General features: G+C 38.5%; 3 protein-coding genes and 1 pseudogene across 5 annotated transcripts; 3 read left to right on the top strand and 1 right to left on the bottom strand.

Annotated features, from left to right (window-relative positions):
• Positions 1 to 51826: 51826 nt before the first annotated feature.
• Positions 51827 to 111467, bottom strand: WDHD1 (WD repeat and HMG-box DNA binding protein 1). The gene is made up of 26 exons (XM_060096184.1): positions 111372 to 111467; positions 111047 to 111139; positions 102488 to 102599; positions 97912 to 98063; positions 97130 to 97241; positions 96903 to 96953; positions 95818 to 95913; positions 92504 to 92596; positions 91575 to 91681; positions 90783 to 90924; positions 86156 to 86366; positions 83111 to 83298; positions 81110 to 81294; positions 77836 to 78077; positions 75346 to 75483; positions 73576 to 73732; positions 65197 to 65311; positions 64200 to 64331; positions 61666 to 61889; positions 61463 to 61581; positions 61216 to 61272; positions 58721 to 58764; positions 58120 to 58290; positions 57363 to 57493; positions 55509 to 55647; positions 51827 to 52601 (listed from the first exon to the last, which is right to left on the bottom strand). Exons 2-26 carry the CDS (start codon positions 111121 to 111123, stop codon positions 52401 to 52403), a joined length of 3396 nt encoding a protein of 1131 aa, XP_059952167.1. The 5' UTR covers positions 111124 to 111139; positions 111372 to 111467; the 3' UTR covers positions 51827 to 52400.
• On the top strand, positions 102770 to 104122 carry LOC132489164 (Krueppel-like factor 17; annotated as a pseudogene).
• A 30-nt stretch (positions 111468 to 111497) lies between the features above and the next one.
• SOCS4 (suppressor of cytokine signaling 4) lies at positions 111498 to 128417 on the top strand. Of its 2 annotated transcripts, none has more exons than XM_060096185.1 (2): positions 111498 to 111834; positions 124312 to 128417. In XM_060096185.1, exon 2 carries the CDS (start codon positions 124404 to 124406, stop codon positions 125724 to 125726), a length of 1323 nt encoding a protein of 440 aa, XP_059952168.1. In that variant the 5' UTR covers positions 111498 to 111834; positions 124312 to 124403; the 3' UTR covers positions 125727 to 128417. The 2 variants fall into 2 exon arrangements, with proteins under 2 accessions (XP_059952168.1, XP_059952169.1); XM_060096186.1 differs by lacking the exon at positions 111498 to 111834 and adding an exon at positions 114932 to 115004.
• Positions 128418 to 132411: 3994 nt separating this feature from the next.
• Positions 132412 to 143921, top strand: MAPK1IP1L (mitogen-activated protein kinase 1 interacting protein 1 like). Of its 2 annotated transcripts, XM_060096183.1 has the most exons (5): positions 132412 to 132585; positions 134734 to 134776; positions 141119 to 141140; positions 141823 to 142530; positions 143531 to 143921. In XM_060096183.1, exons 3-5 carry the CDS (start codon positions 141123 to 141125, stop codon positions 143540 to 143542), a joined length of 738 nt encoding a protein of 245 aa, XP_059952166.1. In that variant the 5' UTR covers positions 132412 to 132585; positions 134734 to 134776; positions 141119 to 141122; the 3' UTR covers positions 143543 to 143921. The 2 variants fall into 2 exon arrangements, with proteins under 2 accessions (XP_059952166.1, XP_059952165.1); XM_060096182.1 differs by lacking the exon at positions 134734 to 134776 and having other exon boundaries at positions 132413 to 132585.
• The last annotated feature ends 258 nt before the right edge of the window (positions 143922 to 144179 follow it).

Here is a 144179-nt window from a genome sequence, read left to right as displayed (position 1 = left end):
ACCTGGTTATTGTAAATAGTGCTGCAGTGAACATTGGGGTGCATGTGTCTTTTTGAATTATGGTTTTCTCTGGGTATATGCCCAGTAGTGGGATTGCTGGATCACATGGTAATTCTATTTTTAGTTTTTTAAGGAACCTGCATACTGTTCTCCATAGTGGCTGTATCAATTTACATTCCCAACAACAGTGCAAGAGGGTTCCCTTTTCTCCACACCCTCTCCAGCATTTGTTGTTTGTAGATTTTCTGATGATGCCCATTCTAACCTGTGTGAGGTGATACATCATTGTAGTTTTGATTTGCATTTCTCTAATAATTAGTGATGTTGAGCAGCTTTTCATGTGCTTCCTGGCCATTTGTATGTCTTCTTTGGAGAAATGTCTAGGTCTTCTGCCCATTTTTGGATGGGGTTATTTGTTTTTTTAATATTGAGCTGCATAAGCTGTTTATATATTTTGGAGATTAATCCTTTGTCCGTTGATTCATTTGCAAATATTTTCTCCCATTCTGAGGGTTGTCTTTTCGTCTTGTTTATGTTTTCCTTTGCTGTGCAAAAGCTTTTAAGTTTCACTAGGTCCCATTTGTTTATTTTTGTTTTTATTTCCATTACTCTAGGAGGTGGATCAAAAAAGATCTTGCTGTGATTTATGTCAAAGACTGTTCTTCCTGTGTTTTCCTCTAAGAGTTTTATAGTGTCGGGTCTTACATTTAGGTCTTTAATCCATTTTGAGTTTATTTTTGTGTATGGTGTTAGGGAGTGTTCTAATATCATTCTTTTACATGTAGCTGTACAGTTTTCCCAGCACCACTAATTGAAGAGCCTGTCTTTTCTCCATTGTATATCCTTGCCTCTTTTGTCATAGATTAGTTGACCATAGGTGCGTGGGTTTATCTCTGGGCTTTCTATCTTCTTCCATTGATCTATGTTTCTGTTTTTGTGCCAGTACCATATTGTCTTGATTACTGTACCTTTGTAGTATAGTCTGAAATCAGGGAGTCTGATTCCTCCAGCTCCATTTTTTTCCCTCAAGACTGCTTTGGCTATTCGGAGTCTTTTGTGTCTCCATACAAATTTTAAGAGTTTTTGTTCTAGTTCTGTAAAAAATGCCATTGGTAATTTGATAGGGATTGCATTGAATCTGTAGATTGCTTTGGGTAGTAGAGTCATTTGCACAATATTGATTCTCCTAATCCAAGAACATGGTATATCTCTCCATCTGTTGCTATCATCTCTAATTTCTTTCATCAGTGTCTTATACTTTTCTGCATACAGGTCTTTTGTCTCCCTGGGTAGGTTTATTCCTAGGTATTTTATTCTTTTTGTTGCAGTGGTAAATGGGAGTGTTTCCTTAATTTCTCTTTCAGATTTCTCATTGTTAGTGTATAAGAATGCAAGAGATTTCTGTGCATTAATTTTGTATCCTGCAACTTTACCAAATTCATTGATTAGCTCTAGTAGTTTTCTGGTGGCATCTTTAGGATTCTCTATTTACAGTATCATGTCATCTGCAAACAGTGACAGTTTTACTTATTTTCCAATTTGTATTCCTTTTATTTCTTTTTCTTTGATTGCCATGGCTAGGACTTCCAAAACTATGTTGAACAATATTGGTGAGAGTGGACATCCTTGTCTTGATCCTGATCTTAGAGGAAATGCTTTCAGTTTTTCACTATTGGGAATGATGTTTGCTGTGGGTTTGTCATATATGGCCTTTATTATGTTGAGGTCGTTTCCCTCTATGCCCACTTACTGGAGAGTTTTTAATCATAAATGGGTGTTGAATTTTGTCAAAAGCTTTTTTGGCATCTATTGAGATGATCATATGATTTTTATTCTTCAATTTGTTAATATGATTTATCACATTGATTGATTTACATATATTGAAGAATCCTTGCATCCCTGGGATAAATCCCACTTGATCATGGTGTGTGATCCTTCTAATGTGTTGTTGAATGCTGTTTGCTGGTATTTTGTTGAGGATTTTTGCATCTATATTCATCAGGGATATTGGTCTGTACTTTTCTTTTTTTGTAGTATCTTTGTCTGGTTTTGGTATCAGGGTGATGGTGGCCTAATAGAATGAGTTTGGGAGTGTTCCTTCCTGTGCAATTTTTTGGAAGAGTTTGAGAAGGGTAGGTGTTAGCTCTTCTCTAAATGTTTGATAGAATTCACCTGTGAAGCCATCTGGTCCTGGACTTTTGTTTGTTGGAAGATTTTGAATCACAGTTTCAATTTCATTACTTGTGATTGGTCTGTTCATATTTTCTATTTCTTCCTGGTTCAGTCTTGGAAGCCTACACCTTTCTAAGAATTTGTACATTTCTTCCAGGTTGTCCATTTTATTGGCATAGAGTTGCCTGTAGTAGTCTCTTAGTATGCTTTGTATTTCTGCGGTGTCTATTGTAACTTCTCCTTTTTCATTTCTAATTTTATTGATTTGAGTCCTCTCCCTGTTTTTTTTGTGTGTGTGTGTGTGGTACGCGGGCCTCTCACTGTTGTGGCCTCTCCCATCACGGAGCACAGGCTCCGGACGCGCAGGCTCAGCAGCCGTAGCTCACAGGCCCAGCTGCTCCGCGGCACGTGGGATCTTCCCGGACCGGGACACGAATCCATGTCCCCTGCATCGGCAGGCGGACTCTCAACCACTGCGCCACCAGGGAAGCCCTCCGTCTTTTTCTTGATGAGTCAGGCTAATGGTTTATCAATTTTGTTTATCTTCTCAAACAACCAGCTTTTAGTTTTATTGATCTTTGCTATTGTTTTATTTGTTTCTATTTCATTTATTTCTGCTCTGATCTTTATGATTTCTTTCCTTCTGCTAACTTTCGGTTTTGTTTTTTCTTCTTTCTCTAGTTCCTTTAGGTGTAAGGTTAAATTGTTTATTTGAGATTTTTCTTGTTTCTTGAGGTAGGGGTGTATAGCTATAAACTTCCCTCTTAGAACTGCTTTTGCTGCATCCCATAGGTTTTCGATCATCGTGTTTTCATTGTCATTTGTCTCTAGGTATTTTTTGATTTCCTCTTTGATTTCTTCAGTGATCTCTTGTTTATTTAGTAACATATTGTTTAGCCTCCATGTGTTTGTGTTTTTTACGTTTTTTCCCCTGTAATTCATTTCTAATCTCATAGTGTTGTGGTCAGAAAAGATATTTGATATGATTTCAGTTTTTTTTAATTTACCGTGGCTTGATTTGTGACCCAAGATGTGATCTATCCTGGAGAATGTTCCGTGCGCACTTGAGAAGAAAGTGTAATCTGCTGTTTCTGGATGGAATATCCTATAAATATCAATTAAATCTATCTGGTCTATTGTGTCATTTAAAACTTGTGTTTCCTTATTTATTTTCATTTGGATGATCTGTCCATTGGTGTAAGTGAGGTGTTAAAGTTCCCCACTACTACTGTGTTACTGTCAATTTCCTCTTTTATAGCTCTTAGCTGTTGCCTTATGTGTTGAGGTGCTCCTATGTTGGGTGCATATATATTTATAATTGTTATATCTTCTTCTTTGATTGATCCCTTGATCATTATGTAGTGTCCTTCCTTGTCTCTTGTAACATTCTTTCTTTTAAAGTCTATTTTATCTGAAATGAGTATTGCTACTCCAGCTTTCTTCTGATTTCCATTTGCATGGAATATCTTTTTCCATCCCCTCACTTTCAGTCTGTATGTGTCTGAAGTGGGTCTCTTGTAGACAGCATATAGATGGGTCTTGTTTTTGTATCCATTCACCGAGCCTGTGTCTTTTGGTTGGAGCATTTAATCCATTCACGTTTAAGGTAATTATCGATATGTATGTTCCTATGTCCATTTTCTTAATTGTTTTGGGTTTGTTTTTGTAGGTCCTTTTCTTCTCTTGTGTTTCCCACTTTGAGAAGTTCCTTTAGCATTTGTTGTAGAGCTGCTTTGGTGATGCTGAATTCTCTTAGCTTTTGCTTGTCTGTAAAGCTTTTGATTTCTCCATCAAATCTGAATGAGATCCTTGCTGGGTAGAGTAATCTTGGTTGTAGGTTCTTACCTTTCATCACTTTAAGTATATCATGCCACTCCCTTCTGGCTTGTAGAGTTTCTGCTGAGAAATCAGCTGTTAACCTTATGGGAGTTCCCTTGTATGTTATTTGTCATTTTCCCCTTGCTACTTTCAATAATTTTTCTTTGTCTTTAATTTTTGCCAGTTTGATTACTGTGTGTCTCGGTGTGTTTCTCCTTGGGTTTATCCTGTATGGCATGTGCTTCCTGGACTTGGGTGGCTACTTCCTTTCCCATGTTAGGGAAGTTTTCAACTGTAATCTCTTCAAATATTTTGTCAGGTCCTTTCTCTCTGTCTTCTCCTTCTGGGACCCCTATAATGAGAATGTTGTTGTGTTTAATGTTGTCCCAGAGGTCTCTTAGGTTGTCTTCATTTCTTTTCATTCTTTTTTCTTTATTCTGTTCCGCAGCAGTGAATTCCACCATTCTGTCTTCCAGGCCCCTTATCCGTTCTTCTGCCTCAGGTATTCTGCTATTGATTCCTAATAGTGTAGTTTTCATTTCAGTTATTGTATTGGTCATCTCCGTTTGTTTGTCCTTTAATTCTTCTAGGGCTTTGTTAAACATTTCTTGCATCTTCTCGATCTTTGCCTCCATTCTTTTTCCGAGGTCCTGGATCATCTTCACAATCATTATTCTGAATTCTTTTTCTGGAAGGTTGCCTATCTCCACTTCATTTAGTTGTTTTTCTGGGGTTTTATCTTGTTCCTTCATCTGGTACATAGCCCTCTGCCTTTTCATCTTATCTATCTTTCTATGAATGTCGTTTTTGTTCCACAAGCTGCAGGATTGTAGTTCTTCTTGCTTCTGCTGTCTGCCCTCTGGTGGATGAGGCTATCTAAGAGGCTTGTGCAAGTTTCCTGATGGGAGGGACTGGTGGTGGGTAGAGCTGACTGTTGCTCTGGTGGGCAGAGCTCAGTAAAACTTTCTGCTTGACTGCTGATGGGTGGGGCTGGGTTCCCTCCCTGTTGGTTGTTTGGCCTGAGGCAACCCAACACTGGAGCCTACCTGGGCTCTTTTTTTTTTTTTTTTCTTTTTGCGGTATGTGGGCCTCTCACTGTTGTGGCCTTTCCCGTTGCGGAGCACAGGCTCTGGATGCGCAGGCCCAGCGGCCATGGCTCACAGGCCCAGCCGCTCCGCGGCATATGGGATCCTCCCAGACCGGGGCACGAACCCGTATCCCCTGCATCGGCAGGCGGACTCTTAACCACTGCGCCACCAGGGAGGCCCTACCTGGGCTCTTTGATGGAGCTAATGGCGGACTCTGGGAGGGCTCACGCCAAGGAGTACTTCCCAGAACTTCTGCTGCCAGTGTCCTAGTCCCCACTGTGTGCCACAGCCACAGCCCACCTCTGCAGGAGACCCTCCAACGCTAGCAGGTATGTCTGGTTCAGTCTCCCCTGGGGTCACTGCTCCTTCCCCTGGGTCCCGATGCACACACCACTTTTTGTGTACCCTCCAAGAGTGAAGTCTCTGTTTCCCCCAGTCCTGTCAAAGTCCTGCAGTCAAATCCCACTAGCCTTCAAAGTCTGATTCTCTAGGAATCCCTCCTCCCATTGCCAGACCCCCAGGTTGGGAACCTGACGTGTGGCTCAGAACCTTCACTCCAGTGAGTGGACTTCTGTGGTATAAGTGTTCTCCAGTCTGTGAGTCACCCACTCAGCAGTTATGGGATTTGATTTTACTGTGTTTGCGCCCCTCCTACCATCTCAAAGTGGCTTTTCCTTTGTCTTTGGATGTGGGGTATCCTTTTTGGTGAGTTCCAGTGTCTTCCTGTCAATGACTGTCCAGCAGCTAGTTGTGATTCTGGTGTTCTCACAAGAGGGAGTGAGAGCACGTCCTTCTACTCCACCATCTTGGTCCCTAATCTCAACTGATTTTCAACAAGGGTGCCAAGACAATTCAATGGGGGTAAAGAAGAGCCTTTTCAACAAATGGTACTGGGACAATTGTATATCCTTTTGCATGTAGCAAAAGAAATAAGTTGGGACTTCCCTGGTGGCACAGTGGTTAAGAATCCGCCTGCCAGTGCAGGGGACATGGGTTCGAGCCCTGGTTCAGGAAGATCCCACATGCTGCAGAGCAACTAAGCCTGTGCACTACAACTACTGAGCCTGTGCTCTAGAGTCCACGAGCCACAACTACTGAAGCCCACATGCCACAACTACTAAAGCCTGTGGGCCTAGATTTTGCACAACACAATGAAGAGTAGCCCCCACTCACCACAACTAGAGAAAGCCCACATGCAGCAACAAAGACCCAATGCAGCCTAAAATAAGTTAATTAATTAATTAATTAAATAAAGGAAAAGAACTATGTTGGATCTCTGTCTCATGCTACATACAAAAATCAGCTCAAAATAGATCAAAGATTAAATCTAAGAACAAAAATTATAAACCTTTTAGAAGAAAACATAGGCGTTAATCTTCATAACCTTGGATTAGGAAATTAGATTTACTAGAAATGACACCAAAAGTGGAAGCAACAAAAGAAAAAAAAAAGATAAATTAGACTTCACCAAATTAAAAATTGTTGTGCTTCAAATGACACTATCAAGAGAGGAAAAAACAACCCACAGTTGGGAGAAAATATTTGCAAATCATATATCTGATATGGGACTAGTATCTAGAATATATAAGAACTCTTACTACTTAATAATAAAAGCACCAGTAATCTAATTTTAAAATGGGCAAAGGATTTGGATAGACGTCTCTCCAGAGAAGATATACACGTGGCCAATAAGCATGAGAAAAGATGCTCAAGATCATTAGCCATCAAGGAGATGTAAATTAGAGTATGACTGAATACTACCTCATACCCACTAGGATGGCTATATTCAAAAAGATAGGTAATGACAAGTGTTTCTGAGAACTAAAGAAATTAGTATCCTTATACACTTCTGGTAGAAATATAAAATAGTCCAGCTACTTTAAAAACAGTCTGGCAGTTCCTTAAATGGTTAAACATAGAGTTCCCATATAACCCAGCAATTCTACAGCAGGTATAAAACCAAGAGTAATAAAAACATATATCTATACAAAAACTTACACATGAATGCTTATAGCACCAGTATTCATAATATCCAAAAAGTGGAAACAACCCAAATGTTCATCAACTGATGAATAGATAAACAAAGTGTGATATATACATGCACTGGCATATTATTCAGCCATGAAAATGAAGTACTGAATACTAACATAACCTATAACATAGTGTGTGAATTATACCTCAATAAAAAAATTAGTTCTCTTAAAAATACAGTTGGCAAAAAATATATATATTTGATTGGCAAAAAGAAATTCGTTTGGGTTTTTCCATGTTTCAGAAAAACCTGAATGAACTTTTTGGCCAACTCAATAGCTTTCTAGAACATACTGTTCTAGAAAACATTGAGACAGAGACTTAACTCCAAGCTAGATAAAATTCAAGGATAAAGACAGCTTCAAGAATAGAGTTTTTTAAGCATCCAGGCAAAAACCAAGCCAACCCAAAACAACAAATTGCCTAAAAGAAAGGGGTTGGGAGTAGGGACATAGGCTACTCTCCAAATTTTCCACAGCAATGTCCATTGCCAAAAAACAAACAAACAAAAATTTGGAGGAGACAGCTTTATAGCTTTAAGGAAAATAAGCTATACTCAATGAAGAACGTATTCAAGTTAGAAGGGTGCACCATCTCAAAGATGTATGAACTCAGAAAGCACAACTCCTATAAGTTCCTTATTGAGAAAACCACTTGACATGAGATCTTGCTAATTGAGATAATCAAAATAAAGAACTCAAGAGTGAAGAAATTATGTAAAGTGTAAAACCAATTTAAAATATTTAAAGTATTTAAATATGAAAACAGTGCTAAGTATAAAGCCAATACTAAATAACTTTGATAATCATCATTACAAACAGAAGAACATGAACAGTGTGAACCTGGACAACATAAGAATGAGAATACAACCAACCAAAACTAAGAACTGGAGAAAAGGAGATAGGCACAGTCTTCACCCTTCATAAAAAGAAGTCAATAATATTCTTTAAACTGAAACACAGTAGTAAAAATATCAAAAATTAAAAAAAAATCTTCATGGAGTTTATAATTTCTTTTATTTTTAACTTCAGAGAGATTGTTAAAGAAATATTACTGGGGGAGTGAAGAAATTTTGTGTCAACTTGACTGGGCTAAGGGATGCCCAAATATCTGGTAAAACATTTCTAGGCATGTCTGGGAGGGTGTTTTCAGAAGAGATTAGCCTTTGAATTAGTGAACTGAGTAAAGAAGATTGCCCTCCCCAATGCAAGTGGGCATCATTCAACTCCTTGAGAGCTCAAATAGAACAAAAAGGCAGGGGAAAAGCAAATTCACTCTCTCGGCTTGAGCTGAGAGATCCATCTTCTCCTGCCCTGGACCTCAGTCATCAGTGAGTGCTTCTGGTTCCCCGGCTTTCCAACTGAGATCATGGCTTACACTATCAGTGCCCCCTCACTCGACCCCTGTTCCCAGGCCTTTGGACTCAGGCTGAATTACAGCACTGGCTTTACTGGCCTTCCAGCTTGTAGATGGCAGATCGTGGGACTTCTCATCCACCATGACCATGTGAGCCAATTCCTATAATAAATCTCCTCATATATGTATTTATATCCTATTGGCTTTGTTTCTCTGGAGAATCCTTACTAATACAGATTTTTCAAAATAGATTCCTTCAGATTTGCTTCAGATCTCTTTTCTTCTATTAAATTCAAATAAAATGAATTTAAGTGTTTCTATTAAAAATAGCATTTCTGGTGGGATGCCATTTGGCAAAGGGTTTCAACCAGTTTGTAGTGAAGAATTAGAAATTCACATTGGGATGCCACTGCATGGTATTCATAGTTACTGATCCAATAAACTGTATTTGGTTCTCATCCTGCTGGGTAGGTTCGGTTATAAATCATTTTAAAGTCCCAAGTATGTCGGAATTCCCTGGTGGTCCAGTGGTTAGGACTTGGCGCTTGGCCCGGTTCAATCCCTGGTTGGGGAACTAAGATCCCCCAAGCCGCAGCACAACTGAAAAAAAAAAAGTCCCAAGTATAGAATAAGCCATGTGGAACCCCAACTGAAGATTGGATCCTGATGCCCACAGTGAGCAATCAGGTAAATGTCACTGATTTAAAACACTGAAGGCTGTTTTAGCAACGATTCTTCTCTGGGTGTACCACGTGTTAACTGCAGCACAGGAAATATGGTCAGAGAGGACAAAATCCAAGCTTCTGTTTCCCGATGAGCTATAAAAAAAGGTCAGGCAACACAAGCTGTCACACCCTGACGTGCCTTAGGGAGAATTCATAGGGAGAGCTGAATGTGAAGCATTCTTTAGTCTGCTTGATGATGGGGGCTGGGAGTGGAGCTTCAGTCCTGGGATCCCTTCCTCCACTTACTGCCCTGGTTCAGGACCACCTGCCCACCCACAGGTGTGTTACAATACAACAAGCCTCTTTCCAACCATATTCCATCTAACCTTGTCCATATCAGTAGGCACAGATAGAAGACTCCCTGGAGACAGTTTCCCCTATTCTATACTGGATCACAAACCAGATGTGAACATTGAGATTGAGAATCCAAGCCAAGAAGGAGATATTTTAAATTTCATATAATTGTCCAAATGTTTTCACTTTGAGCCAAGTCACTCAGGATTTCAGTCAGTTCCAGAATCAGGTATTTGTCCTTTTTGGTCTATCACCTGCAATGTGCAAAATATTTGTGGTTTTAAAGATTAACAAAAATTAAGCTTGTAATCTACTCTGGCAGAGTGAAATTTCAGAGAGGGGCTCTACTGACATGGAGAAAGATTGCTCTCATGATGCTATCAGGATTAGGTGTCATTCAACAAATACTCAGTGACCATCTGCTACATGCCAGGGTCTGTATAAGGCATAAAGGAGTACAACAGTGAACAAAAGAAACAAAAACTCCCTGCCTTCAAGGAGCTTCCATTCATTCAGTCAACAAGTTCTTTGATGTTGTTACCTCTAAGGCATATGTACTTTTTTTTTCATTGCTTTTGCAAGAATTCTAGAGACTTTATTGCCACTTAAAAAGTAAAACTGGGGGGCTTCCCTGGTGGTGCAGTGGTTGAGAGTCCGCCTGCCGATGCAGGGGACATGGCTTCGTGCCCCTGTCTGGGAAGATCCCACATGCCGCGGAGTGGCTGGGCCCGTGAGCCATGGCCGCTGAGCCTGCGCGTCCAGAGCCTGTGCTCCGCAACGGGAGAGGCCACAGCAGTGAGAGGCCCACGTACCGCAAAAAAAAAAAAAAAAAAAAGTAAAACTGGGGGCTTCCCTGGTGGCACAGTGGTTAAGAATCCTCCTGCCAATGCAGGGGACATGGGTTCAATCCCTGGTCCTGGAAGATCCCACATGCCACGGAGCAACTAAGCCCATGGGCCACAACTACTGAGCCTACGTTTTGGAGCCCATGAGCCACAACTACCGAGCCAGCGTGCCTAGAGCCCACGCTCCACAACAAGAGAAGCCACTGCAATGAGAAGCCTGCACACTGCAATGAAGAGTAGCCCCCACTCGCCACAACTAGAGAAAGTCCGGGCACAGCAACGAAGGCCCAATGCAGCCAAAAATAAATAAATAAGTAAATAAATTTATTAAGAAAAAAAAAAGTAAAACCGGATAAGCTCACAAATTAGAAAAAATAAGGGCCATGTCATGTAGTGGTTAAGAAACAATTTGAGGTGTCACACTCCCTGGGTTCATGCCCTTGCCTCCATCCGTTATCAGCTTGTTGACCATGGGCACATTTCCTAACTTCTTTAAGCCTCAGTTTCCTCATCTGTAAAATGAGTATACTAATAATAGAATATTCTTCATAGGCTTGTTGTGGGAGTTTGAGATAATCTATGTAGAGAATTTAGCAACAGTACCAGAGACAGAACAATTGGGTGAAAAATGTTAGCCATTGTTAATGGCAAGAGTGTTTAAAATACAAAAAGAATATTCTGATTATAGAAATATCCCTTGGAAAATGAGTATTTAACTGCTAATTTACTTAAGGGAACCTAAGTACAGACCAGAAAAAACTTAGTGTTATCTCTTATTAACTGAAAACTAATCAGAAGTTGAAATAAAATATTTCTGAAATTATAATGTAAATCCATAAGAATATGATTTGTTTCAAGCTTTTCAGTAATAGATTGTGTTAAGTGAGGTAAAACTGTATTGTAAATACTGTGAGTTTGGTTTTTTTCTTTTTTTTTTTAAGCACAGTTTGTGCAACCCCTGATCATGGAAGACAGAATTATACTTTAGACAATGCATTTTGCTGAATATTGTTTCCTAGTAAACACCTATTTGTTGAGTTCCCAACCAGGCATTATGAAATGGCACACAGTTCAGTAAAAGGTTGTCAGACTCATGTATGATGAGAACACTGGGCTGGCGCTCTGTCATCTGAGACAAAGATGATCTGAACACTGACCAACATTTATCTGCAAAGAGTGCCATCTCCAACACAGCCATGTCTGATGGCAAGGCTGTACATCCAGCCACATATTTCCACTGCTCATGCCTTCTCCCTGATCCCCTCTATCAATTAGTGTGGGAGTTATTTCTGGAGGATGCCTAGTTTGTCCGGAGTAAAGGATTTGTTTGCTAGTCAGCAGATGCTTTCAAGTGGTAATTTAACTGTCAACGAAAAATAAATAAATGGTGTTGCAAATTCTGGATGATCTTAGCAATTCTTGGAAGCTCTGAGTTATTGAATGTATCTCCGTCTCAGTTGCCTGGAGAACTGCATTTTAATGTCACATGTCAAGCAGTTCTTTCCTGAATGTAATTGTAGTTTTTCTGATGCCATGCTTAAAGCTGTTCAAATGTTTGGCTTCTGGCAAATATTTCCGAACATCATTCATGACAGTGATGGATCTGAAGCAATTTTCATACATTTTTAAATCCCACTAACTTGTTAAATAACCAGAGAAAGAATCCTATATAAATTGAAAACATCTTTATTACCAGAAGAGATGTCTGGGAAGATATAGGCGAATCTGTATTGATCTGATGTTTTCAAGACCATGGTTGGTCCTTTGCAGGATCAAATCTTAGAAGCCAGTCATGCATCTTCATATAGTGAGATGAAGCCCAGTACTTGGTGGACCATTGGTTTCTGGAAGTCACTGCTAGATGCCTACCCAATATTATTTCTCCCCTTCTATTTTTACTGAAATATCTCCAACTTAGTTCAGAGAGGCAGTGTGCCTGGACTTGGCTAAAAACACAAATTTTCCAAGTTTCCTGGAGCTGCAATGATCACATATACTGTCCAAGTTTCCTGGAGCTGCAATGATCACATATTCTGTCCAATGAGGTATCCGTTGCTAGGTGGCACTTCTGGGAAAGGCCTTTGAAAGGGGAAGATAGGTGCTCAGCCTATAGGTGCCTCCTGCCCTTCACATTCTTTCTCTTGCTAAGAATGCAGAGGTCACGAAGTGGATTAGCCATCTTGTACCACAAGCACATGCTCAGGATAACTGAGCAGAAAGATATGAAGATCCTGAGTCCCCAGTGACACAGCAGAACCTCTGTTCCAGCCCTGGATCACCTCACCCCAGCTTGCCATTATTTGAGAAAAGTGAAACAATTTACTGAGCCACTGGTGTTTGAGTCCCTGTCATTAGAAGCCAAACGCAGTTCCTAAGCTGTAGTGGAATGCTGCAAGTAAAATGGGAAACTAAGTGTTTGACAGAGGGCTTTAAAGATCCACCTACTGGAACCTGGATGGCTAGTGGTCCCTGTTTCAGCAAGGCAAAGCATTTGGTCAAACTGTTCTCTGCTATACCTTTCTTGCAGTACTTCAGTCATCACTCTAATGGCAGAAGAGGAAGAGAGATGGGACCTTGTTCATTGATAGTATTGCCAAGGCATTCTAGACCAGCTCTGCCACACCCAGACCTCTCACTGGGTAAGAAGAATGATCCTTTATATTTTCTTTGCATTTCACGTTATAGAGTGCATTCTACTTAAGGCATATAAATGAAAGGAATAATTCCAAATACCCTGCATGGTACCCGGCATATGGAAACTATTTAATAGAAATTTGTTGGGGGGCGGTGGTGGTGGGATGAATTGGGAGGTTGGGATTGACATGTATACACTGATATGTATAAAACAGATAACTAGTAAGAACATGCTATATAAAAATTAAACTTAATTTAATTTAAAAAAAGATTTAAAAAATTTGTTGAATAACTAAATGGGAAACACTTATCATTCTATCCGTCTCACTTCAGAATGTACATAAATGAGAACCTTGCTTTTGTTGGTTTTACTGTTACTTATCTGCCAATTTATTATGCCTTGCTCCAGGAAAGTAAACAGTTTACAGATTGATTAAAAATTTAGGTTGGACTTTGTGATATCTAGCCCTCGACGAAACCATAAGACAATGATGATAGCTAACAGCTTTTGAATGCCCTCTATATGCCACTGTTCTAAGAAATTTGTTAACTGATTTAATTCTTACTACCATCCTATAACATATGATTATTATGATAATAATTCCATAGGTGGGAAACTATTATTATAGTAGTTTTCTAGGTAGAGAAGGCACAGATAAGCTAGGTCACTTGTCCAAGATCACACAATCAGAATTAGTGAGTGGCAGAGCCAGGATTAATCCAGGTGTTCTAGCTCTTAACTACCACACTTCAACTTTGCTTTAGTATATTTTTCTTCATTCTTCGTCCTCCTCCTCACTCCAGCCTTTGGGTTTCTGTGATAGTTGCTATCACCCTGTGAGTTTGGGTGTTTAAAGTCTTTGCTTTGCCAGGCTGTGTATTTCTTCTTCTTCTCACCTGTGAGGAGGTGATTCCTGGGTTCAGACCTCATAGTCCGCTGGAGGCAGGTTCTCTGTAGGGATGATTAATGTTTACACTTGATGCTTTTTGAAAAGCAAAATCTTTTTGCTTTTGTGTTTATTATAACAGTGAGGCATAATCATTTGCTGGTACTATGTTGACTAGTGTGGTAGAGAATTCTAGATATTCCTGTATCCCTGCTCCCCTTCTTCTAAAGTAACAGATGCTATTATTAACCTGGGCACATGGCCACTCTGAATAACGACACTTCCAGCCACTCTCACACTTAGATGAGGCCACAGAGTCCTGGTCAGTGGGATGTGAATGGAGGGGATGTATACAACTCCCAGGTTGCATCTCATTTCTCATGCCCTGGAATGGGAACATAATGGACCATGTAGAAAGAGCAGTCCCCTAATGGTGGAACAACCAGATGGATGTAACCTGGAGATTTAGTGACATTACAGAGCAAAGTCACCTATTAATCCAGTCATATACTCAAGAGAGAAATAAACTCCTCTGTTGTTTAAGCCACTGGTATTTTGGGGTTTTGGGGGGTTTTTGGTTTTGTTTCCTTTTTTGTTTTTTTTTTTTGGTTTTGGCCATACTACATGGCATGTGGGATCCTAGTTCCCAGACCAGGGATTGAACCCCGGCCATGGCAGTGAAAGCACCGAGTCTTAACCACTGGACCGTGAGGGAATTCCGAAGTCACTGGTATTTTGGACCACTATTATTGGCAGCAGAGCCTATTAATTAATTCCAATTAATACAACTGAGGTATACAATCAGAGCCAGACCTAAAAAAATGCAAATGTCAATCAAATCATGTTAGTATCCTGCATGACTTACCTGACTCAGCAATCTTTTTTTTTTTTTTTTTTTTTTTATTTATTTTTGCGGTACGCGGGCCTCTCACCGTTGTGGCCTCTCCCGTTGCAGAGCACAGGCTCCGGACGCGCAGGCCCAGCGGCCATGGCTCACGGGCCAGCCGCTCCGCGGCCTGTGGGATTTTCCCGGACCGGGGCACGAACCCGTGTCCCCTGCATCGGCAGGCAGACTCTCAACCACTGTGCCACCAGGGAAGCCCCTGACTCAGCAATCTTTGACATCCATCACTGTTGTATAACTCTGGGTTGAATAGGGAAAATCCCACATTTGAATAAAAACAACCCTGAATCTTTCCTGTAATCAGACCCCTTCCTGATGACTTATAGTCTCAAAGCCTCCAGATTCCTTTCTGTAGCTGTCAAGGACTCCGTTTACCACAATTAGAGAAATGATCTTGCCACTCTCTTTGACTTTGTTTTTTTCTTGCTTGATTCAGGGTTCAAATCTCTAGAGTTGACAACCAGGTTCTAGTGTTAGGTGACAACCAGGTTCTAGTGTTAGGTGACAACCATCCCAGTTTGCCTGGGATCTGCCCAGGAGATCAGCTCAGTGCTTTGTGACCACCTAGAGGGGTGGGATAAGGGAGGGTGGGAGGGAGACGCAAGAGGGAGGGGATATGGGATATATGTATACATATAGCTGATTCACTTTGTTATACAGCAGAAACTAACACAACATTGTAAAGCAACTATCTTCCAATAAAGATGTTTAAAAAACAAAAAGGCACTGAAAGCCTGGAATCACAGAAAACCCGATTCCTGATCAAACCGGGATAGTTGGTCACATTGTTACACTTAAAATATGTTATCCTATTTCTTTTCTCAGAGCTTCTCAGTTTTTATCTACCGCTACCTTTCTACTTTCATTCTCATGTGTCATTTGTTGTCCAGTATGTGTCAAGTATAATGTTAGGTGTTGGAGAAGTACAAAGAGTAGTCGGATCAGGAAGTTTTCATCTACTAAAGGAGACAGATGTATAAATCTAATTATAATACAGTATAGTACATTCAGTTGAAGAGGTAAGTGTGAAATATTTTGGGAATGCAGAAGAAGAAGTAATTTAAGGTACTGGGTGATTTAGGAAAGGGCTTCATAGAGAAGGGGACATTTGATCTGCATCTTAAAAATGATTAGATATTCATCAAGCAGGGAAGTTGCTGAGTAGTTGCCTCTGAATCCTTCCTTTTTAATGGAACTTTCATCTGAACAGAAGATCAGTATAAAACAAATCCAGGGAAAGGATGCTCATTATTCATGATTTCTTATCTTTTATGAAATTTTTATCTGAATCTTTCTCCCACACAGAAACAAGTTCTAGTAGTTCTGGCTAAAGAAATGCAAACAGAAGTTGTTGGATGGGTGGGAAGACTGATTAAAAGGGACAGACAAAGTGTCCTTGTCCCCACGGTGAGCTACAGCCAGCACCTGCCTCTGCAGGAGACCCTCCAACACTAGCAGCCGTGTGGCTGACAGGGTCTTGGTGCTCTGGCTGGGTGTCAGACCTGTGCCTCTGAGGTGGGAGAGACGAGTTAAGGACATTGGTCAAGCAGAGACCTCCCAACTCCACGTAATATCAAATGGCAAAAGCTCTCCCAGAGATCTCCATCTCAACGCTAAGACCCAGCTCCACTCAACGACCAGCAAGCTAGAGTACTGGACACCATATGCCAAACAACTAGCAAGACAGGAACACAACCCCACCCATTAGCAGACAGGCTGCCTAAAATCATAATAAGGTCACAGACACCCCAAAACAAACCACCAGACGTGGTCCTACCCACCATAAAGACAAGATCCAGCCTCATCCACCAGAACACAGGCACCAGTCCCCTCCACCAGGAAGCCTACACAACCCACTGAACCAAACTTAGCCACTGGGGGCAGACACCAAAAACAACGGGAACTACAAACCTGCAGCCTGTGAAAAGGAGACCCCAAATACAGTAGGTTAAGCAAAATGAGAAGACAGAGAAACACACAGCAGATGAAGGAGCAAGGCAAAAACCCAGCAGACCAAACAAATGAAGAGGAAATAGGCAGTCTACCTGAAAAAGAATTCAGAGTAATGATAGTAAAGATGATCCAAAATCTTGGGAATAGAATGGAGAAAATACAAGAAACGTTTAACAAGGACCTAGAAGAACTAAAGAGCAAGCAAACAATGATGAGCAACACAATAAATGAAATTAAAAATTCTCTAGAAGGAATCAATGCAGAATAACTGAGGCAGGAGAATGGATAAGTGACCTGGAAGATAAGATATTGGAAATAACTACCACAGAGCAGAATAAAGAAAAAAGAATGAAAAGAATTAAGGACAGTCTTAGAGACCTCTGGGACAACATTAAACACACCAACATTCTAATTATAGAGGTCCCAGAAGAAGAAGAGAAAAAGAAAGGGACTGAGAAAATATTTGAAGAGATTATAGTTGAAAACTTCCCTAATATGGGAAAGGAAATAGTCAATCAAGTCCAGGAAGCACAGAGAGTCCCATACAGGATAAATCCAAGGAGAAACATGCCAAGACACATATTAATCAAACTATAAAAAATTAAATACAAAGAAAAAATATTAAAAGCGGCAAGGGCAAAACAACAAATAATATACAAGGGAATCCCCATAATGTTAACACCTGATCTTTCAGCAGAAACTCTGCAATCCAGAAGGGAGTGGCAGGACATATTTAAAGTGATGAAAGGGAAAAACCTACAACCAAGATTACTCTACCCAGCAAGGATCTCATTCAGATTCAACGGAGAAATTAAAACCTTTACAGACAAGCAAAAGCTAAGAGAATTCAGTGCCACCAAACCAGCTTTACAACAAATGCTAAAAGAACTTCTCTAGGCAGGAAACACAAGAGAAGGAAAAGACCTAATAACAAACCCAAAACAATTAAGAAAATGGTAACAGGAACATACATATCGATAACTATCTTAAATGTAAATGGATTAAATGCTCCAACCAAAAGACATAGACTGGCTGAATGGATACAAAAACAAGACCCATCTATATGCTGTCTACAAGAGACCCACTTTAGACCTAGGGACACATACAGACTGAAAGTGAGGGGATGGAAAAAGATATTCCATGCAAATGGAAATCAAAAGAAAGATGGAGTAGCAATTCTCATATCAGAAAAAATAGACTTTAAAATAAAGACTATTACAAGAGACAAAGAAGAACACTATGTAATGATGAAGGGATCAATCCAAGAAGATATAACAATTGTAAATATTTATGCACCCAACATAGGAGAACCTCAATATGTAACGCAAATGCTAACAGCCATAAAAGGGGAAATCGACAGTAAGACAATCATAGTAGGGGACTTTAACACCCCACTTTCACCAATGGACAGATCATCCAAAATGAAAATAAATAAGGAAACAAAAGCTTTAAATGATACATTAAACAAGATGGACTTAACTGATATTTATAGGACATTCCATCCAAAAACAACAGAATACACTTTCTTCTCAAGTGCTCATGGAACATTCTCCAGGATAGATCATATCTTGGGTCACAAATCAAGCCTTGGTAAATTTAACAAAATTGAAATCTTATCAAGTATCTTTTCTGACCACAATGCTATAAGACTAGATATCAATTAGAGGAAAAAAACTGTAAAAAATTTACAAACACACGGAGGCTAAACAATACACTACTGAATAACCATGAGATCACCGAAGAAATCAAAGAGGAAATCAAAAAATACCTAGAAACAAATGACAATGAAAACACGAGGACCCAAAACCTATGGGATGTAGCCAAAGCAGTTCTAAGAGGGAAGTTTATAGCAATACAATCCTACCTCAAGAAACAAGAAACATCTCAAATAAACAACTTAACCTTACACCTAAAGCAATTAGAGAAAGAAGAACAAAAAACCCCCAAAGTTAGCAGAAGGAAAGAAATCATAAAGATCAGATCAGAAATAAATGAAAAAGAAATGAAGGGAACAATAGCAAAGATCAATAAAACTAAAAGCTGGTTCTTTGAGAAGATAAGCAAAATTGATAAACCATTAGCCAGACTCCTCAAGAAAAAAAGGGAGAAGACTCAAATCAATAGAATTAGAAATGAAAAAGGAGAAATAACAACTGACACTGCAGAAATATAAAGGATCATGAGAGATTACTACAAGCAACTATATGCCAATAAAATGGACAACCTGGAAGAATTGGACAAATTCTTAGAAAAGCACAATGTTTTGAGACTGAACCAGGAAGAAATAGAAAATATAAACAGATCAATCACAAGCACTGAAGTTGAGACTGTGATTAAAAATCTTCCAACAAACAAAAGCCCAGGACCAGATGGCTTCACAGGTGAATTCTCTCAAACATTTAGAGAAGAGCTAACACCTATCCTTCTCAAACTCTTTAAAATATAGCAGAGGGAGGAACACTACCAAACTCATTCTATGAGGCCACCATCACCCTGATACCAAAACCAGACAAAGATGTCACAAAGAAAGAAAACTACAGGCCAGTATCACTGATGAACAGAGATGCAAAAATCCTGAACAAAATAGTAGCAAACAGAATCCAACAGCACATATAAAGGGTCATACATCATGATCAAGTGGGGTTTATCCCAGGAATGTAAGGATTCTTCAATATACGCAAATCAATCAATGTGATAAACCATTTTAACAAACTGAAGGAGAAAAACCATATGATCATCTCAATAGATGCAGAAAAGCTTTTGACAAAATTTAACACCCATGTATGATAAAAACTCTCCAGAAAGTAGGCATAGAGGGAACTTACCTCAACATAATAAAGGCCATATATGACAAACCCACAGCCAACATCGTTCTCAAGGGTGAAAAACTGAAACCATTTCCACTAAGATCAGGAAAAAGACAAGGATGTCCACTCTCACCACTATTATTCAACTTAGTTTTGGAAGTTTTAGCCACAACAATCAGAGAATAAAAAGAAATAAAAGGAATCCAAATCAGAAAAGAAGAAGTAAAGCTGTCACTGTTTGCAGATGACATGATACTATACATAGAGAATCCTATAGATGCTACCAGAAAACTACTAGAGCTAATCAATGAATTTGATAAAAGTAGCAGGATACAAAATTAATGCACAGAAATCTCTTGCATTCCTATACACTAATGATGAAAAATCTGAAAGAGAAATTAAGGAAACACGCCCATTTACCATTGCAACAAAAAGAATAAAATACCTAGGAATAAACCTGCCTAAGGGGACAAAAGACCTGTATGCAGAAAAGTATAAGACACTGATGAAAGAAATTAAAGATGATACAAACAGATGGAGAGATATACCATGTTCTTGGATTGGAAGAATCAACATTGTGAAAAAGACTATACTACCTACAGCAATATACAGATTCAATGCAATCCCTATCAACTACCACTGGGCATTTTTCACAGAACTAGAACAAAAAATTTCACAATTTGTATGGAAATACAAAAGACCCCGAATAGCAAAGCAATCTTGAGAAAGAAAAACAGAGCTGGAGGAATCAGGCTCCCTTACTTCAGACTATACTACAAAGCTACAGCAATCAAGATAGTAGGGTACTGGCACAAAAACAGAAGTATAGATCAATGGAACAGGATAGAAAGCCCAGGGATAAACCCACGCAAATATGGTCACCTTATTTTTGTTAAAGGTGGCAAGAATATACAATGGAGCAAAGACAGTCTCTTCAATAAGTGGTGCTGGGTAAACTGGACAGCTACATGTAAAGGAATGAAGTTAGAACACTTCCTAACACCATACACAATAATAAACTCAAAATGGATTATAGACCTAAATGTAAGGCCAGACACTATAAAACTCTTAGAGGAAAACATAGGCAGAACACTCTATGATATAAATCACAGCAAGATCCTTTTTGACCCACCTCCTAGAGAAATGGAAATAAAAACAAAGATAAACAAATGGGACCTAATGAAACTTAAAAGCTTTTGCACAGCAAAGGAAAACATAAACAAGATGAAAAGACAACCCTCAGAATGGGAGAAAATATTTGCAAATGAAGCAACTGACAAAGGATTAAATTAATTAATTTACAAGCAGCTCATGCAGCTCAATATCTAAAAAAACGAAGAAGTCAATCCAAAAATGAGCAGAAGACCTAAATAGATATTTCTCCAAAGAAGATATACAGATTGCCAACAAACACGTGAAACGATGCTCAACATCGCCAACCATTACAGAAATGCAAATCAAAACTACGAGGTAGGGCTTCTCTGGTGGCGCAGTGGTTGAGAGTCCGCCTGCCGATGCAGGGGACGTGGGTTCGTGCCCCGGTTCGGGAAGATCCCACATGCCACGGAGCAGCTGGGCCCGTGAGCCATGGCCGCTGAGCCTGTGCGTCCGGAGCCTGTGCTACGCAACGGGAGAGGCCACAACAGCGAGAGGCCCGCGTACCGCAAAAAAAAAACAAAACTACGAGGTATCAACTCACACCGGTCAGAATGGCCATCATCAAAAAATCTACAAACAATAAATGCTGGAGAGGGTGTGGAGAAAAGGGAACCCTCTTGCACTGTTGGTGGGAATGTAAACTGATACAGACACTATGGAGAACAGTATGGAGGTTCCTTAAAAAACTACAAATAGAACTACCATATGACCCAGCAATCCCACTACTGGGCATATACCCTGAGAAAACCATAATTCAAAAAGAGTCGTGTACCACAATGTTCATTGCAGCACTATTTACAATAGCCAGAACATGGAAGCAACCTAAGTGTCCATCAACAGATGAATGGATAAAGAAGATGTGACACACCATCATTGGACGAATGGGTAAAGAAGATGTGGCACATATATACAATGGAATATTACTCAGCCATAAAAAGAAATGAAATTGAGCTATTTGTAATGAGGTGGATAGACCTACAGTCTGTCATACAGAGTGAAGTAAGTCAGAAAAAGAAAGACAAATACCGTATGCCAACACATATATATGGAATTTAAGGGAAAAAATGTCATGAAGAACCTAGGGGTAAAACAGGAATAAAGACACAGACCTACTTGAGAATGGACTTGAGGATATGGGGAGGGGGAAGGGTAAGCTGTGACAAAGCGAGAGAGAGGCATGTTCATATATACACTACCAAACATAAAATAGATAGCTAGTGGGAAGCAGCCGCATAGCACAGGGAGATCAGCTCGGTGCTTTGTGACCGCCTGGAGGGGTGGGATAGGGAGGGTGGGAGGGAGGGAGACGCAAGAGGGAAGGGACATGGGAACAGATGTGTATGTATAACTGATTCACTTTGTTATAAAGCAGAAACTAATAAAATAAAATATTGGCCGTGATCATCTCCAAAAAAAGAAAAAAGATGTGACACATATATACAATGGAATATTACTCAGCCATAAAAAGAAATGAAATTGAGTTATTTGTAGTGAAGTGGATAGACCTACAGTCTGTCATAGAGAGTGAAGTAAGTCAGAAAGAGAAAAACAAATACCGTATGGTAACACATATATATGGAATCTAAAAAAAAAAAAAGAAAGAAAGAAAGAAAAAATGGTTCTGAAGAACCTAGGGGCAGGACAGGAATAAAGTTGCAGACAGAGAATGGACTTGACAAGCTGCAGAGGGGGAAAGGTAAGCTGGGACAAAGTGAGAGAGTGTCATGGACATATATACACTACCAAATGTGAAATAGATAGCTAGTGGGAAGCAGCCACATAGCACAGGGAGATCAGCTTGGTGCTTTGTGACCACCTAGAGGGGTGGGATAGGGAGGGTGGGAGGGAGACGCAAGAGGGAGGAGATATGGGGATACATGTATATGTATAGCTGATTCACTTTGTTATAAAGCAGAAACTAACGCACCACTGTAAAGCAATTACACTCCAATAAAGATGTTTAAAAAATTGGGCTTCCCTGGCGGCGCAGTGGTTGAGAATCCGCCTGCCAGTTCAGGGGACACGGGTTCGAGCCCTGATCCGGGAAGATCCCACATGCCACGGAGCGGCTAAGCCCTTGTGCCACAACTACTCAGCCTGTGCTCTAGAGCCTGTGAGCCACAACTACTGAGCTCACATGCCACAACTATTGAAGCCCATGTGCCTAGAGCACGTGCTCCACAACGAGAGAAGCCACCACAATGAGAAGCCTGCACACCAGAACGAAGAGCAGCCCCTGCTCGCCGCAACTAGAGAAAGCCAGCGTGCAGCAACAGACCCAACAGAGCCAAAAAAATTAATTAATTTTAAAAAAAGATGTTAAAAAATTAAAATAAAAAAATAGTCAAATTCAAGGAGACTGATTAGTAAGTGAATAGAAATATATCTTTTAAAATAAAATATTGGCTGTCTATAAAAAAAAAAGGGACAGACAGCTGGGCAAGCCCTTTTGCCATTTCCTCTTTGTTTTGCTGGAACTCGGAGGTGATGACTAGCACTCCCAGACATCTTGGACCATAAGGCATCTTTCAAAATGAGTGCACTAATGGTGGCAGATCAGAAAGATAAAAGGAGTCTGGTCCCTGATAATTGTGGAGCAACCACAGGAGTCCTGAACTGCCTACCTCAGACCTTTTACAAGAGAGGAAACTAATCTTTTGTGTATTTATAACCATTGCTATTTAGGGGTTTGGGTTGTGTGAAGTTAAACCTAAACACAACGGTTATAAGTAACAAGTCAAATTTTTAGTGATAACTTTAGTGTATTAACAGTCATATACCCACAACTACTATTGAGTAAGAATTTTCTGACATAGTACAAAATATGCAGACATCATTGTAGATAATAGCAGACAACCTTTGGCCATAATCCTCTTCAATCCCACTTGGGCTCACATCTCCCTCCAGATGCTGGATCCCTCTCCTACCACTTCCCCTCTTCTCAAGTTTAGCTCTGTTTGCCTACCACCTGAACCATCTCGTTCCTGTCCATTTATTCTGTGAATTAGTCAATCTACCACTCCAGACCTCAGCCTAGCTCAGCGCTGATGAACATGGACTTTCTACTCCCAAAAGATATTTTGCTTATTGTAGGTCATTTTCCTCCCTAAAAAGAATTCCGATTGTAAATCATCTATACTCCAACCAAAAAAATAAATAAACAAGAATATTGTATTAAACTAATATTTTTCCTCTACTACCTATATATTTTTAAAACTTTTTGTTTAAATATTTCTTTATTTATGCTGCACTGGTCTTAGTTCCGGCACACAGGATCTTCATTGCAGCATGCGGGCTTCTTAGTTGTGGCATACATGTGGGATCTAGTTCCCCAACCAGGGATCGAACCCAGGCCCCCTGCATTGGGAGCACAGATTCTTACCCACTGGACCACCAGGGAAGTCCCTCCTCTACTACATATATTATCTCGAAAATTCCAAAGCTTACTCAACCAATTTTTACCTATTTGTTGAAGTCCTGTGTCATTTACTATCCATGGAAAAGCTTGGTCCATGAAGGAAACTCCTAACCAAAAATGTATAGATTGAGTTTATCGTGTTAAAAGATAAACTGAGGGCTTCCCTGGTGGCGCAGTGGTTGAGAGTCCGCCTGCTGATGCAGGGGACACGGGTTCATGTCCCGGTTTGGGAAGATCCCACATGCCGTGGAGCGGCTGGGCCCGTGAGCCATGGCTGCTGGGCCTGCGCGTCCGGAGCCTGTGCTCCGCAACGGGAGAGGCCACAACAGTGAGAGGCCCGCATATCGCAAAAAAAAGAGATAAACTGAGGCATATTAAAATTTTAAGTTTATTTAAGCAAAAATGAATTACAGTTGGGCAGTGCTAAACCAAAAGTGGTTTGGGTGCACCACAGAAAAGAGCCAGCGAAAAGACTTTTATAGAGAAGTCACAGAAGCAAAGCAAGGAATTTATTTGATTGGTTATAGCTTAAGCAGCTGCCTTATTTGGGAAAGATTAGCTGGCTGTTTGTGATTGGCTGTCCTTAGGTTTTGATTTCTTAACCTTGAGGCATTTACAGGTTTAGGATTTGGTTTTCTTACTTAGGCTACTAAGGTATTAAAGCCTCCTCAGTCTAATGACCTCCTTGTTTAATTAATTTAACAATCCAAAGCCCTAACAATTTCTCCACACTCCCTCTGCATAGCACAAATTTCCTTTCTAAATCTCAGAAATGTGATAAGAAATATGACATACCCATCACGTCCCAGAAAAAATTCTGAGTTAATGTTCAGTCCTATTCATGTATCAGTCTTACATTTTCTTGATGAAACCTAGAGACAAAAATGTTAAAATTTTAGTCTGGTCAGGAGGTATTTTTAAGCAGGTAAGCCTCAGTCCCCAATTTCCAATTTCCAATTTCCAAGCAGTTTCCAATGTACAAGAAGTACCCCTGACCTTCAGCCTCTGAATAGATCTGTCTTTGGCTTCCATGTACTGCGAGGTATAGGGGAGATGAGAGACACTTCAATGGAATTGGACAAAGGGATATCCTAGCAAGATCAGTGAATCCTAGGTCTTGGGAAATAGCATCAGGTGGGTCTGTGTATTTGCAAAGTTGTGGAGAATCTAAAAGGAAAATTGTGGAAACTGGGACTTCCCTGGTGGTGCAGTGGTTAAGAATCTGCCTGCCAATGCAGGGGACACGGGTTCGATCCCTGGTCTGGGAAGATCCCACATGCTGCGGATCAACAAAGCCCGTGTGCCATAACTACTGAGCCTGCACTCTAGAGCCGGAGAGCCACAACTACTGAGCCCACGTGCCACAACTACTGAAGCCTGCACGCCTAGAGCCTGTGCTCGGCAACAAGAGAAGCCACCGCAATGAGAAGCCCACGCATTGCAATGAAGAGTAGCCCCCGCTCGCAGCAACTATAGAAAGCCCATGAGCAGCAACGAAGACCCAACAAAGCCAAAAGTAAATAATTAAATAAATAAAATAAAAGGAAAATTGTGGAAACTTTCCTCTCCAAGGTCACCTCATTTTCCTTCTCTTAACTCCCTGGTTTTGCTTGACCTGTTTCTTTCTTCTTTTGGCTTCTTTCATACCTGCCAAAGTCTGCTCTTCTCACTTTAATCATATACATAATATTAATTACTATTTCAAAAAGTGAAAGATTTCCAAACTGGTGAGAAGATTATATGTGTGTGTGTGTGTGTGTGTGTGTGTGTGTGTGTGTGTGTGTACATATACATATTTTTTCTTATTGAAATCTACATAGAATAATATAGAAGCAGGCATTTGTAAAACTTGTGAATGCATTTGGGAGGTATAGTTTAAAAGACATAGTTGAAAGATCAGTGAGACTTTCCAGAATGTTAACATGATAGGAGCATGTTTTTAAACTGTATATTCCAAGCTTCACTCATTCAAATACTATCTGGCTGTCAGGCTTATCCCTGTTTCTGACCATGTGTTTAAACTGCATATTCCAAGCTTCAATCATTCAAATACTCTGGCTGTCAGGATTGTCCCTGTTTCTCAGGATGTTTTAAAAGCTCCGGGATCCACCCCATACAACCAAACACTTGGAGGGAAGTACAAAAACGTTCCCAGCCTTGTATGTTATAATTGTTGCAGGAAGGGGGACCCCTTCCAGGGCCCGAGAGGGGGCTCTTGTCTAACACTCGGAAGTGAATTGTCCGAGGAGACACACGTGCTGACAAAGCAAGAGACTTTACTGGGAAGGGGCGCCTGGGAGTAGAGGGGGAGGGCAAGGGAGCCCAGGAGGACTGCTCTGCCACGTGGCTCACAGACTCGGGTTTTATGGTGATGGGGTTAGTTTCTGGGTTGTCTCTGGCCAATCATTCTGACTCAGGGTCTTTCCTGGTGGCGCGCGCGTTGGTCAGCCAAGATGGATTCCAGCGAGAAGGGTCCTGGGAGGTTGGTAGGACATATGGGCTGGTGTCTCCTCTCTCCTTTTGACCTTTCCCGAATTCTTCTGGTTGGTGGTAGCTTGTCAGTTCTGCGTTCCTGACCAGGACCTCCTGTTGTAAGATAACTCATGCAAATGGTTACTATAGTGCCTGGCCAGGGCGGGCGGTTTCAGTCAGTGTTTCCCCTAACATAATCACCAAACTTAAACAGATTCAAACCATGAAAGAGAACAGGCCCTTTGGTAGCCAGGCCGGAGAATGGTATCCATCTGAACAAGGATGAGACAGAAATAACCAAATGACCAGAAAGCAGAGAAACTCAACCCTTACCCCAGGTCCCTTCACCACACTTGCTCGAGGTAAGGGAGAAGGCCACAGCCAAGCACCAGTCTAATCCAGTCTTTTCAGGAATACTACTCAAGTCATAAAAAAGAATGAAATTTTGCCATTTGCAACAACATGGATGGACTTGGAGGATATTATGCTTACTGAAATAAGTCAGACAGAGAAAGACAAATACTGTATGCTATCACTTTTATGTGGAATCTAAAAAATCAAACAAACAAATGAATATAACAAAATAGAAACACACTCCAATATATAGAGAACACACTAGTGGTTACCAGTGCGAGAGGGAATGGGGTAGGGGCAAAATAGGGGTAGGGGACTAAGAGGTACAAACTACTATGTATAAAACAAGTAAGCTACAAGGATATATTGTACAGCACAGGGACTCTATAGACAATATTTTATAATATTGGGCTGGCCAAAAAGCTCGTTCAGCTTTTCCCATAAGATGGCCCTAGTAGTGCTTAGTTGTCTGTAACTTCATTTGAAACAATTTTATTAGATTGTATTGTGACAGCTGTCATATCAGTGTGCATTAAAAAAAATTATCAAAGTTGGTGAATCTTTGTGTAGCCATTTTACTATTGAAGATGGAAGAAAAAAAGCAACATTTTCTGCATTTTGTGCTTTTTATTTCAAGAAAGGTAAAAACACAACTGAAACGCTAAAAAAGATTTGTACAGCCTATGGAGAAGGTGCTGTGACTGATTCAACATGTCAAAAGTGGTTAGCAAAATTTCATGCTAGACATTTCTTGCTGGATGATGCTCCACGGTCGGGTAGACCAGTTGAAGCTGGTAGCAATCAAATCGAGACATTAATTGAGAACAATCAATGTTATACCATGTGGGAGATAGCGACATACTCAAAATATCCAAATCAAGCATTGAATATCATTTTTCCAGCTTGGTTATGTTAATCGCTTTGATGGTTGGGTCCCACATAAGTTAAGTGAAAAAAACCTTCTTGACCATATTTCCTCATGCGATTCTCTACTTAAAACGTTCCGTTTTTAAAACAAATTGTGACGGGCAATGAAAAGTGGATACCGCACAATAATGTGGAAGAGAAGAGATCACGCGGCAAGTGAAATGAACCACGACCAGCCACACCAAAAGAAGGTGATGTTGTGTATATGGTGGGATTGGAAGGGAGTTCTCTATTATGAGCTCCTTCCACAAAACCAAATGATTAGTTCCAATGAGTACTGCTCCCAGTTAGACCAACTGAAAGCAGCACTCAACAAAAAGTGTCCGGAATTAGTCAACAGAAAACGCATAATCTTCCATCAGGATAATGCAAGGCCGCATGTTTCTTTGATGACCAGGCAAAAACTGTTACAGCCTGGCTGGGTACTTCTGATTCATCTGCCCTATTCACCAGACATTGCACCTTTGGATATCCATTTATTTCGGTCTTTACAAAATTCTCTTAATGGAAAAAATGTAAATTACCTGGAAGACTGGAAAAGGTACCTGGGACAGTTCTTTGCTCAGAAAGATAAAAAATTTGGGCTTCCCTGGTGGCACAGTGGTTGAGAGTCCGCCTGCCGATGCAGGGGACACGGGTTCGTGCCCCAGTCTGGGAAGATCCCACATACCGTGGAGCGGCTGGGCCCGTGAGCCATGGCCGCTGAGCCGGCGCATCCGGAGCCTGTGCTCCGCAACGGGAGAGGCCACAACAGTGAGAGGCCCGCGTACCGCAAAAAAAAAAAAAAAAAAAAAAAAAAAGTTTTGGGAAGATGGAATTATGAAGTTGCCAGAAAAACTGCAGAAGGTAATGGAACAAACAGTGAATACGTTGTTCAATAAAGCTCTTGGTGAAAATGAAAAATGTGTCTTTTATTTTTACTTAAAAACCAAAGGAATTTTTGGCCAACCCAATATTTTACAGTAACTTTAAGTGGAATATAATCTATAAAATTTTTGAATCACTATGTTGTACAACTGAAACTAATACAATATTGTATATCAACTATACATCAATAAGGGACTTCCCTGGTGGCGCAGTGGTTAAGAATCCACCTGCCAATGCAGGGGACATGGGTTTGAGCCCTGGTCCGGGAAGATCCTGCATGCCACGGAGCAACTAAGCCCGTGTGCCACAACTACTGAGCCCGCGTGCTGCAACTACTGAAGCCCACATGCCTAGAGCCCATGCTCTGCAACAAGAGAAGCCACCACAATGAGAAGCCCATGCACTGCAATGAAGAGTAGCCCCTGCTCGCCGCAACTAGAGAAAGCCTGCACACAGCAACAAAGACCCAACTCAGCCAAAAATAAATAAATTTATTTTAAAAATTATACACAAATTCTTTTTGCACAGAGGCTTGACAAGGGCAATCAACAAGAGACTTTCAAAAAAGAATGTTGAATAAAGTTCAGTAGAGGGAAGAGAAATGGAAATGTAAATTTAAGGAAAAAAATGAAGAAAAAGAAGAGCTTATTCAATAATTTGTTTAACTGGATGGTGGTAACAAACTACTATGTATTTACATTCCATTGGCTACTCTCAGAATGCTGTTCTGGTTTTGTTTTAAAGTTCGTGTTTCAAATACACCACATCCCCAAAGAAGACATACAGATGGCCAATAGGCACATGAAAAGATGCTCATCATCCCTAATTATTAGAGAAATGCAAATCAAAACAACAATGAGGTTCCATCGCATACCAGTCAGAATGGCCATCATTAAAAAGTCTACAAACAATAAACTCTAGAGAGGGTGTGGAGAAAAGGGAACCCTCCCACACTGTTGGTGGGAATGTAAGTTGGTGCAGCCACTGTGGAAAACAGTAGGGAGGTTCCTCAGAAAACTAAAAATAGAATTACCATATGATCCAGCAATCCCACTCCTGAGCATATATCCAGACAAAACTATAATTCAAAAAGATACATGCACTGCTGTGTTCATAGCAGCACTATTCACAATAGCCAAGACTTGGAAAAAAAGAAAAAGACTTGGAAACAACCTAAATGTCCATCGACAGGTGAATGGATAAAGAAGATGTGGTACATATATACAATGGAATACTACTCAGCCATAAAAAAGAATGAAATAATGCCATTTGCAGCAACACGGATGAAACTAGAGATTATCACACTAAGCGAAGTAAGTCAGAAAGAGAAAGACAAATGCCACATGATATCACTTATATGTGGAATCTAAAATATGACACAAGTGAACATATCTATGAAAAAGAAACAGACTCACAGACATAGAGAACAGACTTGTGGTTGCCAAGGGGGAGGGGGGAGGGCTAGGGAAAGATTGGGAGTTTGGGATTAGCAGATGCAAACTAGTATATATAGGATGGATAAACAACAAGGTCCTACTGTATAGCACAGGGAACTATATTCAATATCCTGTGATAAACTGTAATGGAAAAGAATATGAAAAAGAATATATATATAACTGAAACACTTTGCTGTACAGCAGAAATTAACACAACATTGTAAATCAACTATACTTCAATAAAGTAAAAATAAAAAATAAAATACACTGCAAATATATCCTTTACAACTACAATCTTATAAAACTTTTAGTAATCAGTCTAACAGTGTATGTGTGAGGCAGGGAAAAGGTAGATGGACACATAGATTTCTAAAATTCTTTTGGAGGTACTTGAGCAAAAATGTTTGGTGACAACCACTGTGGGATTTGGAAACTTAAGTGGCAGCATGTAATCTCACTTCCCCTCAACCTGTGCTGTGCAGTGCAGTAGCTACTAGCCAATATCACTCTTGAGCCCCTGAAATATTGTTAGTCTGAATAAGAAACAAATGCTATAAGTGTAAAATACATACTGGGTTTCAAAATTTAGTATTAAAAAATGTAAATTCTATCAATAATTTTTATATTGATTACATGTTGAAATGATAATATTTTGGATATACTGGGTTGAATGAAATATAGTATTAAAATTAATGTCACCTATTTCTTTTTTAATGTGGCTAACTAGAAAAATTTAAATTGTATAGGTGACTTGCATTTGTGGCTCACATGGTATTTCTATTGAACGGCTCTGTGCCTAGACAAATGTTTCCCACATCCCAGGCATCCCCAGAGCCCTGTAAGATTTTTGCAATATCTGCTATTACTGGTGGTATTATTATTATGTACTTAATATTGACTCACATTTTTACTTAAAGTTATTTTTAAAGGAAGCTATATATATATCATGGGCTTAATATATGAGCTCAAGTTGTTAATACACATTAGGTAAATATATAACCCTTAAAATAAAAATTGCTTGTGTCTCAGGACTTCCCTTGTGGTCCAGTGGTTGACTCCGCCCTTCCATTGCAGGGGGCATGGGTCCCATCCCTGGTCGGAGAGCTAAGATCCCACAAGCCGTGTGGTGCGTCCAAAAAAGAAAAAAGAAATGTTCTGTCTCAGTGTACCTCTGAAATCATGTTATGATGTGGTAGTAACAGACCCACATGTGTTGGGAAACTCTTCCCTGGACAAAGGAAGAGGAGTTTGGGGGGAATCTCCCCGGGTGGTAGAAGCTCTAGGCCCACTCCTGAGCAGTGCTATTTCTGGCCACCCAAAGACTGGCCACCATGAGCCGCGGCCCTGGAGGCAGCAGTGAGGCAGAGTGGGATCCGAGCTTCCGAGGAGGCGTGGAGCTGACTCTCTTATGGGGATTCAGACAGCTTAGATGGCAAGCATCTCAGCAGCAATCAGGTGGACTAAGTAATAAAGACCTTTCTTTATTTTCCATACCCCCTCAAACACCCACCTCCACACCCCATTCTGGTGTAGTCCTCCAAGAAAAGAGTGCCCCACCTTGACATAGGGGTTGAAGTCAGGTTAAATTTGATTTAGAAAACAACATGATTTCTTTTTTTTAAAATAAATTTATTCATTTTATTTATTTATTTTTGGCAGTGTTGGGTCTTTGTTGATGCACGTGGGCTTTCTCTAGTTGCGGTGAGTGGGGCCTACTCTTCGTTGCTGTGTGAAGGCTTCTCATTGCAGTGGCTTCTCTTGTTGCAGAGCATGGACTCTAGGCACACGGGCTTCAGTACTTGTGGCACGCAGGCTCGGAAGTTGTGGCACATGGGCTTAGTTGCTCCACAGCATGTGGGATCTTCCCAGACCAGGGCTCGGACCCGTGTCCCCTGCATTGGCAGGCGGATTCTTAACCACTGTGCCACCAGGGAAGCCCCAAACAATGTGATTTCTGCCTCCATGATTGTGAAGTAAAATTCAGATCCCTTACACACCTCTGCAACATGGGTACTGTTATCCTTATATGTAGATGAAACTCAGATGATGTAAGGAACCCCCCCCCCCCGCAAGGTCATGCAGCTAGCAAGTGACACCTAGCTGACTTCAACCTTGGAGGCTTTGCTATTTCCATCTGCTCCCATTTTGCAATAGGCATCATGGACAAAGAGAGATGTGATCCTACCCTCTACACACTTGAAATCTAATTGGGACCCAAAATATTTTCCCCTCGTATTATCAGGAAAACATCGGAAAAAATTTTCACTGGCAAACATACATCCAACTCATTTCCATAAACAAAATTTAAAGCCATATTCAACATCCTTTTGGGCCCACAAAGTAGTTTCTTTTATTTTTTAAATTTATTTATTTATTTATTTAATTTTTTATTTTTGGCTGTGTTGGGTCTTCCTTGCTGCATGTGGGCTTTCTCTAGCTGTGGTGAGCGGGAACTACTCTTCGTTGTGGTGTGCAGGCTTCTCATTGTCTTGACTTCTCTTGTTGTGGAGCACGGGCTCTAGGTGCGCGGGCTTCAGTAGTTGTGTCACGTGGGCTCAGTAGCTGTGGCTCGCAGGCTCTAGATCTCAGGCTCAGTAGTTGTGGCACACGGGCTTAGTTGCTCCGCAGCATGTGGGATCTTCCTGGGCCAGGGCTGAAACCTGTGTCCCTTGCATTGGCAGGCAGATTCTTAACCACTGTGCCACCAGGGAAGCCCTAGTTTCTTTTATTTTAATATTTTCCTCTGACCACAAGGAAATGACCATTTGGCAGATATGGTAAAAATAGTCCAGGCTGATGTCTGACAGACCTGGATACCACATCCTAATTCTGCCCTTTACTGTGTGACCTTGGGGAAACAATCTCTCTGGGCTGCAATCTCCTCATCTGCAAAAAGGGAAAAGTTGTTCTGAGAATTAGAAATAATGTATGCGAAGGACCTTGCAAAAGTACCATAAGTAATAATTATGATGATGATTATAGTAAATGATCATTCCTTATGCCTCTTTGTCCTCAAAATTTTCCTTCAGCTTTAATACAAAATGAGACCAAGGCTTTCGTCTTTCAAAGAAAAAAAAAAGCCTAAAGGGTGTTTGTGTGGCTGCACCTGTCTATTCACTTACTTAGTGTCATCATTTCCTGGGAATCAATATGATTATTTGCCCCTGGACATAGTTTCCCGGCAACACACATCTTGAGCCAATTCAGGTGAATTTTCTCTGTCATTATGGTCACCTGGCTCCTGCATCAAGTGGCTCCTTGCAACCTTCCATAAATATTAGAATTATGTTGGCTAGAGGGAAACTGAGCAAAGGTTATGTTTATACACCATCTTTCTCTTGGGGTTTTACAACACTGAGCAAAGAGCCATCAGCTGAGGCCACCACAGTCTCTTTGAAAGCAGCGGGGTGGGTAATTTTGTGCCATGCAAACAGAGCAGAACAGATTTATTCCTAGGGTTTTCTGACCAGAAGGAAAAGGAGTACCCTCAGTGAATCCTCAACAACTATTGCTGATGATCAGGAGAGACACAGGAAATAATCTGATTTTCCTGAACAAGGGTCTGCCCTGACATTTTCTCTTTCTTTCCACTGGGAGCAGGCTGGCAAATACGTTTAAAGCAAAATAACAGTCAAGTTATTGCTAAACCATTTAGCAAACAGTATATGAATTTTCCATGTTTTAAGTGTAAATATTCTTCACTTTAAATTCTGTTTATCCTTCCAAGTCTGATTTTTTAAAAAATTTTTATGTTGTTTGAATCCCTGCAGGCAAGACTTTTACTTTAATATTCATTAAATAGGTTTTTGTGATTGCTAAGCAAACATATCATGTTTTTAATAATGATGTATAGGTTTTTTAATTTGAAAAATAATGATGACAATTATTTTTGATAGGATTAAAATATTCCCTTATCTCACCACCATGTTATCAATTTGCTATATTTCTTTTTAATAGTTTTCCTATGTACAAATGGTGGTTTTATTTTGTATTTTTATATTCCATTGGCAACCTACTTTTTTCTTTTGCCACTATATTAATTTTTCCATGTTACAACAAAACTTTCATAGCTACTTTAAAAAAAAACTGGCTTACTACCCAGTTAATTTGATAAAATCTATTAACGATAGAGTACTTCATCACTGACTATCACTCAAGGACAATCACTTTAAGAGACAAACGTATGGGGCTTCCCTGGTGGTGCAGTGATTAAGAATCCACCTGCCAGCTCAGGGGACACAAGTTCGAGCCCTGGTCCAGGAAGATCCCACGTGCCACAGAGCAACTAAGCCCGTGCACCACAACTACTGAGCCTGCGTGTCACAACTACTGAAGCCCACACGCCTAGAGGCTGTGCTCCGCAACAAGAGAAGCCACCGCAATGAGAATCACATGCACTGCAATGAAGAGTAGCCCCAGCTCGCCGCAACTAGAGAAAGCCCGCGTGCAGCAACGAAGACCCAAAGCAGCCAAAAATAAATAAATTAATAAATTTTTTAAAAAGAGAGAACAAATGTATGGACACCAAGGGGGGAAAAGGGGGTGTGATGAATTGGGAGATTGGGACTGACAGCCATATGTACACTACTATGTGTAAAACAGATAACTAATGAGAACCTGCTGTATAGCACAGGGAACGCTACTCAATGTTCTGTGGTGACCTAAATGTGAAGGAAATACAAAAAAGAGGGGATATATGTATATGTATAGCTGATTCACTTCACTGTACAGCAGAGAGGTCTTCAATTTGTATTGATAAGTAAATTACTGTTTGCTTGTAAGGTATTTTTCCTATTCTGTACTTACATGAAAATCTAAAGTATAAGAAATGTGACCTTGTGTAAGTTATTTAGCTTCTAAACTCAGCCTCTTTATCTGTAAAATGGGAATAAGAGAACCCAGCTCAAGAAGATGTGAGATCAGTGCCTCTCATATGCTAAGCAATCAATAAATGCTATTGATAAATGTATGTTTTAAACAGGATTCATTTCCCATCAAAATAAACGGGAAAGAAACAGTTGGACTTTTCCTAACAGATGTCCAATTAGGTTTCAATCTTGCCCAATGTGTAGGGGCAGGTAAAGGAATGTAATTGGACAGTCAGTGGAGAATGTTATCTCCTGACCCAGCAGTGTCAGGCTTGCCTTCCTCAGCCCCTGCCAGCTCTGTCTCTGGCAGAGTCACAGACCACAGCACAGCGGCATCTCGGGGCTCTGCACTGGTCAGCTCAGTGCCTCCCACCAAGCCTGCCCATCCTGTCCCTCTCAGCTATCAAGCAGATCTTAATGCTTTCCTGCAAAGCACAGGACCTGTTATTTCTCTTTAGCCTTCAAATATCTAGATGTTATCCCAAACACAATTTTGTAATTTGGAGCCCACATTTGGAATTTATTGAAAGCTACTTTTCAAAGATTCTTAAATGCCTTTTATGGGGAAGAGGAAGAAAAACTACCTGGTTTTCAGAGGTTTTTTTTTTTTTTTTTTTTTTTTTTTTTTTTTGCGGTACACGGGCCCCTCACTGTTGCGGCCTCTCCCGTTGCGGAGCACAGGCTCCGGACGTGCAGGCTCAGCGGCCATGGCTCACGGGCCCAGCCGCTCCACGGCTCCACGGCATGTGGGATCTTCCCAGACTGGGGCACGAACCCGTGTCCCCTGCATCGGCAGGCAGACTCTCAACCACTGCGCCACCAGGGAAGCCCTTCAGAGTTTTTAAAAACATTTTATTCTGAAATCATTTTATATTGAAATTCACAATAGCACAAAAAATTCCCCTGTACCCTTCTACAAGATCCCCTGTGAACGTTTTACCATGCTTGCTCCTTCCTTCCTTCTTAAAGTCACTCAGTACTGTGTATGAGTTCAACACATTGCTTTTACAGCCACTTCCTTCATGTGAACTGAGACGTTCTCTATGATATTTGTCCTATAATTTACCACTCAGTGTATGCTTTAAAAATATCTATCTATATCTACACACACACACATTTATAATTAAAGTGATACACACATATAGTCCAAAAACCAAATAGAAAAGATGACCTTATGATGTGGGAAGCCACAGTTCCACCCTCAGCTCTGGTCATCAGAAGCATATATATATATATATATATATATATAGTTTTTAAATTTTTTTGGCTGTGTTGGGTCTTCGTTGCTGCACGCGGACTTTTTCTAGTTGCAGTGAGTGGGGGCTACTCTTGGTTGTGGTGTGTGGGCTTCTCATCGCTGTGGCTTCTCTTGTTGCAGAGCACGGGCTCTAGGTGCACGAGGTTCAGTAGTTGTGGCACGCGGGCTTTGGTAGTTGTGGCTTGTGGCCTCTAGAGCGCAGGCTCAGTAGTTGTGGCGCACGGGCTTAGCTGCTCCGCAGCATGTGGGATCTTCCCAGACCAGGGCTCGAACCACTGCGCCACCAGGGAAGCCCAGAGGCGTATTTTAAGCAACACTTTTTGCTTTGGGTTTTTCCCAAACCCACACATCTCAAAACAATATGCTTCTACTGCTATTTCTTACTAATCAACTTTGGACATTTAGTTTTAACTTCCCACCATGAAAGACAAGAATTTAGCCCATTTAATCCCTCTCTCCCTTAGTGATATCATTGTTCTTAGTTCTTACTCTAGTCACCTCTGTATCTTCAATCAACATACTTAAGTCTCAACTTTGGCTCCAGTCACCAAGGAAAGTGAAATGACCTGCTTAGTAAGCAGAGGATATTAGCACTCTAATTCCTTACCCTCTTCCCTTCACTTAAAGGCTGTACCTTTACTTTTACATTGTCAATATATAACATTTTCATTCTGTTCTAGAAGCACCATTCAAACGTCCATAATTTGTCTATGAGTTCACCTTACAAGGTGGAAAGCTAATTATTTACATTTCCACGACGATGTGACCAAGTAGCATGCTAGTCCTTCTCCACGGGGTGGGATCATGACCACTGGTCACTTAGTGGAGAAGTTCCCTGTGTCAAACTGAAGTGGGATTCTACCTTTTACCTCCACCAACTCCCTGAATCGTATCTTTGTGATTTTCCAACTCCTGGCTACTACCTTATCAGTCATTGTCCTGGCATCTGTGTTTTGTCTCTGGCTTATTCCTTCCTTCTCAGTCTTTGTGACCATCAGGAACACCACTCCCTTACCCTCCGCCTCCCCCTCAGCCTCCCACCTCTGCCTTCGGAATACCAGAACTCACTGCTCTGGTTTCCCCTAGGAAATTTGCTTTCTTTAGAATAGCCTTCTATTTTAATTAGTTGCCAAAAATGAAACAAATTCAGGAGACTTCACACAAATTCTAGATTTCTGTCTTCTACCGAAAATTGTAAGATTGGGTAACTCTGGGCTCAAATTCTACAGCAAAGGCCTAGGGTGCAACTGTACTAGCTTTCTTCCCTTTACCTGTCTGGACCCTATGGTATGGGTTCTCAACCCTTGAAATACAGATTTAATCTCCTTGGCTCCAGCCCTACGTCTCACTCCTGCCCTGATCAGAAGCCTCTCTCATGTTCCACAGGGCAGGCTGTGCCCTCCTGGGCCATAGCCTCTCCTTATATATTCTCCCTTGTTACTTACTCAACAGGCAGTCCTCGGACCAGAACAGCCTCAGTGGCATCACCTGGGAGCTCTTTAGAGATGCAGAACCTCATGCCGCAGCCTAGACTTATTGAACCATATCTGCATTTTAATGAGATCTCTTGGTGATTAGTAGGCCAGTTAAGAGCTGGCCTAGGTTATAATTTCCCTGTCTTGCTTCATTGGGCATCCCTCTCTTTTTGTCCTCCTAAATTTACTGAATTCTCTCATGCATGGATGTCCCTCATCCCTTTCACTTCATCATCAATTTTGTGGATTTATTTACTTTCTATATTCATTTCTTTTCCATTGTTTTGTGGGATCTCTGGAGGCAAAGGGAAAAAATTTTTGCATGGTCAGTAATTCAGCAAGCAGTTTGACAGTTTTCAGACACAGGTTTTAAAACATTAGAGTAATAGAAAGTGTTGCTATGCCCTGTTTTTGTTTTGTTTTGTTGGCTCAGTTGTGTTTTATAGCTGTTCTCTCAGTAAGAACACAGATGTGAGAGGGGATGATAGATGTTTATGATCTTGATGGAACAGCTCCTCATGTGAGAGTCTCCTGATGCCCTTTGGTTGACTAACTGAGCAAGGGCTTATGTGCCTGTGGGCAGAAAATCAAAGTCTGACAGCAAGTGTTTGCAGCAAAGTAAGGGTTCACTGCAGGGTGCCAAGCAAGGGAGTGGGAGACAAACCTCAGATCCGTTGCCACTTGGTCTTTGAGTTAGGGGGTTTTTTAATGGGAAGAACAAAGAAACTGGGATTAAGCATCGTCTTGTGACATTTTTTTTTCATTTTTTAAAAATTGAAGTATAGTTAATTTACAATGTTGTGTCAGTTTCAAGTGTACAGCAAAGTGATTCAGTTATACATATATATATTCTTTTTCAGATTCTTTTCTGTTATAGGTTATTACAAGATAGTGAGTATAGTACCCTGTGCTATACAGTAGGTCCTTGTTGTTTACCTATTTTATATTACAGTAGTGTGTATATGCTAATCCCAAACTCCTAATTTAGCCCACCCTCCTTCTACCCCCTTTGGTAACCAGAGGTTATTTTTCTATGTCTGTTGAGTCTATTTCTGTTTTGTAAATAAGTTCATTTGTATCATTTTTTAAGATTCCACATATAAGTGATATCATATGATATTTGTCTTTCTCTGTCTTGTGACTTTTTTTTTTTTTTGGCTGCACCACGTGGCATGTGGGATCCCAGTTCCCCAACCAGGGATCGAACTGGCACCCCCTGCATTGGAAGCATAGAGTCTTAACCACTGGACCCCCAGGGAAGTCCCTGTGACATTTCTTAATTGTAGTTTCAAGAGTCTGGATGCCTACAGTTTATGAGTCTCTGGTCTGACTGTCCAATGGCCCGGGTGATCTGTTAGCTCATCCTGCCCTAGAGAAAACAACCTGTATGTTAATGATAAGTAATTGACAATAGCAACTTGAGCACATTAACGATGTTATTGACAACAGCAATTTTAGTCCTCTGACTCTGGCTGATTAGTCTTCAGTATGCATGGGATTGAGGTCAGAGGGGACAAGACAGGGAATAAAGTTTTGTACAGAGAGGTTAACCATAAACTCTTCAGGGGAGCTCGGTTTTAGGGGGACCTGGTTTCAGCTGATTACTTTACACCTGAAAAACTCAGAGACATTGCTGCCTGTAACACTGGTGGCCACCATTTTGCCAGAAGATATCAGCATTAAAAAAGCAAACTGGAGGGCTTCCCTGGTGGCGCAGTGGTTGAGAGTCCACCTGCCGATGCAGGGGACACGGGTTTGTGCCCCGGTCCGTGAAGATCCCACATGCCGCAGAGCAGCTGGGCCCGAGAGCCATGGTCGCTGAGCCTGCGCGTCCGGAGCCTGTGCTCCACAACGGGAGAAGCCACAACAGTGAGAGGCCCGCGTACCGCAAAAAAAAAAAAAAAAAAAGCAAACTGGAAATTACAATAAAGACAAAGGGAATGGGACAGCTTAGGAGAGTTGTGCAAAGCCATTTTTCTTTGTTGTTCTGAGTGTATTTGTATTTTTAGCATCACGACTGCTACTGTACATTTGTCCCAGCCAGTCATCCAAGTATTTGTGGAAATTAACTGCAATGTTATGAATGTTTCACAGATGGATGAACCAAAACTGATGAGAAAACAAACTGGTTCTGATCTTTTCACCATTTGGGGAATCTGAGTTTTATCTGGCTGAAATAAATGTTTTCAATCAGAAACTATATCATGAAAGATATTTTTTTCCTGCCAAAAATGGAATACCCAACTAAAAGTGGCCTGGACTGGTGGTTCTCAAAATTGCCTGCAAATTGGAATCACCTGGGAAACCTGACTCCTACATGGTGAAATCTGATTTCATTGGTCTGGGGCATGACTTGGGCCTTGAGAGGGATTCTCAAGTGCAGCCAAAGTTGAGAACCACCTGCTTAAACAATTCAGACACATTGTTTCGCTTAACCAGAGTCCTGGAGATGGCATTGTAGGCATGGCTGGGAGACTCAATAGTGTTATCAAGGACCCAGGCTCTTCCCGACTTTCTCCTTAGTCATTCTCAGCATGTTGTCAGTGCCTGCCCTTCCAGACACAGATGGCTTGATGCCCTGAGCATCACGTGTTCAAACACAGCAGGGAAAGTGAAACCGCCTCCTCCTCTTTCTTTGTCAGAGGGGAAGACCTTCTAAGAAGCTCCCCACCGCCACCCACCCCAGGAGATTTCTCCTTATTTCTTTGGTTAAAACACAGCCACCCAAAGACCAACTGCTGGCAAAGAACAGCTTACATCAATTGTTGCTGTTACAAAACAAAATGAGGGTGCCACTAAACTAAGTAAAAAGAGGGAAAGGCTGTTAGGTAGGCAACCAACAGTGTCTCTGTAGCCTTGTTATCCAAAGCAAATTAGCCGATTGCGTTAGTTGGGTACCTAGGCTAACTTTGTTGGACTTATGAACAAATTGGACTTACGAACATGCTCTAGGAACGGAACTCGTTCATATGTAGGGAACTTGTTCATATGTTAATGATGTAATTCATCATTAACCCGTGGAATACCATCAGGCTCCATTGGACCTGATATTAGTTTTTAAATTTCCTTTTGGAGCAGTTCTAACTATTGGTAAGGAGTAATCTTTTGACTTTTTCTTTCTTAGAGGTCTTCCAAAAAACAAAGGGAAAATTTAATTTAAAAAAATAGAATAAAATTCATTCTATCCTGGTGATTACCATACGGGCCACTGACACTTTTATAAATCTAAGATACGTTAGGGGATTTTACTGATCTCATTTTTCTTACTTCAGGTTTTGCTATTTCATCATTTAAGAAATTCTTTTTTTTTTTAAATAAATTTATTTATTTATTTATTTTGGCTGTGTTGGGTCTTCGCCGCTGTGTGCAGACTTTCTCTAGTTGTGGCAAGCAGGGGCTACTCTTTGCTGAGATGCTCAGGCTTCTCATTGCAGTGGCTTCTCTTGTTGCAGAGCACGGGCTCTAGGTATATGGGCTTCAGTAGTTGTGGCTCGTGGACTCTAGAGCGCAGGATCAGTAGTTGTGGCGCACGGGCTTAGTTGCTCCGCAGCATGTGGGATCTTCCTGGACCAGGGCTTGAACCCGTGTCCCCTGTGTTGGCAGGCGGATTCTTAACCACTGCGCCACCAGGGAAGCCCTAAGAAATTCTTTTATCATACACTTCAATTTTTCCCAGCTATATTTAAAAAAGGAATTAAATTATAAGAAAATGGAAAAATGATGGAATCACCTAAAAGGATGATGCAATGTTTTAAAAAATGCTATCTTGCAGTTTTCTTATTATAATGCCCAAAGTATTGCCTCATTTTCAAGAAGGAAAAAAAGAAGACTGGAGGGATTATCTTTATAGTTTGCTTTAAGATTTCATAGAACAAGTTGAGAATTTAGAATTTTTCATTTTCCATCCATAGTGGCAAAGAATAGGAAACTGACAGGGGAAGATGTTTCAAAGTTATTAGATGAATCAGAAGATAAATGCAAGGAGACAAACAGCAGCACTCTAGACTCTATTAATGATGGTGGAATTGGTCATATAAATGAAATCTCAGGTTATGAGTTTTCAGATCAAGTTATCGTAGATGAATTTTTCTCAAACTCAAGAATTAATGTGACCTATATATTCCTAAGGACACAAAAGCAATGCAGTATTTTCATCCAGTTAGTCATTTGACAGGAAGCATGTCATCATGCAATATTTTGTGACAAGAACTTGGACCATCTTGTTTTGCCAAAATGATGTATGATGATATTCTTTAATCTTTTTTATTATCTGTGCACTGGTGTTTGAGTTGAAGAGGTTTGCTATGCTTTAATTCTTGTGGACATTCCTAATAAAGTTTTCTTCTTATTATCCCTTTATTCTTCTGCAAATTAATCATAAAATGACTTCAAAAATACACCGAATATTTTTCTTGGTATATTGACAAAGAACATTCAGATTTCTCAGTTGTGAGCTCAAAATCCTTTATCAGTGTTGACAGGAGAAACATACTGATTATCTTGTTTAGGAGAGGCACTGTGCCAGGTTCTGACAATACAAAGAAACCCAGGTCTGCTCTTAAAGAGCTTATAACCCTGTTGGGGGTCAGGAATATAAATTCTCTTCCATTAGCTACAAATGCCTCATTAGGGTTTTTCATTTCCAGTTGTAGAATATCCTCAGATATCCCCTCCCAGTGTTAATATCTTATAGAATGATAGTATAATATCAAAATCAAGAAATTGACACTGAAATAATCTGTACAACTTATTCAGATTTTACCAGTACAGACTTACTTGTGTGTGTGTGTACCTCTATGCAATTTTATCACACGTAAATCCTTGTGAAACCACCACCATAATCAAGATACTCAATTATACCATCACCACAAGACTTGCTCTTATTCATCCCTGTATAGCCACATCCCTCCTTTCCCCATCTTTAACTCTGGCAACCACTAATACATTTTCCATCTCTGTATTATTTCATGAATGTTATATAAATAGAATCATGCAGTGGAATGGAATCAAAACATCCTTTTGAGATTGGCCTTCTTTCACTCAGCTTAATTTTCTTGAGGTTATTCCAAATTGTTGCTTGTATCAATAGTTTGTTCCTTTTCATTGCTGAGTAGTATACCATGCATGGTATGAATGTACTATAGATTAACTAGTCATTGAGGGACATTTGGGTAGTTGCCAGTTTGGTGTTTTTAAAAATAAAGCTTCTGGGCCTCCCTGGTGGCGCAAGTGGTTGAGAGTCCGCCTACCGATGCAGGGGATACGGGTTCGTGCCCCGGTCTGGGAGGATCCCATATGCCGCGGAGCGGCTGGGCCCGTGAGCCATGGCCGCTGAGCCTGCGCGTCCGGAGCCTGCGCGTCCGGAGCCTGTGCTCCACAACGGGGGAGGCCACAACAGTGAGAGGCCCGCATACTGCAAAAAAAAAATAAATAAATAAAGCTTCTATGAACAATCATGCACAAGTTCCTGTGTGAAAATAAGTTTTCATTTCTCGGGGATAAGTGCTTAAGAGGGCAATTGCTGGTTATACAGTAAGTCCCTTTTAGTTTTGAAAGGAACTGCCAAACTGTGTTCTAGAGTGGCTGTACCATTTTACATTCCCACCAGCAACATGAGTGATCCAGTTTCTCTGCATCCTTACTTGTATTTGGTGTTATCATTATATTTCACTTTAGCTATTCTGATAGGTGTGTAGTGAAATCTCACTGTAGTTTCAATTTGCACTTCTCTAATAATTAATGCTCTTGAACATCTTTTCACGTGTTTGCCTTTTGTGTACCCTCTTAGTAAAATTTGTGTTTTCCTAATTTCTAATTGGATTATATGTTTTGTTTTTAATGCTGAGCTTATGAGTTCTTTATATATTCTAGATATGCTCAGCTACTATTTTTAATCAGCTGCTCTAACATTTGAGGGAAAAATGATGTCATGAAGAATCTCTATCTCACTGAAGCACATTAATACTCCTCCCTCTTTAGAAAAACCATCTATATCAATTCCAATCCAGCTGTTTTCAGAGAGGAACACTCTTTGTGGGGGCCAGTTTCCAACCTTCGGTGAACACTTTATTTGTCACTAATCTGCTCCACACTATCCTTGAAGAATTGGAGTGCCACTCTTCATCTTCCTTTCTCTATGATTTTTGTTATCAGGGCCATAAAAGCAGCTGAGATAATGCTGACCTGACAATTTTTGTTTGTTTTTAATTTTTTCCTCACTTTTCCACTTTCAGTAGATGTATTTCTTCTGCTCATTTGTTTCTCTGCTTTCCCACAACTTTAGTTTTCCCCTGCTGTTATGACACTTGCTTCTACATCCCTGTGCAGCTCAGTTCCTCAGATTAAACGATTCTGCTTCTGTGTCCAAATTCCAAATATCAGGGAGAGAGATGGGATCACTGAATACTGGGGTCAGTCGTGAAATTCTGGTGCAGTGTGGCCTGCAGAAGTGACAGCAAGTGATATGTGACTATCTTGGGATGGTTCTCTGAGAAGGAGGTCTGAGCAAAAAATTGCTGTCATTTTTATTACAAAGACCATAGGAATTAGAGAGATTAAGTGGTTCCCAGAGCCACATAGCTCCAGTGGTAGAGGCAGTATATAAATCCTAAGCCTACCGAGTTCCAAAGATTATACCGTATCGACTATGCCAATCACCCCACCAACATAGTTCTTGCCCTTGAAAACCTGGGTCTCTTGGTGAGATCAAGAAGCATCTACAATTATTGACATACTAGAGACACATACAATCCGACAGAAAAATATACCCGGAGAAAACAGAAGACAGAGGTCTATTAAATGAAATACAATTTACAACTAAAAGAACAATAGCATTCTTCTCTTTTTAAAAAGTTTGGCAGTAGTTTAAATTTATGCTTATATTATTACCCTCATTATAAAAATATATTAGTGTGTTTATGAGCCCTTGGGTGAAATGGTTCAGTAACATACAAAGTTAATTCCATACAGTGTCAGAAAAAACCAGAATGGCACAGATCCCTTTAAACAAGATACATGCTTTTATGCAAGACACTTTTTGTCCTTTAATCAACATTAACTGATTTTCTAATGTTAGACCAATGTTGTATTCTTGTGATTAAGTCAATGGGGTAACTAAATAGTATCTTTTTTTATACAATGTTGGATCTGGCCTACTAAAATTTTTACTTAGGAGTTTTCTTCTATGTTCATGAGTGAGATTGGTTTAAAATTTTCCTTCTTAAAACTAACCTTGTCAGGTTTCAACATGAAGGTTATGACAGATGCTATACTAAATAATTTGTAGAAGATTGTAACTTTTACTTGACTGTGATAGAACTTGACTTTTCACCCAGAATTTTAAGTATAGACTAATTTTTAAAATTGGTTATAGACTATTCTGATTTTCTATTTCTCTGAGCCAGTTTTTTTTCTTCCAGTTTTATTGAGACATAAGTGATGTACAGTACTGTATAAGTTTAAGGTGTAAAACATAATGATTTGGGACTTCCTTGGTGACACAGTGGTTAAGAATCCGCCTGCCAGTGCAGGGGACATGGGTTCGAGCCCTGGTCCGGGAAGATCCCACATGCCGCAGACCAACTAAGCCTGTGCGCCACAAGTACCAAGCCTGCACTCTAGAGCCCGCGAGCCACAACTCTGAGCCTGTGTGCCACAACTACTGCAGCCCGTGCACCTAGAGCCTGTGCTCTGCAACAAGAGAAGCAATCATAATGAGAAGACTGCGCACTGCAATGAAGAGTAGCCCCTACTCACTGCAACTAGAGAAAGCTTGCGTGCAGCAACTAAGACCCAACCAGCCAAAAATAAAAATATAAATTAAAACAAACAAAAAAAACATAACGATTTGACTTACAACACGAAGTAATTATCACAATAAGTTCAGTGGATATCCATCATCTCATATAGATAAAAAATTAAAGAAATTAAATATTTTTCTTGTGATGAGAACTCATGATTTACTCTCTTAACTTCCATATATTGATATAACATATAGCAGTGTTAATTATATATATCATGTTGTACTTTACATCCCTAGTACTTATTTGTATCTTACAGCTAGAAGTTTGTACCTTTTGACTGTCTTCATCCAATTCCCCTCCCTTCCACCCCTGCCTCTGGTAACCACAAATCTGATCTCTTTTTCTATAAGTTTGTTTGGTTTGAAGTATAATTGACCTACAGTACTTTGTTGGTTCCCATTAACACAATGCAGTCATTTGGTATTTTTATACATTTCAAAATGATCACCATAAATCTAGTTATGATCTATCATCAAAGATATTACATAATTATTGACAATATTCTTCACACTGTACATTTCATACCCATGACTCATTTATTTTGCAACTGGAAGTTTGTACCTTGATTCAGTTTTTTTAATAACAACTTTATAGAGACATAATTCACATACCATATGTTCACCTGCTTAAAGTGTACAATTCAGTGGTTTTTAGTAAATTTAGAGTTGTGCAATCACTGCCACTATCCAATTCCGGAATATTTTTGTCACTCCAAAAAGAAACCCTGTACCGATCAGCAGTCAGCCACCCACCCTTTCTTCTTAACCCCCAGCCCAAGGCAACTACCAATCTACTTTCTGTCTCTATAGATTTGCCTAGTCTGGACATTTCATAGAAATGAAGTCATATAAAATATCATCTTTTGTGACTGGCTTCTTTCACTTAGCCTGTTTTCATGGTTTGTCCATGTTGTAACATGTATCAGTACTTCATTTCTTTTTATTGACAAATAATATTCCATTGTATGGACATACCATCCTTTGTTTATCCATTCGTCACTTGATGGACATTTGGATTGTTTTAACTTTTTGGCTATTATAGATTAATGGTGCTCTGAACAATCATGTACAAGTTTTTGTGTGGACATGTTTTTATTACTCTTGGGTTTATACCTAGTTGTGGAAATGCTGGGTCATTTGATAACTCTGTGTTTAACCTTTTGAAGAACTGCCAAACCACCATTTTACATCCTACCAGTAAAGTCTGAGGGTTCCAATTTCTCCACATCCTCACCAACACTTGTTATTGCCCATCTTTTTCATTATAGCCATCCTAGTGGATGTGAAGTTGTATCTCTTTGTGATTTGATTTGCATTTTCCTGATGCCTAAGGATACTGAGTATCTTTTCATGTGCTGATTGGCCATTTATATATTGTCTTTTGGAGAAATGTTGATATATTTTAACATTTAAGAGTTGTTGATACATTTTAGTTACAAGTTCCTTATCAGATATATGATTTCCAAAAAACTTTTCCCTTTCTGTGGCTTGTTTTTTGCACTTTCTTGATGGTGCCCTTTGAAGCACAAACATTTTTAATTTTGATGATGTTGACTTCATCTATTTTGCTTGTGCTTCTGATGCTATACCTAAAAAACCATTACTTAGTCCAAGGTCACAAAGATTTACACCTATGTTTTCCTCTAAGAATTGTAGTTTTAGTTTACATTTATGTCTTGATACATCTGGGATTAATTTTTTTATATGGTGTGAGAGAGGGGTCCAACTTCATTCTTTTGCATGTTTCCAGCTGTCCCAGCACTGTTTGTGGGAAAAGACTATCCTTTCCCCATTTACTTGCCCTGGCACCTTGTGAAAAATCAACTGACTCAACGTGTGAGAGTTTACTCCTGGACTCTCCATTCCATTGATCTGGAGGTCTATTCTCATGCCAATACCACACTGTCTTGATTAATATAGCTTTGTAGTTAAGTTTTTAAATTGGGAAATATGAATCCTCTAACTTGTTCTTTTTCAATATTATTTTGGCTATTCCAAGTCCCCTGATTTTCTATATGAACATTTGGATTAGTTTGTCATTTTCTACAAAGAAGCCAGCTGGGGTTTTGATAGGATAGCACTGAATCTGTAGATCAATTTGGGGGGTATGGCCATCTTAACACTAGTAAGTCTTCTGTTCCCTAAACACAGGATCTTTCCATTTATTTGGGTCTTTTTGTATGTCTTTCAACAATGTTTTGTAGTTCGAAGAATAAGTTTTGCACTTGTTAAATTTATTCCTAAGTATTTTAGTCTTTTTTGTAGAAACTTGTTCATTTCATCGGAATTTTCCAACTTACTGTCAGAAAGCTGTTTAAAAGTCTTGAATTAGTCAGTGTTCAACGGGAGAAACAGAACCGGTAGGAATATATATATTGATTTATTGCAAGAAATTGACTCACATGATTATGGAGGCTGGAAGGCAGGTCTGAAATCCCAAACCATAGGGGAGACCTTCAGGAAAGGCAGGCTGAAAAATCTCAAGGCATGAGTGGAAGCTGTGATCTACAGGTGTGGTTATCTTCTTCTCCCTCAGGGAAGTATCAGTTCCTAAGGCCTTTCAACTGATTGAGTTGGGACCACGCAGACTATCTAGGATAATCTCTTACTTAAAGTCAACTGATTATGAACTTTAAAACAATCTATAAAATACCTTCACAGCAACACATAGGTTAGTGTTTGACTGAATAACATCTGTAGCCTAGCCAGTTGGCACATAAAACTGACCATCATAAGCCTCTTACCTTTAAAAACTCTGTACTGTTTTTGTAGTTAATAATTTCCTTTTCATTCCTAATATTACTTATTCATGCTTTTCTCTTTGTATCATGATTAATCTTGTCAGATATTTTTCTAATTTATCAGTCTTTCAAAGAACCAACTTTTGGCTTTCTGATTCCATTATGTTTACTTTCTACTCCATACATTTTTGCCCTTTATGACACAGCTCCAGAGTAGGTAGAAATTGATGTCAATGACAGGAACACTACAAGCAAAAGGCCACACTTTATTTATTTATTTATTTATTTATTTTTTGCAGTACGGGGGCCTCTCACTGTTGTGGCCTCTCCCGTTGCGGAGCACAGGCTCCAGACACGCAGGCCCAGCGGCCATGGCTCACGGGCCCAGCCGCTCCGCAGCATGTGGGATCCTCCTGGACCGGGGCACGAACCCATGTCCCCTGCATCGGCAGGCGGACTCTCAACCACTGCGCCACCAGGGAAGCCCCCACAGTTTATTTTTTATTTATTTATGTTTTGTGGTACGTGGGCCTCTCACTGTTGTGGCCTCTCCCGTTTCGGAGCACAGGCTCCGGACGTGCAGGCTCAGCGACCATGGCTCACGGGCCTAGCCGCTCCACGGCATGTGGGATCTTCCCAGACCAGGGCACGAACCCATGTCCCCTGCATTGGCAGGCAGACTCTCAACCACTGCGCCACTAGGGAAGCCCAAAAGGCCACACTTTAAACTGCATGCTTGAGTTGTTTCGTTTTTTCCTTTACGCCTCTACTCAGCATGAATTTGGACTGCACACCTATGTAAAAAAACAAACAAAAACCACATATACAGAAAAAAGCCTAATGACATACACTAAAATGTTAACAGTGGTTATCTCTGGATATTAGGATTAGGGATGATGTTCTTCCTCACTCTTTCCTGTATTAAAAAGTATATACTTCTAATAATTAAATACAATTCAATATTCTTTTTTAAAAAAATATTTTGTTTGTTTATTTATTTTTGGCTGCATTGGGTCTTCATCGTTGGGTCTTTGTTGTTGCATGCAGGCTTTCTCTAGCTGTGGCGAGCAGGGGCTACTCTTCGATGCAGTGCACGGGCTTCTCATTGCAGTGGCTTCTCTTGCTGCGGAGCACTGGCTCTAGGTGCACGGGCTTCAGTAGCTGTAGCACACGGGCTCAGTAGTTGTGGCTCTAGAGTGCAGGCTCAGTAGTTGTGGTGCAAGGGCTTAGTTGCTCCATGGCATGTGGGATCTTCCTGGACCAGGGCTCAAACATGTGCCCCCTTCACTGACAGGCGGATTCTTAACCACTGAACCACCAGGGAAGTCCCAAAGATTTTTTTTTTCTTGAAAGAAGTTTAGTGGCACATATATACAATGGAATATTACTCAGCCATAAAGCGAAACGAGATTGAGCTATTTGTAATGAGGTGGATAGACCTAAAGTCTGTCATACAGAGTGAAGTAAGTCAGAAAGAGAAAGACAAATACCGTATGCTAACACATATATGTGGAATTTAAGAAAAAAAATGTCATGAAGAACCTAGGGGTAAGATAGGAATAACGATACAGACCTACTAGACAATGGACCTGAGGATATGGGGAGGGGGAAGGGTAAGGTGTGACAAAGCGAGAGACAGGCATGGACATACATACACTACCAAACATAAGGCAGATAGATAGTGGGAAGCAGCCGCATAGCACAGGGAGATCAGCTCAGTGCTTTGTGACGGCTGGAGGGGTGGGATAGGGAGGGTGGGAGGGAGGGAGATGCAAGAGGGAAGAGATATGGGAACATATGTATATGTATAACTGATTCACTTTGGTATACAGCAGAAACTAACACACCATTGTAAAGCAATTATACTCCAATAAAGATGTAAAAAAAAAAAGAAGTTTAATATTACATAGAAAAGGAATAAGTATATTTCTTGGCTTCAAAGTTCTGATTTGTAAGTTAAACCAGGTCAATACAAAAACCTTCCTTCAACCAAACAAAAGTAGGAGATTAAAAAAACCTTTTGCAGGGACTTCCCTGGTGGTCCAGTGGTTAACACTCCACACTTCCATTCCAGTGGGTACGGGTTCGATCCCTGGTCGGGGAACTAAGATCCTGCATGCCGCACGGTGTGGCCAAAGGAACAAAAGAAAGAAAAAACCTTTTGAAAATCTTTGGTGTTATCAGGTTCCTATGGATCTGAAATATAACACTCAAGGATTATATCCTTAAGTATTATACACTGTGGTAATAAGCAAGTTGAGGAAGTAAAAACAAAATACATGTCTATAAACATGCTTTCCAAAGTAATATAAACTTTTATGTCAGGATCTTGAAATCAAAATTAATTCATACATAATTAATTCAGAATCAAACCTAATGACAAAGCAAGATGAACCAGCCAACAGCATAGTAACAATAGCTGGTATGTATATAAAACATTACTATGTGCCAGGTAAGTGCTTTTACCTCATTTAATTCTCTTAACAACCCTCTAAAGTAGTTACTATTAATATACCCATTTTACAGATGAGTGGACAAAGGCTAGAACTTGCCCAAGGTTATTTAGCTGGTAGTATTGCAGTGGTCCTTTGAGCCCAGGTAGTCTGGCTTTGAAATCTGTGCCCCTAACCTCTATGCTACTATGTTTCTCAATACCAGCTACTAACTAAAAAATCAGAAATGTATTCCTTCGCAACCTTAATCATCATGAGACAAGGATTATCCTTTGGCTCATATACATCTAAATTTTCAACATATTTTGTTCCTTCCAACCTATAAAACTACCCTAGATTTTGAGCCACCTGATTTTATTTTACTACTATCCCCCTACCCCAACCCCACCCCTTGTACTTTGCCCTCATTAAGTGGCTGCATTTGTATTAAGTTCTGCTTAGAATACTAACCAAAAAATGCATGAACTACTTAATTAAATCTTGTTTGTTCAAAATAAAAGAGGAGTTAAACACTTCCCATTACTCTTCAACCACTCTCTTATCAAGGCTTCAAAGACTTGCTCAGAAAAGCACTGCTGATGCTGATAACCAGAGTAGCTTACTAGGAGCACATTATGCCCTGAGCTGCAATGCTATCCAAACAGTATCTTCAATTCTTTTCTGTGTGTATACTGTGTAATAGGATGGGGGGGTGGTAGAAATTATGGTAATAAGTATAAAATATATTTTCTAGAAACGCTTCCATTTCATCGAAATACAATGTGAAAACCATATCAAGCTAAATATGGAAATGTGAACATTTTATTTTTTAAAAAAAGGCTACACAGGGCCTCCCTGGTGGCGCAAGTGGTTGAGAGTCCGCCTGCCGATGCAGGGGACACGGGTTCGTGCCCCGGTCTGGGAGGATCCCATATGCCGCGGAGCGGCTGGGCCCGTGAGCCATGGCCGCTGAGCCTGTGCGTCCGGAGCCTGCGCGTCCGGAGCCTGTGCTCCGCAGCGGGGGAGGCCACGACAGTGAGAGGCCCGCATACCGCAAAAAAAAAAAAAAAAAAAAAAAAAAAAAAAAAAAAAAAAAAAAGGCTACACAAATAATTTGAAGTAATATATGAAGAAACTGCCAAAACAAACAAAAGGTCTCAGCTACAAAATTATTTACATGTTTAGGGCCTATACTAAAAAAAAAACATGGTCCCCTGGGGCCAGTATAGACATAGAGAGCAGTCTATGGCAGCACACTGGGGAAGAGGACTTCTGTAGTACTTCCCAGTACATGACATGAACCAAACAAGGAAAACCCTACAAGGTACTTCAATGTTCAGGGGTTTTAAGACCTTGGCTTTGATGATTTTTAAGGTAAGAAACAAAAACAAATCAGCTTCCAATGGGACATGACAGTGGCCTCCAGTCAGTGACCATGACCATAATGCTTTTGAACGGCCCTCCATGTGGGGGCAGAGCGATCTGAAGAGATGATAGTTTTTACAGATGCCCTGCTACCTACACCAATATAATTACTACATTATCTTATAAAGACAAACAGCAGTCTTTACACTCTTTTAAAAATATATAAAGAGTTTCCTAAAGATTTTTTTTAAAAGGTCTAGATTCATCAAAGATGAGTGAAAAATCCATTACTTTCCTAAGTACACTTCCTTACTCTATTCCTGATTAAATGCAAAAGCTGACAGTTTCTGATTCGTAGAAAGATCTAAAGGTTTTTGCTTTTTAGGCAAATTCAGATTCTCCTTCGTTTTTTCTTTCTGGTTTTCAGTTTCGTGACTATCATCGACCACACGTTTTCGTTTCTTTTCTTCAGCTCCATCACTTGCAGTTCCTCCTTTGGCCTTGGCAGCCCATGCCTTTATAAAAATATTGCAGGAGAAAAGTTTTTAGGCACCAACAAAGAAATACGAAGGACATGATTTCGTTACTTTTGCAGGCAACATTCATTTATGTAAAGCAGCATAATTAGCACTTGAATTGTTAAACTAATCATTAAAGGTTCTCGTTTTGTTTTTGTTTTTGTTTTTTTAAACAAATCTCTTATTACTTAATTGCAGGGCACGTTAAAAAGTTTACATTCTACCTCTATAATATTTCAATCTAAACTCTGCTTGTATTTAACCATATTAAGTGCAAAACACTATAACTGCAGGTACTTTTTAAAAAAGAAAACCTTTTATTTTAAGATTATTATAGATTTCCACGCAGTTGTAGGAAATAATACAGAAAGCCACTGTGTTCCCTTTACTCAGTTTCCCTCAATGGTTGCATCTTGCAAAACTGTAGTGCGCTATTACAACTAGGATATTGACATTGATAAAATCCCCTTTTTTATTTCTACTTGTTTGTGTGTGTGTGTATAATTCTATTGTAGGCTGTGTATTTACCACCACATTCAGGATATAGAACAGTAGTTCCATACGCGTGAGGATCCCACATGTTGCCCCACCCCACTCCTCTCCCGGGTCCTAACCCCTGGCAATCAGTTCTCTGTTCTTCATCCCCATCACTTTGTCATATCAGGAACGTTATATACAGTATACACTCTTTTGGGATTGGTTGCTACTCACTAAGCAAGAACCTAACAAGCTTCACTCATTTCATTTACCTCTTAAACCTCTTTTAATCTATAACAATTCCTCCTCCTCCTCCTTTATTTTCCTTCCTAGTCATTATTGTTGAAAAGGGACCATTTGACCTGTAGTATTTTTCACATTAACAGACTGGATTTAAGAAATGTTTAAGGTTTACACTAAAAACATTGATTACATTTTTAAGTATTCAAAAACACAATCACAACTTTTGCCAAGTCTCTTCCTCTTTTCCTAATAAGGTCTTATTCATTCAGATGTCATTTTATCTAATTCTTTACAATTTTTATCCTTTTATAAATACTTATAAAAAATGAGAAATACAAAGATGCTAATGAGATTCTAAAGGAGGCTAGAGGTGGTAAGACCAGTTTCTAGCTTCCTCATTTTGCAATACTTTTATTCGTAAAAACCAGCTTATCAAGGTAAGTAACTATGTCACAAGGTGCCCATGCTGCATGCAGTCATTCCTAGGGAAGGGAAGTCTGAGATCTATTGATACAACACACACAATCCTTCCCCTTGCAAAAGAAAGCTGCTCTTAGCCTTCTTTCACATGGAAGAAACTGACATGCGGAGCAATAGGTACAAGCCACCTGTCCTAATTTAAACACGAAAGGCTAGAACAGAACATCAGATTTTCCCCCACAAAGCAGTATTCTCATTTAGTATTCAATGTGTAAGTAAATAGCATTTTAAGAAATTCTGCTTACAAGGACTTTAGAGTAGTAGTCCAAAAATGTGAATTAATTTCACTTTTACTTATTAATCTTTTTTGCTTTTGATAAATAATGCACTTTTTCTTGGGGTATTCCCCTAACTTACAATATGCAGAAACTTATACAGATGTAAGCAGTACATCTGCCAAAAATTAACCATCAGCACTAAATAATAATTATTACATATCCATAGGTTCAAAGCTGACATTTTGCTTGTTGTATTTCCTTTCTACCAAGAGCTTATCAGAATGTACTCAATTTATAAAAACAGAAAAAGGCACTTTCTTTACGAATTTTTAAAACCTGCGAATTCACTAAAATCCCCATCTCAGTACAATTATCCTTACAAATGGGACCTAATGAAACTTAAAAGCTTTTGTACAGCAAAGGAAACTATAAACAAGACAAAAAGACAATCCTCAGAATGGGAGAAAATATTTGCAAATGAATCAACGGACAATCAAAGGATTAATCTCCAAAATATATAAACAGCTCATGCAACTCAATATCAAAAAAACAAACAACCCAATCAAAAAATGGGCAGAAGATCTAAATAGACATTTCTCCAAAGAAGACATACAGATGGCCAAGAGGCACATGAAAAGCTGCTCAACATCACTAATTATTAGAGAAATGCAAATCAAAACTACAATGATGTATCACCTCACACAGGTTAGAATGGGCATCATCAGAAAATCTACAAACAATAAGTGCCGGAGAGGGTGTGGAGAAAAGGGAACCCTCTTGCACTGTTGGTGGGAATGTAAACTGATACAGCTACTATGGAGAACAGTATGGAGGTTCCTTAAAAAATTAAAAATAGAATTACCATATGACCCAGCAATCCCACTACTGGGCATATACCCAGAGAAAACCATAATTCAAAAAGACACATGCACCCCAATGTTCACTGCAGCACTGTTTACAAGAGCCAGGTCATGGAAGCAACCTAAATGTCCATCAACAGAGGAATGGATAAAGAAGATGTGGTACTTATATACAACGGAATATTACTCAACCATAAAAACAAATTAAATTGGGTCATTTATAGAGACGTGGATGGACCTAGAGATTGTCATACAGAGTGAAGTAAGTCAGAAAGAGAAGAACAAATATCATATATTAACGTATATATGTGGAACCTGGAAAAATGGTACAGATGAACTGGTGTGCAAGGCAGAAATAGAGACACAAATGTAGAGAACAAACGTATGGACAGCAAGGGGGGAAAGTGAGGGCGGGGGGATGAACTGGGAGATTGGGATTGATATATATACACTAATATGTATAAAATAGATAACTAATAAGAATCTGCTGTATAGCACAGGGAACTCCACTTCGCTGTACAGTAGAAACTAACACAACATTGTAAAACAACTATACCCGCCCCCCCCCAAAAAAAACCCTGGGAATTCACTAAAGTCTCAATCTCAGTACAATTATCCTTACTTACCTTCCTTTCTTCAGTTGACAATACTCTAAATCGAACCATTCCTTCTTTTATTATGTCTGCTTCATCGGAAAAGTCAGGATTGTCAGACAAAATATTACATCTGTTTTCTTCCAGCCACATCTGGAACCCGGTCTTTGGCCTAAAATAGCAGTTATGTAAAAAAATTTTATAATTAAGACACAGTCTTAAAGTGGTTCATGATCTTTCAGGTTAGTGATTAACCATTAGCATACCTATATATAAAGTAAGAGAGACAGTTAACTACACTTTTTAATATTCATAATTACATATTACTTAAAGCTGCCTAGAGACTGCAGGAATAATGAGCTGAAAAAATCCTTTATAAGATCAATTCAAAGGGATTACTCACATTTGTATTTTCCAAGTGCAGCAAAACTCTGAACTTTCAACTCTTTTATGAATGTTGACAGGCTCAAGGCCTCCACTCCTACTTAGCCCCTCTAGCCCAATATAATCCTTCCATGTATCTTTGGTAGCCTTTCTGCATTTCCCAAACCAGCTATTTGAAATTGTCACGACTTCTCTCAAGCTCCTCACTGCTGCCCTCACAGCTGACCTGGGAGTGTGGGTCCTTTCTTGTACCATTATTATGTAAAGCATGGACACAGCATACTTGTCAGTTTCATTAGATTTCAGTTCTGACACAAACTGTCTTTAGATCACAAGTGAAGATTTAATGCAAACATTTAATATTTACTGAGCACTTTTTTTCTGTATAGCCTGATAGTATAAAAAATGTAATCTTCTTAAATAAAAATTTCACCGTTTAATATCTAAATTAAATTCAGAACAAAATAGGAAAAATAAAAACCACGGCTATCCCTTCAAATTAAATTGGTTAACATGAGATATTGGTTAAATGAGATACATAACACTAAAAATGAAATGGTGACTTTTTCAATTTAGCTGATGTATTTTAAATAAATCTAGCATGCAAGAGATCAAGAAATTTGGTAACACTGAGTTGGTGGACAAACAGGATATGGACAAATAGGAAATCTCATATTACTGGGATGTATAAAATAATACAACATCCATGCAGAACAATTTTGCAATATCTATCGAAATTACAATTGTACATTAGCTTGAACCATACAGGAATCCATCTTATAGCTATAGGTATATAATATTCATATAAAGTTATTCACTGTACTACTATTTGTACTAGCAAAAGACCAGCAACTACCTTTTGTCCACCAGTAGAGAACTAAATAAATTATGGTATAGCCATTCAATGGAAATAAAAAGATTGAAGAAACTCTTCATGTAGTAATAAGAAATCATCTGCAAAAGCTATTAAATGAAAAAAATAAGGCACAGAACAATGAGTATACTACCATTTCTGTAAAACTAAAAAAAATAGATAAATCTAAGTGTACATGCATAGGATAATTCCAGAAGGCTATATAAGAAACTTGGGCAGTGACTATTTGTGGAGGGGAAACTGGGTGGGTAGGGAAAAGATTTACTCTTCATCACACATCTTTTTCTATCTTTTGACTGTGTTTCTCCCATGTAACTATACTAACGAGTTAAAAACAAACAAATGAAAAAATGAACTAATTATAAAATATAGTGTCCCAACAAAACGTATCCACAATTTAAAACATGTATGCAGTTTATCAAAGCATACTTTAATAAGTAATATAAATAGACATTAATCAATATTTGTGGCTTCCCTAAAGTTACAAGTGTTCAGAATGCCTACTACCTGTGCCAATGTATTATTTACATGAATGAATAATAGGGCCACATAATTCTGTATTGCTACTTCTGTATGCCTTTTATTGGAATACTACATCTTGAGAACACTAAATTTCTCTATGTACCGACCTTTGGTTTTCAGTGTTTTGAGGACACATGGCTGGGGTTTCAGATGATGGATTTTTAGGCTTTTCTTCTTTTACTTCCTCAGTCCTATCAGCTTGGGAAGTTCTTTTCTGGAAAAAGGATGCTGCAGATGCCTGTAAAAACAAACATAATGAATACCGCAACAAAATCTAGTATGATTTTATATGTTATAAGCAAATTTTGAAAAATGTGGAGAAATATTTATAATTATTTAGAATTCTTACACCAACATGTGAAGTCCCAAGAGGTTCTCTGTTGAAAATAAACATGTATAAACACACACACAAAACCCCCAAAAACTGTACCTCAAATTTCATGTATTCTAGATGAATAAAATTATATGAAATGGAAATACAAATGGTAGGTCTATTTTACTGATGACAAATCTGTGATAAAATACCAAAACTGGGACAAAATCTGGGAGGCAAAATCAGAATACAGAACAAGGAAAGATTAGGGCTAGGTACTAAACCAGCTGTCGTTAAATAGGGACATACATCAGAACCATTTGGAAAATGGAAAAAAATACAGATAGATGCATGAGTCCCTGTCCTGGCTCTACATATTTTTAAAAAGTGTTTCTGATGCAAAACCAGAATTGAGAACCATTGCCCTCACTAGACAATCACTTATAAACAACTGGAGCCTCCTGTCTCATACTTGAAAGAGTGAACAAAACTAAAGTAAGACACACAGACTATGAGTTGTGTACTGCAGATGGGGGCAGGTGAAATCATACCTGCTTAGACTTTGGTTTTGGAACCAGAGGCTTTATAACTGGAGACTTTTCATAATTTGTAGCTCGATTAAGTGCAGTAGATTTCTTGGATGATTTGTTCATATTGTCTAAAATATTAGTTGAACGTACTGAATTCATTGAAATGGATGGCTCTTTGGAATTGCCTGATACCTAAAAAGCAAACTAATATTAGCATTTAATGTTTAAAGAAGAAAAAAAATGCCAAGAGATTTATTTTTCCTTTAAATTTCTGTTAAGTTTGTATTGTAGTCTCACCTTCGGAATTGAATATATTTGGTATAATCCAAATTAAGACTGATGCGCATATTCCCAAATACCACATCCCCAAGCTTTGAAAACCTTCAAAACTGTAGGTTCTCAGAAGATAAGTAGAAAACGTAACTCTTGGTCCAAGCAGGAACTAGTGCTGCTTTCATCTTTGTTTATTTTAAAATATTTACTTATTTAAATATTTTAAAATTTAATCTGTTGCAGTCTTTAATGCCTCTTAAGTCTGGGGAGGGTCATCTGGTAGTTTGGAAATATTTCTCTATATGGAAATGTATTTAAATAATAGAAAACATCACTGGAAAGAGTTTACCTTGAAGGGGTTTATTCGTCCTTGGTTGCTAGAGGTAACTGCACCTTTCATAAGAAAGAAACCCTCACTTAATAGTGGTAAAACTCAGAAGACTTATGACTTCTATAAAAATTATGGAATATTTTAATCTGTATTATATGAAAATAATGTACTTTGCAACTTTAAAACTATTAATAACTATATATGACCTCCTTCCTATTTCTAAGACAAAATAAAAGCTATTAGATGATGGGAACTATCCCAATTTGCCACTATGAGATAGACAGATACAATATGTAGAGATTATTCTTTTCTCCTGTTACCAGGGAAGAATGGTGCCTTATTTTAGCTAGTTAATAATTCCTCTACAAATGCTCTAGATCCCACCCACTCCTGCTTTTCAAGAAACTTGTGCTATCAATGGCTACACGTGTCATCTTTGATTTTTCCTTCTTTATTGGCTCAAGTTTCCCAACTTAAAGAAACAAACAAAAACCAAACACACTCTCTGCCACATCCCCTTCTCGCCCCCCACATAATTTTCTCTCACCTCCCCTAAGCAGCCAAATTTCTCAAGAGTTGTCTACACAGCTATTCCCATTTCCTCACTATTCATATGTTCCTCCATCCAATACATGGCTTCCAGCCCTACTACCCAGCAGAATCTGCTCTTGCTAAGAACTCAGTAAACCCTATGCAGCCAAAACTGGTGGGTCTTTTCCAGCCATCATCTTGTTTGACCTCTCAACAGCACTCCACATAGCGGAGTGTTCCTTTCTTCTTGATACTATCTCCCCTTTGACTTTTGAGATACTGCATTCCCTGGCTTATCTCCTTCCTCACTTTCTTTTGATGGTTCGTCCTCCTCCTCTCTAGGCCTAACCTCATTTTTCTCCTCACTTTGATCCTCCCCCAGTGCTCACTCACCCATACCCATGGCTTAAACTGCTATACTTACGTCAACAATTTTCACTTTATATCTCCATCCCAGAGATACTACTTTCCTGAGCTCCTGACCCAAACAGCCAATAGTAATTCATCGTCCTCCTATCTAAACCTATGTTTCCCTAGTGTTTCCTGACTCAGTAAATGGCACCATCATTCACTCAAGTACTCAAGCCAGAAACTAACAGTTATTCTTCACACCCTGAACTTCCATACTCTCTATATCATCTTCAGAAACACCTCTTCAATTCCTCCCATTCTTTCTATCAGCAATCACCACCACCCCAGTCTATTCAATCTCACTTGGGACTACCTCAGAAGTCTCCTTATATGCAGTTCTCCTCTTCACAGTGTGCCATACTCTGCTCCTGATTAAAACCGACAACAGCCTCCCAGCAACCTCAGAATAAAGATCAAAATCCTACCATGGCCTACATGGATCTGCACGGTTTGGCTCCTGCTCATTGCTCCAAAACCATTCAGCATCACTTTCTCTTTGCTCTCTGTGCTCTTCAAGCCTCTCTTATAGTCTTCACACATGCTGTTCCTTAAGCCCACATGCTTTTCTTCTGCTTCTGCTCCCACCCACCTTTGCCTGGCTGACTCATTCATCCTTTAGATCTCTGCTTTAAACATCCCACGTGGCGGCTTCCCTGGTGGTGCAGTGGTTAAGAATCTGCCTGCCAATGCAGGGGACACGGGTTCGAGCCCTGGTCTGGGAAGATCCCACATGCTGCAGAGCAACTAAGCCCCTATGCCACAACTACTAAGCCCGCGTGTCACATCTACTGAAGCCCGCGGGTCTAGAGCCTGTGCTCTGCAACAAGAGAAGCCACCACAATAAGAAGCCTGTGCACCACAACGAAGAGCAGCCCCCGCTCGCCGCAACTAGAGAAAGTCTGAGCACAGCAACGAAGACCCAACACAGCCATAAATAAACTTAAAAAATAAAATAGGGCTTCCCTGGTGGTGCAGTGGTTGAGAGTCCGCCTGCCGATGCATGGGACACGGGTTCGTGCCCTGGACCGGGAAGATCCCACATGCCGTGGAGTGGCTAGGCCCATGAGCCATGGCCGCTGAGCCTGCGCGTCTGGAGCCTGTGCTCCGCAACGGGAGAGGCCACAACAGTGAGAGGCCCACGTACCACAAAATAAATAAATAAATAAATAAAATAAAATAAACATTCCATGAGGCCTTCCTTGGGGTCCCAAACCATCCCCCACCACTGACTAGATTACAGCCACCTGCTGTATGCTCTTTTAATAATCTGTACACATGTAAAAGTATATTAAAATCAAACATATATATATATATATATATATATATATATATATATATACTTTTAAAAGCCAGCTGGTACTATAAGGTTTATGCAGGGATCAAACATGCATGTCTACTTGACCACTGCATTTAATAAGTATCTGTTAAATGACCACTGTTTCACAAACATTTCTGATTAAAAACAACAACAACAAAACAGGCCCTGAAGAGTAAGGTGTATTTGAGTAGATGTATCACTGTAAAGACTACTTCAAAATTTTCTCGATATTACAAAATCAAAATTTTCTTACCTGAATTAATAGCTGGCATATCAGAGGACTTTACACTTTTGAAAAATGGGTTTTCTCCTACAGAATAATTAAGATAAAACAATACAATGTAAATGGGAAGATAAAGTCATCTTCTGTAATCAACAATCAGACAGGAAAGATGTCTTGAAAAAGTATGGGTATTCAATTTCCCTCAGCCAAGTAAAAGGGGAGAAGTCATACACATGACACATCTCATCTTTAAACTGCCTTAAAAATGTTATCTTACCATGTTTATGTATTTCTGGTTTTTCTTCTATATCATCAGCTTCTCCGGTATCCTCTGAATCTTCTTCAACTTGATTTCTGAGCCTTGGCTGACTCCACTCTGTAGGAGTATTACTGTAACTAAAAGACAATGATATTATTCAATAAAGGGCTATAAAAAGACCAAGTCAATATTCAGGATGGTAAAACTCAAACACTTCTTACCCAGAATTCAACTTTTTTCTGAAATCCTCTTCTTCTTCTTCCTCTTCTTCAGCTTGGGTGGCTGCCGATTCTGCTGCTTTCTCTACAGCCAGTTCACTAAGTCTCTGGGCCAATATTAATCTCCGAGAACGAGAAGCATATTTAATGGCTAAATTCACAGCATTCTGAGTCATTAGATCAGCAAGTTCCACACAACGAAATTCCCGCTCCAGTTTACAAGAAAGCTAAAGGAAAAAAAGGGGGAAAACGTCAAATTATGTTGAGTAAAACTTTTTAAAAATAAAAGAATGATACTACTAGTAGAACTGAGAAAAGTTTTCTAGATATTGCATCCCTGATTCTAAGAGGCACATTTTTACACATTTTAACATCTCTCTCCGAAGTTGAGAAGCATCTTACAATTGATGGTGCGTCAGTTTAATTGGCAGCATTTCTTTCTGTCTTAGTGACTTAAATAAGTAACGTGACTTAAGTAAAGTGACTTAAATAAGTAAAATAATGGTGCATTTTACAATCAACAATGAAATATGAAATATCATTTCAAGTTATTGATTGCAAGGAGAGTAAGAGATTTATTTAAAAAATCAAAAATGGTTCTCCTAAATTTGTTTTCCTGCCCATTCCACCACCTGCACTCACAAAACAGGGTAGCAAATTGAAAGAAAGAATAAACTGTAAATGATTTGTTATTACTTTGCCTAGAATTGGCACACAAATGCTACTAAGTGAATGTGGGTGGGCAAATAGATTTACCCATTAGCTTTTTAAGTATGACTGTATGATCTCTAACTACCAGAAAGTTATACAACTTCCAAATTAGCAAACAACCTCCTTTCTCTTGCTCTGTTTTTTATACTTACAATATAAAATGAAAAACATTCATCTATCATGACTTTTTCTTTTGGTATGAATTTTGACGACTCAAAGTGAGGCAACTGAAGTACAATGTGAGGAAAACGAATATTTCGAAGACTACTAAAGGTCTCATAATTCACAGAAGTATTACTTTGTTACTTAGGCATGTCAAGTCTGATTCATCAGCACAGACGCTTTAGATGTTTAGATACCTGTATGTCCTTCTCAAGTTTTCCAGAATCACTTATCTGTACGCAGTACTTCTCAGTCAGGGTGGTACTCTGCCTCAGAGGACATTTGGAAATGAAAGTAGTATGGTTTTCCCAGTAATTAGGTGGAACTATGGGCATTTGCCTGGGGGCAGGAATGCTAAAGAACGAACAGGGTGCTACTAGCGCCCTGCTGAGGAACACCGCACTCCAGCGGAAAAGCTCCTCTAAGGCTAAATGGTAAATAAATCAAACATGTTTCCTTACATGCGTTGTAGGAAATAAAAAGGTTACTAGTTCATGTTGGTGTACAAATGGGACTTTGTGAATGGAACAAAACTTACTCTATAGTAAACTAATTAAATTTCTTTAATACTGAATGCAAGGCAGTGTTGCACAGAGGTGACAGTAGTGAATATCACCTTTTGGAGACAAGTTACAATAAGCTCTGTGGTCTCAGATATCACTTTTCCCTCAGAAGTTTTTTCCCTCAACTTTAAAATGGAAAGTCTGGGCCATTTACTCTCTTAGGAAATACTGAGGTGCACTATGTATCAGACACTATATCAGTGCCTGGCATACAGCAGCGAACAGGACATGGTCACTGCCCTCAAGGTGTTTACAGTCTAGTGCAAGAAGAGCACAGAAGAAATTACATTATACTCCTCCTCATAAGCCAACCTGGAATGAGGACACAAACTTATGAATCTTATGTTTCAAAAAGTTTTTTATCTCTAAAGATAAATGTACTTAAATATCCAGGGGACCAAACCTGGTCACTGGCTACAGACAAACTTTCACCTAAGAGGATAACAAAAGGCAGGCATAGGGCTTCCCTGGTGGCGCAGTGGTTGAGAGTCCGCCTGCTGATGCAGGGGACACGGGTTCGTGCCCCGGTCCGGGAGGATCCCACATGCCGCAGGGCGGCTGGGCCACAGAGCCATGGCCGCTGAGCCTGCGCGTCCGGAGCCTGTGCTCCACAATGGGAGAGGCCACAACAGTGAGTACCGCAAAAAAAAAAAAAAAAAAAAAAAAAAAAGGCAGGCATATCGAAAAGCCTGATCAAAGTTCTTAAGACTGCTCAGCCTGCAGACCTAAAAGTCTACACTCAAACTTTATTTGCTGCACATGATTAAGAGCAGGAGCTAGAGCCAGTCCTCAAACTTTATTAATAAGCATCTGAATCACCTACAGGGCCTATTAAAACACAGACCAGCCGGCAAAAACAAAAAAGGGAGGTAGCACCAGAAGAGTTTATTTCTTCCTATGATCTTAGATACAAGGCAATGTCTTAAATAGTTTATCTGCAACGTGAACTGGGAAACAGAACTTTTAAGGGAGAAAAACACCACCAGATACAACTTAGGAATTCTAGGTTGTAGAACCTGGTGCTAATTCACATACCATTAAGAAATTCGACCTAGAGAAAAAAAATTAACTTTTCATCCCCACTATACTTATTTTACTCACCGCAAGCATTTTCATTAAAAGTTCCTGTTGTTCTTTTATTGCTTGATTTTTAGTGCTCTCTTCACATTCATAACCATTTTTGGCTAAATAATCAAGGTGGTGGTGGAACGTAACTGAACGCCAGTACTGTTCCTGCAAAAATGGAAAAACTGCTTAGAGCCAACTATCAGCTGAAAACCACGCAAGTGTTCAACATTTATCATATGATACCAGTTTCTGAATAAAATATTTTCTGAAATATTCCTTTCTACAGCTTATTTTACAATTCTAATGTGATATTATGGCTTGATATTATCTTCTATCCTTAAAAAAAAAAAGGGAAATACAGTGACCCTTGAACAATGTAGCAGGTAGAGGTGCCTACCCTCTGTGTAGTTGAAAATCTGCATATAACTTATAGTCAACCCACCATATATATGCGGTTCCTCCATATCTGAGGTTCGGCATCCTCAGATTCAACCAATCTTGCATGGTGCTGTACTGTAATATTTACTACTGAAAAAACCCCATATATAAATGGACCCACACAGTTTAAACCCATGTTCTTCAAGGGTCAACTGTATATAGCATTTTAAAGTTTCCTAGCTATCATAGTTGATGCTCAGAGAACTTGATAAACTAGATTTTTATAAGCTTATTTGTTTTTTGTTTAGAATAACTAACTGCAAGATATCGAATGACTTTTGATGACGCAGGGCTAGGAGTAAGGTGAGGCAAGCCTGGTGCCTAAGGGTACAAAATTCATGAAGGCACGTCCTCTTAGGCACTTGTCCAAGCCCGAGCGTGAGCGCCTTACCCTAGTGAGGCCCTGACAGTCATACCCATTTACCTCTTCGACAAAGTCCCTGGAAGCAGCCCTCCTCCCTCACAGCTACTGCTATTTCTTTAATTATAAAGTAATGAATACTCAACACTGGTCATCAGAATAATTTTAAATGCCTGTGTCACAGGCAGGGTATTATCAAACTCAGAGTGTCAAGGTAAGATTTGTGCATACCTCCATTTGCCCTTTCTCTGTGGCAGTCTGACAGTAAGGAAGCTTAAAGGGTAATACAGCTACAGCAGGGCGTGGAAGGGTGGGAGGAAATCGAGAACCTTTGCAAGGAATACACCTGTCAGGAAAGAAACAGTCTCACCATAAAAACTTTCCAAAATATCATAAAAACTGCTACCTTATAAATTTTCCAAAAGTTAGTAACTTGGAATAATATGATTCCAATAGCTGGCTTAATAATATACAAAAGATTCCTCTTTTAAAAAAGTACTTTAGGCCTGATTAAGTATCAAAATTACCCCTCCACGTACTTCAAGAACTTCAAAAATCCCTCCTCACATCAGCTTTATTAAATTAACAATCACTAAAAGTGAAATCAGCTCTTTTCAGATTTTCCTTAGCAAAATGCCCACTTCCAAAATACAGAAATTGTGCCATAAACACTTGTCATGGGATCCATGTTATAAAACAGACTGCCCTAAGATAAAATGCTGATAAAGTATATTCACTTTCATTCATCAGTTTGGAAATACTTGGTACTGTTGGTAGAAAGTGTCATATAAGAGAAAAAGAGGGTGAAATGTCCAATAAGTGTTTATTATTAGATATTGGTGAGGGTGAAGCAGAAAATCCATTATCATTATAAAAAGGTTATACTGTATATCTGCTCTGCTAAATGAAGGGTTGCCTTTTGTGCTAATAGTTCAGTTGGCAAGGACTTTTCTGACTAGAATATGTAAGGCACTCATATATGCCCATCAGGATGAGTACTAATGCAATTTATGAATTAAAAAGTATCCATTCATCAGAGTGATTTATATATGCAGAATACTCTTTTAATGTATGTACTCCAAATTATTTATAAGAAAAACATAATTGCACACTCTAAGTACTATAGACAAATTTTCTAATTTTCATAAAGTCATTTAAAAAACATAGACCCTTGTTCAATGCTTACTAACAGTCATCCGGTAATACAGCCTTTTAACCAGGGCTTTACGTTATGCCTTTCTTGAAGGAAAATACTAAGTAGAAATTAGGCCCTCAGGTTTAAAATTTTTTTCATAAATATCTTCTAATATTATCAAATGTCCACTAGAATAGTTAAAAAATAAATAAGTGGCATTACCCAGGAATATTACATAGGCTCCCTTTCTAGTAAGATTTAAATACTCCCTTTCCTTCTTTTTGTGACAATATAATAAAAACAAACATTTTTAGAGTTCCAATATTTTTTAACATAAATCCTCATTTCTTTCTACCTCCTCCCCTTTTATGATTTCACATAAATCAGTGGTTTTCACCACATAGTATGAGGTGGCAATGTGAATACTCAGCGTTGGAAAAACCTCTTGTAGCAATTCTGTTATGCACCTATTCACAAAACCATTTTAGCCATGCAAAACGGAAGACAGAACATGTGCATTCAGAAAGGACGAGTGCAATTACATATGCATATATGTACATTAACAGAACTAGGACGTCGGGAGTAATCTTAATTGCTTTAACATTCTTTTTTCTATAAAGTGACTTAGACTCTCCCGTTTAAAAACATTTTACAGGGCTTCCCTGGTGGCACAGTGGTTGAGGGTCCGCCTGCCGATGCAGGGGAAACGGGTTCGTGCCCCGGTCCGGGAAGATCCCACCCCACATGCCGCGGAGCAGCTGGGCCCGTGAGCCATGGCCGCTGAGCCTGCGCATACGGAGCCTGTGCTCTGCAACGGGAGGGGCCCCAACAGTGAGAGGCCCGCGTACAGCAAAAAAAATTTTACAACTCTAATACTTTATTTAGTCATAGTAAGCGATTATCATAAAGAAAAATTGATGAGGATTTTACTAATAGCTTTTTTAAAGCCACATTTACATCAAAGCAGAGCACCAATTCACATTTCTTATCCTTTTCTTAGCTTTAAAGACTTGAAGTAAAAAGACCTTTTCTCTGTTGGGTATCTCTTTCATGGAAGAAGAGGAAAAAACAAACTCATTTGACTGCTAATTTGATGGGTTTTGCCTACAATGAATGAGTTTCCTGGAAACTGTGGCTAAACCATTTGGAGGATAAAATGTGAAAAAATAAACCACAGTTTACTAAGGAGACAAAATTACTTCAATTCCTTTCCAAACAAATCACAAAATTTTTCTCTTAAAGAGTTGAAAAATATCAAACTGGAGAAAACTGGGGCCAATGTCCAGAATAAGTTTCTAAGAGTTAGTGAGTTTTGCTTGTCTTCTGTGTTGCACGGGACTCTTTTCAGTGTTCGAGGGAATTTAACTCTTTTAGAGCACCGACTCAGGAGCAGATAATGATTTTACCAGCCAACTCTTCCAGGCTGCTGGCCCAATTTATCTTCATGTAGCATAGGACATGTAGTCAGTACTTTTAGCAAATGCTTGTTAAATGAACATAACTTGCAAAAAAAAGTCTGTTTTCAAGTGCATTAAATAACTCAAGAGTTTTTAAAAACCAAAGAGAATGCCTGATATGAAGTGCCTGCATAAAATATCGTTAAATAAATATGTTCTAATATCAAAAAATAGAGCAGAAGAAGGTAAAAAACTAAACTAAACTAAAGAGAAAAGGAACATTGATGTTTGTAGACTGCAAATTTCGATTGTGGCACGAAAATTAGTAAACTCTCAGTTATGTATTAACCAGTGGTGACAATAAAAAAAAATCTTCAGAGGAAACCATAAAGACAATTTCTGCTAAACTGAAGTTCATTTCAAACAGAGGTAGGAAATCAGATACGCTACACATCAGTAATTAAAGGCAGGTGTTTTGTACTGATTCAAATGAATTTTTTAAAAATCATTTTTAACAAAATATATTTCCTCACCAAAAAGAAAGCAAAAATACTGCTGAATCTGGGTTAGAAAATGTATTTTAAATGGAAAGATTATAGAAACAGATAATCATTAACCATGAAATACAAGGCTAAATGCCTTAAAGTAGTGACGGTAAGAAAACTACTGTTGTTATTAACAACTGACATTCAATGAACACTAAGGGCCAGGCACTGTTCTACGTACTACATCACTTCATCTTCACAGTAGTTCTGTGAGATGGGTACTAGCTTCATCCTGGTTTTAGAAATGAGGAAACAGAGGCACAGAGTGTCTAAATGTCATGGCCAGGGCTACACAGTGAGCATTTCAGCCAGGATACTGCAGCAGGTTCCAGTGCTGGACCATTACGAAATGCTGCCTTCCCAGAGGAGCAAGTGGTTTGCTATCTTTACCACGAACACTGAGAGCAAACGGAAGCGTGAGATTTAAATAAATATAAGAATGAATTTCTTGATAGCAAGGATAATTAAGTCTCATTAAACACAGCAGCAGGCTACTAAAGATGGTTGTACAGTTTTCTTCCCTGGGCTTTCACGGACCTCTCTATCAATAGGAAGGAAATTAATCATCCTCTACATGTGTCTAAATGTAAGGAAAGCTGGTATGAGAAGCACAGTAGGCCATACTGAGAAATGTAACTTCCAATCTTTGAAAAACATTCTTATTCAAGTTGATTCTTCCAGAATAAAGCCAGGAAAAAATGAAAAACATTCTGATCAATTTATCACGGTATATACAAGTACATATATTTTTCAGCATTATCTTCTCAGTGTTTCAAATGTCAGCGGTATGAGATTCCCCTCAGTAATTCAATTATTCCCCTAGAATAAGCCAGTCCTTAGGGATGAGTTTATTCTTTCAATCTATTTATCAACTCAACTTCCACTGCTCCTGTATTTCAACAGAGAAAATATAGTAATTTTTTTGCTACTAACTAGCTGTGTGATCCCAAGTTACTTAATCTTTTTGGGCCTCAGTTTTCTCACCTGTAAAAATTGGGGAAAAGGACCAGGAGTAAAGGCAGAGCACAGGAACTAGACCAAAAGAAACTGGTGGTTCTCATTTTTTTATCCCTGTAGGGCTGCTGAGCTATTGCAAAGTGACCATGCATTCACACGGGCACCATGAACTGTCTGTAGAATGAATAAAAGAGTTTCCACTTTATGTACTAGAATTTTCACATGCATGTACATGATGTAACTTATAATACAAATTCAGGTTCAAATATAATCTTTACGTCTATAGAAACTTCCTGCTATTATGGATTTTCTCTATCAACTGATACTCACTGTATAAGCTGCTATCATTTGTTGGTCATGAAATGCTTTGACATTTAAAAGGACTCTTATGCTTAAAAATGTCAGGAGCCACTGGCCTAGACAATTTCTAAAATCCTTCCAAGTCTAAAAACTGTAATTTGAAGTCCATTATTTTTTTATCCCATGTTGAAATTTTTTAAATTAATTAATTAATTTATTTATGGCTGTGTTGGGTCTTCGTTACTGCACGCGGGCTTTCTCTAGTTGTGGCGAGCGGGGTCTACTCTTTGTTGTGGTGCACGGGCTTCCCATTACGGTGGCTTCTCCTGCTGCGGAGCACGGGCTCTAGGCATGCAGGCTTCAGTAGTTGTGGCTCACGGGCTTCAGAGCACAGGCTCAGTAGTTGTGGCACATGGGCTTAGTTGCTCCGTGGCATGTGGGATCTTCCCGGGCCAGGGCTTGAACCCATGTCCCCTGCACTGGCAGGCTGATTCTTAACCACTGAGCCACCAGGGAAGCCCTCCCATGTTGAATTTAAGTTAAATGTTACCAGCTGTAATTATCATGTCTTTTAATGAGAGTTAAAACTCTTCACAGATCTTAACTATAAAGCAAGTAAGAAAAAAAAGCCAGCTGTACAAATTATTAGGGGGTGTAAAAACTGAACTTGATAAAATAGTTTTAATATTAAATGAAAAACCAAAATTATTCATTGCAAATGAATAACTTCACATACTTCCTTAAGATAATAATATTAACAAACAAAATGAATAATCTTACTTGAATAAACATTAGATGGAACAGTAAAGTAAAAATCTTTCTAGGTTAAAAACTAAACCTCTGATTAAGATAAAATATGAATTCTTTCATTCAAGTTACTAAAAACTTGATTCCTGGAAACAGACATGTAAAAAAATCCCTGAGAACAACCTACACTCTAAGAACTGTTAGAAACAGTTAACTAGGGACTTCGCCGGTGGTGCAGTGGTTAAGAATCTGCTTGCCAACGCAGGGGACACGGGTTTGAGCCCTGGTCCGCGAAGATCCCACATGCTGCAGAGCAACTAAGCCCGTGCACCACAACTGCTGAGCCTATGCTCTAGAGCCCGCAAGCCACAACTACTGAAGCCCGAGTGCCTAGAGCCTGTGCTCCGCAACAACAGAAGCCACCACAATGAGAAGCCGGTGAACTGCAACGAAGAGTAGCCCCCGCTTGCCCCAACTAGAGAAAGCCCATGTGCAGCAACAGAGACCCAACGCAGCCAAAACTTAATTACTTAGAATTTTTAAAAAGTTTAATAAATTCCTTCTGATACTAAATATGTCAATAATGGACTATCTGGAGACTTTGAAAACACATGACATACAGAAATAATAACCAGCAATTCCTCTATGATTTTCTACTAAGTTCAATTTCACATTCTTTAAGAAGACTATGTCTTCTCAAACATCCACACTGCCTACCAATGCCTTCAAAAATACCCTCTATCTTGCTTCAAAATCTGCCACCAAAACAGAAGGCATCAGACAAGAATTCCTGTCACCTTTCATCCACTAAATCTATCTGCATTTGCACCTATCTTCTTCCCTCTCATTACACCTGATAAAATATCTTTTAAAAAAATCATGTAGGGCTTCCCTGGTGGCGCAGTGGTTGAGAGTCTGCCTGCCGATGCAGGGGACATGGGTTCGTGCCCCGGACCAGGAGGATCCCACATGCCGCGGAGCGGCTGGGCCCGTGAGCCATGGCCGCTGAGCCTGCGCGTCTGGAGCCTGTGCCCCATGACAGGAGAGGCCACAACAATGAGAGGCCCACGTACCGCAAAAAAAAAAAAAAAAATCATGTATATATACCACATCTTCTTTATCCATTCAGCAGTTGATGGACACTTAGGTTGCTTCCATAACTTGACAACTGTAAATAACGCTGCTACGAACACAGGGATGCATGAATCTTCTCCACTTAGTGTTTTTGGTTTTCTTCAGATATATACCCAGCAGTGGAATTTCTGGGTCATTTCTGGGTTTATTTTTAGCTTTTTAAGAAACTTCCATACTGTTCTCCACTGTGGCTGTACCAATTTACATTCCCACCAACAGTATATGTGGGTTCCCTTTTCTCCACACCCTTGCCAACATTTATTATATGTGTTCTTTTCCATGGATTATACTTCAAACAGCAAGTACTAGTTTTTCAGCAGGATAAATCCTAAAGACAGATTCACTGGGTCAAAGGGCATATGCATTTCTAATTCTGATAGTTCTTGACAAATTGCTTTCCACAGGGATTGTGACCAACTTACACTCCCGTCAGCAATACATAAACGTGGTTATTTCCCCACAGCCTCACCAGCTAAGAGTGTTATCAAATTTTCAGATTTTTCTAATTTAATAGGTAAAAAGAGAAATCTTTTTAGTTCTGATTTGTGTTTAATCTTACTTCAAGGGACATCAATCATCTTTTCATATATTTGAAAGCCATTTTAATTTCCCTTTCTGATTATTGCTTCTTGGAATAGTCTCCACTTACAGTTTCTATGACATGACCCTCTTCAGGCGATTTTTCTCTTAATTGCTTAGCTAATCTTCCTTTTTCTCATTCAAAAGCTTCTACTCCAATAACTGACCTCTAAATGCTGGAATTTCTTTGGGGTTGGACTGATATCTTTTGTCTCTTTCTTCTCATTTATTACTATAACTTTATATACCTTCTATAATCTGATGATTCCCAAATGTATATAACCAGCCAAAAATTCTGAGTTTGAATCATATATTCCAATACCTTCCTTTTTTTTTTTTTAAGTTAAGCATTTTCTCTCTCTTTTTTTTTTAAATTAATTAATTTATCTTTAGCCATTTGGGGTCTTCGTTGCTACGAGCGGGCTTTTCTCTGGTTGCGGTGAGCGAGGTCTACTCTTCATTGTGGTGCGCAGGCCTGCCGACGCAGGGGACATGGGTTCGTGCCCCGGACCAGGAAGATCTCACATGCTGCGGAGCAACTAAGCCCGTGCGCTATAACTACTGAGCCTGCGCTCTAGAGCCCGCGAGCCACAACTACTGAGCCATGTGCCACAACTACTGAGCCCGCAAGCCTAGAGCCTGTGCACCACAACGAAGTGTAGCCCCCACTTACTACAACTAGAGAAAGCTCGTGCGCAGCAACGAAGAGCCAATGCAGCCAAAAATAAATAAATAAATACATAAATTTATTTAAAAAAAAGAATCTTCTATGACCATACTATCTAGAAAATGCTCTTGTTATTCTTCATCATGGGTCTGCTCAGATTAACGGGTAGTATTTATTCTAAGTAGTAATTAATATTTAGTTGTTTCTGTTATCTGTCTCCCCAATCAGACTATAAGCTCCATGAAAGCAGAGACTTCTTTGTTCACCAAGTATCTGTACAATGTCACCGACAGTCTTTTAGACCAAGAAGATATCTGGTGTCAAAAAAGAGTTAAATACTCAACACAATACTGAATAGAGACTATATGTACTGAGAATTCTACACTTGCAGTCAACTACTAAATTTCTACTAGCCCACTCCCCTATAACAACAATTAAGCTAAAAATCTCAAAAAGCAACTAAATTATATATTCAATTCTAAATCAAAGTTTAAAATAAAAGGCTATAATAAAAGATGAAATGTGGGCCTCCCTGGTGGCGCAGTGGTTGGGAGTCCGCCTGCCGATGCAGGGGACGCGGGTTCGTGCCCCGATCCCGGAGGATCCCACGTGCCGCGGAGCGGCTGGGCCCGCGAGCCATGGCCGCGGGGCCTGTGTGTCCGGAGCCTGTGCTCCGCAACGGGAGAGGCCACAGCAGTGAGAGGCCCGCGTACAGCAAAAAAAAAAAAAAAAAAAAAAAAGATGAAATGTGATGTTTACCCAAAACTCCCCTCCCTATCTGGCTGAAATAATGCTAGTCACACTAATAAACTTGTTTTCTTTTTTTTAGGCCATGCAGCTCGGCTTGCGGGATCTTAGTTCTCCGACCAGGGATTAAAACCATGCCCCCTGCAGTGGAAGCGCAGAGTCCTAACCACTGGACCTCCAGGGAATTCCCTTAGTTTCTATTTTGCTCAGTAGGTTCCAAGTCAAGCAACTGGCTGAAAACTTCAAAGTGAATGTAAACAAATTCCTAATTTAGTGAATATGGAAAGCAAGTAAATGAGCTAAGGTTAAAGATTTTTAAAAATACCTTTAAAGATAAGCATAATAAAGAATTTCAAAGTACTTTTTAAAAAAGAGTCAACTAAGCATTTTCTAATAGCCCACCTCAGTTGCTGGGGATTTTCATGGATACCAACCACCCAGTAGTGATCAGATTTTCCTTTGCAGTGCTCTCTTGTGTTACATACAGGAGTCCATGTATGACCAAGTCCTCTGTTAAGCATTCGAACAATGCCTTCTGAATCCACATTAAATGGGGTACCTATATACCAAAAGAAAAACAAATCACCTGGAAACATAGCTACCTATTTGTTAAATAAATCCTTTTTCAAATACACACACCAATCAATCAACTTTCAATTCAAAAGCAAAACAAAAAACAAAAACAAACAAACAAAAAAAAACCTCCGCCAAACCCAAAAGGCAAATAATCCAAGATTATTTCCCATAAAATTTCACTAACCACATAGAGTAAGACCTAACTGAATCAAAGGAAAAAAAATTGCATGTGATGTGACTAAAATTTATCCAAAAAAAAGAGGAAAAAAAACCCTGATCAATTCAGTGAAAACTATGCCACCTGCTGGAATACAGCAGTTTTTCAAAGCCAATTTCAGTAAAGAAGTTAAAATTGAATCTGAAGTTTCCTTGGTCAAGAGAGACTTGGAAAAATGAGGAGAACCTAATGCAAGGTGATGATGTAGAGAAATCTGTCTTTAGTACTCTTCTTCCTCCCCCATCTCTTGGCCTTGTCACTGTTCTGTTCCCCAACAGTTCCCCACTGTTCTGCTCCTAGACTTACCTAGGAAACAAGTAAGCATCCCTGTTTCCCACCTACTCTGCTCCCATTTCAGGAAGTACGTGGCAAATTCCCTAATTATCCTTTTTTTATCTGTGACTTCACACCCCTCTTACTCTGCAAACAGCAGTTTCCTCAGGGTCTAGATCTGATTGGTAACTGGGAGAAAAAAATAAAGCTATATGAATGGAAGTTAGTAATGGTCACATTATTAAAGCATAAGTGACTAATTAATATCCCAATAGAAAACACATCCAGAAATGGTTGGGTTTTTTTTAAAGACAAACTAGAGTTTCCAATGATGTAATTAAAGGGCATGAATCTCCAATAATAGAAATATTTAAGCCAGAAGACAGGGTTAACAAGTGCCTTCAAATAAGGTACTCCTCAGTGTCCTTCAAATCATTTGTCATAACCCACTGTTAGTGAGTCTACAACAGCACACTGTTCAATAGAAATATCACGTGGGCCACAAATGTAATTTTTGATTTCCTCCTGCCACATGACAGAAGGGGGAAAAAAAGTGAAGTTAATTTTAATAATATATTTTATTAAATCCAATATATCCAAAATATTATCATTTTAACATGTAATCAATGTAAAAGAATTATAGAAATTTTTTACACTTTTTTTATTTCATACTAAGCCTTCAAAATTTGGAGAGTATTTTATAGTTATAGCACACCTCAACTCAAATTAGCCACATGTGGTTAGTGGTTACTATAGTGGAAATCAGTAGAAAATTCCTGATTTTCACGTAGAATCTGCTAAAAAAGCCAAAAAAATCTGCTAAAAAAGCCAAAACTTGATCTCCTTTTTGCTAGCTAATAAACTTTCAGAAAAACTTATTTCCCTCTCTGTAAGTGTTCTAATCAGAATTCTGATGAAGAAGAGATCTTGTACATAAAACAGTGGCTACCTCACCTGGAAATTCCAGTTTCCAGTTCGGCCAATATATTAAAATAAATTTAAACATAAAATATAGACAATTTATCTTTAAGCAAATTAATTAGGAATAAATAATGAAGCAATTTTCTTCTTGAAAAATGACTTAAATATAAATGAATTTATCTTGCCTTCAGCTGAAAAGCCAAGCCATACAAGGTAGGATTTCCTTGTAAGAGGAAGAGGATCACCATGTAAAATTTGTTTTTTCTTTTTCCCCAGCTCTAGCAGTTGAACTCCCAGGCACTGATCCCCATCAAGTCCTGTACCTAGGGAGAAAATGTAAATATAAATCAGGTATCAAAGGTTATTTAGCTATGATGTAGTCTAAATTATCTTCTCTGAAGTGAATTTTATTTTGTGATAAATTCCTAAGTTAGCAGTACTTTTTATAGATAAGCCACTTACCTGAGGCACCATTCAGGGATTAGAAGCAGAACAGTATGTTCTGGACTATTTATATAAAGTGTTTATAAGTGGTAATTCATTCACTCAAGAAGTATTTAAAGAGAGCTTACTTTGTACCAGGTACTGAGGCTACAATGGTAAACAAGACAAAGTCAGTGTTCTCATGAAACTCATATTCAGGTAGGAGAGGAAAAGCTAATTTAGAAAGAAAGAAAATACTAAGTGTCATTATCAAAGATTAAAATACTAATGTGATACAGAGTGTCAGACTGAGTGGCTACTTTAGATTGGACAGACAAAAGTGGCCTTTTGAGAAAGTGAAATTTAAACTGAGATATGATTTGCAAGTTGGAGTCAGCCATCCAAACGATAGGGGTAGGAGCACTACAGTAGACAGAGAAAAGCTAATGAAACGGGCCTAAGCTGGGAACAAGCTTGGTGAGTTTGAAGAACACAAAGAAGCCAGTAGGGCCAGAACCAGTAACAAGAAAAAAAGTGGTAAGAGATGAGGTTGAAGAGGCAGGCAAAGGTCAGATCATGTAGGACCTTGCCACCTGGGATAACAAGTTTGATTTTTATTCTAAAGCAATAGGAAGACATCAGAGGATTCTGAGCAGAATAGGAAAGTGATTGGATTTATGTTTTTAAAAAGTCACCTAGGGGGCTTCCCTGGTGGCGCAGTGGTGGAGAGTCCGCCTGCCGATGAGGGGGACGCAGGTTCGTGCCCCGGTCTGGGAAGATCCCACATGCTGCGGAGCGGCTGGGCCCGTGAGCCATGGCCGCTAAGCCTGCGTGTCCGGAGCCTGTGCTCCGCAACGGGAGAGGCCACAGCAGTGAGAGGCCCACGTACCGCAAAAAAAAAAAAAAAAAAAAAAAAAAAGTCACCTAGGCTGCTATGTGGAGAATGGATTGTGGCAGGCAAGAATTGAAGCTGAAAAGCTAGTTAGGAGGTTATTCCAACAGTCCAAGAGATGATGTCTGGGTTGCACCAGGGTTTTAGTGGAGATAAAAAGGGACAGATGTACAATGCGTTGTGTGAACTGACATGATAATGACTTTGCTGACAGAGTGATGTGGGGACATGAGGGAAAAAGAGGATAACTCTTAACATTTCTGGCTTGAGTAGCTAGATTGATAGTATGACGTTTACTGAAATGGAAAAACTAAGAAGCAAGTTTGGAGGGAAAAAGAAAGCCCAGAGGCTTTATTGTGACCAAGTTAAGTATGAGATAAATATCAAAACTCTACATAGAGATTTCAAGTCGGCAATTGGATATGTAAGTCTGGAGACATAAGGAGTGGGGAGGGCTGGTGATACTAATGTAGAAGTCATGAACATATAGATGTATTAAAGCCATGGGTGTTAATGAGATATCCCAAAGTAGTTTCTCAAACTGCATTTTTTGACCTGTGAGTCATGGAATCAATCCAGAGTTACAACCAGAATTTAAAGAAAAATGAAATCAAAGAGTAAATATTGTCCATGAGACTTTCATTCTAGTTATATCTGCAGGTATGTATAGAATAGCAACATAGAATATATTTCTCACTAGGGCTAAGCAGTCGAAAGACTAATAGCTCCTGACCTAGTGAAAGGAAGAGAAGGGGGCTGTGACTGCGCCCTGGAGTACTCCAGCTAAGAGGGGGGCATAGGAACAGGAGCCAGCAAAGGAGCTGAAAGAGTTATCAGCTCCTAAGGAAAAAAAATGGGAGAGTGACGTCACAGAAGCCAAGAGAAGAAAGTATTTCTGGTGGAATTGTTTAAATAAATAAGCATAAAAAGATCATCGGTAACCTTAATAAAACCAGCCTTAGCACAGCAATGGGGACTGAGGACAGAATATGAAGTGAGGAAAAGGAGGCAACAACTTTTTAAGTCACATTCAAAGTTGCTCTGGTCCTTCACACAAGGAGTTAGTTTACTTTTTGAGGCATTTAAACTCTGATAATTCTTATAAGATATAGACATGGAAGCAATTAACCAAACTCTACCTTAGAATTCTTTCTATAGTACAGTTTTTCTATAAATAAAACGTTTTCATTTTCATTGCTATTGGTGAATACAACAAAATTCTGTACAAAGATTATACTGATTCAAATACTAAAATAAATGCAAAAGGAGATACAATCCAAACCAGAGAGAAAAAAAGCTTAAGTAATTTCCATTTTACTTCAGGTCATGGTAAAACTATAAAATAGTAGAAAAAATCTACCTCTGTGATAAACAATGACAAGCTGTTCTCCATGTCCTGCCACTGACACAACAGGCCCAGGGAGACTGAAGACCTCTTTCTGAACACCTCCAATGGTAAACAAGCGAAGGAGCAAGGCGTTAGTGGCAGCAGCAGCCCATCCCTGACCAAGACATATGGCTTCAATATTTTCATTCTGAGGCATGTCTACTATCCACTCTTTGCTTGAATCCCATGAACTGAAGTGCAGGCAGTGAAGCTTGCTAAAAATTAAAACAAGACAGAAACAATCAAACTTTCACACTTGACATTTTTTCCATATATGTAACTAATCATTACACCCAGTAACAATCAAATAGTTTATTTTTCTATTACACACAAATCATACAAAAATGGCTTTAAGAAAGTAATTATGAAATATCCTTAAAATGAACTATGTTAAAACCATTAATAGTCATGTTACTGAAGAATATTTAAAGATACGGGAAAATGCTCACAATATAATGTTAAATGAAAAAAATCAGGATAAAATCAGCAGAGTGTCATCCTGGGCTGCAAATACACACAAAAATCACAACCAAATTTTTAAAAAGGAAGAAAGCATCAAAATGTTAGGCAAGAGTCCTCTCATTGCAAAAAGAAAAAGAAAATTCAATATGGGAGAACAAAGAGAAAAAGAAAAAAAAAATCATAATCCCACCAGCAAGATTACCAACCACTGCTAACAATCTGATTTGTGTTTCCAGTCTTTTTTCTTTGCATATTTACATACATGCAAGTTATTATGAAACTTAAGCTTCAAAACGTAGATACCATAGCATTTAGAATCAGAGGCAGTACTGACTTCCTAAACAGTAATTTTAAATTCAAATTTAAAATAAAGGGAGATGAGGGACTTCCTTGGTGGTCCAGTGGGTAAGACTCCGCACTCCCAATGCAGGGGGCTCGGGTTCCATCCCTGGTTGGGTAACTAGATCCGGCATGCATGCCACAACTAAGAAGTCCACATGCTGCAACTAAAAGATCCCGCATGCCGCAACAAAGACCCAGTGCAGCCAAAATAAATAAATAAATAAATAATAAAATAAAATAAAGGGGGATGGGAATTCCCTAGCGGTACAGTGGTTAAGATTCCGCTTTTTCACTACCGAGGATGCGGGTCAATCCCTGGTCAGGGAACTAATATCCCCAAGCCACGCAGCTCAGCCAGAAAAAAAAAGGGGGGTGGGGGGTGGACCTAGACATTATCATGTTAATTGAAGTAAATCAGAAAGAGAAAGACAAATATCATATGATATCACTTATATGTGGAATCTAAAATACGACACAAATGAACATATCCAAGAAACAGAAACAGACTCACAGACATAGAGAACAGACTTGTGGCTGCCAAGCAGGAGGGTGGGTGGGGGAGGTAAGGATTGGGAGTTTGGGATTAGCAGATGCAAATTAGAATATATAGGATGGATAAACAACAAGGTCCTACTGTATAGCAGGGGGACCTATATTCAATATCCAGTGATAAACCATAATGGAAAAGAATATGAAAAAATATATATAACTGAATCAATTCGCTGTACAGCAGTAATTAACACAATATTGTAAATCAACTACACTTCAATATTTAAAAAATAAAATAAAATAAATAAAAGGATAACATTGTATATGACTCTGAAATAATATATCTAGGAAAACAAAGAGAAGAACAATGATCAAACAGGAAATCATAACAATCTTAACAATCCGAAATCAAAGTTGCACATGGAGCCAAGGGGGAAGGGGGATGTGGGGGGATGGATTGGGAGTCTGGGGTTAGTAGATGCAAACTATTATACACAGAATTGGATAAACACTGAGGTCCAACTGTATAGCACAGAAAACTATATTCAATATCCTGTGATAAATCATAATGGAAAAGAATATAAAAAAGAATGTATACATATGTATAGCTAAATCACTTTGCTATACAGCAGAAACTAACATAACATTGTAAAACAACTATACTTCAATTTTAAAAAATTGCCATGGAAATAAATGTTCTAATTATGGAAAATATTCTGAGTTAGAGACACTGAGTCAACAGTGATTATTTTAGTAAACTGATTTAATACAATAATAAAGTATTGGGTTTCCCTGGTGGTGAGTGGTTGAGAGTCCGCCTGCCGATGGAGGGGACACGGGTTCGTGCCCCAGTCCGGGAAGATCCCACATGCCGCGGAGCGGCTAGGCCCATGAGCCATGGCCGCTGAGCCTGCACGTCCGCCGCAATGGGAGAGGCCACAACAGTGAGAGGCCCGCGTACCGCAAAAAAAAAATTTTTTTAAATGAAGTATTGAGTTGATTTTACAATGTGTAAATTAGGAAACCAATTAAAATATTAAAATGACCCAATTTGGTGTTTCTCGGGCTTTAATGCATACTCTATCACCTGAGTATCTTGTTAAAATGCAGATTCTGACTCAGAAGGTCTGGGTTTGGGTCTGTGATTCTGTGTTTTCAACATGCTCCCATGTGACCCATGCCCCTAGTTTGTGGACCATAATTTGAGCAGCGAGGAACTAATGTATCCAGTCAGAAGGATTTTATTCAAATCACCTGGGAGTTAGTAAAATCTATGATCAAGTGTATAAGCATTATGATCAGCTGAAAAAATTAACAGGGCAAGCTGGCTGAAATAACAAAGCTGAATAAAATATTTTTTCTTCTTTAAAAAAAATACAGATTCTGCATCCACTGCTTTTCCATCATAATTTTCTTGTCTCTATATCTACCTACCTACCTAGCAACCAACCAATATATCTAAGTTAAAGTCTAAAGTTTTTTAAGTTAAAAAGTCAAAATGACAGATAATACTAATAACATTTTTAGTGTGTTTTTCCTTTTTTTTTTTTTAAAGAGAAGTTTCAAATCTAATCTATAGTGACAAAACCCTAATCAGTAGTTGTCCAAGGCTGGGATTAGATTAACTGTTAATTGTTAACAGTAGTTATATCTGAGAGTAGAATTCTGGGGGGAATTTTCATTTTCTAAAAATTCTGTACTACTTAAGCTTGCTGGTTTACAATTAATCCGTGTATTACTCTTATGTAAGAAGGGGACAAATAAGCAAAAACAGACATATGTTCTGAGGTATTACGGGTGTGCTGCTATTTGTACTAAACTCTTCCTTCTGAAATTCCATACTATAAAAGACATAATTTTGTTTTTTGTCTTACGAAGTTTTTGTACTGAATTTCAACGTTTTTAGTACAACAGTTCAACAGTAACAAATTCTTCCTAATAATCTTGAATTTACCTTGCTAGTTCATCAGTGCTTTCACATGCCAACAAAACAGCTTCATGGGAAAGATCTGCTACTGTATAATTCAAAGTGTTTGATAAGTGTGTTGCATGGTGTATGGAGGTATCATGGAACTCCACATCTATGGCATTGTCTTGCTCATCATTATAGCAGCGAATAATTCCAATAGAGTTCCACACCTACAAACATGTAAGGTTAAATACAAGTCTGAGAAAGGGTAAAGTTCTTAGAATCAATAGACTAAAATAGTACAAATTAACAAATAATGTAGTCTATATCAGGGATTAAGTTATGGGAGCAACCACAGCTTATTTACCTCTAAATAGTTTCAGGTAACAGTAGTAACATCGGAGCAACAATCACTAATTATTCTTTTCCTCATGAGAAGAAGGTACATATATACTTATTTATTAGCAAATGGAATATTTTACCTAATATTTTTTAAAATTATATTACTGTCATAAAAAAATACTTTACAATTCACCTTTAGACAACCGAACCATTAAATTCGTCAAACAAAACATTTCAAAAATGTATTTACTTACAAATATGACTGCATATTTCTTTTGGTCCAACTAACTGGTTTATAGTTATGGCATATATACATTTTAAGGCAGCACAGGACTTCCCTCGTGGCTCAGTGGTTAAGAATCTGCCTGCCAATGCAGGGGACATGGGTTCAAGCCCTGGTCTGGGAAGACAGCACATGCCACGGAGCGACTAAGTCCGTGTGCCACAACTACTGAGCCCACGTGCCACAACTACTGAAGCCCACACACCCTAAAGCCTGTGCACTGCAACTACTGAGCCCACGCGTGGCAACTACTGAAGCCCACATGCTCTAGGGCTCATGTGCTGCAACTACTGAGCCTGCATGACTAGAGTCTGTGCTCTGCAACAAGAGAAGCCACCGCAGTGAGAAGCCCGCGCACTGCAACAAAAGAGTAGCCCCCATTCGCTGTATCTAGAGAAAGCCTGCTCGCAGCAGCGAAGACCCAACACAGCCAAAACTAAATAAAAATCATGCACACACACACACACACACACAACAGGAATTTAAAAAAAAAGGCAGCATAAATTGATACCATTTGGAAAACTTGTCTTCCACTCACGTACACTATAGGCTCATACTAGGCAGGGTAGGCCCTAGTGTTTCCTTTCCCCTACCACAAATACAACTATAAAGTATTTGACAATATTCAAAAAATTAAGATCTATTACTTGATGATGATTACTGATGGCAATAAAAAGGTTTTTTTTTTAAAATAAAACATCACCTTTAATATCTATCTACAAATTTATGCCAGGACCATACCACTTAAAAAGGACAACTGTCAAAGTCCTCAGTGGAAAACCTCAAGTAATCAACAAATAAAAATATTAAACTTTTTTAGCTCTCAAACTTAAGACAAAAAGTTAATATAGTCATTCATCCATAAATATATATTGAATGCCTATTGTGCCATACCTTGTTCTAAGTGCTATCAGTAAACAAAACAGAAAAATCTCTGTGCCTCTGGAGAATATATTCCATTGGCATGGGGAAAGGGGCAGATAGCTTTTTTTTTCATAGCACTTATCACCTTCTGATAGTATACCATACCAGTGGTTGCCTTCTAAAAAACACCTTCTAACTAGTGTTCTGGAATCAGTACAATCTCCTATATAAAAACTAATATGAGAAGTAAAGTTTGGAAGTATAGCCAAGAGGTACTGCAAGATATACAGTCACATTTATTATGTTCATTATATGCCATTTTGCAAAGCAGAATTTTATTTAACACAATATTCAATAATAAGGTTGAAATAAGATTAAAACTGTGAGTTAACCATAAAATAAATCAAGCACAAAATTATAATCAACCAAAGTGTTCCAGGCCAGTTAACCAAGGTTTTTAAAAAATATTTTTACCAAACAAAATTAACTACAGTGAGATAAAATGCTTAAAAGTGAGATAAGACTATTTTAAAGTTACATGTAGATGCAAGGCTTACCATGAATCTGTGAGTGAGATGCAAGGGTGTAGAACCTGACTGGAATGGCTTTTGCCGGGGCGTTGGCATAGGACCATCATAAAATGGCCTTTGGGATGTTACAACTGGTAGATTGTGAATGCTGCCTGCCTGATCATCCTCCTCCTCTTCTTTGAGAAAACTAGAACCAGTTTTTATCACTGTAACATCTAGAAAACAAAGAATTATAATTAGAGAATCATAAATACCTATTACCTTGAAAAAGAAAAGCATTATGAAATCTAATAACCTTGTTCATTCATATTTAGTAATACTAACATTTTAATACTATTTGCCTCTTTCACTGTGTTAACATCTGCAGTGATAATTCAAAAGCAATGGAGGGTAAAACTGCTGGTACCTTAGCATGAATCAAAGCAGTGGCACCAATCTGTATTAGTAGTCAGTGTATTGTTAACCAATTGCAGTAAAAATATTAATTTTATTAAATCTTGATCTTTGCATAGATTTTTTAAAAATGTTCTCTGTGTTAAAATGGGAAGTGTGCATAAAGAATTGTGATGGGGGATTTCCCTGGTGGTCTAGTGGTTAAGACTCTGTGCTTCCAATGCAGGGGTTGTAGGTTCGATCCCTGGTCAGGGAACTAGATCCCACATGCTGCGCAGCATGGTCAAAAATTTAAAAAAAAAACATGCTGCGTAGTGCGGCCAAAAAACTAAAATAAAAAAAAAAAGAACTGTGATGGTTGTCTAAAAAAAAAAAGCAATTCTGCAATTGACTTGTAAGCTGAACTACCTAATTTTTTCATGTAACACCATTTTTATTGGAAATACCAGATAAACTATGGTTTATCAAGTATGTGGCAAACATTTTCTTAAAAATGAAGTGAGCTGGTCATTTAAGAAAAATAACTGACAGAATTTGTGGTCAATGATAAAATTGGAGCTTTCAAGCGAAAATCAGAATAGTGAAAAACGTGTACCTGCCACCATGAGCTTGACTGCTTTGTAATATTTAAAAACTTCTGATGAGATTGGCGATGATACTAACAAATATTATTCTGGATAACGTGTCAATATTAGGAAGGTCTGCAAAGCTCAGGCAACAGTATTTTCCAAATTACCAATGCATATGTGAAAAAATCAAACATGATAAAAGATCCATTCAAGGACTTCCCTGGTGGCGCAGTTGTTGAGAGTCCGCCTGCCGATGCAGGGGACACGGGTTCGTGCCCCGGTCCAGGAAGATCCCACATGCTGCAGAGCAGCTGGGCCCGTGAGCCATGGCCGCTGAGCCTGCGCATCGGGAGCCTGTGCTCCGCAACGGGAGAGGCCACAGCAGTGAGAGGCCCGCGTACCGCCAAAAAAAAAAAAAAAAAAGATCCATTCAAGTTAGACCAATGGATTTTAATGTAATAATAGAGTTGAAAAGTTCACCAAAAAGTTTTCAGATTCCACATTGCAAGTAATCTTTAAGAAATGATCATTTGTTGCGTTTTGGTGCAACATCAAAGAAGAATATCTGCCATTCTTTCAATAGGCTATTAAAATACTTCTCTTTTTTCAAACTACATATTGTGTGAGGCTAAATTTTTTTCACATACTTCAAACAAAAACAAATATATGGCAGTAGACTGAATCCTGAAGCACATGAAAAAATCCAGCTGTCTTCTATGCTAAGATCTGAAAAAGGGTAAAATAATATCATTTTTCTAGAGTTGTTTTATTTACATTAAAAAATGTTATTTACATTTATATATAATGAGTTTATTAATGTTACTTTAAAATGAATATTTTAAAAATTTCTCAGTTTTAATTTCTAACATAGTAAATAACAATAAATATAACTCCACACACAATTTTCTTTGGGGTCCTCAAAAAATTTTAGGAATGTAATGAGCTCCTGAAACCAAACATTTGAGGAGTGCTATCCTATAAACCCTATATGCTTTAAATGAAGCACAACTTATCACTGTACACTGGCATTTCACTTGGTAATGTTCAAATGTGCTAATTTTAGCATATAAGTTGTAATAGTCACTTTATTTAAAGGTTTTTCATTACAATCCCAATATCTTTAACAGATACCAAACTATTCAGGTTACCTATTTCTTTTTGTTTAAAAATTTTTTAATATTTATTTATTTATTTAATTGGCTGCACCGGGTCTTAGTTGCCACGTGCGGGATCTTTAGTTGCAGCAACGAGTATCTTTTAGTTGCGGCCAGGTTACCTATTTCTTGAGTTAGCTTGGTAGTTTGTGTCTTTCAAAGAATCTGGCCATTTTATCTAAGTTGTTGAATTTATGGACACAAAGTTGTTCATAATATTCACCTATTAAGCTTTTGTTATTAATAGCAGTGCTATCTTATAGAAATATAATGTGAGTTACATATGTGATGTAAAATTTTGTAGTAGCCATATTTTAAATAGTAAAAAGAAACAGGTGTAATTAATTGTAATAATATACTGCATTTAAAATATAATTTCAACATGTACTCAATGTAAAAAACGACCAAGATATTTTACATTCTCTTTTTTGTACTGTCTTCAAAATCTGGTTGCATTTTATACTTAAAACACACCTCAATTTGAACTAGCCACATTTTAAGTGCTCAAAAGCCACAAGTGGCTAATGGCTATCATATTGGATAGTGAAGGTCTATGGGATACACGGTGATGATACCCCTTTCATTTCTTATATTAGTCATTTGTGTCTTTCTTTCTTGATCAATCAGGATAGAGATTTATCAGTTTTACTGATCTTTTCAAAGAATAAGCTTTCGGTTTTACTGACTTCTCTATAGCTTTTGGTTGTCAATTTCATTGAATTCTGTTCTTTATCATTTCCTTCCTTTTGCTCGCTTGGGGTTTAATTTCCTCTTCTTTTTCTAGTTTGCTAAAGCAGAAGCTTAGATCATTGTTTTGAAACCTTTTTCAACATACGTATTTAATGCTATAGCTACATTCTACCAATCCAGTACTGACTTTAAATAATAGTTTTAATACAAAATTGAAAATATTGATCAGTAAGATGGATCATCACATTCACAAAGTCAATTCATACCAACTGAGTTTTCATCATCTTCTAGGATATGACTTCGCTGTCTAGGACGACCTGAAGCCAGCATGAGGTCATCATCGTCTTCCTCATCATTTATAATCCCTTTTGAAAAAGAGCGGGTTTCGACTGCATTGTCATTTAGAAAATCACCAGCACTACTTCTATCTTCTCCATCAAAAAGATCATTATAATCCTTTTCTACTCTGCTAGATACCTTGAACAAATTAATACAAATTAGAAAGTATTAGTGAACTACTTAGATAAACACAATTATTCAAAAGGCGATCTTTTAATATGCTCCTATAAATTCTACCAAGTAAGCAAGTGCCTTGGTAAAAATAATGAGCAAATATGTTTATGAAGATTGTATTTATATTTATATAAGACATAGTCCTTACTTTAAATGCCTTATAGTCTATGGATAAGGTGGAAGTATAAGACAGACATGTAAAGAAATACATGTGTATACCCAAATATAAAGCAAGATTTTATTCCTCACAATCATTCTCCAGAAAAGAAGTCAACTATGAGTCCTTACAAAGTCTCTCATTATAAGATATTCTCTCATTTACTTTTATTTTGAACAAGATACTGCTTAGGTAAGATGTTTACTTTAGATGATCTCAGTTAAAGCTCGTCTTTGGGGTATTTTTTGATGCTTACAGAAGTAAACAAATAGAATCAAAAGAAAAACAAAAGTGGCAAATAAATCCAACATTAATCATTGATTCCTAGGAATATGAACATATCATTGCAAGTACTGAATGTCACTGTAAACAATTTTTGAGATCACTTTAAAAGTGAATAGTAAGCAGATACATTGTAAGGATCACAATTATTCCTATAGAATGAATAAAAACTGTACAATGTTAAGTCCATGGAAACTTATAGTTGGGTATAAAAGTCTAATGAGAACACCACTAATGGATTCAAAAGGGACTATATCACAAATCTTTTAGATGGAAGTGCATATAACTGTGTTCTGGAAAGTTGACATTTAAAGAAATGAGAGAACAGAAAAAAATACTTCTAAATTCATATGTTTAAACAAATGATTTGAATAATTAAATTAATAACTATTGATAAATGCTATAAGAAGATATTTAACTATTTTATCCATAGTCCTAAAAGTTTATGTACTCAAGTTGGTCAAAAACTTTTTTCGGGGGCCTCCCTGGTGGCGCAGTGGTTGAGAGTCCGCCTGCCGATGCAGGGGATACGGGTTCGTGCCCCGGTCTGGGAGGATCCCATATGCCGCGGAGCGGCTGGGCCCGTGAGCCATGGCCGCTGAGCCTGCGCGTCCGGAGCCTGTGCTCCGCAATGGGAGAGGCCACAACAGTGAGAGGCCCTCATACTGCAAAAAAAAAAAAAAAAAAAAAAAACACAAAACTTTTTTCGGGAGGGGGCTTCCCTGGGGGCACAGTGGTTGAGAGTCCGCCTGCCGATGCAGGGGACATGGGTTCGTGCCCGGGTCTGGGAAGATCCCACATGCCGCAGAGCGGCTGGGCCCGTGAGCCATGGCCGCTGAGCCTGCGCGTCCGGAGCCTGTGCTCCACAACGGAAGAGGCCGCAACAGTGAGAGGCCTGCGTACCGCAAAAAAAAAAAAAAAAAAAACTTTTTTCGGACTTTCTTATCAAAAATGAGGGTTTTAACTTACGGTGAGAGGTGTTGTAACAGAAACATGTACTATGAGGAGTAAAAGCAAAAAGGAGAGAGTGGGCAATTCTGGATAGAAGGGTTAAGGTTTTATAAGAGGTGACCTTTAAACTAAAATTTTTTTAAGTTTTAAAAATTTTATTGACATAGTTGATTTACAGTGTTGTATTAACTTCTGTTGATTCAGTTATACATATATGTATTCTTTTTCATATTCTTTCCCATTATGGTTTATCACAGGTTACTGAATATAGTTCCCTGTGCTATACAACAGGACATTGTTGTTGAACTAAAAATTATTTCTCAATTTAATTTTCTTTTTTATCAACGTTAGTCATGCATATAAATTAGTCAGTGTTATAAGATTTAATACAAAAATGAAAACAATCCTCTGTGCAGCCTCCGACTTACTTCTCTGCTCTCAATTGTTTCTTTTTATACTTCCCTCCACACTTGTAAATCATATTCCAGTGAAATCTTTTGATTTTTCAGTTTTAATTATCTATTTAATAGATGTTACTAACTTCTTTCTGTTAAGAAAGATGAGGATTTGGTGCCATTTTTCAACCACCACTACTCCCCTTGTATGCATATACACCATCCTCCTACTCCTGTCCACCCAATATAGATATATTCTCATTTTGCTTGGATCAATTTACAGTATTTAGATTTATTATGACCATGTAAATGCTATTCATAGCTGAACCCTAAAGCAAAGGAAATAAAAGCAAAAATAAATAAATGAAACCTAATTAAACCAAAAAGCTTTTGCATAGCAAAGAAAACCTTTGACAAAACAAAAGGACAACTTACTGAATAGGAGAAAATATTTGCAAATGATATGACCGATAAGGGGTTAATATCCGAAATACATAAACAGCTCATACAACTCAACATCAAAAAAACAAAAAACTCAATTAAAAAATGGGCAGAAAAGCTGAATAGCCATTTTTGCAAAGAGGAAATGCAGATGGCCAACAGGCACACAAAAAGATGCTCAACATTGCTAATCATCAGGGAAATGCAAATCAAAACTACAATGAGATATCACCTCACACCTGTCAGAATGGCTATTATCAAAAGGAACACAAATAACAAATATTGGCAAGGATGTGGAGAAAAGGGAACCCTCCTACACTGTTGGTGGGAATGTAAATTGGTGTAGCCACTGTGGAAAACAGTATGGAGGGTTCTCAAAAAAACTAAAAATAGAACTACCATATGACCCAGCAATTCAAGTCCTGGGTGTACATCTGAAAAAAACCAAATACACTAGCTGGAAAAGATACATGCACCCCAATGTTCATAACAGCATTATTTACAGTTGTCAAGTTATAGAACCAACCTAAGTGTCCATCAACAGCTGAATGGATAAAGAAGATGTGATATAGATAGACAGATACACAGATATTGGAATACTACTCAGCCATAAAAAAAGAATGAAATTTTGCCATTTGCAACAACATGGATGAACTTGGAGCTTAAGGTATTATTCTAGGAGAAATAAGTGAAACAGAGAAAGACAAACACTATTATATGATATCACTTACATGTAAATATAAAAAATATAACAAACTAGTGAGTACAACAAAAAGAAACAGACTCACAGATACAGAGAACAAACTAGAGGGGAGAGGGGTGGGGGGAGGGGCAATATATGGGTAGGGGATTAAAAGGCACAAACTATACTGTATAAAATAAGCTACAAAGATATGTTGTACAACAGGGAATACAGCCAATATTTTATAATAACTATAAATGGAGTACATCCTTTAAAAATTATGAATCACTATACTTCAATAAAAATAAAATAAAAAGAAGAATCTCTCTGGTTTGGTTTTTTCTTACACGGATTCCCCAAAGATCTTCAATCTCCTGCCTGAAAAACATAAGACTGGCTGACAATGCTCTGGGAGCCAAGTATGAAAAGTGAGCTGGGAATTTCAACGTTCAAGTATATACATTTTCATTTAATCCTTTTCAGTACAGTATTCCTCCTTCACCCAACACCACTCAATTGTACCCAGTGTCCCTGGATCAGTGACCTCTGTTTTCCCTTATCTTAGAGAATAAATCTCCAGCTTTCTGCCAGAATGTATACAGGGGTGAGGGAGGGCAGTTACCTAGCTGTGCCCACTGTTGCTGAGACTGGAGGGATCCACTTACTTGTTAAATCAACCCTCCTGTTTTCAGCCCCACTTTTTTTTTTTAATATTTATTTATTTATTTGGCTCCACCGGGTCTTGGTTGCAGCACGCAGGATCTTCAGCTGTAGCATGCAAACTCTTAGTTGCAGCATGTGGGATCTAGGTCCCTGACCAGGGATCGAACCCGGGCCCCCTGCATTGGGGGCGTGGAGTCTTAGCCACTGGACCACCAGGGATGTCCCTTCGGCCCCACTTTTAAGTACCTACTACTACCAAATTCTGAATCTTTGGGGACTCAGGCAAGCTAAGTGGCACCTCAGGGGAAATAATGAACAAAAACAAGGAAGTATAAAATAAGGCAGCCTGTTTAAAGCAGTTCAGTCAGGCTGTGCAGCTTAAGAAGCATATAGTTAGCTATATAAGTATATAAGAAGTATATAGTTAGCTCTAAGAGTTAAGGGAATTCATGACAGAAAAACTTAGGCTAAACTAAGTTACAGTTATTAACTAATTTTCATCTATAAAACATTTAACAAAAAACACCTAGAACACCAGGATACTAAAATATTACAGTTTTTCACAAAGGTATTCCTTGGAAAGCCATGAAATATTAATGGATATTATATGGAGAGAAAGAAGTTCCTTAGTAAAACGTATTTGGGAAACATTAGGTTAAACAAGTTTAAATGTTCTTTGTGATAGAGCATTACTGAGCATCTAATAACATAAATTATAATTTTCAAAGAAAGTAATGTAGTTTGTGGTGTTTCCCAAATTCATATGACCACAGAAAGACTTTGAAGAAACTGTTCTACCCTATTATTACCTTACTGCTTGACATCTTTCCAGTGGGGTCACAAACATTCTCCAGGACTCCCAGATTTCCTTCTGCATCAGTATAAGCTATCTGACCACAAGTAGGATGCCATGACAGGCCACAAATTGCATAACCTTTCTCATGTTTCACCCTAAAAATTAAAAAGTGAATTCTTAAAACACTGTCAAGAAAAATAAAAGCTATACATTTCTCTTTTTTTTTCTTTTTTTTCTTTTTTTTTGCGGTACACAGGCCTCTCTCTGTTGTGGCCTCTCCCGTTGCAGAGCACAGGCTCTGGACGCGCAGGCTCAGCGGCCATGGCTCACGGGCCCAGCCGCTCTGTGGCATGAGGGATCTTCCTGGACTGGGGCACGAATCTGTGTCCCCTGCATTGGCCCCTAAGCTATACATTTCTTTAGGTAAATTTTAGTTAGAAAAAGTTTTGATAAACATAGCTATATGTCTGCATTTTAACAATCTAATGATTGCAGATTTGAAATGTTTAATAATAATTTTTAAAAATCTAATAGAAATAGGGCTTCCCTGGTGGCGCAGTGGTTGAGAGTCTGCCTGCCGATGCAGGGGACGCGGGTTTGTGCCCCGGTCCGGGAAGATCCCACATGCCGCGGAGCGGCTGGGCCTGTGAGCCATGGCCGCTGAGCCTGCGCATCTGGAGCCTGTGCTCCGCAACGGGAGAGGCCACAACAGTGAGAGGCCCATGTACCGAAGAAAAAAAAAAAAAAAAAAAAAAAATCTAATAGAAATAAGCAAAAAAGAGACAAAAGATTTACTGAATCATACCTTTCCATGCAATCTTTGGTTTCCACATTCCAAACTATAATTAAACCATTAATACTCCCTGCAGCTAAATATTGTCCACAAGGAGACCAGGTTACTATATTTAGGGTCTAGTAAAGAAAAACAATAAATTAATAATTTCATATAATTTAAAACTAAAAACTCATTTTATTACCAAATTCAAATTTTTATAACCCTTATTGTATGCAATTTCTAATTAAATCTGATACATAAACAGCAAGACAAAGTCTGCTTACTTTTTAACTTTTTCAATAATATTCAACAATCAAAGTAATAGCAGCTTTTACTTTATCACAAGAAAATTACACTAGCACAATTTTAAAAACAAAAGCTAAAAAATGTTTTTATCCTAGAAAGAAAGACAACACAAGTTATCCTCTTAGCAGTTACCATCAAGATGAAGAGAACTAGGAAGTGAAGTGAATCGTACTAAGCCATTGCTGACCTACTGGGCCTCTGTTTCCTAACTGCAAAATGGGTATACATGAGAGAAGGGGGAGGGGGGAGGGAGAGAGAGAGAGAAAGAAACACAGACTAACAACCTTTCCTGCTCTAAAACTCCAGTGTCCATAGTCACAAGTCTCAATAAAACTCACTTAACAATAAATTATTACTAATAATGTGAGAATTACCTATTCTAATACTATGTTAGGGTTAAATTTGACTTCTTATAAATTAGAAGATTTTTCTTACCAAATTTCACAAAGGAGAAAGGTCAGATAGGACCTAGCAAAGACTTATCTACTAGTCATTCACTAAGTGAAGAAAGGCTGAGGGGTAGAAGGTGGACACATGCACAGCAGTCCGGAGTTGTTCTCCATTTCCAACAATATTTAGCTGTAATTGTATTAAAGAAAGTATGCATTAAATATTCCCATTAGCCTACTGAAAGTATCACTTACAAAACCTACCTGAGAGATGAAATTATCTGAAAGATCAAATGGATTACTCCAAGTTTCTCTTCTATATAGCTTAACAGATTTTTCCACAGGAACTGCTAGTAACTATTAGGAAAGATAAATGATTTAAACAAAAGTTTACACTAAATTAAGTTTAAAGAGAAAAAAAAGCAGAAAATTCATCTAAATAAGACTACAAAACATAAAAGCAAATTTGTATTTTAATTCGCAACTAACAAAACTCAGAAAGCTACTTAAAATTTTGATAAAGAATGGGTGATGGTCACTGTATTGCTTGCACTGAAAGACAGAGAACTTATAGTCACTAATATTTTTAATACTATTTCTTAAGGAATATAAGCCCTTTGGATCTAAAAATTCATCTTATTTGCTGGCAGGAGAGAAACAGAGCCAGAATACTTTGAATATCTTTGGAAAAGGAAACTTATCTTCTTATATATACTTCCAAAAAACAGATTAGTAGAAAAAATAAAACTGACATATTCTTTCCATGCTTATCAAGAAAAGAAGAAAAATGTATTATTTATGAATAGTAAAACTATGTTTAAATTTTTTTTAATTAATTAGATTAATTAATGTTTCATAAGCAAAGAAGAAATACATACTGGATTTCCCAACTATCACTTTAGTGCAGAATGTACCCTTAAATGTTTACATGACACAAAAGGTCGTACATTAAAAAGAAAGTCTCCCTCCAATCCCTAAATACTATTCCTACTTCACAAAGGCAAAAAACATAAGCATAGACCATATAAGAATGCATACGTACTTATATACAAGTAGACACACAATTAAACAGTAGCATTCTATCTACTATCTATACCTACTGCTCTACAGCTTGATGTTTTTAATATATCTAAAGACTGATTATTCCATGTGAAGACACACAGATATACCTCATTCTAACAGTTGCAGAGTATTCCATTTTCAGGAATAAATTCCGCAGTTTATTTAACCAGTTCTCTATTAATGAACATTCAGGATGTTTACAATCTTTTGCTACTATAAACAATGATACAACATTTTCATTATACATACTCTGTAGTGCATATGTATAAATATGCTTATAGAATATATGCCTAGAACTAGTACTACTGGTCATTCATTCTAATAAAAACTGCCACATCCTCTTCCACACAGTATGTACCAAACTTTTGATCTTTGACCATCTGACAAATGAAAACTAGACAATCATATTTCAATTTGTATTTCTTTTAGTATGAAAGGTTGCATGTATTTTCATATGTTAAAAGCCATCTGTGTATCTTTTTCTGTACACTGTCTGCTCATGTCCTTGTTCATCTTTTTACTGGGATCTTATTGATTTATAAGAACTCTTTGAATATTAAGGCAATTAGCTCTGTCATATTGTTTCAAACTTTTTCTCAGTTTATCATTTGTTCTTTGACACTGAAATATTTATTTTTTTTACTTTTCATATTGTCAAGTTTATAAATTTTTTCTGGAAATTTTCACATATACAGAGAAGTTAAAAAGATGATACAGCAAATACCTATACAATGAGATTCACCATGTGATAGGAAGTCTCCAAGATGGTTCTTGGTAATTCTCACCCCCTGGTATTCATGCCCTTTGCCAGTACATTTATTAAATCTCCTTTTCTCCACCTTTATAATACACTAAATTCCCATATATACTGGATCTATCTCTCTGTTTAATAGATATCTGTCTATTCATGAATTAGTATCACACTTTTAAATCCCATAGCATTATAATGTTATATCTGATTGAATTAGACTTTACCACTTTTCTTTTTCAAGACTTTTGCTTTTCCATATGGCTTTAGAATCAGTTCTATTTGGTCCCCCCAAACATCTTACTGATATTTTATATTGAATGCTTCAAAACTATAGATAATTCAGGGAAGAACTGACATCTTTATAACAAAAATTCATTTCTAAGAATAGGATATATTTTTCTATGTGTTTTTCTAAATGTTGCCATTTGCAACAACTTGAATGAACCTAGAGGGTGTTATGGTTAGTGAAATAAGTCAGAGAAAGACAAATACTGTATGTTATCACTTACATGCGGAATCTAAAAACTAAAATAAAAATAAGTAAATAAAATGAATAAATATAACAAAACAGAAACAGACTCAGAAATATAAAGAACAAACTAGTGGTTACCAGTGGGAAGAAGGGAGGGGGTAGGGCAAAACAGGGGTGGGGGATTAAGAGGCACAAACTATTATGTATAAAATAAATAAGCTTTTTAGCTTATCCTTTTGGATATATTATATAGCACAGGGAATATAGCCAATATTTTATAATAACTTTAAATGGAATATAATCTATAAAAATTTTGAATCACTATGCTGTACACCTGAAACTAATATAACATTGTAAATCAACTATACCTCAATAAATAAATAAATAAATAACAAAAAAGAATGGGATACATTTTTTCTATTTAAGTCTTCTTTTACTCTTCTTTGTAGCATGTTTAAATTTTCTTTACATAGCTCTTTCACATTTTTTGGTAAGTTTATTCCTAGTTATTTTATCTTTTCTTAAAAGTTTAAATCTTTTTTGATTTCAGTTAGTGCATTATTTTCTCTCACCATGTTTTCTAAATGGCTATTGTTTATATATAGGACTATAGGTTTCACCTATTAATTTTGCTTCCAACTACCTTACTGAATTTTCTTATTAGTAATATTTTCCCCCAGTTGATTTTCTTGGGATTTCCTCGTATACAAGCATTGCATTTGCAAATAATGAGCATTCTCCTTCCCTTCTTTCAAACCTCTCATATCTTTCTATTGTCTAACTGTATCAGCTAGTACCTCCAAAATGTTAAACACTAGTAGTAAGAGTTGATATAACAAGACTGTTTCCAAAGTTGTCCCATTAAACATGAATGTAAAGAAAAAGGTAAAATCAATTCATTCCTGCCAAATGTACTCTTCAAAAAAGAACCTTTAAAAAATTGAAGTGTTTCTTCCAGCATTTCAATAATTAATTTGCTTGGAGCTCTAAAATTTATAATCTAAATGAAATAGTTACAATTAAAAAATCTATTCTTACAAAGATAACAAGGACTGGAATATATAATTAGAACAAAATAAGGGACTTCCCTGGTGGTGCAGTGGTTAAGCCTCTGTGCTCCCAATGCAGGGGGCCCAGGTTCCAACCATGGTCAGGGAACTAGATCCCACATGCATGCCACAACTGAAGAGTTCGCATGCCACAACTAAGGAGTCCATGTGCCGCGACTAAGACCCAGCACAACCAAAGAAGTAAATAAATAAATATATAAAAAACAAAATAAAAGTCACTCACCTTCCCACTTTTTGGCTGCCAAGCAAGCCTGCAGATTGATTTTGCATTTATCACATCATTGCATTTTTGCAGCAGTGGCCAACTAATAGCACATGTCTGATTTAAAAAAAAAAAAAAAGAAAATGTAAGTCTTGTGACTGAAAAATAATCTTTTTAAATAAATAAAAATGAAAAATAAAATGCCAAATGAAAAAAAAGAAAATTTATTTCCCCTTATGAAAATTCTCCCCAAAAAAGATATGCAGCACTGAGTACATTTAATAAGTGGTTTCTTCAAACTGATAGTTAGCTTGGAAAAAAGCAACTTAATTCACTTTAACCTAATTATAATATTTGATTTACCTAAGTTACTTTAAGTTTTTCACAGTTATAAAGAGCACAAGTCTTAAATAATTAACTCAAATAGGAGTATTTCCTATGTAGAATAAGCAAACAGTATACTCACTGAATAAACGTACACAAACAAAAAAAAACCCCAATACATTAAAATCTTAAAGTAACTATGAAAATAAACTTGAGATCTACTACGAAATGTTAAGGTGTCAAAGTCAATCCTTTTAAATAGTTCAAAAGTGAGGGAAGAAACTGTGGCTATGAGTTGAAGCATATCTGTGAGGGATGTTTTTCTCATCAGCCACATCATTCCTAGAAATGCCAAGCCTTCTTTGATTGCCTCAGGAAGAATTCCTTGTTCCCTCTGCCAATCCAGAAAGCATTTTCTTCATACCTCCTTTAAAGCTATTACCAGGCTGAGTCAGAGTAAGTTATGTGACTCTCCAAATCAAGTGTGGCCCATGCCTTACTTTCTTATCCCCAACATCTGGGGACCAACATATGGTAGTTAGCTTATAAATATATAATGATTGAATTTCCCTTTGTGATTAGATACAGAATCAATTAGTCTTCAACATATTTACTTTTGCTTAGATTGTTGGGGAATTTGATCACAAAACCAGTATCTAATGCTACTCAAAAGAAACAAACTATGAAGAAGAATTATTAATTTGGTCCAATAATACATTATGTAAAGCCCAATATATGATGGAAATAGGCAAAAAGTTTTAAATTCAAATTGATGAGCTTACCTGATCTGAAATTTGCCACACCTTGACAGATCCATCACAACTAGCTGATGCCTGCAGAATAAAACAATAGATTTCTCTATAGTTACAGCCATAATACTATATGGAGACTGGTTCAACTGATAAATTAAAGAGGCTTTTAACAATTGTGTGAAACTTTCTGCTAATTCTCTCACAGTTTTAAACATATTCGCAAAAAATGCAAAAAGAGAGGGGAAAAAAATGATTACCAGAAAGATGTCCTTAGGGTCAAAGGAAAGACTTAAAACAGGGGCATCGTGTCCTCGAAATGTTTTCTGTTGGCTGCAATCCACCACATCCACAACTTTGACTAGAAAATCACTAAGAACAAGAGTAACGTACATCAATAAATGTCAATACAAAAGGCTCTCAAAAGCTATGACCCAAATATTTCAAAGTAATACGAGTAAATGCCATAATTTCTTTATAGCAACATGTGAAATTTGGCACCCATATTACCTTTTAGTTTTGGTCTATAAAGTTGCTAAAAACATAACTCAAGATTTCCCATATGTTAAAATATAAATACTTTTAGAAAGTGGTTTCCTTAGTTAGATCTTAAGCTTCTATTATTTGCTAATCTAATTACAGCCACAACCATTTTTAAAAGCATTATGCCTTTTACTCCAACTCAGCAATTCACCAATTACATTTTTTTCCTATGACAAATAAGCAACAAGAAAAACAACAAAAATCCTGATTGTACAGTCTAGGTTGTACCAAAAATAATTTTAAAAATTTTGTATCCAACTATCATCTTTCCCCAATCTTTTCCAGCATTTACTGAGCAGGCTGTCGGCAAAGCAATATACCTCAATTCACAAAGAAGCACAAGTTTGTCATCAAAAACCTTTACCAGAAAGAAGACTTGAATATAATAATTAAATAACAACAGAGAAGGTACAGAATCCTGAAAATGTTACCCTGAATCCAATGAATGAGGCCATTTTGTTCTAATATTATTTCATTTTCTGATATCAAACAGCCTTACCCAGATCCAGCAGCAATTTTTGCACCATCCCCATTAAAGACCACATGGTTTGCATTTGTGGTGAAGCGAGTCAATATACCATCTGGAACTCCTTCAGGAAACGTGTGCACTTGAACAGTATTGTTAGATACTGCAGTGACCAATTTCCCATTCTAAAAGAAAAATGAAAGAAACATTGGCAAAAAATAATTAATTAATTGGGAGTCTCTCCATAGTTAAAAATCCGGTAAAAAACAAAAAAAAACTTATAAATGTAGTTCACGTCAAGAGAAAAATAATCAATATATAATTTTTCTGAAATGGCTATTAGCAAGAAAAATTTACTTGCTGCCTTTAGAACATTTAATTCCCTCTTCATCAGCCAAACTTTTAGCCTCTGATTTCTCTTGTACTTCTGGCAAGAAAAATAGTTAAACAGTGTTTTTGTGGATTCCCAAATGTCATAAGAAGGAGACTTAGAACAAGAAAACATAGCTAATCTCAATAAGGGAAGAGCACAATGGACACTATTAGTATTGCCCTGTGTTTCCAGAAAACAATCATTGGATGTCTTTTCAGAGTAGGGTAAAGTCTAAATGCGAATCCACGAATCCATGGCTCCTGTTTTTTTTTTGGCTGCACTGCAGGGCATGCGGAATCTTAGTTCCCCAACCAGGGATCGAACCTGTGCCCCCTGCAGTGGAAGCACAGTGCTTATTTAGTGTTTTAAAAACACTAAATAGAAAGTTTTAGGATCCGAAAATGATCTCCAAACACCGTTGTTTTGCACAGCTTTTAGCTAAGAATCATAAAAGGTCAGGGATCTGCCCTACCACCTTAATTTTATTACTTACCCAGGAGGAATTAAGTCCTGATGGACTAAATCATAGTCTACCAATCTCATACACAATTCGATATATCATATGGTGAACTTATTAATTTATATTAAATGATAACTACCAAAAGAAACAAACTACTCAAGTTTGTTAATGAACATACTTTACCCTATAGCAATAGGTCTCAGCCGTATTTGTGCACTTAGGACCCTTAGCTTATCTACAGCATCTTCTCCCATTCTAATGGGAAAAGAACCTGGTAATACAAGGACATGTTACCATATAGCAATATTTGGGGAAATGTATACATCTGTTCAAATAACAGTATAGATGATTCAAATTTGAACTGTGATAAACACCTTCAAGTTCAATTACTGGAAAACTGGTGAAAAATACTGTTTATGCCTACATTGCAACTACTGTATATAATTAAATCCATAATAAACTAAATTCATAATGTTGAAGTTAAGCTAACAATAACTTAAATGTAAAAACCAGAAGAGAATCAACAAAATGCTATAACCAACTCAATACAACACTGATGCTGCTAAGTGTTCTTTGGCAAAACTGCAGAAACACCAACTATTTATTTGTGTGCATGTACAGAAATTTTGCATCCTTGGCTGTGCTTTACTTCGCAGACAGATTTCTTAATAGAATACTAAGCACCCTCAGTTAGCTCTAGTAAAGAATCTTGGTAATTCTTTAACAAAACTTTAACTAGCCCTCTATTCATGTGAAAATGTTAAAGTATATAACAGCACTAACTCACCTGGGAGACCTGAATAAAGGCCTTGCTTTGAAGTCATTTTCAAACAAATCTACAGGGAAATCAAATCACTACCAGTATACAGTGTCAACTACTAAAAATTAAAAAAAAAGAAACCATGCAAAGGATCAGAGCTGTGGTCTGGATCTGGTTAGACTATCCTTCTCCCTGGTGGATAGGGAGGAATGGAACCCAGCACAGGATGACTTGGGCCCACTGTGTTCCTTACTATGTCATTTGACTTTCCTCTGAGCTCTGATTTTCCCAAGAATAAAATGGAGATAATTCCACGTACCTCTCCTTACCTTTGTTAAAGACAACGTAAAATACTATGCAAGCGTTAACTATTACTACCTACAAATATATTGATATATCCCAGTTTCACTATTTTGGAGGGTGATTTTTTTTCTGCTTTGTTCTCAAATAAAGCACCTAATTGTACTTCCCTATAGCACTGAATCCATAAAGTACGTATTTACGTATTTATAAGCAATTATGCTTTAAATGAAATTGTCAACTTTGCATGGCTATTTGGTAACATCATTTCATTGAAGAATTATAAACTCCATTCCTAAAGCCAAACATTTTAGCACTGAATATGAGCCTTGTAGTCAGTTGAATAGTGGCCCCTAAAAGACATGTCTAAATCCTAAGCCCAGGTACCTGTTACCATAGCCCTAGGAAACTACCACAAGCCCACTTTCATTTTTTAGCTCTTTAAAGTCTTTTTCGTATACAAAAGCAGTACATACTTATTGTAGGAAAAAAAAACACGAAACTGTCCTGAGCAGACAGTGAGTTTCCCTACTCTTGTGAAGTAATATCCATTAACATGTTGGGGTTAAGTCTTTTTAACTTTATTCTATACATATGCAAATTACAAATATTTATGTACTTAAATCCTTTATTTTAACAAACAGAAGACTATTCTATAACAGACTGTTATGAAACTCTATTTTTCATTTTTTCAATTAATTGTAAACAACTTTCCAAATGAAGGTATACAGCACTCCCGCATTTTTTTAGTGGCTGCATAGTATTACATTATATGACTACCAAAATTTATAAAATGTATTCTCTATTCAGGGACACTTCAATTGTTTCTTTTGCTATTATAAACAATGGTTTTACTAATATTCTTGTCCACACAAATGAATGTGTGTACTTCCTTAGGGTAAATAGCCAGAAATGCCTGTGTGCATTCTAACTGTGATACATCATTATCAATTTATTCCAAAAAAAGTTCATCAGTTATACTTCCAGCAACTGTTGTGTGAAAATACTGTGAAACAGAAAATATATATTGGTCTCTACCCTCAGTTCCTGGCACAGAGCTCCTAAAACCCTTGAACTGTCCTAAGTGATAAGAGCACCAGGAGCAACTTTTGTTCCAAAATTTGGTCTTTGACTGATTCCTGACACAAAGCTCCCAAATCCCTTGGAATTTTCTGGGTGACAGGAATGTCTTTTGTTCTAATGAGGTGCGTCTTGGTGGGCTCCTGGATAGCTTCAGGATGGTGGCTGGTCGCCAGAAAGATCAAGTCATGATCAGAAGCTTGGAACTTTCAGCCCCACACCCCTATCATCCAGGAAGGGGAGAGAGGCTGGAAATGAAGTTAATAATCAGTCATGCCCATGTGATGAGCCTCCATAAAAATCCCAATAACATGGGGTTCAAGGAGCTTCCAGGTTGGTGGTGCACCCCAACTCCACATCTCCATTCTCCAGACCTCACCCCATGTTCTCTTCATCTGTATCCTTTATTATGTAATAAGCTGGTAAACTTATTTCCCTGATTTCTGTGAGCTGTTCAAGCAAATGATCTTATCCAAGGAGGGGGTCATGGAAATCCCCATTTGCAGCCAAGCTGAACACAAGTTGTAGGTAATCTGGGGACCTAATACTCGCGACTGGTGTCTGAAGTGGGGGATAGTCTCGTGGGACTGAGAGCTTAACCTGTGAGGTCTGAGCTAACTCCAGTTAATGTCAAAATTGAACTGAAGTGTAGGACACCCAGTATTGCAAAGAACTTATTGATATGGGGAAAACCCCATATATCTGGTGTCAGAAGTGTTGTGAGCATGGTAGTGTGAGAGTAAAGGAGAAACACAGGAGAAGAGTTGTTTTTCCTTTAAAATACTTCTCCAAGCCCTCACTATTACTGGGATCAGGAATATTTTTCATCCTTGCCAATCTTACAGGAAAAAAAGTCCAATTGTGTAATTTGCATTTCTTTGCTTATTAGTGAGATTTAGCTCATATTTAATGTACATTAGTCATTTATATTTTTTCTCCTAGGAATACATTTTCCATTATATATGACCATTTTTTAAAAAGTATCTAAAGTTATCTAAAGACCATCTCATCTACCTTAATGAGTCTGGGTTTGAAAAAAATATGAATTCTGTAGAAAGATGTTTTTTTCCTATCCAAATACAATACACTCAACTTAAAATTCATCACAAATAAAAAGGTTAGACACTTAGTTTGCAAAGTCCTTCTGAAAACATATCTCCATTCTCCAAGTAATCTACATCTCATTCCTATATTTACTTTACATAAAACATTAGAAATGTGAAATAAGTATATATCCTGAAAAAGTTAATGAAACAGTCCTTTTTTCCAGTACAATTCCTCAAGTTATCTGAATTAGTGAGCTAAAAATTTGAGTTTTCCTTCACTGAGTTTTCCTTCAAAGAAAAAAAAAAGATACATTTAAATCTCTTAAAAGATAAAGTATAATTTCCTGCATATATTTTAATTGGCTCATCATTACTATCCATTAATCACCTTTAATAAACCATTCAGATGTTACCTGTAAAAGTTTTGGGCAAATTATGGCATTATTACACATTTTTAAATATTATTATTTCATAAGAGAAATGAAAAAGTTTATCTGTATTCAAAACTTCTATAAAAATATTTTTCATCCAAGTACAAAACATCACATGGCAGTATCATTTCATATCAGTTGCTGTAATTGTTTTAATACCTTCAAAGCACATGAATATGCTTTTTCTCCAACATTAATGGACTTAGGATCATCATCATCCAAGTCTTCCCAAATCCTCACATCACCATCACTTCCACAAGTTACAATACAACTGTGAAGGAAACACACTCGTTAAAAAGTCACCCAGTTTTAGGCTTATTAATTTTTTTGGAATGTTACTTTATCTCTTTTCTAATAAAATCAAGGTATTAGCCAATATGTTTCCTCATTTTACATACATAAACCTCAATAACAAGGACTGTTAACCTCCTATTCTGTTAAATGAAAGGTAAGTTTATGCTTTCTACAGTTTCTCCTTGGCATAAAGTTCCTTATATATTTGTAACAATGTAAGAAAAATGAATGTAATCTCTCTAACAACAGGGACCAGGTCTACTTTGCTTACCATTGTGTCTCTAGCACAAAGTAGTCTCTAACAAATAGAAGCTTTGATAAATGTTGAATGAATAAATGGATGAATGGAAGAGCTCAATTATCCAAAGCTGATTATTCAAATGGCTATCTGTCAACTCCCAAATCGTTTTCTGAGTGCTTTTCTTCATTCGGTATGTGTCCTCTCTGGGCACATACAAAAGCAAATAAAATACAAAAATAAAATGGTAAATGGTGGAGTCTCAATGTGCAACTGATCCCAGGTTAAGATGGAGCAGGGAGCCAAGGGCCTAAGCCAGTGGCATGTGGCTCTGCACCAGTTCACAGAGACCTGCCCACAGCATTCCCACTCAGGATACTGAGAAGTCAATGTCGTCTTGGACGTGTCTTCATCTCCCAGAAGCAGTGGAGTGCACATCTCTTGGAATCATGGCCCATCAGGCATTCAACATGTTCCTCAGTGCACAGAGCTGGAGAGGATCCCCTTGGTCTCTGCTGAGGCACCCAGGCAGAATGCTAGTGAAATGGGGCCACACTTCAGTATGTCGCTGCCTGACCACGGTGTGAGCTACTGCCCTCAAGTGACTTTCACTCCTTCCCAGATGATTTACACTCAGGGAATGTCTCCTTCCCAGCCAGGAATGATGACTTTCAAGTGGCCCCAGGCGATGCCCTTAGGAGAGCCCAGTATTTCAGGGGTGGCCCCGACCTTTGGTGGGAATCTAAGGATGCCCCCCAATGGGCCGCCAGTTCTCACTTGCCAGTGGAATCCCAATGATGTCCCACATCAGAATGTGAACCATGCCTTATTCTGGCCTCCCAACAGTAACTTCTTAACAGAGGGCCTTTAACACCTAAAACATTATTGGATCCAACCATGCCTTCCACTGAGGCCCCAGCAATGCTCCCCTCTTTGGATCAGATGTTGCCTCCTAGAAACCCCACAACTTTGGGATGCCCCCAGCTGGATCGCCATTATTGCTGGCTTTGGAATCCCAGGGCTCTTTTGTGAGCCAGCCAGTCTCCCAGGAAGACCCCTTCCTACCTAAGCAGCCCTTACCTGCTCCACAGAGAGCAGAGCAGTACTCAGGGGCCCAGGAAAGGGCTCCCAGGAGGAGAACCGCACTTTCAAGGCCTTACCGCTGCAACTATGAGAACTGTGAAAAAGCTTACACTAAGCACTCCCACCTCGTGAGTCACCAACGCAAACACACAGGCGAAAGGCCCTATAAATGCATGTGAGAAGACTGTACTTGGTCCTTCTTCCGTTCCAATGAACTTAGAAGACATACTCGGATACACACCAAATACCGACCACGTAAATGTGACCAGTGAGGCCGACAATTCATGAGATCTGACCATCTCAGGCAACATCAAAGGACTCATATGTGGGTGCCAACATCCCCAGACCCACCGGCTGACAGTGGACGTATGGCTGGTCCTCCTGCTCCTGGTCTTTAGGTCAATCTGCTCTTCCCCTCATTTTGGCTTCTCTGCTCAGATCCTGCCTGCCTCTGACCAGCTAGTCTCTTTGGTGGGTGTAGGCTTTGATGAAGACAGAAAGATTATGAGACAGTGTGGAACCCCATATAGCTCTGGACCTAGTCGGGGCCCATCAAAAACTGTCTTGGGTGTCCTCACATCTCTGGGGCCACCTACTTTTGTGCCAAGTTCAGCCACATGGGAAGATGGAGCAAAGTAGAGATTGGGAGCTTTATAAAAAGCTCTTTATCTTACGTCACTCCCAGCTTGAAACCCTTTAGCCACTCTCCTTTGCCTGCTACATAAAATCCAAGTTCCTTATCTTGGTCTTTGACAGTTTCCAGAGACAGACTATGTTCAAATCCTGAATTTACCACTTACTAGCCATGTGACTTTGGGAAAGGTCTTTGATCATTATGTCAAGTTCCCTCTTCTGGTAAAAGAAAAACAGTATTGGACTGCTGTGAACACATCTTATGTACAAAATCAGATTCTCTCCAGCACTCACCAGCCTCATGCCCAGAGTCTGCCTCCTCCCATCATTTCCAGACTTGGATGGAATGCCCCCACAGGACATGGGATCTGGCACCTCAAGTAGCCACTAGCAACCCAGGAATGTGGAAGAGTCAGTGCTCCTGGGGTAACATTTGACTAATGGGAGATGGGAGAAATCCAGGCCGATAAATTCCCTCTTCTTCCCTCCCTTCCCTGAACTGGCGCAAGACACCATTTCTGCCAGTGGGGAGACCTCCCAAGTAGCCAGTGGACACACCTTCTGTGCCTCTTCCAGGCTTGTCATGAAGCAGACTCAACCTATCACCTGGCATTGCCTCCCATTCCTCCTTGCATCGAGTCCCTTTTCTCACTCTCAATGCTCTGCATTTGCATCACCCAAATAAAACATTGGTACTTAAAAAAAAGGGGGGGGGGCTTCCCTGTGGCGCAGTGGTTGAGAGTCTGCCTGCCGATGCAGGGGACACGGGTTCGTGCCCCGGTCTGGGAAGACCCCACATGCCGTGGAGCGGCTGGGCCCGTGAGCCATGGCCGCTGAGCCTGCGCGTCCGGAGCCTGTGCTCCACAACGGGAGAGGCCACAACAGTGAGAGGCCCGTGTACCGCAAAAAAAAAAAAAAAAAGAAAGAAAGAAAACAGAGCTTATACAGAGGAGACACTGAAATTTAATCTCTACAGAAGCAAATGAGAATTGAACAAGTTGTATATTAAAAGGTGAAATGGTGAATGATTTAATGTTGAAATTCTGTGATTGCTCTTTGGAATATCTTGACTTTTGGGAAGAATCTTTTGATAGACCTCTTCTTTTTAATTATATAAATTTATGTTCTGTGCCAAAATGAAATGAAGTAGGGTTAAAATTTGTGAAACATTTAAGGGAGTCATAAGTAGAGAGAACTTACTTGATGAATTTTGTCTTTAAAAATATTTTAGGCCTAATTATCGAAAAAGGGTATTCTAAAAACAGGTGAAAAGACAGAACCTGTAAAAATACTGAAGGTGAAATATTTATCCATTTCAGGTAAGGCAAATTTTTAAAAATTGAGACTCTTCCATTTAGTAGAATTTGCTCTAAGCTTACCAGGTATTGAGAACCTAAAAGGAGTGTTTTCTCATTGAAAAATATACTATGATATAAAGAAAAGAATTAACTGAAGATCTCACTTCAAATTTATTAACCATAAAATGCAACTCTGAAGAAGACTAGAGCCAGTTTTATAAGGAAAATAAATGAGTATAGTGAAAAAAACATTTTTCAGAAAAATATCAGCTACATCATGTTAGACAGACTAAAAAAATTGATTAAAGTACATGAATACGTGCCAAGAATGACTATTTTACTTATGTTAATGTTTAGATTATACATTCAATGTAAAGAAGTTCCTTAATGTCACAAATTTTTTTTAGGAAAAATTGTTTTGAAATAGTTTTTGAATAGAAATATGTTACAGACCTACCAAAACAGAATAATTTGCCAATCAAAAAATAATTTTTAAGAAACTGTACTTTTAATTATTTTGAAATCCTTCTCCCCATTCTCAAAGGTGTGCTGGTTTAGGTGATAAATTAAGAAATCCACAGTAAGTTTCAGAGAAAAGGGCTAATTTTTTTTAAAAAAATTTGATGTGGACCAGTTCTAAAGTCTTTATTGAGTTTGTTACAATATTGTTTATGTATTATGTTTTGGTTTTTTGGTGTGCAGGCATGTGGGATCTTAGCTCCCTGGCCAGGTATCGAACCCACACCCCCTATATTAGAAGGTGAAGTCTTAACCACTGGACCACCAGGGAAGTCCCAGCAAAGGGCTAATTCTATCATGCCTTTATCCTCTTTATGACATAACTCTAAGAAGCCAATGATTACCAAGGCATTTCTCACTATCTGGATCCTCCATCCTCCCACAGCAATGTTCTTTCCCTAATCTTACCACCCCTCCCTAACTAACCCTTCCACTGGGCCTCATGAGATTCATCGTCAGGCACCAGCAAAATCAACTTTTTTCTGAACATTCCTCTGAGGACACCATTTCCTCTTCAGCCCTCTTAAGTGGTGGCTGATTTCTTTTCTACATCCCTCTGGGATCTGGAGGTGGGCCTTTCCTGCACTTCATTACCACTTCCATTCTACTGCCACACCCTACTCTCTCTTTAAAAAAAAAGGCCTGGGGCTTCCCTGGTGGCGCAGTGGTTGAGTCTGCCTGCCCACGCAGGGGACATGGGTTCGTGCCCCGGTCTGGGAAGATCCCATGTGCCGCGGAACGGCTGAGCCCGTGAGCCATGGCCGCTGAGCCTGCGCGTCTGGAGCCTGTGCCCCGCAACGGGAGAGGCCACAGCAGTGAGAGGCCCGCGTACCGCAATAAAAAAAAAAGGCCTGAAACTGTCATCAGACCAGCTACAAATTCCTCAAGAGAAATCCCCTTGTTCCCTAAAGATTTTTGGCACAAGGCTCATTGTTATTCCTTCTCTAACAACACTATTCCTATCATAATTCTTAGTATTTTCAATAACTATGTAGATGAAACCTTCTGACACTCGATCTTGCCCTCCACCCCACCTCAGACTCCCATGGTTACAGCCTAGATTTTGTCTTTACCAACAATGCAACTGCTTCATAATCTCAACTTCAAGCATCCTAATCACTTATCGTTTCATCTTATACCCTTAATACCCTAACTCCAACAATTTTTAAATTCTATGAGGATCTACAATCTATGGAAACTACCTTTCACTGTTTCTCACTCCCTCAAATTCTCACATCCCTCCTAATCTGGTTTAGATTCCATAGTCTGTCATTAAAATCACTCCTTCGCATTACTCTCGAATCCCTTGCCCTTCTTTCACTTTGTCATACTTACCCGGAAAAACCCGAACCCAGGTTAAATCCAACTCTCTGCCTATTAATAAATTTGCACTTATAGAGCTAAATAGGGCTGGAGAAAACACATAACCAGGTTGTTTGATCTCACTTTAAATTCATGATCACTAATTTGAACTAGATCTTTAGTCCTGCCCTGGAATCCAATTACATTTTCTTAGTCCATTCAACTTTCCCTCTCTACTAACCCTCTATCTCATATCTACTCCTCTTTCTTCAAACCTCTACCTCCTGTCCACTCTCGACTAATGACTTTACTTCCTATTTCACTCAGAATACAGAAGCAATCTATAGATATTATTCACATGTTCTCCCTATTCCTCCTAGGTGCCCCTTCCCTCTACTTATAAAATTGACCATGTTCCTATCTTTGGCCAATCTCTCCTGCTTTTCACTATATCATAGCTCCTCTCATCTACTCAAAGACACCACTCCAGCAGTTCTCCCCCTTTCTACTCTAACAACAGCTTATCCCTCTCTGTTGGATCATCTCCACTCACATATATGCTGTAATCTCTCTCCCCTTAAAACAAAAATCACCTTTCCTGACTCCACATTCCTATCCGACTACCCTCATTCTTTGAGTGTCATCCTCATAAAACTCCAATTCCTCCCTTTCCATTCTCCTGAATCCATTGCAACAAAGCTTTTATTAACAGTCTGTTAAAAAAAAAAAAAAAAAAAAAAAAAAGCTCAAGCTCATCCATAGCCTCCACATCACTACAAGCAGCATTTGCAATAGTTTATTATTTCCTCCTCCTTAAAATACTTTATATTTGGCTTACTGATACCATTCTTGTATCTTGGTTTTCTATTTTTCTAGCCATCCCTTCTTATTCTCTTTAGCTGGATCCTCCCTCTCTTACTTGATCTCTGAATATTCTGGAGTACCCAGGGTTTAGCCCTCGAAGCTTTTTTTAAAAATACATTCACTCCCTCCCTAGGTGGTTTCATCCAAGTTCATAGCATTAAATATCACGTGTATACTGACATCTCCCCTATTCAGATTTTCAGCCAGTACCTCAATCCTGAATTCCAGGAGGTATCAGCTGAAGATGTAGATTTCTATCTCTAACTCAAGTTTCTCCTCTGATCTTTAGACCCATTTATCTAACTGTCTACATCTCTAGTTGGATTTCTCAAAGAAATCTTACACTAACTAGGTTCAAATGCAAACTCATAATCTCCACCCCCTGTTCTACCTCTGAAATATGCTCCTCTCCAAATGTTTCAGGTATCTCCTAATGGCCAATTACTTCCCCAAACATCCAGAAACACAGATGTTATGCCAGAAACCTCCCTCTTCTTCATCTTTAATATCTGATCCATTCTACTGATTTCACCTCTTAAATATTTCCTGAATATATCCTCTTTCTCCATACCCATGTCTACTCTAGTCCAAGCTTCCATCACACTCAACCGGACTAATACAGATACCTCCCAATAGTCTCTTTGCATCCATTCCTGCTCCTTTTCCAATTCATTCTCTATGTATCTTTTCAAAAACAAGACTGATCACGTCTCTCTGCTTCAAATCTTTAATACCTTCCTACTGCTTTTAGGATAAAAACAGGATTCCTTAATAAAGAAAGAAGGCCTTGGATAGGATGCCCACTCCCTACCTTCACAAATTTCTCTCTCACCAATCTGTGCATCACTCTCTACATGTAAGCATGGCTAGCTTTCTTTCAGTCCTTTGAGAGTATCATGATCCCTAACCCCACCAGAACTTTGCAGAGTGTTCCCTCTACCTGGAATGCCAACATCACCACCCCACTGCCACCATCACCCGTCTCTTTATACTTCTTAATGTCTAACTCAATCTTCAGATCTCATCTGAAGAAACACTTCCTCAGAGATGCCTTCCCTGCCTCCTCAAATTCGACCAACTTCCCCTCACATATGCTTATCACTGCATTATCACTTAATATTTCTAAGTGTAATTCTAAATGTACATTTATTTTTGCGATTAATCTGTACTCCATGTCTGTCAATCTACAAAGACCTTAAGGTCAATAAGGGAAAAGATTGTGCTTTGTTTGCGCTATTGTATCTCTAGCCCCAGTGGAGTAGACATGCAAATATTTGTTCAATGAATGAATCAATATAGGAGTGACAGCAGAAGCCATACAACTGGACAGTACTGCATAGGAATGGGATTTAGAAAGACAAAAGGGATGATGGAAAAAATATTCACATATTGAAGTATGGGGAAATCACTGTGGCTTATATACGATTTAACTTAAATGTTATGCTAACTAGATCCACCTGTCTTATGGCCTGTCAAACATACACCACACACCTGCTTTAACCATAAAAGAAAAGAATACACTTAAAAATCAAAAAGGAGTAACTACAGTTCAGGCATTCAATAATGGAGCTGGGAGGCCATTGTGGATACAGTTTTAGACACGTTCCTGCATTACGGAGAACTTGAATTTTCTGAACTGTATCATACTCAAGGATACCACCAAGCTGTTCTCAAAACAATATCTGAGAGCAGCTGCCAACTGCAACCTTATGGTCTCAAGGTCTCCCCTTATAACTAGACAACCATATTGGACCCTAATCCTTACTTAACAAGCACCCTGACTTCTTGCAACTCCAATTATAATTCTCACAAACAACTTATGTAATTTTGCAGTCTGTGCTGTTATAAGCCTCCCCCATTTTGTAGTTCGACAGAATGCAATTCAAGTGCTTCTTTAATCTATGTCTCCTGGGCTATAGTCCTCAGTTTGGCTCAAATAAAACTCTCTTCTATTCCTCGCAGATTGTTTATTGATTATATCCCTCCACAGGGACTAGAATAACCCTGAGAAAATATCACCATTTAGGAATCAAGCAGAGGAAATAAATTAGAAAAAAAAAGCTGTCAGAAAGTTAAAAACAATTTTAAAAAGGGAAGAGCATCACAAAAGGCAAGGGAGGATAAAATACCGAAAAGTTAGAACGGGCCACTAAATCTGACAAGCAGGCAGCTACCGTTCTGACAAAATAACTGATAATGTGAGATGCAGAAAGGAAGTGAACAAAGGGGAAATGTGGGGGAAAGCTCATATCATTCCAACTCCTCTGGAAGTAAGATTTCACACTCGTTGGCTTTCTGATATACTAAAACTGCCATGCTGGTCCGAATTAAACAGTAAATCTAAGAACATTTATGTGCCATTTTAGATATCAACCTTATTTCTATCTGGATGAGTAATTTTAGGCAGAACTGCTTACATGACATACAAGAATAACTGTTCTAACATTCACACCTGAAACGTTCTTTTTGTTTCTCAAAATACCTTACCTCCCAGAACCATCAAAACAGACATCTGTGTGTCCCTCTGTGTGCCCATATCTCATCGGCTTCTGTGTAGCAGGCATTTCTTCCTTTACCTATCTGAAAATGTTTTATAAAAGTCAGTGTTATTTTAAAGGACAGGAAAGCCGGGGACTGAACAGGAAGAAGGGAGGTTAGTCTCCTGCGGGACACGCCCTCGGCAGCCCCTTTTCCCCCACCCGAGGGGCACAAACAGGGAATAGGGGTGGGTCTGTCCGACACTAAGCCGGGAAGAGGACACGCTTCTCTTCGTTGGGCCGCACGCACGCGGGCAGCGGGACGGAGCACTCACCGAAGCTCCGCGACTGAGGAAAGGCGACGAGGAGCAACACAGACTGACGAGCAGCACGGATGCACAGCGCTTCCCGCGCTCGGCGTGCTCCCACTCTGCGCCTGCGCCGGCCCGCCCACGCCCGGCGCGGTCCCGACCCAGGTCGCTGGGCGGTGGCGTCAGCTGCGCGCCCGCCGGCAGGGAAAAAGCCGGTTGCTGGGGGAGTGAGGAAGAAAGGGAGGGACCCGAACACGGAAGTGGTGGCGGCGCCGGCGAAGCAGGTGGAGGCGGTGACTGCGACGTCTGAGATGAGAACCCCGCACCGAAGGGCGGAGGCTTGCAGGCAGGCATCCGTCTTAGAGGACCTACATGAGGTGCCGGAGTGGTTGGGTCTCCCTTCTCCAGCTTAGCGAGCACCCAGAGTGATGGCGGTGGTGATGGCGGCAGTTACTCGGACAGACCCAGTTAAACTGCGCTCCGAGAGGTGAGTGGGGGAAGGGTGGTTGCTGCTTGGACTTGCCCAGCGGGGTCTGCTTCTACTTTCCGGGCGCTCCTCACAGGCAGCCATATCCGGGTCCCCGTACGGGTCCAGCCCCTCCTTGGGACCCGGCTGCAGAACGAGATGTTTGGGCATGTTTTTTCGAGAAAAGGAAGCCGAGACCCTTCTCAAGCCTTTAATCTTGACATCCTTGGCGCCTTCATCTTGTCATTTCTATACCGGTAAAGGAAGGAAGACTTAATCTCAGTTCATGGTTCCTGGAGGTCTGGCGTGTACATTAATGCTTATTCTATAGGACATTTTACATATATCCCTTAAGAAAGTAATTCGGGTTTCCCTATTCAAACCCCACCTAAAGTTCACTGAAGTGCATATTTAGATGTAAAAGAAGAGCTAGAACTAAAGTATATTGTTGAATACTTCATTCGATCTTTACAATCTTTGCTAAGGTCTTGGCCATTAAGTTTATGCTTTGCTTGGGTCTTCACGTTCTCCATGTTGGGAGACCGGTCTCTAATGAAAACCTGCACAATGATTTTTTCTTGCTACCCACTTTCTAGTCTCAATCGGAACTTGTTTATGACATAAGAGAAACGTTTTTCTGTTGTAGAGTTTTCCCCATTGTTTTTCAGTCTAGTTCCATTGGGAAAAGTTGCAAACACATTTAGACAAACCATGGTATAGTTCTTACCGTGGTGGCATTGTGAAAGGTGTTGCTTTGAGTACTCCAAATAGGCTTGCTAGACACTGAGGTTTGGTACGTGAATGAAGAGGAAGAGTGGTTGGCTGAAAAAGAACTTGGGATTTGTGGGAAAATAACCAACCTATCCTTGATTTCCCACAAGAGCAAAAGATACCTGAGATGATTCTTTCCGAGTGGCTTAATTTTATTTGGGTAGCATTCGTTGTTTAGATAGACTGATTTCTAATTTTTTTTAAATCCAATATCACTGGATAGACTGGGGTTCAAGAAGAAGTCCGGTAATACATCAAATAAATCATCATGAGATTTCAGTGTAGTGCTTTTCAGAGCTCAACATAAGAAGAATCTGCCAATTTGGAACAAGATTTATAGCTATAAAATGCTGTAACTATAAAATATGTAACACCATGTGACTTCAAAACTATGAATGGTGTTTGCGCTTCTCTCCTTTCACTCTGCTTTAGCAATGAACACGTTTGATTCATAGGGTTTTTTGTTTTGTTTTTTGGGGGTTTTTTTTGTTTTTGTTTTTACAAATTTCACATGTATGGAAAGAGCTTGGGCCTTAGAGTTGAACAACCCTAGATTTTAATTTTGACTCTGACAGTTACTCGTGTGACCTTGAATATACTTCTTTACTTTTACTGAATGTCAGATTCCTCATCTCTAAAATGAAGATGACACCTTCTTCCATCGAATTGTTATAATATATAGAAGATACTCATGGATGTATAAAACTAATTGTCTTGTGTTATTAATGGGGTACTTTGGGTGGGCATTTAATGGTTTCATTTAAAATGGAGTTGTTTGAATCATTATCCAGTAAATTTTTTCAACTGTTAAAAGATGTATTCTTGCTTTTGCCAGTATGTTTTCACATGTCCATTTCTGTTTCAGTCAGATTTTAAAAAGACAAATTTTAATGTCCTCAGTGAATTCATAATCTTGGTGAGGGAAACAGACATTCAAATAATATGTACAAGACAATAGTGTGGTAATGAAATGTGTAACTTAATTCTTAAATTGCCTGGTTATTTAAGATAATATAGCTTTTAAAAAGAAACCAGTGTAGCTCTCCGTCACCAATGTGGGTGTCAGGTGCATGTCTCATAGGAGTGGATAACTGAATGAACTCACTGAAAATCATGCCAAGGTCGCAGCTTCGATTGCAGTGAAGGTTAGTTACCGTTTCTCTGTTGTGACCATTCATAGTACCCTTAGGCTCACAAATATTGTTGTTCTCAAGGACAATAGGGTGAGAAAGCATGAATATATTACCATTCTACTTGTGGCAGTATTATCTGTATAAGTAATAATGTCATATAATCTTACTTTATCCAGGAGGCATATCAGTATTGCCTTATGAGAGGAGTTTTTTAAATTCCTTTTTAATAAAATATGTATTGATATTTGATGTAAAAATTATTAATCTTATGAAAGATAAGGCTAGAAGAAGAGAGTAATAACAAAACTGAGAACAGAGTATTGAAAAAAAAACACTGAAGGCAGTTTAGAAACCTGAAAATTTTTATATCTCTGAAAGTGTCCTGAATCTTACCAGCCTATTTAATTGATTTTTGGGGTAAATAATACTTGTGCATGTATAAACTTTCTAAGGTATAAAAGGGAATACAGGAAAGTCCTATTCTCAACCTACCCAGTTCCGCTGGCCAAAGACAGCTAATATTTGACTCTTGTGTTGTTACAGTGGCAGTGGATCCTTACTACAGTGAGACAGATATAATCATTGTTTTTTATGAATGAAAAAAAACAAGGCTCAGAAAGGTTGTGAGTTGTCCAAGGTCACACACCTAACCAACTGTCTGAACTAGAAATAGAACCCAGGTCTATTAACTTCTGATCCAAGTAGTCTACCATACTGCCTCTCCAAGTCATAACTGTTGCCATAAAACTTAGAATTTAGTTTTATCAGAACATAAAAACAATTTTATTTAATTCTAGAATAACATTATACTAGTTTGTAGGTAAAACTTGTTACCCAAGCTTAAATGTAAGCATACGTAGTTATCATAAAGCAATGAAAAGAATAATCTATGATCGTTTTTTTTAAAAAAAACTTTGCCTACTCTTACTGTTGAAACCTGTTTATTTACTAAGTTAGCTTGTAAGAAATTACAAACTTTTTGTAATTAAGTTTGGTTATTTACACCCATACTACTTTTCAAGAATTTAAAGCTTAAAAACACTTTTTAAAAGAGCATGTTTAGTATCAGGGTAATAGAAAGTGCTTTATGATATTCAGAAATGCCAAAGCTTCCTCAGCCTCAGGTTTTTGAGATATGTTTTTGTCTGGATTTTCTAGCCTTATATATAGCCTTTGTTTCCTTTCATTCTTTTCCCTTAATTTTGCCACTTTCCCATCTCTCATTTTTAGAAATTAGCTTATTCTACATGGAAGGTTCTGAGAAGACGGAACGTATTACAGAACGTAGTATGTATTCTCATTAAGCTCAATGTATGCTGTTTTCATAGATTTTAATCCTGGAGTAAAAACATGGGGCAGCTGACAGTATCCAGATTTAACAATGTGAACACTGAAGCTAAATGAGATTCTAAAAATCAGGAGAGATAGCTAGTAAGTGACAAAGTCTAAATTTTAGATCATGTTTGATGATTTAGCAACTCATGCTGTTGTTTCATCTGCACCATGCTTCATTTTTAAATATGGTATAGTGAAAAACTAGATTTTTAATTTTTTATAGATCTTTATAACTTAAAAATTTCCTCTTTAGACTAAATTGTACTAGGAAGAAAGACTACAAGGAAATTGGCCAAAATGTCTAAATTGATTGCCTCTAGGTAATTGAATTACAGTTTTTTTTCCTCCTTTTTGAACTTTTCTGAATGTTCCATATATTTTATAATGAGCATATATAATTTTTATAATTAAAAAATTACAAATTGAAAAGAAGAAGTACATCTGTACAATCCAATTTATTCTCTACGAGTCACAATCGAATATCTTAAATATTCTGGTTTCTAAGATTCTGTTAAGGTTCTTGCTCTTTTAATTTAAAAAAAAATTTCTTTAAATAAATCTATTTATTTTATTTTTATATTTGGCTGCGTTGTGTCTTCATTGCTGTGCACAGGCTTTCTCTAGTTGCGGCGAGCGGGGGCTACTCTTCATTGTGGTGCATGGGCTTCTCATTGCAGTGGCTTCTCTTGTTGCGGAGCACAGGCTCTAGGCGGGCAGGCTTCAGTAGTTGTGGCTCGTGGGCTCTAGAGAGCAGGTTCAGTAGTTGTGGTACACGGGCTTAGTTGCTCCGCAGCAGGTGGGATCTTCCCGGACCAGGGCTCGAACCCGTGTCCCCTGCATTGGCAGGTGGATTCTTAACCACTGTGCTACCAGGGAAGTCCTGGTTCTTGCGCTTTTAGAAGTTTATAGTGCCAGCTTTAGTTTTCTGTTCCCTCTTCACACTAAATTAACCCTCTTCAGTGACAGGTCCTGGACATTTCTCTTTATCTTTAGCTAGCATGCTCAGGGAATGTACACTTATTTTAATGTTAGCCCAAGTTAATGTTTCTCCCACAGTTTCTTCCACAAAACGGCTCTTGATGAGTTAAATAAAGGAAACTGTGGCTTAAGCAGGTTTCTTAACTGAAGGACCTCCTGGAACCTTTTGCTGAAGTTGCCTTGTAATCTTTCAGAGGGGAAGTGATTCCCAAACTTGTTTAATAAGGAAACCTCCGTTTCTCTAGAACATGTATATATTAACATCTTTTAGCACTAGTGTACACAGGAGTTCAGATTGGGGGACACTGACATAAGCAAAATATAATTAGGAAAGTAAGTGGAGAAAGTTTGGAGAAGGGAAGGAAGGGTGTAGTGGTGCTAATCAGTGTGTGTGTGTGTGTGTGTGTGTGTGTGTGTTTGTTTTCCCAAATAAATCCAGTTAAGTCCCATGAGCCATGGCTTGGTAGCATGAAAAAGGAGATATTTTAAAATATTTACTGGAAAATGAACCTGTATTGCTTTCGTAATGAGAAAAAAACACTTTATAGTTCAGAGATGTTTCTCATTTGAACAAACCCATTTTTTATGTTTTTTCATTAACATTCCGAGGAATTTACCTCTCTTGTACTATCCAGTATATTCCATTCATGGACTCTTAAGTGTTCCCATAGAATCCAACTCAAATATTAGTCTATGATCAAACATCAAGGACTCTAACCCACAGAATCCAATTCAAATAACATGGACTATGATCAGAATGCATTCAAGGAGTTTTGGGACACATAATGGCAGGTAAACTTTGGAAACATAGATTTGATAAGGAAATTCCCAGGGGTAAATAACTGCCAGAATAATAATTTATTTGTGAATTCTTTGTAGTATAGTAAATTATTCTTTATAACGTCAAATTTAATATTTACATGAATTCTGGCCTTAGGTAGACATCAGCATTGTAGACACAGTAGTTCAATGAATGATTAATATGTACAATAATGATCTGTTATCCAACATCATAGAGAATACAATGAAGTTTCTAGATGAATGAAGTTTAACCCTTTAACTACTGGCTTTTAAAAAAGTTTTCAATGGGAATTTGAATTAAAATCACCTTCCCAACCTTATTCAAGAGTACTAACTGTTATTTAAATCTGTTGTTAGCATAGAAGGGTCACATTGGGTATTCATGCATTTATCACTGTTCAGTGCAATTGATTATAGAACCTGGGATCAAATGGCTAGTGAATCTGAGAACTTGATTTTTTGAAAAAGGTTTAAATAAACTTGCTTTAGACGTTTGCCTCTTGCTCATTAAGAAATAACAATTAAAAAAAAAAAAGTCACTGTGTATTCCCCAGGGCATTGTAACTTAGATGCCTTCTTAAAAAATTAATAATTGAATCAAGAGTCAAAGCACTTTCTCCCAAGTGATTCTTTCACCGGCTTTAAAAAAAAAAAAAAAAAAAAAACTTCTTTGCAGTTACTAACAAAGATTGTTGGTTTGTGAACACTTTTCAAAATATAATCATTGATTTCTATACTACGTAAAGATGGTACTAAAGTCACTTTTTTTCCATTTTGTATCTCATCTTCTACTTCATTTCTACGAAGTTTGTATAAAATTCCAACAATTAATGATGGGGTATTTGAAAGGACTCATTCAGATTGAGAACCTTACACTTTTTTTTTTAACATTCAGATTTTACATGTATAGGCAAGACACCAAAAGCACTTTTTTAAAACTCATTTTTAGTCTTTAAAAATAAAAAAAAATTTTCACTGAAAATTAATAATGTTAACACAACATTGTAAAGCAATTATATGCCAATAAAGATGTTTTAAAAATGTTATTTTTGGGCCTCCCTGGTGGCGCAAGTGGTTGAGAGTCCGCCTGCTGATGCAGGGGATACGGGTTCGTGCCCCGGTCTGGGAGGATCCCATGTGCCGCGGAGCGGCTGGGCCCGTGAGCCATGGCCGCTGAGCCTGCGCGTCTGGAGCCTGTGCTCCGCAACGGGAGAGGCCACGACAGTGAGAGGCCCGCATACCGCAAAAAAAAAAAAAAAAAAAAAAAAAAAAAATGTTATTTTTATTGAGAGCAATGTGATTGAATTTTTTAATTTTATGAATTTTGATTTAATGCAACTTTTGGAAGAGATTAGAAGATCTTTTGCCATCTGTTTAAAGTGTAAAGATGCGAGAGTTATATGCATGATGCATTTTTATCATTTTTGTAATAAAATCGTGATAGTGAAGGAAATTCTGAATATCTTTTTTTCTAAAAAGATGTCACCATAGCATAAGTTTTTTTTTTAAGTTACCTGAACCATGAAGAGACCAGTTATATGTTTTGTTTTGCCTTTTTTCTTAATGTATCTGCTAAGTAGCTTCTCAGAGCCACTTATTATCCCAATAAAGGTCATCAAACTTAGAACATTTGTCATTTTGTAAAAGAAAAATACATAACTTGTCTTAAAATTTCAGCAACTTAAGTACTTTGCCCTGAAATAACTAGCAAACCTCGTGTGTTATAAAATTTCCGTGATCATGTCTATTTACAAAGTATTGTAAAGATTCTCTTACCTAAGATAATATAATCCACAAATGTATTCCAGCAACATGGAATCAGTTGCGGTGCACTAAAAGTGCACAAAGAAATGGAGAGGGTTGCCATCGAGTCCTTAGCTTTTTGGAGCTCCCACTCTTCCCTCAGGAATAGCACCTCATCAGACAAATAACCATCTCATAATGAGTGATGGGAACATTGTCAACCATATATTCAATATTCATAAATTTTAAGTTTTCTAATTTTTAGACAAGTATAAATAGAAGTTAAATTTTCTTCCTGCTTTGAAGATTACCACATTAAGTGACATTCTGGCCCATATAGTGATATGGTATATTTTACCAAATATATTTTTTACCATAACAGTTGATAAAAGTGGGACTTCTGAAGCATGAACTCAGTTTTCTATCACAAGAATGCTATGTAAAATTTATATAAGGCTGTAGTTCTTAGATACAAAAAGATAACCAGTCAAAAGAAGATTTTCTATGCATTAACTCTTTAAGTACAGGTAAATGTATGGAAAATTCATCTAGGGCAATGGTATTTTTTGCTTTATTTTATGGATCCCTGCAGCATTAGCATATGTAAGAACAATTAACCTAAAGTCCAGAGATACTTGATGGATTGCTCCCTATTTTGTACAAGTTGGTAAGCCTTGCTAAAGTAAATCTGTTATGTTAGCATGTAAACTTGTATAGAGTAAGGCTGGAAATCAGTTCTCTGAGGGAAAATGTCAAATTGTTCTATAGCTTCATGGTCTGTTGAGTTTCAGCTATACCTAGTGTATTGATCCTTTTTCATTTTGAAACATTAGTTATCATCCTGAAAATTATATTTGCTTGTAAACTTTACAGTTAGCATGGGCTAGAGACAGAGATATTTCTGTGATTTCTTCCTTTATGAACTATTTCAATAAAACTGGCTTGGGTGCTATAATAAAACATATGTAATATCTGTTTCTTTTTTTAAAAAGAAAAAATATGTTAAACTTTATACTTGGTACATTTAGAATCTGAGCTAGGTATATACTTCACATACATTATTTCATTTAATTCCCACCAGCCTAATGAAATAGATAGCATCAGTGTCTCCATTTTACAGATGAAGAAACTGAGGTTTCAAGGTCATATGGCTAGTACAAAATAAACTGGGCTCAAACCATATTTCTAATGTCTGCCATCATTGTGCTATGGAACTGCATCCTTGTCATGTACATGTATAGAGATACTGAAAATGTTATAATGGTTACTGCTGGGTGGTAGGATTATGGATAGTTTTTACTTTTTTCTTCATAGCTTTAAGTTTGAACTTTTCACAGTGAGTATAAAGTACTGTTATTTTTATTTATGGTCATCAAAATGATATGTGTACATAGGTTCAAGTTAAATTAAGCTGAAAAGCTTAGATAAGCTAAGAAATGCTGCATTCCTCTCCTACCCATCTCAAAGGCTTCTACTTTCATAATTTGTTTTTCTGATATTTATCTTCACATTTCTAAATCATATGCTTATACTTCTCTCTTGATGCATCAATTATTAGACATTATTGGTTGAGTTCCTCTTCTGATAGATGAGGATTTACCTCTCTTTTAGTCTCCTTAGTCTCTTTCCATTCTCTTATTACACAAAGAGCCTTACGTCCTTATGTGGTTATATGAACTAGTTGCTCTCTAGCAGCACCAAACACCCTGTTGTCTGGAAACTTCCCTTCTTAAGCATCCCAGGAATTCACATTTCCTTTCTCATATGTTAAATACCTTGTTTCCTTTGTTATGCCATTTGTTTGGGGTTTACACTCTTATTTTAGAAGAGCACATCCTCCAATATGAGGTAAAATTGTTGTTACTTTGCATGTCTGAAAATTTCTTTATTTTATCCTATTTGATTGATTGTTAGGCTGGTGATCTTCAAGGTTGGAAACTATCCTCTAGCTTCCACTGTTACTTACTGTTGAGAAAACAGATGCTATTTTATTTTCAGTCCTTTGTGACTTTCTTCCCTCAGGAAGCCTTTTTTTTTTTTTTTTTGGCTGGGTTACATACATAAATCGATTGATTGAACACTTAACACGAGGTCTACTCTCTTTAACAGATTTATAAGCATACAATACTTAGAGTATTGTTGTCTATAAGGAAGACTTCGATATCACCTCTTTATCTCTAGGGTTCTAACATTTTAGAATAATGTAACTTGGTGTGTATTTTCCCTTGTGCGGGGCACTCATTGTGCTCCTTCTGTATGGAGACGCATGGCCTTCAGTTCTGGGAAATTTTCTAACATATTTTCTTTTATAATTTCCCTCTCCATTTTGTTATATTCTGTGAAGTGTCTGTATTGATCCTCTAATTTTCTTATCTTCTCTGTCTAGTTAACCATTTTTTTCCTCTTTCCTATTATTTCCTCAGCTTACCTCCAACTTTCCTATTGAATATTTTTTTCCTGTAATCATGGTTTTAATTTCCAAATTTTTCTTATTCTCTGATTGTCCCTACCTCATTTTATTCATTGGTATAATATATTCTCTGAACTTGGAAGAGATCTATTTTATTACCTGCTGCTTTAATGCTTACTTTTTTCTCCAAGTTCTTTGTTTTATTCGCTTGTTTATTTTAGAGGCTTTCCTCAAAAGTCTGGTGACATGTCATATTCTAGAGTAAATGAAGCACAGCAGTGCTGCCTGGAAGCACTATGTAAGTAGGCTGGGCTTATGGATGGATGAGCTTCACAGCATGCTTGGGTGGCCCTCCAGCTTTTTATTGGAGGATTTCCAGTTATCAGCATCTATAGGTCTTTTCTCTTTGGCCATTCTGTTTCTCCAGCATAGTATGTATCTTCCAGTCTCCTATTAGGAGGTGTAAGTTTGGCTGCTGGAGTTCTAGAAGCTGGATGGAAGAAGGGAGCAGGGAATTTTCTTTCTGATTTTAGTCCCAAACCTCCCATCTATCCTCACCATGCCTAGTATCCAAAGTCCTGAGCCTCTCTGGTTCAGCTTCTCCAAATAATATTGATAAATTTCCCATCTCCTCTAAGTATGAGAGTAACAATTAGAGACATCTAACTGCATGTATGCAAATTTTCAACCTACCTCCCCATTTTCTGCCCTGTTCTCCATCCATACTTTCTGTAGCACCTGGTACCTCTGGGTGTCGTGGACTTTGCCTGCTCTGTTGGCTTGCTTCTCATCCACGTTGCCTTTGTGCCTGGTGTCACCTTCCTCTCCACTGCTGAGTCAGTCATTGCTCCTCTGTTCATTTTCTGTCCTTGTATTTTGTCACTCAGGTTATAGATACCTGCTAGTTTCATTGAAGATGAGGTTTGTTTTTATTTCTCATTTTCCCTTGTTATGGGCTGACTTCTGAGAAAAATGGAGCAAAAAGATTTTCACATAGCCATTTTAAACTGGATCATTATTTATTTTATAATTAGAGAAAAACAAAACTATTTTCTTTCTGAGAGGAAATCAAGTTATACTACTCATTAAGAAATTTAATATGGAAAGCAGCAATTATAACTAAAGGAAGCATTGGAATCACTAAAACAGTTTATAGGAGACTTGGTTGTTTTTGAAGGCAGAGAGAAGTTAAGAGCTAGCAATGGAAGCAGGCCCTGGTAAAGGTGGGAATGTCATCAAGAGCAGAGGTACGGGGTGGGATAGGGAGGGTGGAGGGAGACGCAAGAGGGAAGATACATGGGGATATATGTATATGTATAGCTGATTCACTTTGTTGTACAGCAGAAACTAACACACCACTGTAAAGCAATTACACTCCAATAAAGATTTTTTTTTAAAAAAAAGAGAGAGAGCAGAGGTACAGACTTAGCTCTGATATAGAAATAAAGGAAGATGAAGATGCTCACACCCAGTGGAGTAAAGTTGATCATAGAGTTAATAATCTGCTACTTTCATATTTTTAAAGTAAATAAAAACACCAGGTATTTTAAACCTTACATGATATACTTTTCACATTATTATGCTGAATAAAAAAGTTGAAAGTATGTAGTGTTAACAAAAAAATATCTGCTTGGGGCTCCTTTTTAATTTTTTATTTGAAAAATACAAGTGTAAGCTGTTAGTAACAAGCGTCTCTCCTGATCACTGACTCTTCATATACTTCAGCCTACTTTGTAGCTTCTGCCAGTTTATTTTTGTTCAGTGGAATTTAGTCAATCAACAACCAAAGCATGCTGTTGAATATAATTTTGGTATACTAAGTGATGATGTTTCTTTCAAATTTAGATTTTCAAATATTTTTTCCCTGTGGATTTTAAATGATTACGTACCAGTGAGCTCACTAAATCAAAATAATAAGTATAATCACCCGATGCTATTCATTGTTTAGTAATGGGGTACTTTATATGGCAAGCCTGTGTCATTAGTTCACACTTTTAAGCACTTCCCAATCATATTTGCCTCTGCAGATGCTTGTTTCAAACCCTACTGCTATGAAAATAGATTCACATAGCTCTAAACATTTACTTGACTGTTGGGATTGTTAATGTTCCTCTGATATAATCAGAAGCTTAATCATGATCAGAATGTTGAGTACAACTTATTTTCTCAGTCTCAAAATTCAACTTTCACTTCTAAAATATTTGAAATTATAGAATCCCTCCCCCCAATTCTGGGCTTAAATCTTTTTCCATCTAAGAATAGTTAAGTAGTTTCTACCTACGACCAATCATTACTATTAGTCTTAATAAAATTTTATTTACATTATAAATTCTAGTATATCTAGCCAATTTCATAGGAAAGGCATTGCCCTATAGAACTTTATCTGCTTGTTTTTTGAAATTATCAAGAATAATAGGGCTTCCCTGGTGGCGCAGTGGTTGAGAGTCCGCGTGCCGATGCAGGGGACGCGGGTTTGTGCCCCGGTCCGGGAGGACCCCACATGCCGCGGAGCCGCTGGGCCCGTGAGCCATGGCCGCTGAGCCTGCACGTCCGGAGCCTGTGCTCCGCAACGGGAGAGGCCACAGCAGTGAGAGGCCCGCGTACCGAAAAAAAAAAAAAAAAAAAGAAGAAGAAGAAGAAGAATATAAGGAAGTGTATGTGTGTATAAAATAACAAATTTTTATCCAATTCCAAATTTTCTACAAACTGCCTAGACTGATAGTGAAGTTGACCAAATATTTAAATGAGTTGACAAAAATTGCGTTGGGAATTCTTGCATGACATTCCTACTATTCAGTGGTGATTATTTATTTAATAAATTCTTAACAGCTTTTATAACTTAAAACTGTTCATATTTTCAATCAATAAGAAAGAAAACAAGGAGAGAGAAGGAGGGTAGTGGTCATCAAACACCAGCTCATAGGTTTCTCATCTCTTAACAAAGAATTTCCTGGTCTGCTGTGAAATTAAAAAATAAGGGGAGGAGAGATTGGCATAAGATGTACCTCAAAACTGGAAATTGTTCACATTTCAGACATATCTTTTAGCTGAGAGGATGCTTAGCTTTTTTGATTCACATCGAAACTAGCTGTGGGAAAGGTACTCAGATTCTTGACTCCATGGCACTATGGAATTATTGGCATAAGGTAAAGTAGTTTATTTAAGTGGGAACAAAATAGCTTGGAACTGCCTTCCAACATTTCCAGTAGTTTGTTTTTAATGTATTAATGGTCCTTTTTCATCTTTTCATCTTATGTATAATTGGGGCTTGATATATAATCTATACAATGTTAATGACAAACGATTAATGATCTTTTTCTTCCTTAGATATATCCAGAAAATGCCCAGAAGAAACATTCTACCGGAAAAACTGAAAGAGCAGTATTTATAACACTGGAATTTGTGGACAGTTTGTTAAAATGGCAGAAAGTAGTGAAAGTAATAGTAAAAATGTAGATGTAAGGCCCAAAACTAGTCGGAGTCGAAGTGCTGACAGAAAGGATGGTTATGTATGGAGTGGAAAGAAGTTATCTTGGTCAAAAAAGAGTGAAAGTTGTTCAGATGCTGAAACAGTGAGTGCTATAGAGAAAACTGAAGTTCCTTTAAGGAGCCAAGAAAGGAAGCACAGCTGTTCATCTATCGAGTTGGATTTAGATCATTCCTGTGGGCATAGATTTTTAGGCCGATCTCTTAAACAGAAACTGCAAGATGCTGTGGGGCAGTGTTTTCCAATAAAAAATTGTAGTAGTCGGCACTCTTCAGGGCTTCCGTCTAAAAGAAAAATTCATATCAGTGAACTCATGTTAGATAAGTGTCCTTTCCCACCTCGATCAGATTTAGCCTTTAGGTGGCATTTTATTAAACGACACACTGCTCCTATAAGTCCCAAATCAGATGAATGGGTAAGCACAGACTTGTCTCAGACTGAATTGAGGGATGGTCAACTAAAACAACGAAGAAACATGGAAGAGGTCAACTGCTTCTCACATACCAGTGTTCAGCCCTGTGTCATAACCAATAACGATTCTTCGGGTAGAGGTGGTCCTGGGACTGGCTCTATAATAAACCTGGCTTCAGATAACAGTATAGAAGATAGTGATATGGATTCAGATGATGAAATTATAACACTTTGCACAAGTTCCAGGAAAAGAAACAAACCCAAATGGGAAATTGATGAAGAAACCCTGCAACTGGAAACACCTCCTAAGTACCATACCCAGATTGATTATGTCCACTGTCTTGTACCAGACCTCCTTCAGATCAATAATAATCCATGTTACTGGGGCGTTATGGATAAATATGCAGCTGAAGCTCTACTAGAAGGAAAACCAGAGGGTACCTTTTTACTGCGAGATTCAGCACAGGAAGACTATTTATTCTCCGTTAGTTTTAGACGCTATAGTCGTTCTCTTCATGCTAGAATTGAACAGTGGAATCACAACTTTAGCTTTGATGCACATGATCCTTGTGTCTTCCATTCTCCCGACATTACTGGGCTCCTAGAGCATTATAAGGACCCGAGTGCCTGTATGTTCTTTGAACCACTTTTATCCACTCCTTTAATTCGGACTTTCCCCTTTCCCCTGCAGCATATATGCAGAACAGTTATTTGTAACTGTACAACTTATGATGGCATTGATGCCCTTCCAATTCCTTCTTCCATGAAATTATATCTGAAAGAGTATCACTATAAATCAAAAGTTAGAGTACTCAGGATTGATGCACCAGAACAACAATGCTAGGAAAAGGGTAGGAACACGGGAATGATTATATACATATTTTCATTTAATATTTTATTTTTCTTATTATGCCACTTTGAATTTTTTCTACAGGGGCAGTTGAAGTCCAAAATAAACTTATGCCCTAAATTTTACTTCCAGATCAGTTTATTTTTCTTAGGATACAATAATTGTTTAACAATAATAATTGTTTAATAATTGTTACACACTAGGAGTTAATGGATATTTTTGACTAGGTGTTTGGTTTTTGTTTTTACCATGTAGATTGTATACTTAATTTTTTTCTTTTCTTAACTGTAATTTGCATATGATCCAGGGATATTTGAAGTTTGGTAGGCATTGCAAACACAGTTAAATAATCTGTATTTCATACTTTTCTTTAAAAATAATCCTGTCCTTACATATAAAATGCTTTGTTAACCTATGCCATTGGCATTCCTATACATAAGATATAGTTTCCCCATCAGCCTTTTCAGTTGTTTTAAAAGTCCTCAGTAAAGCTGAGTGTGTTGTAATTTACAATCCATAGTAATGTAATTGACTTTTATAATTTACTTATAGGGATGTTAAAGGTTAGCAAAATGGCTTAAAATCAAACTTCATGTGTTTTCATTTTAAATATTAACTGTAAAGCAGAATTACTAAATTTGATTAATCAGGTCAGTAAGAATCAAATGAGGACATGATATTTTGGGGGTGAATTTATTCTTCTATAATGTGGCATGGTCATTTATTATTCCTTGAGTAGCTCTTTCTGTCACACTTGGAAGAGTTACCATCTTAAGAACATAAGTATTGTTCCTTTCTCACTGGAAGTTTTAAAAATAATAATAACACTATTAGTAACTAGTAGTTACTAAAGTGATAAAGCAACTGAGGTTTTTCTGTATTTACTTATGAACTGTTGCTTCTGCTTAGCTCTGTTTTAGAAACTCTGAGCCTGTTAGTTTGGAGAGATGCCACAGTTTATATAAACAGCCACAAATTTCCATTGGTAACCAAAGAGACCTAGGTAGTTTTTCATTATTTTAAATTGAGCTTGAATAAAGATTCAAGAAGTAAACATGGAGCTCAGTATTCAGGGAGCTTAATATTGGTTTTGATCTTCAGGTTTCAGATAATTATTCCTATTTTCAGAACTAACATGTCTTTAGTATGGCTTCAAAAAAAGGGAAACATTTTGAGAGCTACATGGCTTATGCCATACTGAACAATACTGGGCACCAGGCGTAATATTTTGAATTTAACATCCCCAGAACGGGGAAGTATTTTTAGAAATGTTATATAATAAGATAGATGGAATGATAGCCTACTCTTCTTTTTTAAAGAATCAGTGAATAATAAATTTCCTAGACAGTTATTCCTTCTGGTGAGTTGTCTACCCCTTTGTACAAGTTGGCATTTTTAATATCATAGTAACTGATTTCTTGATGCTAGTTTAGCTCTAGTAGGAAGCTGCTTCTACCTGGATTGAAAGAAATTTGACTCAGATTTCCACGTTAGAATAGATGTTTCTTAAGTATCATTGCTTTTATGTTGAAGTAGCATTTCCCTTTCCTGCAGTTCTGCTGATAACATAAAGATGGCATTTAAAAATAATTGCTTTAAAATAAATATTTAGCAATTGTCACAAAATTAAACAAGAAAATCTGTTACCATTGTCTTCTAGCATATTTTTTTCTCAGTGATCTCAAGATTGTCTTGGTTCCAGTGAGGGTTAGCTACTAAAATGGCACCTCTCTTAGCAGTGATGAGGCTCGGGATATCAACACCAATGTCAGGATAAATATCTCTTCTAAAGATGATATTTCCCTTTTACAAAAGTGGGACAGTCTCATACTACCTCATCTTTATTGTGGCGCTTTTGTAGATCACTGAGAAGCTTATCTTATTTACCAATATAGCACTTCTAAATGTCCATCTTTGGTGAAAGAAAATTAATAGTATGGTAAGGCTCTACCCATAATTATAGTTTTTTATCAGAATTTGATATTGAGACTTTCTGTTTCTATGAAACAATATTGTTTTAAATATTTTTCTTTTAAAAATAACTTTTTATCAATACAGAAAAACTTAAGGAATGACTATCTAGTGAATATTCTGTTAAAAGGTAATTTTATAAAGAAAAATGAAATATTACGTTGTCTTTTATAATGGTAAAAAATTAGTATTTATATGAAAATCAAGATCTAAGTAGCCTTTCGTATATTCAGACTGGTTGCTTGTGATATATTTTCTCTGGCTTTCTTATTTTTTCAACTTCAAGGTATTGATAGCTGTTAACATTTTCAAAATACTGCCATTTATATAGCCTTGAAGTAGGTGATCTAATAAATGAGAGCAGGAAGGAGACTCATTTACGCTGAAACGGTTTGTATTTTTTCCTTTGGTATTTGCTACAGAAAAGAAATCGGGAAAGTAGAAATGCAAGATTTGAGAAAGGAATTGTTTACCATGAAGGAAAAAGAAGAGTAATAATAAATTTTTTAAAGCTTGAAGGGATTGGAATTTAGAAAGGTAAACCCTTTCTCTGACTTGTGGACACATTTGGAAGAGCATTCGGTATTCAGAAACTTAACTCATTAAAAATGTAATTACTGAAATTATGTGTAAGTAAATGAGTATAAGTTTTGAAAGGAACAATGTGGGAAGATACAAATATATCTAAATATATCGGGTTGGCCAAAAAGTTCGTTCGGGTTTTTCGGTACAATATGAAAAACCCGAACGAACTTTTTGGCCAACCCAATAAATTTTGTAACTAAGTTGGACATGGTGAGCGTTTGAAAAGTGTAAATTGCAGAGTTGAGAAAGCATTCAGCATGGTGGGAATGTGTGGCACTTATTGATGAGAGAGGATGGGGCTAAAAGAAACAAGATAAAATATTAAAATTAAGACTTTAGGCATTACCTCAGGGGAAAGCCTTGACAGTGAAAGGGGACTACTTGATCACTAATAGCTAGTCTGGACCAGACACTTAAATGTGCTTTGGGAATCATCCTACCCTAACCAGGAAATAAACTTGACTTTTCCATTTCTCTCTGAAGCTTTCAGGAATACCCCCAAGCCCCCCCTCTCCTTTTTTAAGCTACAGCATCTTGATTCATACTATAATTCCTGAAACATGCTGAATGGATTTTTTAGGTTCCTTGAGCATTTTTGTATGAAGAATCATATCTGATCTTCCTATAACCATGCCATTCACTTAAATAATTCACAGAGGGAATGGTTTAATTTAAAGGAAGACCTAATAGGAAGAAGATTAAAGGAAGCTTTTAGTCAGTCTGTGGCTAGATTTATTGATTTGGTGATCAGACCTGTGTTCCTTCCTGAATGTCAGCTAATGGCAAACTGTGGTCAAAAAAATGGCTTTCAGTTAAAAATTTTGACTACTTATTGTAAATAATATAAAGAATGTCTAAGTAATTAGAAATCCTTTTTTAAAAAGTAGAGCAAATGTGGCAAATAGGACTCATATCATTATACAAATTACATTTCTTTTTATAAGAAAAACACAAACCATTATCATTTATTCATGAGCCAAAGCCATTAGGAAGATAAGTTATCAGCTTCCTGTCTCTCTGAAGTTTGGATCATTTTATAGATCCATGTAATAGAGAGCTTCCTTCCTATGAAACAAAAGCCTTGAGACCTAACTCGTATAAATATACTCTTAGTTTTCATTAAAAGTCTTTTTTGTCACTTTTAGCTATAATCAGAGTCAAATAGGTTATATATTGATTTTGGTAGAGGAAATTTGACAGGAAGTGGACTTAATTATATAACATTCCTGGAGATAACACAAGGAAAACTGTTTAAATGTAAAATAGATTGTGTGTTAGGTAATTTAATGCCCAAATGAATAAAAGATTTTAAGTCAAGCAGATTATTGTTTCTATTTTGGAAGAAAATCTTTACAATCTTAATTTTACATAATCAGTTTTACATCCATTTTTATTTCTAAAGAATGAACAGAAAGCACAAGAGGTTTTTCTTTTTTAATGGTCTACTAGAAATGAGCAACACTACAAGAGTCTGTCTATACTATTCTTAACACATTAAGATATTGGAGACAAAATGGAGGTAACTTTTGGAAACGGTTTGGCTTCTAAATAGAAATGTAGACTAAATAGAATAGTAGACGAATGGATATAACCCAATGGAAAGGAATTTAAGGCACATGACTCCTGTTTCAAATAAAGCCAGTCTTTTTGATTTACTTTTTAATTTTGAATAGATTACTCAATCCTAAATCTTTCTTTACTTTCATTTCCTAGCACATAAAATATAGATAATAACACTTGTCTCTTGACTTCCTGAAGGTTAATTCTTCAGTTAAGAGGTGACCCTTGAAGCATACTTGAAAATAATTTCTGTACAGCTGTTAAGTACTAATGTGATGATAGGTTTTCAACGTATTCCCTTAGTGGACCCTGCAGATTCACATTCACTTCTTTTAGCCTGTAATAGGCTTTCTTGACTTGATTTGACAATAAAGATAATGGTACATTTGAATTTATGGTTTAGACTCTGCAATTAGATGAACAGTTGCAATTTCCTCCTACCCTTAATAAGGTTTGTGTGAAATTGATGTTTGCCTAAGTTATTTTAAAAGTTGATTACATTTGCAGGAAGTAAAGATAATCACTTTTGCCATGGTTATAATCAAATCTAAGCTTTCAGACTTGAGAGTGTAAAACTCAAGGAGATTTACTTAAATTATGCTGACTTTGCTAGACTTGGATAAATTCTGTATAAACCAAGTACGCACTCGATATATACTTGAATATACAGAGTTTAAGTAGTAACTTCACAAAGCTATTAGTACTCTTATCAGGCTTGTATCCACCCCTTACCCAAAAAGAAGTAGAGTGTTCCCATTTTTATTTCTAATCCTGAAGTTGAATGTTTCTTGGATGTGAGTTCAAATAAATTGATCTGAATAAATTTTCGTTTCTTATTAATTAAAACTTCATATATAAAATCCAAAGGCTTTGTAGTTTTAAAAACATTGTACTGTATGTTACCTGGCACATTCAACTTATATATGAGAAATTTTAAAATCTGTATTACACATTTTCCTTTGTTTTTTGTGTCATTTTGGGTCTTCCAGAAACATGTCAAGATGTGATTAAATGTGCAAGAGATATATTGGAGGGGGATGGACACCTATGAAGAATAAAGGAGAATGGGACTTCCCTGGTGGTCCAGTGGTTAAGACTCTGGGCTTCCACACACATAAACACACACACAAAAAGAATAAAGGGGAAGAGAGCAGGAGAAGGTGGGGAAATCATACCAAACTGCAGGTCTGACATCTGTGAAAGAAACTGAAGGAAGCATTGGGTAGGGTGGGCAGTGTAGTTCTAAAAATGCTAGGCGAGGATGTAGTTCCCAACAGGTTACCTGTAGGAGCCTACATGGGACAGGAATGGCCTACCTCTAGAACTCCCGCCATGCTTGGTTATTGACTGGGAACATGGGAAAAGCTGGAGGTTGGTGGTCACTCTAATGCACGTGACCAGGAGTAGAGTGAGACACTCAACGTGGGCACAAATTTTTTTTGACCATAAACTCAGTAATGAAAACTTTTTGTGCAACATTTAAAAATCAGAATTAATGCAAAAAAAAGCCCTATGATGAGCAAAATATCAAAAACTTAAATATAGCACTATTTTGCTGACTTACTGTTGCTTCAGGCTTCCTATGGCACTGCTTCCCGTGCCACAAGGCACTGCTGATTCACTGCCTCCCATTAGGGCAGGGTAGGTAGTTCACACTAGTGGTATTTTCCATAGACCACTGCCCCTAACCAAAAACATGTCTTCCCCAGGCTTAGGTATTTGAAGTTTCTCTGTTGCTCATTTTTCAGAATGAGAATTGTGTGTGCTGTGGAGTAAACCCAAACAAGTCTTCGTTTAAGAAGTTTATAGTAAAATGTCCACCCACCGATCCACTAACAGCAAATGAAAACAATGAAGTAAAATGTTGTAAGAATATTGCATACTTTTAATTTTTACATTAAAATATATGTATGTTATGTGTGTATATTTTGTACACCACGTAATTATGACATCTTCATTAGTAGCTAGCACGTTCCCTGACGGCTGGGGCCATGTGTCAATCCATCATCTTTTGGGCCTGACAGTAGGTAGGTAAAGGTTTATTCAAAACTGAACTGTGGGAGAAGAAATACTGATCAGAAAAAAATCTGCAAAGACATCCGTTCCTTTAGTTAATATCGATTTGTCAAGCCATTTGCAAACGTCTTCCCCTTCCTGTATTGCTTTTAGCTCTCCAATTTTGGCCAACGGATCCGTGTCCCGGGGTTAGGCTGCATTCACACCTAGCCAGCTTCGAGGCCTGGCTCTAAAGACCGCAAGCGTAGGGAATCCAGAACCTGACTTCAACCTTCTCTTCAGGAGACAAGTTAACAATTTCCGCCAGGCTGCCCAGAACGCCACCGGCCACTGGCGTTTCCTCCAGACTGCTCAGAACTCCGGAACATCGGGGCGTTTTCCTCCCGCCCACCGAGAGAAAACAGCCGCCCGGGAGCGAGCGCAAGGAACAGCCGCGCCGCCGGGGCCGGGCGGGCCGCAGTGCCACCCGGGCCCTGTAGGGGGCGCGCGCGCGGCCGGGCCCGGCCGACCAGAGGAGAGGCGGAGCGCGGGCGGGGGCAGCGCGCTCGAAGCTCGGCGCTTCCTGTTCCGGCGCCAGGAGGAGCCGCGCTCTGCTGGTGCTGCTGCCGCCCCAGTCTCCGTCGCCGCTGCCGTCGGTCGGGCTGCGCTCAGTTCTTCAGCGCTCAGTTCCCTCGGACCCATCGCCGCTTCTAGACCTTGCTGCGGGTTCGGATCTTGCCGGGTGAGGCTGCCTCGGTGCTGGCGGGGTCGTGGAGGGGAGCAAAGGAGCACGCCCAAGCGGGACGCGGGCGCAGTAACGGAGATGCCTGAGTCGCCTCTTTGGGGGCCGGGGGCTAAGGGTTTCTCCCCGTCGTCTTCCTCCCGGCTGCGGGATGTCGGCTCTCTCGCCCCCCAAGGAGAAGGCGTCGGAGGCGGGTGACGTCGCGCCCGATGGGTTTCTCCGCGCGTGACGTCAGGCCTGGCTGGGGGCGGGGCGGGGAGCGGCCTGGCCCCTCCCCCACCCCTTCCCGGGCAGGCGCGACCCGCTCGGAGGCCGGTTCGCTCCGGTTGATCCCGGACTCCTTTTGTTCGTTTGGCCCTTTAGGGCTGCCGGCCTCCCGCCCCTTGGCCCTGGCCCCCTCCCCCACTCAGTAATTTCCAATGAAAGGGAGAGGGAGGCCTAAACAGATTCTTGGTGGAGTCTGTGACGCTAGTTTAAGATTTTTCTCATTGTGACGTTTTGGTCATTATTTTCTAGAGGAGTTGCTAGCAGATACCTTAGATGAATACCCATGACAGAAACGATGGGAAGTGTTGAGTTCTGTAATACTCCCTTTTTGTAGGATTTAGGAGCGCTTGGTGGCTTTGGACCGTTTTCTTCTGAAAACCAAGAGTAGTGCTTTTAATAAATGAGGATTCTAATGTTGAAGCATCGAACCGTACTCACCTGACTGAAAAAAAATTTTTTTATAGCATTGCTACTAAAGAAATACACACTCGTACACGTGGTGGTTGTATGGGCCTCATTACAGGGGAAGGTAGCCTTCAGAAATCTTTCAGAAGTTCTTTGTTTAGGAGTGTTCTTTGGGCAGGGAGAACAGACATTTTTCTTGCTACTGGTGTCTTGAACCTCCTATTCAAAACTAGTTTGTCTCAGAAACTTGAGCTGTGTGTACTAGAATGTCCTTTTCCTCTCTCCAGGAGGAACGGAGACCCAGAGACAACCCCTTAACCGAAATCCTTGGGACCAGTGTGTTTTGGAATTGAGAAATCTTCGGATTTTATCTTTAGATTTTAGAAAGACAATAAGGTGCAAAGATGAGAGATCACACTAGCAGAGTCGGGGCAGCATCCCCTAATCCAACAGTAATATTTGTGCCGCGAATAGGGGAGAATTAATGGAAACTGTAAAATAGCCTCAGGTCAGGTTTTGCCACCAAGTAAGTTTTATGCCAAACCTGGGAGCATTTCTTTCATTTTTAGAGGTTTCTGAACTGAGAACTGTAGATAAAGGTTTGTGGACCTATCGTAGCAGTTTGTAAAAGCTAACATTTGTTGAGTTTTTGCTATGTGCCAGACAGTGACCAAGAGAGTTGTTTATTATGTAAGTCTCACAGCAAATCTATGAAGTGGATGCTACTCCTGTCTGCTTTCACCTCTGGGGTTTGCACAGCTCAGCGTGTGCAGAGCCAGCCAGTGAAGGGCAGCGTTACGTAGTCTGTCATACTATTGGTGTTCACTCTTTGTAACCATAAACAATATGCCCATACACAGAGGAAGACAAGATCATGTGTCTGTTTTCCGGGCACTTTTATTATAGGCACTTGATTTACCAGTCCCATTTAGTCTCTCCTGTTACTGGCCCATTCTTTATAGTTGAAGTAACAGGTTCATTCAGGTAAGCTGACTCAGAGACATTCAAACCTTGGTCTAGAGACTGTCTGCTAAGGCTTTCATATTCCTCCATTTTCTACATTCTAACCAATCTGAACTGCTTACACCAGGGGTCCCCAACCGCCAGGCCACGGGCCCGTACGGACCCGCACGTCCGTGGCCAGTTAGGAACCGGGCCGCACTGCAGAAGGTGAGCTGCGGTGAGCGAGGCTTCATCAGCCGCTCCCCATCGCTCGCATTACCGCCTGAGCCATCCCCCTCCCCCCACCCCCGCTTCCGTGGAAAATTTGTTTTCCGTGAAACCGGCCCCTGGTGCCGAAAAGGTTGGGCACCGCTGGCTTACACTTCCCACAGATCTCTTGTCCCCCTCTCAGCTTTTGCACAAACTGCTCCTTTCCCTAGGGCCTATCGCAGCTCTTCACCTCATTCTCCCAGACTGCAAAGGCACCACTCCTCGGGACTCCTTGTCTGATACTCCTTTCCTTGATTCCTATAGGAGCTTTTCGAGGTGCTCCCATAGAGCCCTGCGCTTACCCCAGGTAACCTACTGTTTAAATGGTAGTTCTCCGCCATACTGTGAACGCCTTTAAGCGTTTATTCCACGCAATACTATTCATTTCCCCAAGGCCCAATGCAGTACCTGGCACTTATGTTCCAATAAGTATCTGAATGTAGAAAATACAGCTGACATGAGGTTGTGGGGGAAAAAATTTTTTTTAATTACATGTTTCTAAGTAATTTAAAATGTTCAAAAACTTGCAGATCCCCAATTTCTTGAGTTGCCCAAATGTAAATTAGAGTGTATCTGATAAACGCCAATACTAGTTTATCCTATACGTTTATTCAAAATTTATATTTTCAGTACAATATATTACCACTACCGTATCCTCTCTCCATACTAAACAAAACCATGCAAAAATCCTGATTTCCCTTAGTGACTCTTAATAAATGTTACTTGTTTATAACTGTAGATTATTAAATATTTTACTTATCTGTGAAGTAGTCGGAAATTATAACTGTTTTGCTGATGGGAAGGTGGTCTCTGGTTAAAAAGTTTGCCTTTGTCAAAAGATGCAGACAAAAGGATTGGTGTCCATGTTTCATAACTGTGTAGTCCCATACTGTTTATGACTCCACTACAATTTGATGGCCTATTGAAATATTCCTTTTCCAATAGTCACTAGTAATTTATGGAGTTCAACTTTTTTAAACCTCCCCATGATGGAATTACCATTTTTACTCTAAAGGCCATACGCTTACAGAAATGTTTTACTTTTCTAGTGCATGTTGAAAGAAATTTTGTACTCTTGTTTTAAAATTGCTCCTCAGAAAATACAATGATTGGGCTTCCCTGGTGGCACAGTGGTTTAGAATCCGCCTGCCAATGCAGGGGACATGCGTTCAAGCCCTGGTCTGGGAAGATCCCACATGCCGCGGAGCAACTAAACCCGTGCGCCACAACTACTGAGCCTGCGCTCTAGAGCTTGCGAGCCACAACTACTGAGCCCTCGTGCCACAAATACTAAAGCCCACGCGCCTAGAGCCCATCGTCCGCAGCAAGAGAAGCCACCGCAATGAGAAGCCCGTGCACCTCAATGAAGAGTAGCCCCTGCTTGCCACAACTAGAGAAAGCCCACACGCAGCAACGAAGACCCAACACAGCCAAAAATTTAAAAAAATAAAAATACAGTGATTATTCTTCACATAATGTGTACTGCCATAAAGTAGTAACAGAAAGTTTGGAAGTGATAGCTTTAGATTATTCTGAAAAGAAAAATTTAAATCTTCCTTGATTTTACACTTTTTTTCCCCTAGTTCAAGGTTGCATTGGCCTCATCTTAATTAGCATAATCCATATGTTTGAGAATCGTTTTTTAGAAAATCTAGGGTTTGGAGAATCCCCTGGCGGTCCATTGGTTAGGACTTGGCACTTTCATTGCTGGGGCCCCAGGTTCAATCCCTGGTGTGGGAGCTAAGATTCCACAAGCCATGTGGCACAGCCAAAAAAAAGAAATAAGAAAACCTAGGGGTTTTCGTGGTTTGTTTTTTTTTTACATTCTGCAACTCTTCTCATATTGGAATAGTGATGTCCAACTCTATTTTTTAACCTTTTTATGATGAAAGTATTCTCCAAATAATAAATTGGAATGTTTCCAATTAATATGAACACTGTTTATTCTAGGTATGGAGAGCAGGTCACTTTACTATGCAGTTCTGTAGAACAGGAAGTGACTTATTTCTAATCCCTTTGGTCGGGGCTTTATTATTTCCTCTATCTTCCAGGATTTGATTTTGAATTTAAACTTTTGAAAGCCAGAGTTGTGAATCAGTTTGATATTATTAACTAATGGAATACAATATTTTAATGTAATGCTATGATTAATTAACCATAGTTTTTCACAAACTAAGAGGGAGATGAGTAATTTTGAAAACCCAAACTGTAAGACCATGTGAAATTCAATGAGTTGCTTAGTTGGTTAGGTTTTCTGCTCCAGAATTAGTGTGAACTTTGATACAGAACTATTTTCTGTTTCGAAAAGGCTCACCCTGTTTGAAAAGAATGTTAGTCTTAGGTAAACTTTAAACTTGTTGTGCATGGATAAACTTTAGTCCTAAGAATTTACTATTGTGTGATGTGACATTTTAGTATAAAACAAACCTTAACATGGGAATGACTAGATAATTGTATTGCTATACATTCATGATGTGTTTTTTAATATTACGAATTAAGAGCAGGGTTATAGCAGTTGCAGCAGTAGGCTTCCTGTTCATTTCCTTTATCATTCCTCATGATAACCAAATCATAAATAATAAAACTGTAAATGCAAGGATGGCTCAATATTAAGCAATATATATGTAACTATATTGTGTATTGATGGGACAAAGGAGAAGAACTGCAAGATCAACTCATTAGATGCCAAAAAAAATCATCTGAAGAAATTCAGTGTTGGGTTTTTTATTTTTTTTTTTTTTTTTTTTTTTTTTTTTTTTTTTTGTGGTATGCGGGCCTCTCACTGTTGTGGCCTCCCCCGTTGCGGAGCGCAGGCTCCGGACGCGCAGGCTCCGGACGCGCAGGCTCAGCGGCCATGGCTCACGGGCCCAGCCACTCCGCGGCATATGGGATCCTCCCAGACCGGGGCACGAACCCGTATCCCCTGCATCGGCAGGCGGACTCTCAACCACTTGCGCCACCAGGGAGGCCCGGGTTTTTTATTTTTAACTAGCAAAATAGGAATAAATAAGTCTAGCAAAATAGGCATAGATAGAAACTTCCTTACTGTAATTTTTTTTTAAATCTCAAAACTAAAAATGAGTCATATATAAACATTAGAAGTATTGCCAGGAGAGTTGAGAAGAAGACTACTGTGCTCACACTATCTTATTTAATATTTCATTGTTGTTTAAGTCCTAGCTTAGGCAAAAGAGAAAAGAGGTGTAAATACTACAAAGAGAAGGTAAAATTATTTTTTGCTAATGGCATAATTCTTTATCTGCAGATTCCAGAGAGTCAACTGAGAGACTTTCAGGATAAAATAATTCAATAATGTCACAGCTTACAAAAGTAATACACTAAAATTTGAAAGGCTTTCCCATATATGAACAACCAATTAGAATATATAATGGAAGAACCAATTTACAACCACAAGAAAACGTTTACCATTTAGAAATCTAACTCAAAAAATGTGTAGGAGTCTTGATTTTTAAAAACTACTGAGTGGGGACTTCCCTGGTGGCACAGTGGTTGGGAATCACCTGCTAATGCAGGGGACACGGGTATGAGCCCTGGTCCGGGAAGATCCCACGTGCCACGGAGCAACAAAGCCTGTGTGCCGCAACTACTGAGCCTGCGCGCCGCAACTACTGAGCCTGCGCTCTAGAGCCCATGAGCCACAACTACTGAGCCCATGTGCCACAACTCCTGAAGCCTGCATGCCTAGAGCCCGTGCTCCGCAACAAGAGAAGCCACCGCAATAAGAAGCCCACGCACCGCAAAGAAGAGTAGCCCCCACTACCAGCAACTAGAGAAAGCCTGCACGCAGCAATGAAGACCCAACACAGCCAAAAATAAAATAAATAAATTTATTTTTTTTAAAAAACTGAGTGATAATAAATGACAGTGATGGGAACTAGAAAGACATACCTTGTTCTTGAATGAGAATATTTTATACTTTAAATGAATGAAATGTCCCCTAAATTAATCTGTAAATTTAATGTGTTTATTTGTTGTGTTGTTGGGTTTTGTTTGTTTGTTTTGTTTTTTTACAAAATGATCTAGAAAAAAATAAGCATGAAAATATTCAGGAAAATCTGAAATAAATAGTAATAGTAGGTCATAAAATTTGTTTAAAATTTAAAACTGCCCTGATAGATGAGATGTTATAGTGTGGATCAGTAGGAAAGAATAGAGTTCACAATACCTTTGGGAAATGATGGAGGCTCTATGACTTGGTGGTTAAGAGTCTTGGCTCTGGGGGCTTCCCTGGTGGCGCAGTGGTTAAGAATCCGCCTGCCAATGCAGGAGACAGGGGTTCGAGCCCTGGTCCGGGAAGATTCCACATGCAACAGAGCAACTAAGCCCGAGCGCCACAACTACTGAAGCCCACGCGCCTAGAGCCCGTGCTCCACAACAAGAGAAGCCATCACAATGAGAAGCCGGTGCACCGCAATGAAGAGTAGCCCCCGCTCGCCACAACTAGAGAAAACCCTGTGCGCAGCAAGGAAGACCCAATGCAGCCAAAAATACATAAATAAATAAATTTATTTATTTTTTAAAAAAAATCTGCCTGCCAATGCAGGGGACACAGGTTTGAGCCCTGGTCCAGGAAGATCCCACATGGTGTGGAGCAACCAAGCCCGTGCACCACAACTACTGAGCCTGCGCGCCTAGAGCCTGTGCTCTGCAACAACAGAAGCTACCGCAATAAGAAGCCCACACACCTCCAAGAAGAGTAGCCCCTGCTCCCCACGACTAGAGAAAGCCCATGCACAGCAATGAAGACCCAACACAGCCAAAAATAAATAAATAAAATAAATAAATTTATTTTAAATATATATATATTTTTAAAAAAAGAGCCTTGGCTCTGCAGTCAGACGATACCTGGATTTGAATCTCTTCTCTGCTTGTCACTAGCTCTGACTTTAAACGAGGTAACTTGCTAAGCTTCCTTTCCTCCAGCTATACACTGGGAGTGGTAATAGAATCTGCATCTATTAAACGAGGTTATACACCTAAAGCACTTAGCATGGTGCCTGTTCCATGATATATTTACATATATGTGTGTATGTATGTATATATATTCAGTGTTTGTTGTCAATAGCAACTGTAGAATGTATTAAAGGTAGCTTGTCAAATGGGTTCGAGCCCTGGTCCGGGAAGATCCCACATGCTGCGGAGCAACTAAGCCTGTGCGCCACAACTACTGAGCCTGCGCTCTGGAGCCCGTGCTCCACAACAGGAGAAGCTCCCGCTTGCCGCAACTAGAGAAAAGCCTGTGCGCAGCAACAAAGACCCAATGCAGCCAAAAATAAAAATAAATAAATAATAAATAAATTTTTTTTAAAGGTAGCTTGTCAAGTCTGTTGAAATAAGATAGATTATTCAGTAATTGTTGTTTGAAAGAACAGAAAGGTTTTAAACAAGTTAAACCATAGAAGTACTATTAGAAAGCATAGGTGATTTTTTTTTTTTTTTTTTTTTTGCGGTACGCAGGCCTCTCACCGCTGTGGCCTCTCCCGTTGCGGAGCACAGGCTCCGGACGCGCAGGCTCAGCGACCATGGCTCACGGGCCCAGCCGCTCCGCGGCATGTGGGATCTTCCCGGACCGGGGCACAAACCCATGTCCCCTGCATCGGCAGGCGGACTCTCAACCACTGTGCCACCAGGGAAGCCCCATAGGTGAATTTTTCTGTCTCATATGACAGACATCTAATTTCCTTAATGTCTTACAAAGCATTAAAAAAAAGATGTACTACTAAGTAGTAAAATGATCAAAGGCAAAATAGAGTCCATACTGTGTTATTCTATTTATATGAAGTCAAGGAACAAGCGAAAACTAAGAAAGTGATTGCTGAGTGGCAAAGGGGAATTGATTGGAATGTGGCACGAGTAAACCTATGGAGTGAAGGAAATGTTCTGTCTTGGATGGTTACAGGGGCATATGCAACCGTCAGAGCTTGTTTACCTGAACACTGATCCGTGCATTTTATTGAAAGTTAATTATACTTCAATTAGAAAAATGGATAAAAGTGGTCCAAGGGCATGAGCTTATTCGCAGAAAAAGAAGTCTAAATATGGTATTAAATTTAAATGATGCTCTATTTTCCACTTAATTAAAGAAATGTAAGTTAAAACAAGATGCCAATTTTTAACCTATTATAATGGAAAATGATTTATAAATTTAATAACATCCAGTGGTGAAGAGGAGTTTTAAAAAGGTAGAGTGTAAACTGGCATGGACTTTTTGAGATGGATCTTAGATGACTTTACCTGTTGACTATGTATTTCACTTCTGTACTTTCTCCTGGTGATAGACTCGAAAAGATAGGTGTTTAAAGATGTTCACTGTGTCATTGTTTAAAACAATTCAAACTGAACAGTCTAAACCGCCACCAACTTGAGACTGTAAACTAAATTATGGATCACTTTTATATGATGTGCAGCCAGTAAAAAGGGATGAAGTTTACAGAGGTGTATGAACTATTATGGAAATTTTTCCTGTATAAAGAAGATCATTATATAAATGATTAAGATTCCATTTAAGTAAAAATAGTGTATGCATAGTTCCTTAAAGAATATATAAGAAATTAAACACTGGTTTTGAAATATTCCTTCTTTCTTTTTTTTTTTTTTTTTTTTTTTTTTTGTTTGGTTTTGTTTTTAGGAAAATGTCTGATGAATTTTCGGTAAGTTGATGCATTTACTCTTCATAAGTTTTTTGGCTCTTAGAAAAAAGACATGGTCCTAACTGTGGGCCCTGAGTCTTCCAATGTAAAAGAGATGCTTTTTGTGATTCTTGGTTTTTGTTTTTTTAGCATGTGATTTTGATAGATGATTTGCCTTAATTTACTGAGCTATGTTTGAAAATGCATTCTGTTGTATTTATTTCTTTATGAATCCTTAAGTAGAAAATTTCTTAAAGGGTTACTTCTGTTCTCTTTTAACCTGATAGTGTTAATAATAGCCAGCATTTATTGAAAATTACATACCAGGCACTGTGTTAAGTGCATTAAATGAGTTATCTCATTTAGGCCTCAGGTTAACCCTAAACTGTTGTTTTGAAAATGAGGAAACTGAAGCTCAGAGAGGGTATGTAACTTACTTGAGGTAAAGCTAGGATCGAGATCACACTTTGTTAATCACTTGTATTTAGAAAACTTGAGCTTCTCTGAGGAATTTGCATTGTAAAGCTGCTATTCGAGGTAACTCCTAAATTTTGTATTAAATGAGTTGTTTTTTAAAAAACTGAACAGCTTGGCTTTTGAAGAATCCCTGAGCCTATAGCTTACTATCCTTTATGGGTTTGTAATGTTTGGCATCGCTTGTCCCTGAATAAGGTCAATAAGACACGCCTGTTTTGTATTCCAGTTGGCAGATGCGCTACCTGAACACTCCCCTGCCAAAACCTCTGCTGTGAGCAATACAAAACCCGGCCAACCTCCTCAAGGCTGGCCAGGTTCCAACCCTTGGAATAACCCAAGTGCTCCACCTTCTGTGCCATCTGGACTCCCACCAAGTGCAACACCCTCCACTGTGCCTTTTGGACCAGCACCAACAGGAATGTATCCCTCTGTGCCTCCCACCGGACCACCTCCAGGACCCCCTGCACCCTTTCCTCCTTCTGGACCATCATGCCCCCCACCTGGTGGTCCTTATCCAGCCCCAACTGTGCCAGGCCCTGGCCCCACAGGGCCATATCCTACACCAAATATGCCCTTTCCAGAGCTTCCGAGACCCTATGGTGCGCCCACAGATCCAGCTGCAGCTGGTCCTTTAGGTCCATGGGGATCCATGTCTTCTGGACCTTGGGCACCAGGAATGGGAGGGCAGTATCCTACCCCTAATATGCCATATCCATCTCCAGGGCCATATCCCGCTCCTCCTCCTCCCCAAGCACCAGGGGCTGCACCACCTGTTCCATGGGGCACTGTTCCACCAGGAGCCTGGGGACCGCCAGCGCCATATCCTGCCCCTGCAGGATCATATCCCACACCAGGACTCTATCCCAGTCCCAGTAATCCTTTTCAAGTGCCTTCAGGACCTTCCGGTGCTCCACCGATGCCCGGTGGCCCCCATGTGAGTGTTTAATTTGTTATTTAACATGCAGTAATAGTCCCATAAGCACAACTGAAAGATTGTCTCCAGTTTCGGATGGAAGATTAGAAAGCTTTTAAACCTTTTTTTAAAAAGGTGTGTGTATATTAAAAAAGAGTAACTTTCAAACTTCAGGTAAACTTAGGTAAAGCATTTAAAAGGATGAAAACAATATTCCTGGTACTAAAAGTAGAAAAATTCCCCAAATATCCCCAAAGACTTTGTAATGTAGTAAGCAGTGTCCTCAACAGCATCCTTGAGGTAAACTCAAAGATGTGTTTCGTTGGATTTTTTTTTTTTTTTTAACATTTCTCAGTACTGTTTTATAGCATCACACCAAAGCACAAGTTCACTAAAAGTAATCTCTGCCAGTCTGGCTAGATATAGAGGTAGATTTTTAGAGAATCCAGGGCAGTGAATGTGTAACGTTGCCCATCTTTCATGCAACTGTCCATAGTGTTTCTCAGCCAAGGTTTTGTTAGCTCCTTAACAGTACTGATTTCAAGATTATACCAATCTCTGCATTGCCAATTATATGTAATGCTGTGTGCTTTACTGTCAGCCAAGCTGGAGTAGGGTTGACATCTTAGTCGAGGACCCTTTCTTGGGCGTATGACCAAATAGAAAAGCACCCTGTTTCCCCATGAACTGAGCCAAGTCAGATGCTCCATAGGGGCGAAAAAATCTATTCTTAACAAAAAAGTACTAATCAGATCTCCAACCAGATTAATCAAACATCCACCTCAATTGTAAAGGAGAAATACCTTAATAAAGTGCCCCTAAAACTTCTTTTCATTAGTGTAACTTTTTGCTCTATATATATTGTATTAAAAAATTATTTTTGTAAATTGTATGCCAGAATAAGTGAGATGATTAGCTGTTTGGCTTTATTAAGCAATAAGTTTATTTTAAGCCACAGCAAGGAGTTAATCAACTCCATTTACAAAATCTAGAAGTTTACTTTTTCTTTTTTCTATTGCAGTCTTACCATTAAGTTAACAATGGATGAAGAGATGACGCATTGCTTTTTGAAGTACATATATATATATGCACTTGAATGCATATATAAAAATTGCTGTTTCACTATTCTTAGAGGGCATTCATGAAAGAACAACTCTTGCACCTCTCAGAAGATATCTGCCTCTTGTGCTTGGATGTATAGTACATCTGATGGAAACAATCAGATAAAAATGTAAAAGTAAATCATTCAAATGTGATTTTTATTCGGTTTTTATGGAAAGTTAAAGTAATTAAGTATATTGAATAGCTCTTTGATACAATTTGTTTAAAACAAATTTTCGATTTGTTTAAATTATGAAACTAAATACTTATATTATCACTTTTTCCCCTAAATAAACACACTTTGAAAACAATCACATTGTCATAATTTAAACAAATGATGCCTCTCAACATTTTGAGCTGCTCTATCTATAGGATAAATAAACCTGGTCCTTCTGAGGTTATCTTTTGGATATACATTTTAAAATTGTTGGTAATTATTGTCAGATGTTGAGTTCATTTTTATCCTTGAGCTTTTAGTAAAAACTTTACTTCATTTTGAGTTCCACCTGATGTATTTTTAGCCATATGGGTCATACAGCTCTAAAATCTGCCCTTTATGGAAACTGTTT

Source organism: Mesoplodon densirostris, chromosome 4, assembly GCF_025265405.1.
Source record: "Mesoplodon densirostris isolate mMesDen1 chromosome 4, mMesDen1 primary haplotype, whole genome shotgun sequence".
Classification (NCBI taxonomy): Eukaryota; Metazoa; Chordata; class Mammalia; order Artiodactyla; family Ziphiidae; genus Mesoplodon; species Mesoplodon densirostris.
Note: the sequence above shows the minus strand (reverse complement) of the source record. Positions and strands in the feature narration are given on the sequence as shown.

Excerpts from the sequence above, each read along its gene's own strand:
- WDHD1 (XM_060096184.1), bottom strand. The coding sequence starts at position 111,123 with ATGCCTGCTACACAGAAGCCGATGAGATATGGGCACACAGAGGGACAC. Across the intron at positions 65,312-73,575 it reads GAAAATCCCCAGCAACTGAG|GTGTATTCCTTGCAAAGGTT; the intron begins GTGGGCTATTAG and ends CTTTCCTGACAG. Across the intron at positions 61,273-61,462 it reads ACCAGAAATACATAAACATG|GAGAAAACCCATTTTTCAAA; the intron begins GTAAGATAACAT and ends ATTATTCTGTAG.
- SOCS4 (XM_060096185.1), top strand. The coding sequence starts at position 124,404 with ATGGCAGAAAGTAGTGAAAGTAATAGTAAAAATGTAGATGTAAGGCCC.